This window comes from Diospyros lotus, chromosome 13 (genome assembly GCF_014633365.1).
Source record: "Diospyros lotus cultivar Yz01 chromosome 13, ASM1463336v1, whole genome shotgun sequence".
NCBI classification, from domain to species: domain Eukaryota; kingdom Viridiplantae; phylum Streptophyta; class Magnoliopsida; order Ericales; family Ebenaceae; genus Diospyros; species Diospyros lotus.
Window position 1 is genome coordinate 17,290,164 of NC_068350.1, and position 144,179 is coordinate 17,434,342.

At 37.1% G+C, this 144,179-nt stretch overlaps 2 protein-coding genes and 2 pseudogenes across 2 annotated transcripts; 3 read left to right on the top strand and 1 right to left on the bottom strand.

The window, feature by feature from the left end:
• Positions 1–8,110: 8,110 nt before the first annotated feature.
• LOC127788083 (uncharacterized) lies at positions 8,111–9,977 on the bottom strand. Its single transcript, XM_052316199.1, has 5 exons — positions 9,831–9,977; positions 9,496–9,742; positions 9,191–9,330; positions 8,926–9,070; positions 8,111–8,838 (listed from the first exon to the last, which is right to left on the bottom strand). The coding sequence occupies exons 1-5, from the start codon at positions 9,975–9,977 to the stop codon at positions 8,111–8,113; spliced, it is 1,407 nt and encodes a 468-aa protein (XP_052172159.1).
• Positions 9,978–28,364: 18,387 nt separating this feature from the next.
• Positions 28,365–31,627, top strand: LOC127789312 (wall-associated receptor kinase 5-like). Its single transcript, XM_052318199.1, is given in 4 exon segments — positions 28,365–29,304; positions 29,828–29,926; positions 29,929–30,003; positions 30,244–31,627. Coding segments are annotated over 4 exon segments (2,283 nt in total). The 5' UTR covers positions 28,365–28,391; the 3' UTR covers positions 31,440–31,627.
• A 2,196-nt stretch (positions 31,628–33,823) lies between these two features.
• Positions 33,824–97,753, top strand: LOC127788084 (putative wall-associated receptor kinase-like 16; annotated as a pseudogene).
• Positions 97,754–138,579: 40,826 nt separating this feature from the next.
• The window catches only part of LOC127788756 (wall-associated receptor kinase 2-like), a 5,957-nt pseudogene continuing 357 nt past the window's right edge, over positions 138,580–144,179 (top strand).

The following is a 144,179-nucleotide window of genomic DNA, read 5'->3' on the forward strand; positions in this document are numbered from 1 at the left end:
CACTCATTTGATAAGTTCGAAACTATGTTCATTGAAGAACAATATAGAAAAGAGAAATCTCTCAAATTCAATTCATAATATTCTTTCCCCCTTTTTCACAATGGTAAAGCCTTTAAATAGGCCAAAATAATTAAATCCTAATTCTACTTGAAAACTAATAAAAATCCAAATTCTAGTCATAAACTAAATCCTAAATCTAATGGGTTTTAGTTAGCCTACTCCAAATAGAAGTAGGAATAACAATAGTAACCCAATCCAACTACAAGTTGGATTAACAAAACTAAGCTAATCCAAATCCAACTATAAGTTCGAATAATAAAACTAACTCAATCCTAAACTATATAGTAAATAAGTAAATATCTTGTTAAATAAGAATCCTTGTCAAAAAAGAATTAGTATTCATCCAATTCCAACATGGTTGATTGGATTGACTGATCTGATTGCATCATTGTTAGTTAGCCCTCCATGATTCTCATCAGGATGTGGAAGCCCTAACTTTGTTGCATTGCATGCATTGGCATCATATTTTATATTCATGTTCATGCTTATAGTCATTGCACCCATATTGATCTTAATAGCTCATGAGGTTTTTATCCTCCCCTTGCAGGTTGTTCTTATGGAAAGAGGTTGGGAAAGTTGCAAGCTTGAGGTTGGAAGCTTTGTGATGTATATTTATTTTGTTGGTTCATGGCTTGCAGAAGCCTAAAGCATGTATTGTAATTTTTTTATGAATGTTGTAAATATATGGTGTTGTTGCCATGTGTATTGGGCTGGACCTTCATGATTCATAATGGGGCTCAAATGAAAGATTTGTGTAAAAATTGGTTTTCAAGGCTTGAAGGCCAAAGAGTCAAAGTGGAGTGAAAATGTAGATTTTTGATGCATTTTATTGGTGTGTAATTTCTTGAAAATTTTGGGTTAGAAGGCCCAAGAGAAAAAAAAAAAAGAAAAGAAAAGAGGTAAAATGGTGGAAGGCTAGTGGTAGCAGCCAGGGCCACAAGGTGGCCTGTAGGGGGCCTCAGCGGGTAGCAAGCGTGTGCGGAAAACAGGCAAGGTACGCGGGCGGGTGCGAGTTACAGGCTGGGCTCGTAAGCTGGCGCGTGAGCGTTGGCAAGCGGGGGTGCGCGGGCGCACGACCAACGCCCCGGGCACACCAGCAGGCCCTGTCGGCCAATTTTTTAAATTTTAATGGGGATTTTTGGGGCATTTCTTGATTGATTTTGGGTCCTAAAGGAATTTTCAAAATAAAAAGATTTTTCGAGCATTTTTGGAGATAAATGCCGAAATTTTTAAAAAATGAAAATTATGAATTTTTTCTCGAATTTTGGGAAAATCAATGGGTTGATTTGAATTTTGAATTATATGGAGCCCGGTGAAATTCTTAGAAAGAAGAAGAATTAAAAATGATAATTGGGCAAGTTTAATGGAAATTAATCAAACCAAGTGTGGCATGGTTAAAACCCAAGTCTGTTAGTCGATCCTGGGATTGAGGGAAGGGAAGGACGAAGCCTAGTTCCCACCTGGGGCGTTTCGTGTTGAAACATAGTCCGCCCTTCACAAATGATAGGGCATGTGAGCAGTTCAGATGATTGTTCACTAGTGGCACCCGTAAGTGGGAGCGGGGCATCACACAGGGCGGGCTGAACATGTCAGTTTGGGTCTCGAGCATGGTTTAAAAGAGGACCGAGTCTGGCTTGAGGTCCTATGAGCCTGTTTGGTACAAGGCGTGGCTCGATAGGGCCGAGGCGGGCTCTAGGGGCCTAAAGCAATGACGGGTCTGTGCCCGAGGTCCGCGCGAGGCGGACTGAACATGTCGGTCTGAGTCTCGAGCAAGGTTTAAAAGAGGATCGAGTCTAGCTCGATGTCCTGTGAGCCTGTCTGATACAAGGCGTGGCTTGATAGGGCTGAGACAGGCTCTAGGCGCCTAGAGGAATGATGAGGCTATGCTCGAGGTCCGCGCGAGGTGGACTGACCTTGTCGATCTTGGCCCCGATCATGATTTAAAGGAGGACTGAGTCTGGCTTGAGGTCCTGTGCGCTTATTTGATAGAAGGTGTGGCTCAATAGGACCGAGGCAGGCTCGTGGCGCCTAGAGCAATGACGGGTCTGTGCCCAAGGTTCGCGCGGGGTGGACTAACCATGTTAATCTTGGTCCTGAGCATGGTTTAAAGGAGGACCGAGCTTGGCTCGAGGTTCTATGCGCCTGTCTAATACAAGGGATGACTCGATAGGGCCAAGGCGGGCTCGAGGTGCCTAGAGCAATGATGGGGCTGTGTGAAAGGTCCGCGCGGGGTAGATTGACCATATCGGTCTGGATCCCAAGCACGGTTTAAAAGAGGACCAAGTCTGGCTTAAGGTCCTATGCGCTTGTCTGATACAAGGGGTGACTCAATAGGGTTAAGGTGGTCTCTAGGTGCCTAGAGCAATGACGAGGTTGTGTTCGAGGTCTGCGCGGGGCGGACTGACCTAGTCGACCTTGGTCTCGAGCATGGTTTAAAGGAGGACTGATTCTGGCTCGAGGTTTTGTGCGCCTATCTGATAGAAGGTGTGGCTCGATAGGACCAAGACAAGCTAGTGGCGCCTAGAATAATGATGGGTCTGTGCCCAAGGTTTGCGTGGGGCGGACTGATCATGTCGGTCTTGGTCCCAAGCATGGTTTAAAGGAGGACCGAGTTTGGCTTGAGATTCTGTATGCCTGTATGTTACAAGGTGTGGCTCGATAGGGCTGAGGCGGGCTCGAGGCGCTTAGAACAATGATGGGGCTGTGTGCGAGGTCCACGCGGGGCGAACTGACCATGTCGGTTTGGGTCCCAAGCAATGTTTAAAGAAGAACCGAGTCTGGCTCGAGGTCTTGTGTGCCTGTCTGATACAAGGCGTGGCTCGTCTGCGTTTGTACCTGTATTTGAATTTGCTGCGTAAAATGTGGAGTTTTTGGCATACCTTGTTACTTTGGCCCGCTTTGGTGATGGTTTGCCCGAACATTTGTCTCTATTTTGGCATGCGCACTATGGGGGTCGAGGTTGCAGACGACTTGCTCTCATATTTAATTGATCAGGTAGGGCTGGGGTTATCTGAGTTAAGGTGGTCTCGGGGTGATGGAGAAAGAATGGGATTATGTTGGGATTTATTGGGGAGTGTCGAAGGATGGTCCGTGTTTCCGCTTTTTGTGAAGCTACGATGAGTAATAAATGGAAGCAACCATCTTTATTTAGCAAGGAATATCATAACAGTGAGTCCTTAGAAGTATAGTTGCTTGCTTGGGGTACGCCTTTGCTTCCTCACACCTCGGATTCATCTAAGTGGCAGGCTATTTAGCTAATATTGATCCTAGTGCGACACTCGTGCCGCAGATAGCTTGTTCTGGGCAGGAGTCTGGTTCTTCGAGGTGGGGTTCTGTCTAGGGTCGACATTGGTCATGTGCTAGTTGGTTTTGTTTTTCTAATTCTGTCATGTGCACACTGTAGTGCGAGGCTTGGCCATTTGTCCTTGTCGCTTGACCATTGTTCCCGGGAGTGTCGCTTCCCTTACTATCCTTACCAGGTTCGGGGTTTTGAATCCTGAGATTGTCGTGTTAACATTGTCGAGCCTCTTGTTGGTCAGGGTGAACGATTTCAACCTTGGTGTCTGTTACTGGGAACATCATAGCTAGATGAGGAGTGGACACTATTGCGCCTAATTTGTTGAGCGAAGGGCGGTCGAGCAATGCATTGTACGGTGTTTGATAGTCAATGACTAGGTATCAGATGCAGATTGTCTTGTCAATGGGAGTTGTCCCGAATGAAGTTAATAAGTCAATGTAGCCCTTGACGCTTAACTACTCTCCTAAAAAACCAATCAGGTTTCCATCGAATGATCTTAGTTCTCCTTTGGGGATTCCCATCTTCTTTAAGGTTGACAAGTACATTAGGTCAGCCGAGCTTCCCTGATCTACGAGGACTTTCTTCACCAAGAAGTTGGCGGTGACAATCGAGATTACCATGGGATCGTTGAGGTTTTTGTTTATACCTTCGAAATCCTCCTCGGTAAAGGAGATCACGGGGTGGCGGGGAATTCTCCTTGATCTCTTTTCAGCGTTATCTATTGTCATTATCACCTAGAGATGTCATTTTCTTGTCGAGCTTTATTCTCCTCAGCTTGCAAAGTCTCAGAGATGGTGTCAATAACCCCGGTTATCGGGTTTCTTGGGGGTGGTCTGGCATTTTGCCTGTTGCCTGCTTGGGGCCGCCCCTAAGGGTTGCGTCTCCTTTACCTTCCCGGGTTACCCTGGGGGGATCGCCTCAGGTCTGGTTTGTAAACGTATTGATGGAGATAGCCCTCCCTGACCAGCCGCTATATTTGGTCTTTTAGGGCGGTGCATTCTTCGGTCGTGTGTCCGAACATGCGGTGGTAATCACACCGCTTGCCGGTGTCAGTGTTATCATGAGGGAGTCATTGTTCGCTGATATCCAAGAGAGGAATGACCCTGGCATTGTAAACTTCCTTGAAAATTTGGTCCTGCCTTATTGTGAGGGGGGTGTAAGCGTTGTAGCGTAACCGGGGTGGCTCGAGGACCCGGGGTGGTTCTCTCCACCCCTTGTTGTGATCCCGACCTTCTTGGTTTCCGTGGGGGTCCCTTCTGTGGCTGTGTTGATGCCGGGAGGAGGTCCCGATTGAGGGGTCGATTGTGGTTGTACTTGTAGCTCAATTTTTGTACGCTCGACGGCCGAGGCTTATTCCATGTTGATGTAGCTCGCCGAGCGTGTTCTAAGATCAGCCAAGGTAGGGGGGCTTTTGGGCCAGTGAATCGACGAAGGGTCCTACTCTTAATCCAGCCGTAATGGCTTGTAGGGATACAACAGGGTTGAGATCTTTGATCTGGACGGCTTCTTGAAAGAACCTATTCATGAATGCCCGCAGTAGCTTGTGTTCACCCTGTTTCGGGTTGATAAGGCTGGTAGAGGTCCTGCGATAGGCTCGACTGGTGGAGAAATGAGTGAGGAAGTGAGTGGCTAACTCAGAGAAGTCATGGATAAAATTCGGCTCCAAGGACGAGAACCACAACATGGCCGATTTTCTTAAGGTGTTAGGAAAGGACCGGCACATGATCGGGTCCAAGCTTCTGCTTATTAGCATGGCAGCGCTGAAGGTGGTGAGGTGATCCTAGGGGTCGGTGGTGCCGTCACAGGGTTCTAAGGCCTAGGGATGACAAAAGTTGTCGGGTAAGGGAACGGTTATGATGAACTAGGAGAAGGGATGGCTGTGGGAGTACAGAGACGCGGAAGGTGACAGAATTGGGATGTGGGTAGTTTGGTGGTGTTGGTGACGATTGTCTTCTGGATCATAGTCAGTTCACTCGTTAGGTTGGTCACACTACTGGTTTTGTGTTAATTTGGTAACTCAATTCTGGAGATGCTAGACTGTTTGGAGAAGGACCTATATGACAACTGGATTTTGTGGAGGGTGATCGGGGTTATTTGGCTCTTGGGCGAGGTGCTTCTGGTTGGTACCATGGTGTGGCAGCGGAAAGGTTGGTTTGAAAGGCTTTTTGTGAGCTTATGGGGTAAGTAATTTTTACTAAGCCCCATAGTGGGAGCGAGATGTTTCTTCCTAACCAAAAAAAGACTATAAGAAGCGGGGCAAGGGCTCCAGCGACGAGTTCGTCTGGGGGGCGGTTGGCACCTATAAGCACTCCGACAATCGAGTGAGTAAGAGAGTAAGGACAGGTAATGTATCAGTAGGTCAGAGATTAGAACATACCTTGGCTCTGAAGAGAGCTGGTTGATATAGAAGGAGGAGGTGTCCTCCTACATGCATGCGTCGTGCATTTGCAGGTGATGGGACTAGCTATCCGGCGCCAGTGGAGGTTCCCAGGTGGTAGCATGGTGGCGACGAGACCTTCATTACTGTGGATGAGATTCATCATTAATGAGGATAGGATCCGAGGCTGTTGCGCGGATATCCAGTGGGATTGCAATGATGCCGTGGCTGGCTGGCACTGGGCCAAGAGTGGGCCTAAGGAGAGGGCCGAGATTGGGCTCGGACGATCCAAGTATATAATTTATATGCGTGAATATTTAATAAAGAGGCTTCACAAATCAGATGGTTTCACGCGCACACGCGCGTACGGGAGGTTGCGGGTTCAAATCCAGGAAAGGGAGAGGCTAGAAAATTAAATTTCCAGCATGGCCACGTGGTGTGCAAGGTTAGGTGCAGGCATATGGGCCTGCGCCCACGAGTGGCTAGGTGCTCAACCTTGCCGCTTACTTGTGCATTGGTACGGTAAATAGTAGCGATTTTAAAATTGCCGCTAAAATTCAAAATTTTTTAATTTTTTGCGACGATTTTAAAACTACCACTAAAATTCAAAAATTTTGCAAAATATTTTACAAACTGCCCCCAAAATCACTTAGTTTGCGGCAGTTTACAAACCGTTGCAAAAAATAGTATTTAGCAGCGGTTACTCCAACGGTTGCTGAAAATCGTCGCTAAATGCTTTGCAACGCTTGATATAGAGGCGATTTTCAAAACTGCCGTTAAATTACTTTAACTGCCAGAAAATGCAAAAAAAAAAAAATCGTCGTTAAATGCTAATTTTTTTGTAGTGGCGGTCTGACGGTTCATGACGTGATAGCTGCTCGAGGTGGTAGCACAACGAGTATTATGGAGACAGATTCCATTGGGCTTTATGGCTGTCGGATTTCAAATGTGTTGGGGATTGTTTTGTAATTGTTACACTCGAAAATTTTGTAAATAAATGTTGTGATGGAAATATGAAAATTCGTGAAAAATAGGATATCACAATACCATAAAATAGGTGACCGACTAATAGAGCATTCAGAAACAGGTTAAGACCTATGAAACTAATAGAGCATTTAAAAACAACTTGGGTTAATTAGGCATGAAGGACCCAACACCTCAACCAATTATCAAACACTCTTTGTTTCTTCCTTCCTTATTCATTTCTTTTAAAAAATCATATATTATGTCCTTGCACCTTTTTTTTTTCTTTCTTTCTTTCCTTTTTTTTCTCTAAGCATTACTTGGCTTTTGACACGAATGTCGACATTTGTGATGAAAACACCCAATTACTCCCCTAAATAATTGCTTAAGGTGCATATGCATACTTATATTTTGAACCACCGTTCGACATAAAGGATGATGCAGGAGCATACTGTCAACCCCCAATTACTATTAAGTAGCTCAAAACATAGGAGTAGATAAATATCAATAACTTTTTTTTTCTACAAGGACATAATATCATAAGCATTCCCCAAATACATCCCACTTCATCAATAATACAACCATAACAAATCAACAATAGTATCTCCACACTCATTCAATTCATCATCCTTTTCAAAACCCATCAAATAATTTCAAATGCTCTACTAGTCCAAAGATGGGTAAACAAAATAAGGATAACAAATGAAAATGGTTTACGGCTTATTAACAAGGGTTGTTGAACAAAGAAAAGGACAATAAGCTCAAAATATGTATACTAAAATCAATTATGTACGGTTGGCTTTTTAAGTCAAGTGGTTATAAATCCTATATGCCATTTTCATCTTTATGCATGCACATGAATTTGCAACTTTGACTAGTATTAGAAGCAAGTTTTATAGTAATCTTACATGAATGAACATCACTCCAAAAGAAAACACAAGATTGCCATGTATGTTTCAATCTCAAAGGCTCACCCAATAATGGTTTTTTGGTCTACCAACACAAGTTAATACTCTTCAAAATCAAACTTGAGTCAATTCTAGCCTAAGTATGCAAGTATTTTGTTCAATCATGTTATAACATTCTCACCTCAAGTTAATCTAAGTTTATAACATGTGAATCCTTGAATATCATTGGGAAAACATCATAGACATCCTAAAAATAATAATAATAATAATAATAATAATAAAATTAACATGTTCAAAATGCACTCTCTAAATGCAATCACTCCCCCACAGTTAAAACTTACATTATCCCCAATGTAAGGCTAAATGCAAGAAAATGGCACAGAAAAAAAAAATAATGCATATGAAAAGAAAAAGAAAAAGGATAGAGAAAGCAAATATGATCTTCTTGGGTTGCCTCCCAAGCAGCGCCTTTGTATAACGTCTTTAGCCCGACATTGCCACTTCTCAATCAGTGTAAGTTGGATCTCTCAATTGCACTTCATCTGCAGTTTGCTCTTGAAAACCTTCATGAAATCGCTTAAACCTATACCCATTGACCTTGAACACCTTATTAGTTCCTAGGCTTCGTACCTCAACTACACCATAAGAAAATACATTAGTAACTTCAAAAGGGCCAATCCAATGAGAACGCAACTTACTTGGCATTAATTTAAGTCTCGAATTGTAAAGTAAAACTTTTTGTCCTAACACAAATTGCTTTCTATCAATCATTCTGTCTTGAAATGCCTTTGTCTTTACCTTTATCTTTCCCTCATGTCTAAACTCAAAAGTCTCATGTGCAAAAACATTAACCATATTAATAGAAAATGCAGATTGAATATCATTAGGGTACCTCGTGTCATCAAATATATTAAATTTTACAATCTCCCCATCAAACTCCATGGTAAGGGTACTATCATGAACATCAATATTTGTCCTTGCTGTTTTTAGAAAGGGTCTTCCTAGCAAAATTGGAGTTGGATTTGGAGAAGCATCATCCTCCATGTTTAGAATATAAAAATCAACAGGAAAAACCAGCTCATTAACTTGCCCCAAAACATCCTCAACTACCCCTTCATGGTATGCATTAGAACGACCAGCCAATTGAATTATTACACCCGTTTGTTTTAAAGGATCCAATTTCAAAGATTCATAAATTGAATATGGCATGACATTTATGGATGCTCCTAAATCTAACATGGCATGTTCAATCTTAGAATTACCAATCACACATGGAATAGTAAATGTACCTAGATCCTTACATTTTGGGGGTAACTTACGTTGAATTACTGCTGACACATTCTCTCCCACACTTATCTTTTCATCACCTCTCAACCTTCTCTTCGTAGTACACAGTTCCTTAAGAAATTTTGCGTACCTTGGGACTTGCTTAATGGCATCTAATAAAGGAATGTTCACTTCTACCTTTCGAAAAATCTCTAAGATGTCATTTTCTTGATCTTCCTTTTTAGATTTAGATAACTTGCTAGGAAAAGGAAGAGGATTAGGTTTATCAGAATTATGCATAATTGTTTGAGAGATTACCTTAGAAGAGATTGTCACCTCATTTTCTGCTTTCTCTTTTTGACTTTTCTTGGCCAAATTTGTAGGATTTTGAACAGAGATGTCAAATTCTTTTCCACTTTGCAGCGTAATGGCACTTACATTTTCTCGAGGATTTACAACTGTTTAGGAAGGCAATTTCCCAGAACCTTGAACTTTAAGCCTGCTCACTGATGTTGCTATTTGACTAATTTGATTCTCCAATTGCTTGATGCTTGTTCTTATCTCCTGTTGAAATTGTTGTGTGTTAGTTGCAAGTGATTTAACAATTTCTTCTAAAGACATACCTGAACTTGAAGAAGGTTGTTGTGGTGGAATATGTGGTGTAGGCTGGTAATGTTGGAATTGTGGTCTTGCTCCATAACTAAAGTTGGGATGATCCCTCCACCTTGGATTGTAGGTATTTGAATATGGATCGTACTTCTTTTTTAGTGGGCTTAGGAATCCTCCAACTACATTGGCATGCTCTAAGCAATCTTCTTGAAGTGTAGGACACGTCCATTGGATGACCAGTAGCAGCACAAATACCACAAGCTTTCACATGTTGCAAATTTCCTACAGCCAATTGTTGAACAAGAGAAGTTAGATTGGATATTTGATTTTCAAGGGAAGATTTACTTACCTCATTCACTATTCTCAAAGGGGTGTCTTGTCTGAATCCAAACTGTTGTGAGCTAACAACCATGATGGAAATCAAATCTCTAGCTGCACTAGGGGTTCTATTCACTATAGCACCTCCACTAGCCGCATCCATCATTTTCCTCTCCATAGGTAGTAGCCCTTCATAGAAATATTGAATGAGAAGTTGTTCAGAAATTCCATGTTGAGGACAGCTGGCACACAATTGTTTAAATTTTTCCCAATACTCATGAAGGGTTTCTGTATCTTTCTACTTTATTCCACATATCTCTCTTCTTATGCTAGCAGCTCGTGAAGTAGTGAAAAACTTATCAAGAAACAGTTTGACCATCCATATCCATGTTGTTACAGAATTTGAAGGTAAGTAAAACAACCAATCCTTTGCTGTATCAGCTAGCGAGAATGGAAAAGCATGTAATTTGATCTATTCTTCAGTCACTCCTTGTGGTTTCAGGCTTGAACACACCACGTGGAATTCTTTCAAATGCTTATGCGCATCCTCACTTGCAAGACCATGAAAAGTAGGCAACAAATGTATGAGTCCTGATTTTAACTCAAAAGCAGCATCTAAATTAGGATACTCAATACATAAAGATTGTTGGTTCAAATCAGGAGCAGCCAACTCATTTAATGTCTTGTTTTTAATGGCCATGACTTCATCTTCTTCTAAATCACTAGATGGACTGGAAAAAGTGTTCGAAGCTATATTGATGCCTGATGCTATTCCTGAAGCCTGTTCTGTTGAAACTTGCTTAGCTTCTCTTCTCAACCTATGGATAGTTCTATCAATTTCCAAGTCAAATTTCAATTCACCTTGATGAGAAGATCTGGTCATAAACCTAAAAACACATAAGACTCACAATAAAACAAACAAACAAAAAAGAAAAAAAAATTCACTAAAAAAAATAAAATAAAAATAAAAAGAATAAATCTACTTGACACCAATCCCTAGCAATGGTGCAAAAAATTTGATGGGTGTCAAATCCAACAAATAATAAATTCTTGCTCTTAAAAATGTAAATTGTGATAGTGATGAGTAAGGTCGTATCCACAAGGATTGGTTAGATCTATTCCTTTTAAAAATTAAAATAAATAGAAGAAACAATTGGGGGGTTTTGAATTTTAAAATTCAAATAATTAAAAACAGAATATTATTCTAAATTAATAAGGCAAATCGGAATGTAAAAAGATTAAAGTAATTAATAGAAACATTTCCAGTAGAAGGGATTTATCCACCAATGGTTATAATACTGATCATTGATGCCAAAGTCACTCATTTTCTTTGAATACTTGGCCTTAGAAAGAACAACAAGCTCTGTTCATTCAATGTTTTCCTTACTTCTTAGTTAATTAAAACAAGCTCTTCAATTATCCCTTACCTTCAAACAACCCTAGAACAAGCTCTCTAGAATTTAATTCAATGGCAGCATTAAACTTTGTGGAAACAAGACCAAATCTGAACAATAAACACACAAGCTCGGTTTATTTAATTCAACATATGTACTCCCTAGGAATTGAATGAAAACTTATCCATAATCATCAACCCTAGTTGCTACTTATGTAAGAAAGACCAAACAATTATGGATTTGGTATTTAAGCTAGCAATAGATCATGCGTCAAGAATTGAATAACAGCCGTCTATGCAATCAAAACACACAATCATAAACATTAAATCAGAAGATACATGAATATTCAAGAGAAAATCAAATTGAAAATAAACTCAAAAAATCTCATAGTGTTCTTCACCATGGCTTCAAAATATCCTTCTATCGAAAAATCAAAGTTTAGCCACACATAATGAGAGAAAGAACACAAAAAGAAGAGAAAATATGAAAATGATGCTTCTTCCTCCTCTTAGATGTGCTTCTCTGGCTCTTTTTCTTCCTAGGTGTCCCCCTTCTCGAGCTTGGATCAAGACTTTAAATATCCCCTAACAAAGAATCCAAATTAGCAAAAGAATTAGGGCTCCTAGACTCCCGTAACTTATGAGCCTATTTTGGGTGGGAGAACGAGCGTTTTGGGCTTCGACCCCTCTTAATAATTGTATTTAAGAATGTCTAGATGAATTTTGGCTTTTCAATCACTCGATTTGGACATCAAAAGCTCAAGTTATGGCATTTTAAAGATTCAGTGTTCGTGTAGAATTCTAATCCGATTAGGATTTGGCCCAGCTTTTCAACCCTAATGTTGAAACAATGTTTGGAGGCCCAAACGAACTCAGATTTGGACAAATCATACCATTATGGAAAGCCCAAGAAGTCCTCTATAAAATCTCTGAAGACCTCATTCATGTTCTTGAACTCTAACATGTTCAAAAATCTCAAAATATTAAAAAGATGAAATTTTTTAAGTAAAAGCCCAATTTATTCTAACCTATCCAAAATTGCCTTAACCATAAAAATAAGTATAAATCAACACAATAAGGCATAAAGCTCACCCAAGAGACCATATGTAAGGGAAATAAATATATGGGAATATGTACTCATCAATCTTTACACTGTACAAATGAGCACTGGTGAATTAGTCTCTACACGGTACAATTTGGATGGTCAAATGGTATTTCCAATCAATAGCCCTCGCTGATTAAATCCATCAAATTTGTACTATTAATACTTGTAATAAGATTTGCATGATACTGTGAATTCATTATGCATTCTTCTTGTTTACTTTTGTGATTTTGTTTGATAACAATTTATGTATGTATGATTTTGTTTATGTTTGATGAGCCAAAGATCTTTAGGTTTCTTTTACTTTTATGTAGAAAATAACCAAGTGAACAACCAACATGACACGAAGGTCAGACCCTTCAAGGGAAATGCACTTGGACTAACTTAGGCCCAAAACTTTGGAAGTACAAACACAGAAAACTGAACAATTACTACAAACTGAAATGAGAATTAAAATAACTAGGAGACAGCCCAAACTTGCACAAGATAAAAGGAAAATAAGAAGCTCAAGCCCCCTAAAAAAACATAGAATATGAGAGAAACAATAAAACCCCAAATCCAAAAGCCAATGCACAACCAAAATCAAACTAGCAAGGATCAACAAATAGCTTTATCAAATTGTTTCCAAGCCTAAAAAACATCATGCGCAAACACCACCTCATGAAAGATGTTTGCGCACCAACAAACCATGTCTTTTATCTCTTTTCTTCCTAGATCTTATGAACGAAAAGTTGGAGGGACACCTATATCGATCTCAACAAGAAGAGTAGGGAGAAGATTGACTACAAGAAATCAACAATCTAGACATAAAATGACCTTTGCAATGAATTGAAATAAGGGAGGGTGCATAGATGAAACAATAAAAAAATAAAAAAGAATAAGAAGATTAAGGGTGTGTGAGAGAGAATCGAAGTTAGGGGTTGAGAGAAAGAGAGGAATTTAGGTATAGAATGGCTCAGAGATGGGGAAAGATGGAGGATATGAGCCAAACAAAGGCGAGGATTGAGAAGAACCCTATGTTTACAAGGGAGAGATAGGCGGTGCATGCTTCATCAATAGGAAAGGACAAACCACAAATTAACAAAAAGATAAATAAATAAATAAAAGAGTACAAGAAAGGATAGCATGAGAGATGATAGGAGTGGGGTGCCAACTAAAGAAATTTTAGTGCTATAAAAATTCCTAGAGAAAATTAGCTTTTAAACATAAGGGATTTACTTGAAAATTTTATGCATGAAGTACTATGTGTGTCTATTGTTGTCTTTATATTACTCTAAAACCAACAAAAAGAAAAACCAAAATAATGGATTAAAAGTGAAAAAAAAATCATTTTCTCAATCTTTTCATGCAAATATTATCTTTTTTTCCAATAAAAAAAAGGGTGAGATACTAGAATTTAATGCTTTGTAATTATCAAGTCTTAAATAGTTAAATTACACACATTTAGGGTGTGTTTGATTGCATTACTTAGAATTTAATTCTAGATAATTATTGCCAAGAAAACAAAAACCACCCTACTCTGTTAGAAATTGAATTTCATGGAAAGAAATTTTAAATGTTTATACCATACACATATTTTTCATAGAAAAATTAAGGGTGTTTGATTGTTTTCATAAAATATGTGTAATAATTACACATGATTAGACATTTTCTATGGTAAATATGTGCTATATATCAAACACACCATTAATGTTTTATAATGGCTAATTTTTCAAATTTCAACCTATATTAGTCTAGTGAAATTATGCATTACTCCAATAAGATTTACAGTTACTCAAGTAGACTTAAATGTTAGTCAATTAAGCTCAGACATTACTCGACTATATCTTTTCCCTAGTCGATTATCAATTTCAAATATAGACTCTCTCTCTATCTGTAGTGGTCAGGAAAAAAACCACGACAATAGAATTTATAGAGAGGGAAAGCTGGAGCCAAGGCAGAGCGAGGTTGACAGCTTGCAGAAGTCTACTGGGGAGACAGGCGTTGGGTAGCTTTGGTCCTCGGTGTACTGACCAGAGTCGTAGTCCGACCTCTGAGGGCGCCTTCGGTATCACTCGGGACTAGTCTCCTGAGTACTCAAGGTAATATCTGCACTCACAAGAACAAGTTAAAAGGCGCGTGGGGATTTCTCACCCACGTATGCCCTCCGATGCTTAAGTCAGTACCGATAGGAGAATAGTTCAATGGATAAGTAAGGCATGCAATTAAAGAACAATGATACATTTCCAACGAGAGGGGGTCGATCTCAGTATTACTACAGGGAGCCGGGGATGAACTTGCACATTTGAAACATTCAAAAGGGCTTAAGAAGAATCCCACCTGGAAGGTCAGATTGCCTAGGGGGCCCTCCAGGAGAAGGTGAGCCCCACAGCTAGCTGCCTAAGTAGGGTTTTAGACCTTAAGGGACTTGCCTGGGCACAACTCCAGGCTTGGTGAGAGATATCTCAAGGTGGCACTTACTTGACCACTGTTCCCTCAAGGGATATATCACATTACACGGATGCCACCACATTGCATTGCCTAATATAAACATATCACACGTGGCATAACATAAACACTATGTTATATATATTATATTATGCTACATATTGGGATGTGGGACGTGAGGGTGCCCCATGATAGTATTCAAATACATTATGTCTTATCACAGTCCATGGATCAACTACTTGGTTGAAAGCTATATCCATACATAAGCCTTTGTATTATACATATAGACGGATACATACATACATATGAACGTGCCTTGCACAGCCACCACGCTCACACATGCCACCTATATACATACATATATATACTTTCACAGAGAGAGAGAGAGAGGTCTCTCCAGAAGGATTCTTCCCGAGGCTTCAGTTGGAGGCCTTCCCTAGAGAAAGGTCTCTCGTGAAATTACTCCTTCGAGAGCCGCTAGGCGAAGACTTCTCTGGGAGAGAGACACGGAGAGAAGATGAGGCCGAGAGATTGTTGCGGAGGGACTAGTTGCAACCATGGCCAAGAGGCTCAAACACTACCAAAAGGGTTATTATCCTCTCTGAGAGGGTTACTGTTGCTACCGCGAGCATTTCTAAGGGAGATCATCGAGAGGGTAGGACGAGTAGATGTGACATTTGCCAAGAGAGAGGGAGTTGGTTGCCGAGAGGAGTTACGGAGAGGGAAGCCATTGTAGGTGCTTGCTGCGAGGCTGGGGCTGCGGATAGAGAGAAATCCGCCGTGGCCGCTTTCGGGAGCTCGTTGCTCATTCTCTAAGAGAAAACACCCATACGCGGGGTCTTTCCGAGAGACATAGGTCCTCTCCGAAAGGACCGCGTTGCTGTCGAGAGAGACGGAAGAGCTCCTGGAGAGACTCTAAGTCTCTCCGAGAGAGATTTGTTGAGATGGATCCTCTCTAAGATAGGAAAATCTCTCTCGGAGAGAGATCGACATAGAGAAAATGCGGGAGAGAGAAAGAGGATGAACAGTGGTCCCCTTCTTCTTTGTCTTCTTCTCCCTTATATAGTCTTGAACTTATCTCTTATTACATTTTCACCCTTCCCCTAAGCTTGGCTTATTTACACTTTGGCCCTTTAAATTCTATATTGCTCATTTGAACTCTGATTTAGATAATTTCTTCGCCGTTCGACTATGATTTTTCTAGAGATTGACAACCCGAGCTTGGGACCACTTTTGGGATTCACTCACCTAGGCCAAAATAACCGAAATACCCTTAAGTGGACGCTCAAGAATTCTATGGCATAACACTATCCAATAATCATTAGTTAACTAAGACACTTTAGTTAGTCAACTAAGATCTAATATTACTTGAGTGAAAAATTACTTAGTTGATTAATAATTTGAATTATAGAGACTCACAATTTGTCCAGAAAATATTATTCGACTAAGACACTTAGTTACTCAATTAAAATATGGTATTACTTGAATACACAAATTACTTAGTTAATTAATAATTGAATAGTAGAGATTGACTCTCTGTTCAACAATATTTTACTTGAACAATCCAATGATTTACTCAAGTAAAATAAAAGTTGAACAATTAAGCATAATCTCCTAGTTGATTAATAGTTCAAGTATAAAATCTTAACATTTTTTTTCAAATTATTAATTAAGATTTTTTAATTATTCAACTAAAAAATGATTTACTAATTTGAAATGAGTTGGCGTATCAAATTGACTATTAGGGAGTGCAATCCTTATTAATTATTTAATTCATCTCCATGGGGTGCATGGCAAGAGGGCAAGAGCAACTTCTCTACCTGTATATATAATTCAGCTTCGAATTTTTCCTTGGTTGACGAAGATTAATGTACCAATTTAGTACTTCCAAATCAAGCGATGATATTTCCTCAATAATTAGCTAATTATTTATATTACAATTCAATTAAAATGTCAATTCTAGACCCAAACGGTGACTCAAGTCAGTGACAGCCTGTGTTTCTCGCTTGACTTTGACCCATATTCTCTTGACGCGGCAAGTCATGCATGCTAGAAAATTGGAAACAATAGCAAAAAAAACTTCCATTAAAATAATGTGAACTCCATAAATTTAGAAATCATAAAATAAGTATTGAAAACTATTTTGAGAATTTGTTTTTCGAATAAATGTATGAACATTTACAGTTAACTATAATATAATATGGGATGCAAGTTTCCCATTACTAATTTCCCTCTCCATCTCCACATTACTAATTTCTCTTTTTATTTATTTTTAATATAATATGAGATGCAAGTTTTCCAATTTTATTTCTTTTTACTCATAAATATAATTAATTTAATACCCTTAATTATATTCCTTAAACCACGAATCCTCGATAAATCATTTCCAATACTCAAAATTATCCACTATTATGTTATCAAAATACTGAGATGTTACAAAAATAGTCCTAAATTAGGGCCAGCTCAAGGAGTAGGCTACGGAGGCATGTGCCTAGGCCCCAACCCCTTCAGCCTAATAAATATTATTTTAATTTTATTATTAAAATAAAATTAATAAATTTTTATTTTTTAATTTTTTATTAAGGGGTTAGGGGGCTCTAAATTAATAATGACCTAGGGCCCCCAACCCCGTTTTTTCCTTGATGAGTTGGTTGCATCATTGACCCATGAAATTGTATATTTATTTGAAATGAGTTGACATAACAAATTGAGTATTAATGATTGCAATCCTTACTAATTAATTAATTCATGTCCATTGGGTACATGGCAAGAGGCGAAGGAAGCATTATATAGGTACATGTCCATTGACAAAAGTATTATGCATTATATAGTCGAGCACAAAGACTTATTTAGTTAAATATATTTCATCTTTACTCAACTAAAACTACATATGTAATCTATTATTTTTAGAGATAACAGAATATTCACTCAATTATACAATCCTCTTTCTTGATTAACAAGAGCTTAAAAGAAAAGTTTGATAATGAAGAAAGAAATAGTCCTAGATCAGGGTCGTCTCAAGGGGTAGGCTAGTGAGACATGTGCCTAGGGCCCCCAACCCATTCAGCCTAATAAACAATTATCTTAATTTTATTATTCAAATAAAATTAATAAATTTTTAATTTTTTATTAAGGGGTTGGGGGCCCCTAAATTAATAATGACCTAGGGCCCCAACCCACCCCCTTTTTTTCCTTGATGAGTTGGTTGCATCCTTGACCCATGAAATTGTATATTTATTTGAAATGAGTTGACATAACAAATTGAGTATTAGTGATTGCAATCCTTACGAATTAATTAATTCATGTCCATTGGGTACATGGCAAGAGGCCAAGGATGCGTTATATAGGTACATGTCCATTGACAAAAATATTATGCATTATATAGTCGAGTACAAAGACTTATTTAGTTAAATATATTTCATCTTTACTCAACTAAAACTACATATGTAATCGATTATTTTTAAAGATAACAAAACATTCACTCAATTATACAATTCTCTTTCCTGATTAACAAGAGCTTAAAAGAAAAGTTTGATAATGAAGAAAGAAATAGTCCTAGATCAGGGCCGACTCAAGGGGTAGGCTGGTGAGGCATGTGCCTAGGGCCCCCAACCCATTCAGCCAAATAAACAATTATCTTAATTTTATTATTCAAATAAAATTAATAAATTTTTAATTTTTTATTAAGGGGTTGGGGGCCCCTAAATTAATAATGACCTAGGGCCCCAACCTCATTTTTTCCTTGATGAGTTGGTTGCATCCTTACCCATGAAATTGTATATTAATTTGAATGACTTGACATATCAAATTGAGTATTAGTGATTGCAATCATTACTAATTAATTAATTCATGTCCATCGAGTACATGGCAAGAGGCCAAAGATGCATTATATAGGTACATGTCCATCAACAGAAAGATGCATTATATAATCGAGTACAAAGACTTATTTAGTTAAATATACTTCATCTTTACTCAACTAAAACTAGATATTTAATCGATTATTTTTAGAAATAACATAACATTCACTCAATTATACAATCATCTTCCTTGATCAACAAGAGTTTAAAAAAATAATTTGATAATGAAGAAAGAAATAGTCTTAGATCAGGGTCGGCTTAAAGGGTAGGCTAGTGAGGCATGTGCTTAAGGCCCCCAACCCATTCATCCTAATAAACAATTATCTTAATTTTATTATTCAAATAAAATTAATAAATTTTTTATTTTTTATTAAGGGGTTGGGGGCCCCTAAATTAATAATGGCCTAGGGCCCCCTAACCCCTTAAGCCGGTTCTGTCCTATATGAGTTGGTTGCATCCTTGACTCATGAAATTGTATATTAATTTGAAATGACTTGACATATCAAATTTATGTCCATCGAGTACATGGTAAGAGGCCAAAGATGCATTATATAGATACATGTCCATTGACAGAAAGATGCATTATATAGTCGAGTACAAAGATTTATTTAGTTAAATATACTTCATCTTTACTCAACTAAAACTAGATATGTAATCGATTATTTTTTGAGATAATAGAACATTCACCCAATTATACAATCCTCTTACTCAATTAACAAGAGCTTAAAAAAGAGTTTGATAATGAAGAAAGAAATGGTCCTAGATCAGGGCTTGCTTAAGGGGTAGGCTGTTGAGGCATGTGCCTAGGGCCCTCAACCCCTTGAACCTAATAAATAATTATTTTAATTTTATTATTAAAATAAAATTAATAAATTTTTAATTTTTTATTAAGGGATTGGGGGCCCCTAAATTAATAATGGTCTAGGCCCCCAATCACTTAAGCTAGTTCTATCCTAGATGAGTTTGTTGTATCCTTCACCCATAAAATTGTATATTAATTTGAAATGATTTGACATATCAAATTAAATAGTAGTGATTGCAATGCTTACTAATTAATTAATTCATGTCCATTAGGTACACGGCAAGAGGCCAATGATGTATTATATAAGTACATGTCCATCGACAGAAAGATACATAATGTGGCATTACCTAAAATTACAAGAATACCCCTACATGCTAGTGGCCTCGCTCGCCACGTGGATTGCCCGAAAGGTTGACACGTGGCAAGTCAATAATCTGGTGTGGAGTCCGAAAGTTCCGGGCCAGATCGCAAGACCTGTTCCATCTTGACCGGGGTACTCAGGAGTCGTGCCCACCCATCTTGTGTACCTCAAAGCGAGCCCGCCTATAAAAAACAGAGAGGTCCTCATCAAGTATAAAAAGCTCTCCAGCTCTTACATTTGTTACTACCTGCAATTACTCTACTAATTTGAGCGTCGGAGTTCACCTCGGGGGACCCTAGCCCTTTCACTCCATTGTCTTGCAGATTCTATCACTGAGGTCCAACATCACCAAGTCTGAGGTTCTATTCCCGAGGTCCATTCGCAGAGGTGGCATGGGGTGGTCAGTCCCAAAAACCATCATCATTTGGTGCCCACCGTGGGGCCGACGCCCAGACTTCCCACCTCCAGCTAAGTTCCAATAGTTTTTACTCCCTCCCATAACTCCTTGTATGGCTACCCGAAAAGACGTGACCCACAGCCAGGCTGGGTTAATCTAGAGGCCCAAGAAAAGGATCCGTCGCCTCCGGTCCATCCAATGCTAGAAGACCGACTCGCCAGGCAAGAAAATCAAGTCCAGCAACTAACTGAGTTGCTGACCAGTTACCTACACCAGAATGAACATTGCCGCCTGCAGGTGCCCTCCCGTCGGGAAAAGCACCAGTCACCTCCTACTCAGGAGCTTTGTCCATCCCACCAGTTAGGCCAGGAAATCCATCCCTTTGAGATGGCAGGATCCACTTCTTCCCCCTCGCGGGAATGAGGGACCTCGCAAGAAAAATGATTCATTTTCTGGAGCGACAGGTCCAAGAACTCAAGAAAAGAAATGAGGAGCTGCCTCACTTTGGTTCTAACCAACCCCTGAGTAAGAACATCATGGCAGAGGTTCCTCCAGAGAGATTTCGTATCTCGTCCATCAAGCTTTATGATGGGAATACAGACCCCTACGATCACGTAGAGCTTTTCTCCTCTCATATGCTGGTGCAATCAGGGTCAGATGCGATGTGGTGGCGGGCCTTTTCAGCTACTCAAGGAGGTCATGCCTGGACATGGTACTCTTACCTTCCCCATCGTTCCATCAACGATTGGGAAGAGTTAAAGACATGTTTCCTAGCTCATTATGCTCCCCTAAAGCGGCACCAAAAGTCTTCTTTGGTTTTGGTTAACATCAAGCAAAACCAAGATGAGTCTCTAAAGGATTTTGTGGCTAGGTTTAATAAGGAAGCTTTGAGCATCGACAAGTTCGATCAGCAAATTGCAACGGTGGCCCTCCATAATGGTTTGAGGGTTGGGCTACTCGCTTAGTCCTTGGCCAAGACCCCACCTCGTACCTTCATAGAAATCCTTGCCCGGGCTAACAAGGATAACACTTCGCCATAGAAAAATCCAAGGGTCACGAGCCCTAGGCCGTCCCTAAAAGTGGACTAATGGCCACGAAAAAACTCATCCAAGGGTCATGAGCCCTAGGCCATCCTCAAAGGTGGACTAATGGCCACGAAAAAACTCATCCAAGGGTCACGAGCCCTAGCCCATCCCCAAAGGTGGACTAATGGCCATGGAAGAAATCATCCAAGGGTCATGAGCCCTAGGCCATCCCCAAAGGTGGACTAATGGCCAAGGAAAAACTCTAGCCCAACACCCTCTTTCGTGTGGGAGTGACTAAAATCCAAGGGTCAAGTGCCCTAGGCAGTCTACAAGCCGAAAATAGACTTATGGCCAGAAGAAACTCAATACCCTCATTCATGTGGGAGTAGCAACAATCCAAGAGTCAAGTTCCCTAGGCTATCCCCAAAGGTGGACTAATGGCCAGGGAAAAACTCAAGCCCAACACTCTCCTCCGCGAGGGAGTCGCTAAAATCCAAGGGTCATTAGCCCTAGGTCGTCCACAAGCCGAAGGTAGATTAATAGCCAGAAAAAATTCAAAGCCCAACACCCTCCTTCACGTGGGAGTGGCGACAATCCAAGGGTCAAGTGCCCTAGGCCATCCACAAGCCAAAGATAGACTAATGACCGGAAGAAACTCAACACCCCCATTCGCCTAGGAATGATAACAATCCAAGGGTTACGAGCCCTAGGCCATCCATAAGCCGAAGATGAACTAATGGGCAGAAGAAACTCAACACCCTCTTTCGCGTGGGAATGGCAACAATTCAAGGGTCAAGTGCCCTAGGCCATCCCCAAATGTGGACTAATGGCCAAGATAAAACTGAATTCCAACACCCTTCTTCACGAGGGAGTAGCTAAAATCCAAGAGTTACGAGCTCTAGGTTATCCACAAGCCGTAGGTGGACTAATGGCCAAAAAAAATTCAAAGCCCAACACCCTCTTTCGCGTGGGAGTGACGACAATGCAAGGGTCAAGGGCCCTAGGCTGTCCACAAGTCAAAGATGGACTAATAGTCGGAAGAAACTCAACACCCTCCTCCGCGTGGGAATGACAACAATCCAAGGGTCAAGTGCCCTAGGCCATCTCCAAAGGTGGACTAATGGCCAAGGAAAAACTCTAGCCCAACACTTTCTTCCACGAGGGAGTGACTAAAATCCAAGGGTCAAGTGCGCTAGGCCGTCCACAAGCCGAAGGTGGACTAATGGCTAGAAAAAATTCAAAGCTAAACACCCTCCTTCGCGTGGAAGTGGCAACAATCCAATGGTCAGGTACCCTAGGCCATCCATAAGCCGAAGATAAACTAATGGCCAGAAGAATCTCAACACCCTCATTCGCGTGAGAGTGATAACAATCAAATGGTCACAAGCCCTAGGCTGTCCACAAGCTGAAGATAGACTAATGGCCGGAAGAAACTTAACACCCTCTTTCGCATGGGAATGGCAACAATCCAAGGGTCAAGTGCCCTAGGTCATCCCCAAAAGTGGACTAATGGCCAAGGTAAAACTAATCCCAACACCCTCCCCCGCAAGGGAGTGGCTAAAATCCAAGGGTCACGAGCCCTAAGTCGTCCCCAAGCCGAAGGTGGACTAATGGCCAGAAAAAATTCAAAGCCCAACACCCTCTTTCGCGTGGGAGTGGCAACAATCCAAGGGTTAAGTGCCCTAGGTCGTCCACAAGCCGAAGGTGGACTAATGGCCAAAAAAAATTCAAAGCCAAACACTCTTCTTCGCGTGGGAGTAGAAAAAATCCAAGGGTCAAATGCCCTAGGCTGTCCACAAGCCTGACAAGGGGAAATCTCAGCCTAACCAGCCAAACCAAGGGATCCCAGCTTGACTAGAGGATATTCCAACCTGATTAGCCAGACCAAGGGATCCCAACCTAACTAGGGGAAATCCCAACATAACTAGGGCAAATCCCAACCTAACTAGAGGATATCCCAGCCTGATCAGCCAAACCAGGGAATCCTAGTTTGCCCAGCCAGATTAGGGAATCCCAACCTGACTAGGGAATCCCAACCTAACCAGCCCTGTTGCTTCATTGTCTTACAAGCTACATCCCCACAAATAGCACCAGGCATAACTAAGTCCGAAGTGTAGGCTACAGATCCGAGGCCAGGAATACCCAAGTCCAAAGCTTCCACTCTCGAGGTCCATTCGTTGAGAAGGCACATGGTGGCTGGTCTCACAGATCATCATCATTATTTGTCGAGCTAAAAATACTCTTATACACATTGGGAAAAATCTACAGTCAAATAACCTCAGAAATTAAGCTACTCCTCGACTCAGCGTGATTCTCAGCTCAGCTCAAGGAATGGGGGGCAAGTGATGTGGCACTACCTAAAATTACAAGAATACCCCTACTCGCTAGTGGCCTCACTCGCCACATGGATTGTTTGAAAGGCAGACACATGGCAAGTCAACAATCTAGTGTGGAGTCCGAAAGATCTAGGCCGGACCGTGAAACCCGTTCCATCTTGACCGGGGTCCTCGAGATTCATGCCCACCCATCTCAGGTACCTCAAAGCGGGTCCGCTTATAAAAAACAGAGGTCCTCATCAGGTATAAAAAGCTCTTCAGCTCTTACATTTGTTACTACTGGCATTTACTCTACTAATTTGAGCATCGGAATCCACCCCGGGGGACCCTAGCCCTGTCACTCCATTGTCTTGTAGGTTCTATCACCGAGGTCCAACATCGCCAAATCTGAGGTTCTATTCCCGAAGTCCATTCGCAGAGGTGGCACGTGGTGGTCGGTCCCAAAAACCATCATCAATGCATTATATAGTCGATGACAAAGACTTATTTAGTTAAATATAATTCATTTTTATTCGACTAAAACTACATATGTAATCGATTATTTTTAGAGATAACAAAACATTCACTCAATAATACAATCATCTTCCTCGATTAATAAGAGCTTAAAAAAGAGTTTGATAATGAAGAATGAAATGGTCCCAGATCAGGGCCCGGCTCAAGGGGTAGGTTGGTAAGGCATGTGCCAAAGGCCCCCAACCCCTTGAGCCTAATAAACAATTATTTTAATTTTATTAATAAAATAAAATTAATAAATTTTTATTTTTTTTATTAAGGGGTTGGTGCCCCTAAATTAATAATGGTCTAGGCCCCCCCAACCCCTTAAGCTGGTTCTATCCTAGATGAGTTTGTTGCATCCTTCACCCATAAAATTGTATATTAATTTGAAATGACTTGACATATCAAATTAAGTATTAGTGATTGCAATCCTTACTAATTAATTAATTCATGTCCACCAGGTACATGGAAAGAAGCCAAGGATGCATTATATAGGTACATGTCCATCGACAGAAATATGCATTGTATAGTCAAGTACAAAGACTTATTTAGTTAAATATAATTCATCTTCACTCAACTAAAACTACATATGTTATCGATTATTTTTAGAGATAACAAAACATTCACTCAATTATACAATCATCTTCCTTGATTAACAAGAGCTTAAAAAAGAGTTTGCTAATGAAGAAAGAAATGGTCTTAGATCAGGGCTCGACTCAAGGGGTAGGTTGGTGAGGCATGTGTCAACGACTTCCAACCCTTTTAGCCTAAAATAATTATTTTAATTTTATTATTCAAATAAAATTAATAAATTTTTACTTTTTAATTTTTTATTAAGGGGTTGGGGCCCTGAATTAATAATGGCCTAGGCCCTCCAACCCCTTAAGATGGTTCTGTCCTTGATGAGTTGGTTGCATTCTTGACCCATGAAATTATATATTTATTTGAAATGACTTGACATATCAAATTGCGTATTAATGATTACAATCCTTATGAATTAATTCATGTCCATCAGGTACATGGCAAGAGGCCAAGGATGCCTTATATAGGTACATGTCCATCAAATGCAGGGGCGGATTTAGAAATCTATGTAGGAGGAGACTAAATTTTTTTTTTTTTTGAGATATAAAATTACACATCACAAATTTTGAGGTAGGCTATAATTTTTTTTATTGAATTATTAGTAAAATTTATTATTTTTTACATTGAAAAATTAATTTTTTATATAATTTTTTTAATATTAAAAAAGAATTTTAAATATTAAAAAATTATTTTTAATTATGAGTTCTCTGGACTTCAACCCAAGGTAGTCAATGTATGGATCCACCCCTGATCGACAGAAATGTGCATTATATAGTCAAGTACAAGGACTTATTTAATTAAATATACTTTATCTTTACTCAACTAAAACTACATATGTAATCGATTATTTTTAGAGATAAGAGAACATTCACTCAATTATATAATTCTCTTCCTCGATTAACAAGAGCTTAAAAGAGAGTTTGATAATGAATTAAGAAATGGTCCTGGATAGGGTAGGTCAAAGGGTAGGCTAGCAAGGCATGTGCTAGGGCCCTCAACCCTTTCAGTTTAATAAATAATTATTTTAATTTTATTACAAATATTTTAGAATGTGGAATTGGAATCTTTCTTTGTATATTACAATTTTCAATTAAAATGTCAATTCTAGACCCAAACAGTGACTCAAGTCAATGACAGCCTGTGTTTCTCGCTTGACTTTGACCCATTCTCTTGACGCGGCCAGTCACGCGTGCTAGAAAATTTGAAACGATAGCCAAAAAATAGTATTGAAAATCTGGAAAAAAATGTCAAATATCACTTGACTCAAGTCAAGTGATATATGACAGCTTGTTTAATTTCACCCGTGACTTTGACCCATTCTCATGCAGCGGCAATTCATATGCATGCTACAAAATACTTTGGCTGTTACATTCATATGTACATACATATATGTCTATGTCTAAGTCAACTATTAGTAAGTCAAGCAATCTTCCAGCTCATTGGCGGTCTGTTTGGGAGTCAATAAATTGGGGTTGGTGAGCGAACATGATCTACAGTCAATAGAGATTATCTCAAATGAAGAAGCATAAGGTATTCTTACAAAATTTTCAGACAAAAAATCATACTTGTCAATACTGTACTTTCATTATGGCCTAAACGTCTCAATTTCTTATCAAAATCGGAACAGGCATGCCTTTGTTTCGAACCAGTCAAAATCTCAACCCATTTCGGCCTGTGTAATGCCCATTTTGACCAAAGTCGAAATTTTAGCCGAAATTAATACCTATTTCTGCTTCCATTATTCTTTTTTTTTTAATCTTTATTCAGTTCTCTTTCCTTTCTTAAATATACATGTATATATATATATATAAATAATTTCGAAATGAAATGTCAAAATGATCCAGTACCAAAATATCTCATTTCATTGAGAAATTCGAAACAATAGCCAAAATTAATAGTATTGAAAACCTTGAAAAAAAGAGGCCAATATATAGCAGCTTCTCTACCTAATTCAGCTTTTAAATTTTCCTTCGTTGACGAAGACTACTGTACCAATTTACTATTTCCAAATGATCAAACGATGACATTTTCACAATAATTAGCAAATTGTAATTACATAAAATAATTTATCGTCAATAACTTTAATTGCTTCCTCATTTAATTATAATTGACTCTTCACTGATGATGAAGAAGACCCAATATTGCTACTAGTCAATGATTTATACAAGTCAAAACTAACATTCTTCTCTTCATTCATTTATCACTTGCTTCCCGGCCATCCTTGCACTTAACCCCATTCTATGAAAGAATTGGATTGCATTATAACGATATAAACATCGATAAGTTGGTATAATTCACTAATCATTGGAAAGTAAGAATCCTATAGCCCAACAAAAAGGAATTTTATTGGGACCATATCATTGGAAAATAAACAAGTGTTGTTAATTTATTGAAAAAGTACTTAAAAATTCTATGAATGGAAAAAAATTAGTGTATAAATAACATTACTGATACATAAAACAAAATAGGAGAGGAGTGGAGAAGAAGGCCAGCGAGGTAGAAAATTCACCTTTTTTATGTTTCTTTTTTTAAGAATTGAGGTATGTCAATTATCACGTGATCATAATATTAAATTATGAATTTTTTTAATTTTATATTTATATTTAGTAATAATTAACTGCTCAAGAAACAAGTACACCATGAGAAGTTAATTATACCATTTGTAATTTGATTTTTATTGAGGTAGTATTGTTAAATGTCTATTACTAATTAATTAGATTATTATTTAAGGATGGGTAATGTTACCTATTATCTTAAGGCATTGAGATAATTATTTTATTTTATTTTTAACATTGAAATAATGCATATTTAGCATATGTAGTTCAAAAAAATCAAATAGTTAATCATGTTAATAATGAAATAACTACATGATAAGAAAACAGAAAAAAGTTCTTTCATAACAGTGATCCCTACAGTGGAGATGAACTGTCAAACCCATTCCCATTCCCATTCCACAGATATTTAGATTTGACTGGTCGGTGATTGATGAATCAGAATGACCCCCACCCAACTGTGTTTCCCCTTGTCCGGCGGGGAACAGTCTCCAAATATTGCTATTGAGTATTGAGTCTTGATGATGCCGCTCTCCTCCCTCCTCTCTACTCTCAATACATGATCATTTTCCTTTTCCTTTTTCTTTTGCTTTATTTCATCTTCTTCTTTGCGAGGAGGCTCTGTCAGGAATCGGGATTCTGTTCTATGGCTCCTATGACTATCTTAACCATAATTTCATTGCAATGTTAATTAGGGAAGAACCTAGGATAAATAAATTAATTTTATATTTTAATCTTGAACCTCAAAAACATTAATTTTTGATTTTTTTTTTGAATTTTAATAATAAAAATCGACCAAAATTTATTTATATAAATTCTAAAATTTATGTTAATTTTAGAATTAATTTAACACATCCCACGTTAGTTTTTGTTAATATAATTTAAGCCTCACGAGCCTAATTGATCATCTTTTAGGTTTAATTTTATATGATCCCTTATCATGATAATCAGAGTGAAGAATTAATTAATCATGTTATCAGATAAACGTAATAAAATATTTTTAGAGCCATATAATCAATGATAGATAAGTGTGCTACTACTATATATTAATCTTAAACAGAATTACTAATCAGATGGTGACTAACCTTAAGAGTGAAAACAATTAAGTAAAATTAGTTACCACACTATATGTCCCTTCTACACCAAGGTAAAAACAAATGTATGAATTCTGAGCTCAGCTGAATATATTGTTCCATGTGTATATATATATAGTTCCCATGTAGTGCCCTTCAAGACTACATCCACCATATCTCAACTTGAATCATGTCCCCTCTTGTTTTATTGGGCCTATCATGGCTCCTCCTGGCACAACCCACGCTAGTACCCATAGCCGCTACCAACACAACAGCCGGCGGCGGCGGCGGCTTCATGAAGAGCAAGCCGGACTGCCCACTGACATGCGGGGATCTAACAGTTCCCTACCCATTTGGAATCGGCGTCGGATCCGGCTGCTCCATCGGCCCCTGGTTCGACGTCAACTGCAGCGCCGCCTTCAACCCTCCCAAGCCCTTCATCAGCACCGGTAACCTCGAAATCCTAAACATCTCCGACACCCAATTACGCATCAAGAACATCGTCGCTTCCACCTGCTACAACCGGTCCGAAGGCCTTACCCAATCCTACGAGGCGTGGACCAAACTGGGCAATTCCACCTTCACCTTCTCCGACACCGCCAACAAGTTCACCCTCATCGGCTGCGATGACGTCGCCCTGATCAAGCCGTTGGGCCGGAACTTCTCCAGCGGCTGCGTCTCTTTCTGCGCCAAGAAAGAGGACGTGCTCGACGGGTCCTGCACGGGGATTGGCTGCTGCCAAACTAAGATTCCCAAAGGGCTCAAAGGCTACGTGACTAGGTTTATTTCCTTCGCAAATCGCACCAATGTCTGGACGTTTGATCCTTGCAGCTACGCCTTTCTAGGCGAGGAAGAAAGCTTCAAGTTTCGCGGGACTACCGACTTTTTGGATCCGGATTTCAAAAACAGGACCAGAGAGACTGTGCCTTTGGTGCTAGACTGGGTGATTGGAAATCAGACCTGCACTCAAGCAGAAAAATCCAACACTTTGGCTTGCCAGAAGAACGCTCATTGCATTGACTCAGAGATCGGCCATGGAGGGTACCTTTGCAGCTGCAACGAGGGTTTTCAGGGCAATCCTTACCTCACTCCGGGATGCCAAGGTTTTGTGTCTTATGATTCTTCTTCTTCTTTTTCATTCTTCTAACCCATAATTACTTGATTACAAGATTGACAAATTTTGCAAAATTCATATGCAGAACATGCAGTGCTATCAAAGTATGAAATAACTAACCATTGAGTTTTTTTTCTCAAGTAAATGGATAAATAGTCATCTTATCATTTTGCTTACACATTTTACATAAAGTTTCTGTTCGTCTACGGGCCACATATATATACTTAATTACAGTGAAAGGGGTATCTAGAAGGACAATAATAGTGAAAAAATAAATGAAAAATATGTCCGTATAATTTTTAAAACAATGAATACATAAGTCACCAACATTGTTCTCTATAAAAAAAGATTGTTCATACGGTACTGTTACCCAGCTGAAATCTTTGATCTCATCCAGAAGAGCCATAATCTCACTTTGAAAAGCCAAGAACGACTGAAAATTATAAGACCAATAAACACATCTATTTAGAAGAGATTGAGCTGCGTGCATTAATATTTGTTTCCTTGTGCAGATATCGACGAGTGCATTGATTCGAACTTGAACAACTGTTCTGTGAATGCAATTTGCAAAAACAGCCCTGGAAGCTACAACTGTTCCTGTGCTGAGGGTTACTTGGCGATGGCAGAAAACATCAGCGCGGCTGCATTGCAGAAGCCTCACAGTTTCCAGTCATCAAGTTCTTTCTAGGTATTATCTTTTACTTGGCAAAATAATAAGAACAACTTATACTTAATTACATGTATACAAAAGCGTTTTCGTATGTGCACGGAACATTTGCCTTGAAACACTTGCCTTACATCTTAACAGGTACAGGTTACTTGTGTTAAAGGAATAAAGCACAACTATACATAGTCCCACAAAAAATGTTCTCTTTTCCGTGTACCTATGGAAGTATTTGGTTTGAGTTGTAGTTCAAATTTGATGCAGGATTGAGCTTTGGCTTCTTGGGACTACTCATTTGTGCAACTTGGCTTCACTTTGGCTTCAAGAGAAGGAAGCTCATCAAGCTTAGAGAAAAGTTCTTCCAGCAAAATGGAGGCCATCTCTTAAGTGTGGCAAATGTAGAGCCCTCCAAGATCTTCACAGCAGAAGAGCTTGAGAAAGCCACCAGCAACTTCTCTGAGGATCGCATACTTGGCCGAGGTGGATATGGAGTAGTGTACAGAGGAATTCTTCCTGGAAATCATCTGGTTGCCATAAAAAAGTCTCGGATAATGGATGAAGGACAAATAGAGCAATTCATCAATGAGGTGGTAATTCTCACACAAATAAATCATAGAAATGTGGTTAAGCTCTTAGGTTGCTGCTTGGAAACCGAAGTTCCTTTGCTCGTTTATGAATACGTGTCTAATGGAACGTTACTTCACCATATCCATAAAAGTGGAATCTCTTGGTTATCATGGGAGAATCGTCTTAGGATAGCCTCTGAAGTTGCAGGTGCACTTGCTTATCTTCACTCTGCAGCTTCCATGCCAATAATTCACAGAGATATCAAGTCAGCCAACATACTTCTAGACGATAATTACATCGCAAAGGTATCGGATTTTGGAGCTTCAAGATTGGTGTCATTAGATCAAACTCAAGTGAGTACGCTTGTTCAAGGGACATTAGGGTATTTAGATCCCGAGTATTTTCGCACTAGCCATTTAACCGAGAAGAGTGATGTTTACAGTTTTGGCATTGTTTTAATCGAGCTCTTGACTGGGAAAAGGCCCATTTGCTTCGAGAGGCCTCAAGAAGAAAGGAATTTAGCCACCTACTTCATTATGTCGATGAAGGAGAATCGTTTGTTTCAAATTCTAGAGCCTCGTGTGGTTCGAGAAGGCAGCTTGGAGCAACTCCAAACATTTGCAGAGCTTGTGAGGAGATGCTTAAGAATGAAAGGTGAAGAACGGCCCACAATGAAGGAGGTGGCAATGGAGCTAGAAGGTTTAAGGAAGTTTACTAAGCATCCTTGGGCAAATCATCATCAACAATATCATCAAGAGACTATGAGTTTGATGAGTGAATCCTCAGATCTTTATGCTGTGCCATTGAGTCCTCACAATGCTAACACTGCTGAAATTTCTTGTCAATATAGTTTGGGTAGCAACACAATAATCCCAACTAATGGTCCTCGCTAAGGGAGATAAGAAGTATCTTATGTGACGAAAGCATATCTTTACTGTATTTGAGAGAGAGAGAGAGAGAGAGAGAGTATATCTCACTATATGTATATTTTTCATTCCTTTAGGAAATATTGCTCCTTTAATGTAAGAAAATAATTTTTTTTTTTAAATGTGGAGTTGGATACCATCTGCCTATTGTGTGTCTTGCATTATTCTATTTAGAGGTGTGTAAATTTCAATCCAAATTGGAGAAACAGACCAAACAGACGAACCATCTTGGCTTGGAAGATGGGCAATTCTAGTTTTGAATTTGGTCTTGGACCAAAAATTAAAATTTTAATATAATAAAATTACCCGCTGCCCCAGCTACCTATGCACACAACCAACAAGCCCTAAAATTAATAACCCCTTTTTTGGTTCTTCAATCTCTTTCTCTTTTTCTATCTCCTCCTCAAATTACTATATGTCAAAAATGATAGATGTCTAAGGGGGAAGTGAATTGGATTTTCAAAAAAATTTCTTAATTTTAAAGAGACTTTAAATGAAACAATTTGGTCTTTTTCAATCTATGAATACTAATGATTTAAATAGATCAATGTCAGAAAATAATATGAAATAAATGTAAGATATAAAGTCAATATAAGAAAACTTATCCTTTTTAATTTTTAAAAAACCTTTGTTGAAGTATGAAAACTAATCTCAAATTTTGCTAAAAGAATATTGGCAATGCTAAGATAAAAGAAAGTAAAAAATGCAACACAGGAAATTTTATAGTGGTTCGGCCAACAAGCCTAATCCACTTATTTGACTCATCATTAAGGACTTTAGCAATTTACTATAACTTTTGTAGATTCAACTATAACTTCAATTTTTCACAGATGTAGTTGTAATCTCTGTTTTTCACAGGCTCAACAATAACCAATATAATCGATTTTTCAAGATTCAACCGAAACTACTACATTTTAAATGATGAGGTGTAACCATTGCATTTTCAAAGGGTCAAGTATAACCTTTTGCCTTTTAAGGCTTAGGTGTAACTACAACAAGATAAGAAAATATTACAGTTTGAAACACATTGAAAAGCTTTTACAAGATTTAGAACAAACAATAAAAATAGATTGAGATTGAAAGATTTAGAAGATGAACACTCTTTCTCTTTTTCTCTAATTGGAGATGAAAACTTGAAATATTAATTAGGCTTGAGGAAGAAGTAGGAAGAATTGAAGAATAATAGCATTTATCTTCATCTTCTTTTATAGTTGCTATCAAATAAAATAAAATCTGGAAGGATAACTTTCTTTTTCCATATAAAAATTATTAGAATATTCAAATATCATGTTAACTGATTTATGAAAAATTTAGAGCCTTTTTGAAGTACTAACAGTCCAATCTGTACATTAGAAGCACTTGCAACGGCTAGTCTAACGACTCTATTTTTAAACTTTAGCACAAAATTAATTGAGTGAATTTGGTCTTTACTTGAGTAAAAAATGACTTACTCGAGTAAGCTTTTTCTTCACTCGAGTAAGCTTTGACAACACTTGAGTAGACCCATCAGCTACTTGATTGAACTTAGCACTTACTCAATTGAACACATCAACTACTCGATTATATATGCACTGCTTGTTGCCAACCGAGAGATCCATAAAATACTTAACTATTATACAATAATTGTCGATTGACCATCAACCTCTACTCGTTTGCTCACCAAAAATACTCAACTAAAACCTAATAACCACTGATTAAGCAATCATACTCGATTATGCTTATATCATAGTCTATTAACAAGATATAACACTCGGCCATCACTTTGATTACTCGATTACTTTTGATATAGTTGAAACCTTGCAATACATACTCAATTAATGAGAGCATTTACTCGAGTAGTATTCAAACATACTTGACTATATACTCAATGCCTTAATCAACTATCAACTTATATTGTTATGAATATCATTAAAACAACATCTAAGATATCATAAATATTGAGTTTAAAAATAAAACTCAATTTTCTCATGAACCTTGAGCTCAAACAAGCACAAGTGCTATTGGTGAAGGTTGGTTAAAACTAACTTTTTAAATACATTCACTTGATTATATAGAAAGCTTTGAAGAGCCAAGATAATAAGATATTCTCATCTCATCAAATTTCACTATATTCATAAAAGATAATAAGTTGAGAACACTGAATGTTACTCAACTAAGAAATATTCCTTTTAATAAAAGATAATTCTACTTAGGATAACATGACATATTCTATAGAAACATAATTACCCATCCATTCACATACATGAAACACACATAAATCAAGTAACTCACTTTTACCTGACTGAAATAGAACGTATAAAACATTGCAAATATGTTGTAACGATTGGGTAATTTGGAAAAGAAAGGAGTAAATGGGAAGGAATAGGCTAATTAATCTTATGTCGGTTTATTTGCAGTTGGCTAGCAATATGTGGGCTAGTTGGAAGGCCCAAAGAGATGCGGTGAGTGTTGGTTTGGAAGGATCATCAAAGGTATGACCATGGGTGGAAGAGTGTGTAAGTGTTGATGTTCTACTATTGTGTTTAGTTTTGATGATGAAAAACAATACCTTGTTTTATCCCCTAAGTCATGAGTCAAATCTATGGTTTTCAACAAAAATCAATTTCAAGTGCTTTGTTAAAAAGAAAACCAAAAAGATTTATGATTTTCTATATTAGTTGGAGATTTGCAAAGTCAAGTATTTAGTCTTAAAAGAATCTCCTAAAATGATTTTCAAGTTAGCTTTGAAGTCATTGGTCAACATAGAGCTAAAATTGTTCTAAGGCAAAAGACCAACTTGAACATAAATGTGTTTGATGAAAATCAAATCTTAAGTATGAAAAATCATTTATGTTAATCTCATTCTTTAGAATAAGCTTTCATATTTTTAAGCATGCATGAAAGGTTTTGGTTTGAAACTTAATCGTATGAAAAATCCTTTAGTTCATGCATCATGTCTTGAAACTCGTTTTGATAACGCTTCAATATTTTTCTAAGTCTGGAAGCCTAGCATCTTATAAGGAGACATATATGAAAATGTTTTCTTTTTAGAAAATTAACTCCCGGTAATTCAATAACTAACATTCATTAGTGATAAAATGATTTTTAACAAATTTTTCAAGAAATGAAAAGTGTATATCTTGGAGGTGATAAATCGCAAAATCCTAAGTTCCTACTAAAATCCAAATTCTACTTTTTTATTCTTATGGATTTTGATTTTTTTAGATATTTTTATTGAATCCAAATGGGGGGTACTTTCTTATTTACATTTATGTATTAAAGTAAATGGAAGGTAAAATATAAATTAAACAAAATGAGGACATTTACTTAAACTAAAGAAATGTAAATATGTGGTGATGTTTTGTATTAATCAAGTGTGCTTCTACATGTTATCTCTTACGTTTCCAGATTTTCCAAGAAGATAGTCGACTATGCTATTTAGTGCTGTCGACTATGCATAAGGATAGTCGACTATGCTTGTTCAGTCTGTCAACTATATCTTGCATCTGTTGACTATTTTTGCATCTGTCGACTATGCTATTTCATCTGTCGACTATGTTTGTTCATGAGTTTCAAAATTTTCTTTGTAAATTTTGATCTGTCGACTATGTTTGTTCATGAGTTTCAAAATTTTCTTTGTAAATTTTGATCTGTTGACTATGTAAAAGGATCTGTCGACTATGAGATTTTTTGTGTTATAAGATAGTCGACTATGATTTTCTGTCTGTCGACTATGGTTAGTTTTATTTGATAAAATAGTCGACTAACCTATTTTCTCTGTCGACTATGTGTTTCGCAGAAAGCTTCCAACGGCTATTTTTTCAAATCCCAACGGCTCCAAACGGCTATATTTCTCTTCAACTTTGTGGGACACTTATATATACATGTCATGGATGATCAAGAGGAGGCTAATGGATGGGAATGAATTGATTTGAGCTTACGATTTATATTCGTTTGTATTTACAGTGTTCTGTGCTTTCATTGTTATATTTTTCTCTCCAAGGCTTTATTCTGTTATTGTTAATACATTCATTTAAGCCTTGTTTAATCTTGAGAGACATTGTAACTAAGAGATTCATCTCTTAGATCATCTCATATTTTATATTTCTTATTCTTCCTAGCTTGTATAGCTAGAGGGCCCAATTTAGTTGGAGGTTTTGTAATTCCTAGTCTTGGACTAGAGGACCTACTTGGTTTAAGTAGGGGGTTTTAGTGGATGGTTTGAAAAATCCTTAGTGAGGAGCTAAGGTAGTGGATTAGGCTTGGGTTAAGCCGAACCACTATAAATCTTTGTGTTCTCTCTTGCTTATGTTTCTTTTTATTTATTTATCACTGCTAACATTTCATTATTCTTACGTGCATTGAGTTTTTTATTTTCAATCAAAAGGATTTCAAAGTTTTATCAATTAAGTTTTTTTTTAAATAACCAATTCACCCCCCCTCTTGGTGTGTGCCATAGAACCTACTGTCCTAACAAGTGTGTTTAATATGCTCCTAACATGTGCCCGCACCATCTTATAGAAAGGAAAAAAGTTTTGCAATTATAAAGGTGCACTTGTGCAATCACTCTATGAAGGGGAGCGATGGGGGCTATGGTTGTATGGAAGTATGGAAGACAGTAATGCTTACATAAAATACTTCCTAAGGAGACGATGGGAATGGGTTCATAAGCCCGCATAGTGATTCTTGTTGTGTATGGATGGGTGTATGTGCGCACCCATTGGCTCATAAGGCGGTGTGTCTACGTATCTTACATGGTGGTGGGTCCACGCACCTTATACGAGGACGTTGATCCTCGCATTGATCGTTATGTTGATAAGGATTTTATTATGTTGGCTTTCATGACAATGTAGTAGAATTGTTAGCCTGTGATTTGGCAATATATTATGGGTTCTCATAATAGTATGTTAGTGAAGCTGACTCGTGATGTGGCGGGGCACGATAAGGGGTTTTGCAATGTCGGGAAAGGTTCTGGCTTGATATACACTACAAAAAAACTGGCATTTAGCGACGGTTTTCAAAACTAAATCAACCGTCGCGCAGTATTTAGCGACAGTTTTGACCAACCGTTGGAATAACCGTCGCAAATCATATTTTTTGCGACGATTTTAAAATCACTGTAAAATTAGTGATTTAGCAATGGTTTTTAAAATATATAGCGGCGGTTGAAAAATCGCCGCAAAAATTAAAAAAAATTAAAATTTTTAATTTTAGTGGCATATTTAGAAACCGCCGCTAAAATAAAACAAAATTAAAATTTTTAATTTCTCCCGCCTGCCCGCACCTGCCCAACCACGTGTTCTAGCCTCCCCTTCCCCAGTTTTGAACCCGCGACGTCCCCTATACACGTGCATGCGCATAACTGTCTGATCTGCAAAGCTCCCTTGTTATATAACCGTATATATAAATTATATACCAAAACAACCACTACTTTTCAGAATTATATTTATATTTTTTAATATAGAAAGAAAAACATTAATTAATTTATTATTTTTTAAAAGAATAAAGGAATAAATAAAAAATAAATTAATTGAATTAAATTAACTAAATTAATTGATTAAAAATAAAAATATATATATTTTTTAAAATTATTAAAATTTTGTTAAATTTATTTTTATTTTTATTTTTATTTTTTAAATTAAATTTTTAATTAACTAGTGGTGAACCCGTGTGATATATGGGAAAGTTTAATTTAAAAATAAAAAAATAAATTTATTATTTTAAATAATTTTAACAAAATTGATAATTATAATTTTTTTAATCTTTAATCATGTTGAAAAGATTTAAATTTACTTAATTATTCACTATTCAACATGCTAATGAAGAACACTTTTAATTCAATATACCTATAAATTTTTTTTATTATATTATATTTATTTATAAATAAATATTATAAAATCTATAATATTTCCACTTAAAGATGTTCGTTATTTTCTATTTATTATATTATAAATATAAATATAAATTAAAACTCTTAAATATGAGTAAGAATAAGTTTTTTCAATAATAACAAAATTTTAAAAAAATGAATTTTGATTTCTTCCATAGTCTTAAAAATATGATACCTTAAATATTAATTAGTATTGAAAAACCATAGCATTTGACAACCTTAAATAATTTTTTATGAATTTGTTAAGACATCACATTTTCAAGACTATAATATAATTATTAAAGTAATTAATAATTAATTAATCACTACCTTTGATTTAATGCAAATTTTTGAAGGAAAAAATTAACCATTGATTGACACTTAGCAAAATACTTTATTTGACTATCATATTTTAATATTATATAAATATACATAGAATAAAGATATAAAAATAATATTTTAAATAAATAGATAATTTTCTATGACTTAATTGATAGTTTAAGTTGTCTATTAATATTTCTCATAAAACTCATGCAAATTTAATACAAAACAATTAGCATTGAAAAACTTGTATATTTAAAATTTATTATTAATTTTACAATAACTAGTACATATTATTTTAAAATAATTGAAAGATTTAAATTGTTAATGCAAATTACAAATCATTAATGCATGTTTTAGGGGAAAATTTTATTACTACTTATTATTTCAAAGCAATTGAAAGATTTAAATTATTAATGCAAATTACAAAATACAAATTATTAATGCAAGTTTTGGGGGAAAATTTTATTACTACTTATTATTTCAAAGCAATTGAAAATTTTAAATTATTAATGCAAATTATAAAATTTAAATTATTAATACAATAAGTATTAATTACAAATCATTAATGCAAGTTTTGGGGGAAAATTTCTTTTTTAAGATTATCATACTTTTATATATATAAAGATGCAAATTACAAAATGTAAATTATTAATGCAATAAATATTAAATGGAAATCATTAATGCAAGTTTTGGGGAAAAATTTTATTACTACTTATTATTCCAAAGCAATTGAAAATTTTAAATTATTAATGTAAATTATAAAATATAAATTATTAATACAATAAGTATTAATTGCAAATCATTAATGCAAGTTTTGGGGGAAAATTTCTTTTTTCAAAATTATCCTACTTTTATATATATAAAGATTTTGTAATTAATTTAAATTAAATTTTAAATTTTTTTTTAAGATTTTATATTTCTTTTTATTAATTTAATTCAATTTAATTTTAATTTTGAATTATTTAATTTTAATTATAAATTATTTAATTATTTTTGAATTTAACGAAGATTTTTCAAAAACCGCCGCTAAATTAAATTTTTTAATGAATTTTACGACAGATTTTAAAAACCGCCGCATATATTAATTTAATTTTAATTATAAATTATTTAATTATTTTTGAATTTAGCGGCGATTTTTAAAAACCGCCGCTTAATTAAATTTTTAAATGAATTTTGCGGCGATTTTTAAAAACCATCGCAAATATTAATTTAATTTAATTATAAATTATTTAATTATTTTTTTAATTTAGCGGTTGTTTTGAAAAACCGCCGCTAAATTAAATTTTTTGATGAATTTTGAGGCGATTTTCAAAACTGCCGCAAATGTTAATTTAATTTTAATTTTAAATTATTTAATTATTTTTTAATTTAACGACGGTTTCTCAAAAATCGCTGCTAAATTCAATTTTATTTTTTAAATATTTAATTATTTTTTAAATTTAGCGACGGTTTTTTGAAAATCGCCTCAAAATGTTAAAAAAATCGCCGCTAAAATAGTATTTTGTGGCAGTTTTAGAAATCATCGCAAAAAAACTGTCGCTAAAAATCAATTTTTTTGTAGTGATACTTTCGTTACTTTATTCATGTTGTAATTCATATTGTTTTTGGTATGCTTTGATTATACTTGCTGAATTTTTTGATTCACTCATTTATTTTCCATCGTTCCAGGTGAGGAAGACGATGAAGAGAAAGAGACTAAGTGCAGTAGAGCTTGAGTCTTGGGATAGTATGTGAACAATGAGATCCCAACCAAAAAATTCATGGGTGTGTTGAGGGTGTGAGGCTAGACTCTACATGTACTTTTATTTATTATGCCCTTTATGTTGTGAGTTGTGCGAGGAACTAGGCCAAGGAGGCCAGTATTGTAAGTTAAAATGTTGTAGCAAAACTTGTGGCCTTGCCTTTGGGCAATGATAATAAAGGTTGTATCAATTTAGTTGTATTTGTTCCACCTTATTTAAGGTCTCACCTCCTTGATTTTCTCTGGTATTGATTTTTTTATTTATATTTAGTAATAATTATTTGCTTAAGAAACAAGTTTTTTATTTATATTTAGTAATAATTATTTGCTTAAGAAACAAGTAGAGACCATGAGACGTTAATTATACCTTTTGTAATTTGATTTTTATTGAGGTAGTATTGTTAAATGTCTATTACTAATTAATTAGATTATTTAAGTATGGGTAATGTTAGCTATTATCTTAAAGCATCGAGATAATTATTTGTTTTTTATTTTTAACATTGAAATAATTTTATTAATTGGTGACAAATAATTGCATTTTAAAACATTTAATTCATTGATTAACAGAATTGTTTTGAAATTAAAAAAATATAATGGATATATTTTGTCAGAATATAATAATGTATATTTAGCATTACCCTTTAAGCATATAGTTAATAGATTGATCAAAAAAAATCAAATAGTTAATAATGAAATAACTACATCTGATAGTTATTTTTTATGAACCCCATTTATCAAAATTCCTAGATCACGGCGTCGCAGGGCCTGAACTTCTCCAGCGGCTGCGTCTCTATCTCTGCGCCAAGAAAGAGGACGTGCCCGACGGGTTCTGCACGGGGATTGGCTGCTGCCAAACTTCGATTCCAAACGGGCTCAATGCCTACGAGACTACGTTGTATTCCTGGACGAATCACACCAATGTCGTGACGTTTAATCCTTGCGTCTACAGCTTTCTGGGCGAGGAAGAAAGCTTCAAGTTTCGCGGGTCTACCGACTTTTTGGATCCGAATTTCATGAAGAGGACCGAAGAGAGTGTGCCTTTGGTGCTTGACTGGGTGATTGCAAATCAGAGCTGCATTCAAGAAGAAAAATCCAACACTTTGGCTTGCCAGAAGAACGCTCATTGCAATGACTCAGAGATCGGCTATGGAGGGTATTGCAGGTGCAACGAGGGTTTTCAGGGCAATCCTTAACTCACTCCGGGATGCCAAGGTTTTGTGTCTTATGATTCTTCTTCTTCTTTTTCATTCTTCTAATCCATAATTACTTGATTACAAGATTGACAAATTTTGCAAAATTCATATGCAGAACATGCAGTGCTATTAAAGTATGAAATTACTAACCATTGAGTTTTTTTTCTCAAGTAAATGGATAAATAGTCATCTTATCATTTTGCTTACACATTTTACCTAAAGTTTCTGTTCGACTACGGGCCACATATATATACTTAATTACAGTGAAAGGGGTATATAGAAGGACGATAATAGTGAAAAAATAAATGAAAAATATGTCCGTATAATTTTTAAATCAATGAATACATAAGTCACCAATATTGTTCTCTATAAAAAAAGATTGTTCATACGGTACTGTTACCCAGCTGAAATCTTTGATCTCATCCAGAAGAGCCATAATCTCGCTTTGAAAAGCCAAGAACGACTGAAAATTATAAGACCAATAAACACATCTATTTAGAAGAGATTGAGCTGCGTGCATTAATATTTGTTTCCTTGTGCAGATATCGACGAGTGCATTGATTCGAACTTGACAACTGTTCTGTGAATGCAATTTGCAAAAACAGCCCTGGAAGCTCCAACTGTTCCTGTGCTGAGGGTTACTATGGCGATGGCAGAAAACATCAGCGCGGCTGCATTGCAGAAGCCTCACAGTTTCCAGTCATCAAGTTCTTTCTAGGTATTATCTTTTACTTAGAAAAATATAGGCTCCACCACTGGCTGCCACTACCTAGAAGGATGGAAAGTAAGGTGAGTCGAGAGACTTAGCAAGCATAAGAAAAGAAAGGTTGAAGGTTGTATAAATCCAATAAACTCTTTCCAAAATAAACCCCCAGATACACACAAGTCATGAGATGTTACAACACAATAGCATAGCATAATAAAAGCATATACCGGTTATTGGGGCCCACACAAGACACACGGCACCCAAGTCCCATACCAACCTGCCGCTGCCCTGAGAGGTAACATGTATCTCCAACAAACCTGCGCGCGCAGTCCCGGGTCGGTACTCTCGTCACCAGTCCATGTCGGTACTCCCGACACCTGAGCCATAGGCTCTCTCGGAACGGTACTCCCGTCCGATAACTAATAACTATCAGAAGCCATGCAATGCACATAGAAATGCAATGGCGTAGTGAGCATCAACGTGATACACTGGCACCCATACATCCAGGCATCAGGCCATGCTCCGCCTAGATAGTAAACCACATGCGATGTATATGCCCGTGCTGGATGCAACCTAACCAAACTAGAATGTCCGTGTCCAAGCATACTCAATAAATGAATATCCCAACATGCAACCCGTACCCATGTGCATATCAACTCATGAACAGTAATATAATGAATCTAATCATGCAGTAAATCACATACTGGCAGAGCTAGTCAGCAATGCCCTGCACCGTCAACGGCTAGTGACTAGAAGTGTCCACCCGACGGTCCACATCAGGGCCATACAATAGTCTACCCCAACGTCACCAACAACCAACCCCTACCCCACTGCTCGATAGCTTTAACCGAACTATAAATAAATCCGAGAAAAATCGTAAATAAACCCACACGTTTAGGAACCTAGTCCCCAAGTTGGGTTTGGCATCATTCCGAAAGGAATGAGGGCGGTACAAACCCCCGTAGACACTTAACAAATAAAACTCTAGAAGTCTCGGATTTAATTTAAATTAAAACAAATAAACAATAATTCAACAAATAAGGTTAGACACCGAATTAGAGTAAGGGATGTGATAAAATATGAGAAATCACAGGGTCTTTCATGGGAATTAAAGATAATGAGGAGAGAGTTAAGAGCTTGCCTTTACACAGCCGTTTCTTGCATTTCTTGTACTCCCGCTGCGAAGTAAAACGTTTAATAATGATTAATAAAACCGTGGCTCACATTAATTAAATCTAACCGTGTAATATAAATAATTTAACCGTCTAAAATCCCACGTAGGCGTACCATGAATAAAACTCCAATGAGTCTCATATTTAATTTAAATTAAATCACGCTGATAACATCCTCAATTTATATAATTAATACGCGACACCGAAACGAATTAAGGAAAGGCGTAAAATTCACAAAATAGAAAGAGATTGCAAGGGTAGAGGAGAGCTTGCTTGAATTTAGCTATTTACAGTGTTTCTACGCTTGTACGACACCAAATTAATACACGCTGTCAAATAGAATACCTCCCAAAATTAACAAAATTAGGCCCAAAATGAAATTCTAACCGAAGAGAATGTTTAATATATAATTCTCTACTTACTTAGATAATTATACAACGATTAAAACTCCTTTAATCTTGAAATTTTTCCCAAAAATTAGCTCTGCGCACTGCTCATCTTCTTCCATTTTTTCCTCTGTTCGCTGGTTCAAAATTAGCCAAAATTGGCCTTTAAATTGAAGCAAAATGAAGGCTTCAACTGGGCGGCCCATAGCACGCCACGTGGCGCGCCCAGCAGCCTCGAATGGCTGCCACCACACAACCATGGGGGCTCGAACTCGCGACCTCGCCCAGCACATGCACACTCGCGACCGCCAGCGCTAGCCAACTCCTTTAACCATATAGTGCCTTCAATTAAATTTAAAGTGACTTTCAGTCACTTTCCAACTTTTGCACCAACACTCTTAAACTTTCGAAAATTATCACATGCACCCGTACTTCCATTTCTTTCTTATTTCACTTATACCCTGACATTTCCAAAAATCCACCAATTGAATTTATTTTTCCTATATCATAAATACCCCCAATTAAATTAATTAAACCTAAATTTCCTATTTCCTCAAAATTACATAAATAAACATTTTTTCCTTAACTCTCCAAATAATTTAATATTTCCTTTAAATTCCAAAACAAATAATTATTTCCTTGAAATAATAAATACTCAATAATCACCGAATAAAAAATTAAATCAATATTTCATTTAAACCCACAAATATTTGTTAATCTCCACAAACACAATAATTAATAATTATTAAACATTTCCAAATAATTTAATTAATTATCTTTAATTCCTTATTTTCCTCAAAACCACATAAATAAATACTTCCTCTTAAATTCCCAAATATTCAATAATGTCCTCAAACACAGGTTTGAATAATTATTATTTATTTTCAAATTTTGGGATATTACAATTCTCCCCTCCTTAATAGAATTTCCTCCTCGAAATTCGCGTTCAATCTATCTCCTCAAGATACACTTACCTCTCGTGATATTATTCAACATCTCCTCCAGGACATTCCATATCATCATTTTCCAATATTCCCACAAGTCAAAGTCTACGACATATCCTACTTGACTTAACACACTAGCACTTCTCCCCAATCCATCACCTCAATTGGACTACGTTATGGCCACTGATACCTTAACCAGTTCAAGGAACATCATCAATCATATATTACCTACAACCACAATGTTCTCCTATTACAATATCATAACCTCATCGTGTACCCAAGTTATCCCACGTTCTCTTCGTACTTTCATTTGGTACTATCTCAACCACATATCAACCTAAAGGCAAACTCAAAATTCACAGGTATTCAACCTTAATGGTAATCTGATCCATAACACAAAACTCAACGCAAAGGCAGCTGATTTCAACTACAACCGATAACGATAGGAATAGGGCCATCCTCTTGCATGACGAGGAATTAATACTCGGTAACGTGATCGGGAAACGATATTACATACTCAATCAAGAATTTAACAGCAATATCCTTTAGTCTGACTTTTTCCAACTGATTCTTAACCAGATACACGGCATTTTCTCGGCAGTACTTTCTCCCACATTTTGCCGCGTATGCTCAAGGTCCCGTCAATAAATAAGGGTAATCATTTAATCAGGACTATCTAGGAATAAACGTTATCCACTCAATATATCTTGAGATCTAAATGCCACCAGATCTCCCATCCTTAAAGGAATCAATATACCCAATTGTTGCTTCCCGCTATGACTTATTCGATGACCACCAATCCTTAGCCTGGTCCTGCTGTTGATTTAACTCCAAATAGCTAATGGACCATACCTCCTCTTAACTACTAAACATTAACCCTTACCTCCTCAAAGACTCTATAAGTTAGTTGGAACACGATCTTTAGAACCGATGTTATCTGCTCTGAAGCCTGCTCGACTGAAAGCACCTCACCGTATCAGTAACTGTTCTAATCCCCAAGGCATCTCATAGGTCTCCCCAACAACAAAAAGTAACTGAAGTGGGTTAAGCATTCTTCTGATTGGTATAACAAGCCATCTCATGTTTTTGTCGATGTACCACTTGACCAGCACCCAGAGAAGTCTCATCTCCTCACTCGATCAATAATCGACCCTAGGGCGAATGGTCCGCATTTAGCATCGAACGTACTCATAGCAACCATTATCCTTACAGCAAAACCCAACAGTGATTTAGACATGCAATTAACCTCGGTCCTAGCCATACACCCGAGTATCTCCCACAACCTTAGAAGACTTTTCTTATTTATAATTCACTTTATTATGGATATTCCACGACAGCCCAAAACATCTGCCACCACCTTTGCCTTACCCTATTTATTACAGAATCTCACAACCTTAGTCCTTTGTCACGCCAACCGTGGCGTCGCCTGTACTCTACTCCACCTATGAGAACTAAACACCTATACCCTATCTAGGTGGCGATGCCAAATCTCTAAGCAACATAACTGCTGTAGACTCCAAGACCACAATTTCGTAATAGTCCTTCAATCAATTCCCATCACAGGTCTCTTTTGGAATAAGCTTGACCCCATCCAGATTCAATTAAACTTAGGATTGTTGTCCTAAACCTCCATGGAAATGCAAACCCCTCAGAACCTCAATTTTCTTTCACACCTCATCACATAACGCATCTCCCGTCTGAATACATGCAGACAGTTTAACTGTCAACTACATACAGGTTACCACATCACCCAGCCTTCAAGTTTCATCTCAGTACGCCATGTACACCTCTCGATACCTACTTATCTATCATTTACCATCGGACTCCTATAGCACATTCCCACATGGTGGGACCTTTCCGTACCACTCCTGGCAAAATCTAATCATGGACTTCCAGCTCACATTATACCACAACTCATCTCTTATGAATTGACACATGCCTTTTGTAGGGCGTCAGCAACGTCTGGTAAGATCAAAGAAACTCCAAACCTCTATCTCTGTTGCCGGTCCCGAGCAATCCATAAATACTGCGAAGGAGTCGGTCAGCCCAAATGGCATAGCCACAAACTCAAAGCGGTCGTACGAATATGACAAGCAATCATTAGAAAATACCCCAGAGTTAATCCGACAAATCATCTGCTCGGGAGAAAAGACATTTATGCCTCAAGGCTACCCAGCTTAATTGCAGGGTCAATCCCTTACTAAGGCAACCTCCTCGGTAAATCTTCAAGAAGGTCAAGAGTATCCCTCGCTCACTCACAACCGGGGAAGGAATCCAGCCATACACACCCTTATCATGAGCAACGTGCGCCCGAAATGCAGCTTTAAAAGTTCCCTTAATCACTTTCCTTAGATGAGGTACGTATTATCTCTAATCCGCATCACTATTAGACAATGGTTAGGGACCCAACAAATCCACCACAAATCAGATATCCGGTCCACCCGGTCTTAGCGAAAATGATCCGCAACCAAATGTCTATCGCAGGTTAAACCTGTAACTTTCTAGGTCATACTATTCATCACATTAGGGCACTAGGATACTCTTCGCTAATAGCAACGACCACTTGATTCCTAAGGATCCCAAGGCTCACAAGTTACTAAATACATCTCATTACATAATACCTTCAAACATTGTACCTGATTTCTCACACTATTCCTACCCTTACAAAACTCGTAATTTAAAACCACACATTTGCATTACAGCCCCCTAATAAACATCACCCCTAGCAACCGAGGTAGCTTCATTTGCCAGGTAAGCTAAGTCCTCATTGCTAGCTACGCTGGAACTGGGTCCAACAGGTCTCTCTGCCAGTTCTGACAGTACTCTCAAGGTGGCTCGGACTGACTGGGTGTCCGGTTGTGCTCCAATCTTGGGCACGTCCTATACCGACTCCTGGTAAGGCTCCCAAATGACAGCTTATTACCTCACAGCCCTGGCAAAAACATCATAATAGGAATGAAGACTCACATCATTCATCATTACTTCAGTCGGTCGCCTCCACATGTCATTCATGTGCTCACGAGCGAACAAAACTCATTTTTTTGACAATCCCCAAAAGATCTCGTGGATCATCTCTTGAAACAACTCATCAAGAAAATACACATAACTTACTAGGTACTCCTTTTCGTCTTGTCCGCCTCCCCATCCAGAGGCAAACTCTTGTTCCCACTGACACCATAAACAATGCAATGCTGGGAGGTCATTTGGATTAGGTAGGGGTACACCGGGATCTAGGCCTCCGGGTTCCATCGGGAATACTTAAAATCAGCATACAACACCAAATATCAGGTAAATTTATTAAAGCTAAGCCAACCTCTTACCCAACATTTAGGGGCAGGCACAAGCCCTAAATAAATCCTATTTATACCACCTCACGGTCCCATCCTAATGTGCCTTATCACCCCTGCACGAACATAAATTGGGACATAGTCTCTCACACGAATCGGAAAAACTCAACTTAATGCAGTCTGACTCTACTCGATTCACTTAGACCTTCCTAACTCTACCCGATAACCTTAGTGTACAGGAACTTGTCCCCTGAAACTGACTCAAACTACGCTCTGATACCAACAATGTAAGCACCCCTGCCCGGATATCCCCAACCACTCGGACTACCCGAACGAGAGCGCCTACGGCAGAAGAAAGAATGAAACACGAGACAAAGCCACCCTGGCATGCATACATAAAAATAAGAACAGCGGAAACGAAGCTAAACACATGCATGCACTACGGGTACCCCGTTATCACAGCGATCACATGATAAATAAATAAACACAAACTCCTGTGCCGACATACACGAGACTCGAGGAAAGACCTGGTATAGTACAAAATAATAGAGTAAATCATACTCAGACATCAGAGTTAACAGGGATTGACGGGACTGCCTGTACACCATACCGACTCTGCCGCTAAAAGATGACTTATTTGCCATGGTCCACGCTGTCACTACCTGGAATGATGGAAAGCAAGGTGAGTAGAGAGACTCAGCAAGCATAAGAAAAGAAAGGCTGAAGGCTGTATAAATCCAATAAACTCTTCCCAAAATAAACCCCCAGGTACACACAAGTCATGAGATGCTACAACACAATAGCATAGCATAATAAAAGCATATACTGGTCATTGGGGCCCACACAAGACACACGGCACCCAAGTCCCATACCAACCTGCCGCTGCCCTGAGAGGCAACATGTATCTCCAACAAATCTGCGCGCGTTGTCCCGGGTCGGTACTCCCGTCACCCATCCATGTAGGTACTCCCGACACCCGAGCCATAGGCTCCCTCGGAACGGTACTCCCGTCCGAGAACTAATAACTACCAGAAGCCATGTAATGCACATAGAAATGCAATGACGTAGTGAGCATCAACGTGATACACTGGCGCCCATACATCCAGGCATCAGGCCATGCTCCGCCCAGATAGTAAACCACATGCGATGCATATACCCGTGCTGGATACAACCTAACCAAACTAGAATGTCCGTGTCTAAGCATACTCAATAAATGAATATCCCAACATGCAACCCGTACCCATGTGCATATCAACTCATGAACAGTAATATAATGAATCTAATCATGTAGTAAATCACATACTGGCAGAGCTAGTCAGCAATGCCCGGCACCGGTCAACGGCTAGTGACTAGGAGTGTCCACTCGACGGTCCACATTAGGGCCATACAATAGTCTACCCCAACGTCACCAACAACCGACCCCTACCCCACTACTCGATAGTTCTAACCGAACCATAAATAAATTCGAGAAAAATCGTAAATAAACCCGCACGTCTAGGAACCTAGTCCCCAAGTTGGGTTTGGCATCATTTCGAAAGGAATGGAGGCGGTACAAACCCCCCTAAGCACTCAACAAATAAAACTCTAGAAGTCTCGGATTTAATTTAAATTAAAACAAATAAACAATAATTCAACAAATAAGGTTAAGCGCCGAATTAGAGTAAGGGAGGTGATAAAATACGAGAAATCACAGGGTCTTTCACGGGAATTAAATATCATGAGGAGAGGGTTAAGAGCTTGCCTTTACACGGCCGTTTCTTGCCTTTCTTGTACTCTTGCTAAGAAGTAAAACGTTTAATAACGATTAATAAAATCATGGTTCACATTAATTAAATCTAACCGTGTAATATAAATAATTTAACCGTCTAAAATCCCATATAGGCACACCACGAATAAAACTCTAATGAGTCTCATATTTAATTTAAATTAAATCACGTTGATAACATCCTCAATTTATATAATTAATACGCGACACCGAAACGAATTAAGGGAAGACGTAAAATTCACAAAATAGAAAGAGATTGCAAGGATAGAGGAGAGCTTGCCTGAATTTAGCTATTTACAGCGTTTCTATGCTTGTACGACACCAAATTAATACATGTTGTCAAATAGAATACCTCCCAAAATTAACAAAATTAGGCCCAAAATGAAATTCTAACCGTACAGAATGTTTAATATCTAATTATCTACTTACCTAGACAATTAAACAGCGATTAAAACTCCTTTAATCTTGAATTTTTTTCCCAAAAATTAGCTCTGCGCACTGCTCATCTTCTTCCACTTTTTCCTCTATTCGCAAGTTCAAAATTGGCCGAAATTGGCCTTTAAATTGAAGCAAAACGAAGGCTTCAACTGGGCGGCCCACAGCGCACCACGTGGCATACCTAGGAGCCGCGCATGATTGCCATCGCTTTGCCCAAAACGACGCCGTTTTGGGCAAGGGTTTTGGCTGAAAAATCAGCCAAAATCCTCCAACACGCGCGCACACCCGCAGGGGCTCAAACCCACGACCTCACCTAGCACACGCGCACTCACGACTACCCGCGCTAGCCAACTCCTTTAACCATATAGTGCCTTCAATTAAATTTAAAGTGACTTTCAGTCACTTTCCAACTTTTGCACCAGCACCCTTAAACTTCCAAAAATTATCACATGCACCCGAACTTCCATTTCTTTCTTATTTCACTTATACCCTGACATTTCCAAAAATCCACCAATTGAATTTATTTTTCCTATATCATAAATACCCCCAATTAAATTAATTAAACCTAAATTTCCTATTTCCTCAAAATTACATAAATAAACATTTTTTTCCTTAACTCTCCAAATAATTTAATATTTCCTTTAAATTCCAAAACAAATAATTATTTCCTTGAAATAATAAATACTCAATAATCACCAAATAAAAAATTAAATCAATATTTCATTTAAACCCACAAATATTTGTTAATCTCCACAAACACAATAATTAATAATTATTAAACATTTCCAAATAATTTAATTAATTATCTTTAATTCCTTATTTTCCTCAAAACCACGTAAATAAATACTTCCTCTTAAATTCCCAAATATTCAATAATATCCTCAAACACAGGTTTGAATAATTATTATTTATTTTCAAATTTTGGGATATTACAGGGAGGCTGGAAATTTAATTTTCAACCTCGCCACGTGGCGGGCGGACATGCGACCACGTGGCTGGGCAGGCATAGGCGGATGGGCGGGTCCAAGTGAGTGGGCGCGGGCGAGTGGGAGAAATTAAAAATTTTAATTTTATTTTAATTTTAGCGGCGGTTTTAGAAGCTGCCTCTAAAATTAAAAATTTTAAATTTGTTTTATTTTAGCGGCGGTTTCTAAAACCACCGCTAAAATTAAAAATTTTAATTTTTTTTTAATTTTTTAATTTTTGCAGTGGTTGAAAAATCGCCACTATATTTTTTAAAAACTGCCGCTAAATCACTAATTTTGCGGCAGTTTTAAAACCGCTGCAAAAAATATGATTTGCAGCGGTTATTCCAACGGTTGGTCAAAATCGCCGCTAAATGCTCCACGACGGCTGATTTAGCGGCAGTTTTGAAAACCGCCGCTAAATGCCAGTTTTTTTGTGGTGACTAAGGACTTTAACAATCCACTATAACTTTTGCAGACTCCCGATCTCACATCAAGCTAACCAAGTGTAATACTTGGGAATGATTTGAGGTTATAAAATAATATTTGATGAAGTGTACAAGTGGGATTTTTAGAAAAATGAGATTATAAGGTTCACTGACGTAGCTTTAGGCGACCGAATCAACCGAAGGGAGTACCCCGGACCCAAGATGATTAAGGAAAATGGTATAGTAAGGACGAGTAATACAAGTTATGATTTTTGGTGATGAAAGAAGTGGGATCAGGAATAGTTTTCAGTATAACTGTAGATCAGGCTGAAAAATTAAATCATCGTAAGGGACTTTCGAAAAGTCAACGGAACCTTGAGGGGGTTTTGGTTTTGAGTAAAAATCAACCCTGAAGTGATTTCAGGATAAAACAAGGGTCCCATGAGGGTCCGGGGGCAAAATCGTCCTTATCGAGTAATCTTGAAATTATTAATTGTGGATTTCTGGTATTTGAATTTGAATGAAATTTGCGTCTAAGAGTGTAATTATAATTGTGAAATGCTCGTAGTGGGATTTAGAATTAATTGAGAGATTTATATATAAATGATTTTAATATATAATATAATAAATTATATACATGTGTGTGTGGGGGGGGGGGGGGGGGGGGGGGAGCATTGAAGCAATCCGTGGGGTGCACATTGGAAGCTTCCAAGGAAGCAAAGTTTAAATTGAATTTAATGAAGCTGTGTGGTGCCCAATTGAAGTGGAAGGCAAGCATACAAAAAAATGTAATATATAATATAGACAAGAATGGTGGCTAAGTTACAGAGATTTCTTTAATATATTAAGAGATAAACTTTATAATATATATATATATATATATATTATGTTCAGGTGCGTGATGGCCAGTCTTCGGCCAAGTATGATTAAATAATATATACGTGGAGCCCAAGTATTATGTGTATATATAAGGAGGGTAATTGGAAGAAGAGGGAAAGGCAGAGGCAGAGACAGCTTGGCCGAGTGAGCAAAATCAAGAGAGAGCAGAGGGAAGAAAATGAGAGAAAAGAAAAGGAAAAGGAAGGAAATAAGAAAAGGAAAAGGAAGGAAATAAAAGGGGAAAAAATAGTAGAAAGTTTTTAAAAAATTCTAGAAATTTATTTGAAGTTCGAGGAACGTGTTGGGGCTCGGAATTTAGTTTTTAAAAGCTTCGCACCAGAGTTGAGGTTCGGCAAATTTTGAGGCATTCTGAATTATATTCAAGGTAAGTGTGCTACCTGGAAATTTGATTTTAAGTTGTGAGTAGTTTACCCCAAAATTTGGTATTTGTGTTACCTAAATGTGTTGTGGTTTTATGCAAATGGTTTTGTTGCATGCAAATGGTAACCGGTGACGGTTGGTTTTACGAGGGAGGTTCGTCCTTAAACATTTTGAACTTGTACATTGTATTTTATAAACTGTTGTTTATATGATGCATTGAATTGTGAAATGTGGCATTGTCTTGAGTTTTGTGTGTACGTATGGAATGTCAGCCTCAGATGTTGTCTGGATAGTGTAGCCATAATTCTCTAAGGGCGTGATGGAATAATAGGGGTATCTGATGCTGGTGTGCATGTCAGGATAACCGCCTTGGTTTTCGTGCCAGACCGTTTCGTTAGGAAAGTTGCACTAGGATGACTAGGTGGTCCATACTGTGTTGTTCATGTGGGATGTCAGCCTAGAATGTTGTCTGAATAGTGTAGTCGTAATTCTCCAATAGTGTGATGGAATAATAGGGGTATCTGATATTGGTGTGCATGTCAGGATAGTCGCCTTGGTTTTCGTGTCAGGCCGTTTGGCCAAAAAAGTTGCACTAGGATGACTAGGTGGCCCATGTGAAATTTTGGAGTTGGGATTGTATGGTGGTTCCCGGATGCTTAGAGTGGAAGTGCGATCTGGAGAGATGCGTTGGCTTGCCCCTCTTAAGCTAGATCGCATCGTGACGTCGAGTCGGTATGGTGGCATAGCTTTTAGAGAGATTGCTCTTTTCTCGTGGTAGGGTTAAGCGCGTAGGACTCTCTTGGGCTAGGGCTTACCGGGTGTATTGGTTTATTTCATGTCTTGCATTCATTCATGAAAAACGTGATTTTGAACTCTCATTTAGATGATTCAGCATTTAATTTGGACTATGTCCCTAGAATATTCAAACGTTCCAAGTGAAGACAGCGGTGCGAAAGGAAAGGGAATTGCCGAGGAGTGACGGTGATTAGTTGATAGCTTGTAACATGTCACTTTCAATAATGTTGTTTATTTTGAGTACATCTTGTAAGTGTTGGTTTGACTTTATATTACAAATAAAGTGGTTTCGGTTATGACCTATTAAGGTTTTGATCTAGCTTCCGCATTTGTGTTGGTGAACCTGTCTTAGTTTATTGATGGCTCATAATTGATATACTGAGAAGGTGTAACGGGATCTTCGGGGAACGATTTTTGTGATGGATTTTTATTTGGAAAAAAATTTTATATCTCCAGAATCTTACATTACGTAACGCCCTTGGGAGAGCGGGGTGTTACACCAAGCATCCAAAGGCTCTCAAGCTGCATTGCTCACTCACTCAAGAGCCACAAGGTAAAGAAAAGAGAATCACTTCAAATTTTATCCGAATTTCTCTATCTTGAGGTTATTGTATCATTTCATTTATTACCTTATATAAGTGTATTTATTGCTTAAATCATTTGAGTCCAAGTGTGGACAATGTATTGTACTTGTCAGGGCCCGCTCCCGGATTATCCGCTAGCATAGGAAATCCGTGAGAGGGTCCATACAAGATGGATACAAATACAAACATCTCTTAACATTTTGGCAAAATTCTTTTCATTTCCATATTTGCTCGCTATTAATAGGAGCCAAAATAAACATTATACATCATTCTTTACATCATAAACTCGGGTTTACAACCCATACATTTTAAAAATTATAGGGCATCAAGGCTTTAAATACAAAATGAAACCCTCTAATCATGCCCTCAAACTACACCCATGGATCTTCAAGGTTGGGACATCTCTGTATACATCTAACCAAAAACTCGCCCACTTACTTATCTTCCATTTACCTGGAATGACAAAAAAGAACAAGGGTGAGCCACAAGGCTCAGCAAGCATATAATAAAAGAGAGACATCAATAGGATAATATATGAAGGCATGGGCAATTCAAAGCCAAGGAAAAATCACAAATCCAACAAGTAAACCTCACTTGAACCCATGACTTCAACAATCGACAACATCATCTCTCAAGAATTTATAATTCATTACACTTCATCAAAACCCATTTCTCAAAGTGAGCCCTAAGGCTCGCCAAGTGTATAATCCAACAAAAACTGGATATGACCAGACTTCCCTGAACATCATTCATATCATACCACACATGGACACACACCAGTCCCCAAAGCATAGGTGACACACAATCAATGCCATGTAGTTATATCACATGTTATCCAATCATAACATCAATGCATGGATGCACACATAATACACACATATGGTTATTGGGCCAACATAAGAAAATGCACATAATGGCACCCAAGACCCTGTATACAAACTTGTTGTAGCCAATGATAGGCTACCAAAATAGAACGTGAGCCCAAGGCTTTCATCTCACATCTATCACCATCATCTTCATGTACCACATCACTCAAAATCTCATCAAGGTCACAAGCTGTTGTGGGCCTCCACCCACAATCTTACACATCACAAGATCTAGCTGCTATGGGCCTTCACCCACAGTCTTACGTATCACAGGATCCAGCTGCTGTGGGCCTCCACCCACAGTTTTACGCATCACAGGATCTAGTTGTTGTGGGCCTCCACCCACAGTCTTACGCACCACCAACACAAACCAATTTCCACCACCAACACACCCGCGCACAAAGGAACCATGCAAAGCAACATATAAGGAATGCAATAGCTCTTATGCATATGCTCACCTAACATACACAAGTCAGCACTCATAGGCGAATCATGTCATGCTAATGCTCATGCTCCCATCACATACAAAGCATGACCCCCCAATGATTGTAACCCATGATCCAACATCACAAGGCGAGGCAATATAGAAACACAATACCATGCAACACAACTACTAACAATGCTATGATTAATGGCATTCATACATCCTCATTTGATTTCCCATTAGAGCTCTTGGCTCTTCCACACATTTCATATTGATTAAGGGTAATTATTCATATAATGATAGTCATGCATCAAGCATGAGTTATCATGGACATACCAATTAATATCACTTCTTATTAACTTCCCAAATGATTATTATCATGCTTCCTCATGCAACTTAATTACATTATTATCTCATGAACCCCCATGTATATACATATAGGTGTCTTCAACCAAATTTTATCATTATAGGGGATTGAGGGATGCCAAAGGAAACATTTTAAAACGCTTTACATTAGCCATCTTACTTACTTTGGATTAAGAAGAGCCTTAACCCATTCAAATAATAACCAAAATATATGATATTGCATATCAAATCGAATCCCTTGAAGTCTAGTTTATGACGCTTCAAACGGATCGCAAATCTGAGTTCTACATCATAAATTATGGCCAAAAAAGCAAAGCATGCGCAAAGTAGTCAAAACCGCAGCTGAGTTGACTCGGGGCAAAATTGAGTCGACTTGCCCAAAACCGAGTCGACTTGGCCAAGAACGATGGAAAAAGGCCAAAAAAAACCCCAAAAAACCCTCAAAATGGACACCAAACATTCCAATACTTCCATTCTAGCTTCCTAACCCTTCAAAGTCATTCCTTGAAGGAAGAATGGGGTGATCGAACCCCATCGAAACCATCAACAAGACTCAACGAAGGCTTGACACAACTTGAGATTTGAATGAAAATGAAGATAATATCTTCCCTCAATATGAAAAATTATTTTAACATTAAAGGATGCAATACCAAAATATTTCTTTGACAATACAACCAAAAGCGATAAAGAACTTGCACAACATGGGAAAAAATAGTGCAAGAGGAACTTGCCTTGTTGAAGAAAACCGAAGAGAAGAAGATCCTTTCGATGAAGCTAACCTCCCCACTTCTTGAAGCTCCAAACACGGAGATAAATGGAAGAAGAAAAATGAGAATAGAAGAAGAAGGAGGAAAAAGATGAAAAAAGAAGAAAGATTCGCCGGGAGAAGGAGAAAATGAAGAAGGAGCATGAAGCCAACCATTCTCCCCACGAAAATGACCAAAACGCCCTCATATACACATACAAATCATAAAATATCTCATGCCCCTTTTAGACTTTTGCCATATTCTATTTTTCTTTCCCATTTTCTTTATTCAACCCCCATTATGAAATTCCCTAATTACCCTCACCTTTTTCAATAAAGCAAGGACCATTTGGTCACTTTGCATTTTAGATTTTCTTTCTTCTTTTCTTTTAATCCACGTATTACACAAATATATATATAATTCCATTTATTTAAAAACAACCATTATGCACATGGGCCTAAGCCCAAATCCATAGCCCAACACATTCTTAGGCCCAATGGGCATTCTTTCAACTTGGGACACAACCCATTCCATTTCAATTCAATTAAACATATCACAATACACATGGGCTTAGGCTCAATTAAATAAAATTACCCACTTCCATTTTAGGCCCATGAGTTTTCTCTAACCCACCACTTTCATTGGTCTTAAACACATAGCCTAAGTTCACTTTCATTTACTTTAAACACATCATGAAACATGTGGCTTAGGCCCAATCAAATCCTTTCCATTTAATTAAAACACAACCCAATCCATTAATTTAAATACATACATTCATTTACATACATTCGCCACAAACAATACTTCTCACATTTAATTTAATAGGGATAAAATTCCCAATGCTCATAAATAAAATATCAATAATTCCTAGACCCACTAACGGATCGTTACAGTACTTATTTCAACATGGTTGTGGATTGCTTAGATTACCTAGAACTATTTGTAATCAAGGGTTGTATTAGTTTCCAAGGTGATCTAAGGAAAAACCTTAGTATTGGTTTTAGTGGAACCCTAAGGGTGGTTAGACCTTGGGAGAGTAGACTAGGTGTGTGGAGTAAACTGAACCACTAATTAAAAATTGTCTTGTGCCATATATTATGTTTCATTGATATATTTTGTGGCATGAAATTCATCTCTTCAAACGTTCATATATATTTACATAAATCTAGTTTGGATAAAATTGTAATATTAAGATTTTTATTTTAAAAATTAGTAAAAGTTTTAATCACTCAATTCACCCCCCTCTTGAGTGGCCATACCCTAAGAGATCAACAATTGGTATCAGAGCCGACCTTTAAAATAGTTATATCTTTAATCCATAATTTCAACCTAGAAAAGATCCATAATAGCATCATTCTCTAATCAAGCCATAGCTGAAGGACCATTGCTCTCTAGGCCACCATTCTTTAATGGCACAAACTTTAACTATTGGAAAATGAGGATGGAATCTTTTTTGTTTTCTATAGATTATCAATTATGAAAGATAGTTAGGGATGGTTTTACCACAACTTCAACCAAAGAAGAAGAATGGACTGAAAATGATATAAAACAACATCAAATGGATCATAACAAAATACATAATCTTTTGTTCAATCCTACCTAGTGAATATGAAAAATTATATTCTTGTTCTACATCACATGAAATTTGGAAAAAATTAGAAATAGTACACGAAGGTACCACTACAAAAAAAAAGAGTTATTAAAGACCAAAAGTTAATGACGGGATTAATTTTGGTGGTTAATATAGTATTATTAACGACTAAATATAAGTCATCGTTAATATAAATTTCGTTAATATAAGTCATTGACTAAATATAAATTTCGTCGTTATAAAATAAATTTTAACAACAGGCTAAATAAGTCATCGTTAATAAACCATTTTCCCATCATTATTGACTACAATTTTTAATTCTAATCATGAAATAATAAAAAAAATTATTAAGATTTAAGTACTACTTTATATAATTAAGTAATTCCAATATAATTATATTTTTCTATAAATGCACAAATATAATTATTAAACTATTATAACTGGGCATTACTTATTTATTGATAATACAATTTATTGAAAAATTATGAACATATTAAAAATAATATAATATATCAAACTAATTAAATTTTTTTCATAATTTCTTTTATTTTTATTAATTAAATAATTAATAATATTATTTACATAAATTATTTTATTTTCATTTAACAAATAAATATTTAAAAAAAAACTGAAAACTAGGCGAGAACTACTCACACCGTCTCTCTCTTTCTCTCCCCCCTCATTTTTCCCCAAATCAGCAAATTGATCCCCAAATCTAACCCTAACTCACCCCCTCTCTCTCTTTCTCTCTTCCTCTCTTTCCCTCTTTGTGTGTAAACTACTCCCGAGCGTCGACCATCCACCGTTGTCTCCGCCTTGATCACCTCCATCTCCTATCGTCGCTACTGCCTCCGTCTCTAGCTCGGTCGGGCTTCGCCTCCGCGTTTGTCGCTGCTAGATCCGTCTCCACCTCTGCCGCCTCAAAGGTATATGTATATATATATATATTCTGTGTGTATATATATATATTATGTGTGTGTATATGTGTTATAGAGTTACATGAGAGAAGCTCTGTAACTCTTGAAACACCGTTTAGTTAACTTGAATGGATGCTTACTGAGTCAATACTAATTTTATCTCAAGATAATTAATCTTATGCGATTCATCTGTACTGGAAACATCGTAGTTAATTTTCAGTCTTGTTTCTTAAATAGTACATGTATATGTTAGACTTGCAAACATTTTAATAAATCAAGAGGCTTGCTTTATGCAGCACAATAAAAGTTAACTTGAAGCTCTGTAAGTCTTTAATCAATTAGGCATTTGTCTTCAAGAGTGGATCGTGTGGATAGTAGTTTAGATGAATGTGCGGAGCTTACTACTGCTACAAGAGATGAGCTGGGATTAAATTGAGGAAAAAAACTCGGCTGCTTATTTGGTTTTTCTTATTGCAGCAAATTTATTTTAACGTATTCACTGAATAATACAGGTTTCTGAACTAAAAGGAGAAATGAAATTAACTGGTGTGGATGTACAATCTGTTCACCATGCAGTCCGAACCCTGGTACTAATCTTGCTCTATTTTTAAGATAGTTATTCGATGTGCATTGGAACACTGATCAGACATGTTTCCATGCCCAGGAGACCAAAATTCATAGAATAGAAGGGAAACAGGTACAATAACATTGATGAACAACTTGAATATGAGGTTAGAAAAATAGTTATGCGGTCTAATTATTATGGTTTTTAGAACTTATCTATTTGGTCACTCATGTAGGATCTCAAATGATAGAGTCAAGCGGTTGGTTGATTATGCTTGGAACTTAGAGAATAGCAGAGGCACAGATCGTATTCAGGCACAAGCCTAACTTGATCTCATTGCTTCCTATTTTGAGATTTAGTTCCAACTGAACCTTCAATTAGTTTCTGTCATTTTGCTCACGTAATTATTTTTATATTTGCAGGTTGCTTCATCAAGTTCATCTAGGCCAGCTCTTGAATTGCCACAAGTGACACCATCATCAAGGGTAAAGATTTATTGCTTTGTTATGGTCAAAATTTTTCAATCAACCTATTGACCATTTTTGAGCTTGTCATGGAAATAGCATTTTTTACTTGTTTGTTTAAATTTATGTTCAATGACTGGAGGAAATATTGGATTAATGTTGTGGATGACGTTTCTATTTACACATTGGACTAGAAAATATTTTCAATTGTGTTGAATGGAGCAAGCATAAGGAATGTGGGCATGCTTGTGCGTGTTTAGGTTCAATAGCTGGTTATCCTAGTGGAGGTCACATGTGGGCAAGTTTGTAAGTACGTAAATCTGTACCCACAAACCATGAACAACAGACTCGGGAAAAGCTTCTTGAATAAAATTAGAGGAATTTTATCATGTCTGCTTTTATTTTTGGGGGGGGGGGGGGGAAGAAAATTGTATCATAGTTTCTTGTGGACCCAATAAGTACACATGTTAATTAGGATAGTTTATTTTTTGTTAATTATGCAATGGTATTTATTGTGGACCAATTCTTGGAAAATTTATAATGTGATACAATTTTGGTACATTGGATTGTGTGTGTATATGTATTCTGTGTGTAAATATATTCTGTGTGTACATGTGTGTGTATATTGTGTCTGTATATGTATATGTATATATATATTATGTGTGTATATGTATTACAGAGTTACACGAGAGAAGCTCTTTCTCTCGTGTAACTCTTGAAACACCCTGTTAATCTAGTCATTACCTACATACATTGCAACATGTACGATAGGACAATAGATTTACAATTATGGATATGGAAAAACCTGAAGAAAGGAAAAACTACGGCATTGGGTTCCTTAAAACCATCAGAAAAAATTACATCAATTTTTCACACTTCTGCTTTAGAAATTGATTTAAGATGTTATGTGCACTTTGGTAATACATGTCCAAATCCACTCAAGAAAGTGAGTATCTTAAGGCAGAAGTAATTTGTTCCTTCCTCTCTTCTCATCCAAGTGTGCACACAACCATGATGATGTGCTTTGAAAAATTTAAACTTATGTTGTTTCCAACCTATGTGGAGGGTATGACCTGCCATGTCTTTAGGCGAATAAAATTTGCAACGCTATGTTAGCATTCAATAAACACAAGAAGCAGAACCTCTCTGTACTCGCAATATAAAATAATAAGGATACTAGGTACTCTATGATATTGGATGAGAACAATTTAAAGCATGAGAATTCATGACATCTTATTCTAAGTTCTTAAGATATTTGAATATGACTTGATGCATCTATTTTTTTTTCTTCCTCCTTTACTTATCATCTCACCCAATCGATCCCATAACCTTGTTCATATGCATTTTACTTGCATTCTATTTAGTTACCTCTTTCTCTATCTCTGCTTATTGAATATGACATCCTAGCAGAAAATAGAGGAAGTTTCAATTGCTCCAGTTCCTTCTAAAGACCAGTTTATCAAGAATATATGGCACCATGTGGTAGTACTTACAAGCAGTGTTGACTACTCCTTGTTGCAACATATAAAAACCCACACTTATCAAATTATTGATTGATCAAATATATTATTTTTCCCATTGCTTGATCTTATCCAACACATGATTTGATGCTATTCTAAACACGTAAATCCATCTTGTTTAACAGGTCAACTAGAAAGGTGGACTTATTTTTTTTACCCTCCTAGATGGTTCACTCATGTTCTTATCTTTTTTTTGAAGCTGAGGTGTTTTTTTCATTATGATTATTTTAAAATCCCTTGGATGACCTTTATTTTCTGTCTATTTTTCCCTGAATCTAGGCTATATTTTAGATAAAAAAAAACTATTGTCTTAGGAGAAAATTAAGGGTGTAGAATGATAAGTCGATATTCACCCTGTTTGGATTTTAGCATTATTATTGGCTGGCTTAGTTTTAACCAAGAGGTTAGGCTCCCTCCATTATTTTCTTATGCATGCATCCATATGGAGCAGAGACACCTTTACTATGAGATAATTAGAAATCCATATTAGACACTAGTCAAAATGTTACCTTTTACTTTAATCTTTTAAGGAAGGGATGACTATATGGGTACATGATCGACACTTGTGCATGCTAAAGATCTTGTATGCGTCCATGAGTTAAGCAAACATTTTATAAAGAAAACATGAACACTTCTTTGACTTTAATTTCATTTTTTTTTTTTTTAGGTCAATAAGACAACAAGACTCTAAAGGAAACAACTGTTGTCTTGGAGTACATGAACAGTTTTATGACTATATATAGTGTTTTGTTGTACATTTTTGAATAGTATATATGATTATTAAAGTGTTACTTTAAGTCGAATATCTTTTTTGGTGTACATTTTTTAATAATATATACAATTGTCAAAGTGTTATTTTTAGTTGAACATATTTTTTGGTGTAATTTGTTGGCAATTAATACTTATATATATATACTACTTTTGGTGTGTAAATGCTAATGGATAATGATTACTTTGGTGTTATTTGAATGACATGTGTAATTTTGAGTTTTATTTTAATTTGATATGGATAATGATATATAGGTTTGGTGGTTTATATCAAAACAGGATGTTTATGTTATTGATGACTAGCAATTGTTTTCATACTATTAAAAAAAATAAAAATCATACCGTCGCTAATTGTTCACATTATTAACGCGAGGAAATATTGTCATTATTGATTTGTGTTTTGATAATTAAAAAGTTATTTTTAACGATATGAATTATACGGTCGCTAATTGTTTAGACTATTAATGACGGGAAATATTGTCGTTATTGGGTTATAATTTGGTAGTTAATTATTTTTAACGACGGGAATCATACGGTCGCTAATACAATTAACGAAGGGTTTATCATTTCCGTCGTTAAAGACTTTTATCCTCAAAGGTAATAACGACGACCGACGACAGGAAAATTCCCGTTGTTATAACTTTTTAACGACCGGAAATCAACTTTCAACGACTAATTTTTCAGTCATTAAAAGCCGTTTTTCTTGTAGTGTACCGATCGAGTAAATGATACTAAGATTAATCTCTTAATGTCCCAATATAAACAATTTAAACTTCTTCAAAATGAAAATAATAGTAATATGAATGGTAGATTCCAAAAGATTATAAACAGTCTCAAAATGTTAGGTAAATAAATTTTTGAGGTAGATCAAGTTAAAAAAATACTTAGGTCATTGTCTCTAGATTGGCTACCTTTAGTGACTGTCATGTCTCAAGCCAAGAACTTGAAGGAATTAAAATTGGAAGAACTAATAGTGTTGTAGCTCGAAAACTATGACAATAGAATTTGTAGTAAGGGAAATTGGAGCTGAGGCAGAGTGAAGTTGACAGCTAGCAGGAGCCTGTAGGTGAAGATAGGCGTTGGGTAGTTTCGGTCCTCGATGTACTGATCGGGGTCATAGGTGGATCTCTAAAGGCATCCTTGGGTGGGGCTGGAAGTGGCCTCCTGTGTGCTTGAGACATATCTGCACTCACATGAACAAGTTAGAAGGCACGTGAGGATTCCTCACCCGCGTATCCCCTCCAATGCTTAAGTCAGTACGTGTATGAAAGTGCAATAGACAAGTAAAGCATGTTATCATTTAACTTAAAATAGTTGTACCTTCACGATGTTCCAAGCTTTTGCTCTCGCCTCGCCATGTAGCGTCTGTAGTATGCACCTGTTTGGGCCCAACATCTTCTGAATTTTGTAGGGTCCTTTGCAACTTGGGCTAGGTTTCTCTTCCTCTTCTATTCCCTTCCCCTGCATCCAAAATTTCCATTTGGAAAATAAACTGTTTTACTCGGTCGAATAATTCAGTCATAGAATTTGGCTTAGAGAAGGTTAGATGTAACGCCCCTACTCTTTAAATATACAATGAAGCTAAATACAAACGAATATCCCACAAGGGTGTTATAGAAATCCTTACCAACGGAAGTGAAGGATCAAACCTGATAGCTAGCAAAGCTAGATAAAAAGGATTCCCAATAGTAAATCCTCTTATGTGACTTCCAAAATTCAATAAATATATCTTACCGCGATTACAATACATAGTAATCACGACTTATAACTTTAGCAGCATAATAAATTCAAGTCTTACATAACCTATGTTTATACAACTACGATACACAACTCTCAAAACAAACCTAAAAAATTACATAAGATCCATAGAATATGAGTAATAGGAAGTTAAACTAAACTTCGGCCTCCTCGTAGCTCTTTTCTCTTGCTTATCTCCGAGTACCTGGCACGACTAATATACCTGGGATGTTGAATATCCCAGGGGTATGAAACACCCGAGTTAGATTGTTACATCTAAATCAGTGGTATAAGAAAGGAAACGATGCATGCAAGAGTAATATGTAATTATGCCAAGTAATATGCCAAAATAAGAATGAAATCTCCTAAGATCATAGCTCACTGCAAGAGCATGAGGTCTAGGCTCACCGTAAGAGCACGAGATCCCCGGTGATGTCTCAACAACTAGCCATAGATACAAATACCGAGATGCATACAAAAATAGACAAGATATACTTAAAGCAATAAAACATGAGATCTAACCTCTCGACCCCCTTACACAGGCACGAGATATCATTCTCACTTGCCAGGCATGAACCCTTCGGCGCCCTTTACACAAGCTCGAGGTAGCCCCTTTACACAGGCCCACGTGGTCAGCCCTCTTACACAGGCTCTCATGGTAGTTCACACACGATAAACCACCAACTCGCCACAGTCACCCAAATGACACAATGTATGACAAAGCAGAAGGAATATGATATGCAAGCCATGAGCCACACACGAAAGCCATCATGTTCTGTAATGCCTCGTGAATCGTAATTTAATTTAATTATTCGTTATTGGGGTAATTTAATTTAAAAGGAATATTAATATAACTTGTTGTTATAAATAATAATGAATTATGTGATTTTAAGGAAATAATAAATTAGGGTAATTAATTATTTTTATTCTAGTATATTTATGGGAATAGGAAAAAAATTGAAATAAATTAAATTGTGAGATTTTTAGAAATTTCGGGTGTTAATGTAAATATTAAAGGGGGCGTAGGTGTGAATTTCAAAAGATAAGAGGGTGCTGGTGCGATTTCTGTAAAAGGGACCAGGGGTCCCTTTAAATTAAATGGGGCGTGGTATATGTTGAAGCCAGCGGCTGGCGCAGGTGGCTAGCGAGCGTGCGGGATTGGCCAAGGTCGCGGGATCGATTCCGCGTAAATATGGGGTTGCGTGCGCGCGAGGCTGATTTTATTCAGCCTCTGGGAGTCTGAAACGACGCCATTTCGGTTGAGGCGGTGGCCTCCTAGTGGCTAGCCCACGGCTGTCACGTGGCTCCTCCTCGTCCGCTCGTTTTTGATTCAAATTAAGCCTAAATCGAGCGCTTTTAATTTCAATAGAAATAGCCAGCAATTGGGAAAAAGAGCAGTGTGTGCGCGGAAGAAAAATTGGAAGATTTTGGTGGAGAAATCAAGATTAAATCAGGTTTAATCAAAGTTTTGATTAGCCAGGTAAATAGAGAAGCTAGTAATAAATATTGTACTATCAAAATTTCGTTTAGAGTCCAATTTTATTAATTTTGGCAAATTATTGGGGTGTTGCAGTTTGTATAATTTTTACCAATTTGGGACAAAACAAGCCTAAGGATATCTTCGTAGAGGCAAGTTCTTTATACCCTCTACAACGTTCCTTTCGTTGTCAATTTATTTGACCTCCCTTCGTTTGTTTCGGCCGTTAATCGATTATGAAATTTTGAAAGGTTTATTTTAAATTTAATTTATTAAATTGGCCTCTTGGATTTTATTTGTTAGTTGCCTATGGGGCTTTGTGCCACCCCCTTGCATGTGGGAATGATGTCGTACTCACTCAGGGATAGGTTCGTAGTTGTTCGAGTATTATTATGGATTTTTGGTTGTTCATAGGCTAGAGCGATTGGGCAGTGGGGGCAAGGGTCGGCTGTTCGGTGACGTTGGAGTGACTATTGTATGGTCTTTCTTAGGCCGTCGGCTGGACACTCCTAGTCACTGACCGTTGACCGGTGCCAGACACTGCTGACTAGCTCTGCCGTTACATGGTTATAGCATGACTGGTTACATTTTATTCTTGTTGCATGGTTTGGTGTGCACATGGATACAGGCTGCATGTTTGGGTTTTCATGATCTGGTTATGCTTGGCCACGGACATCCTAGTGTTGTTAGTTGCATCTAGCACGGGCATATGCATCGCATGTGATTTACTATGTGGGCGAAGCATCTGCCTGATGCCTGGATATATGAGCGCCAGTGTATCTAGTCGATGCTTACTACGCCTTGCATTTTATGTGCGCATCACATGGTTACGATATGTACAGTGGTTTCAGACGAGAGTACCGTTCCGATGGAGCCTATGGTTGGGAGTACCGACACGGATACATGGGTGATGGGAGCACCGACCAAGGACAGCGCGTGCAGGTTTGTTGAAGACATTTGTTGCCTTTCAGGGCAATGATAGGTTGGTATGGGACTTGGGTGCCAAGTGTCTTGTGTGGGCCCCAAGGACCGGTATGTGTTTTCTTTATGCTATGATGTTGTGTTGTAGTGTCTCATGGCTTGTGTGTATGTGTGGAACTATGTTTGGGGTGATCTCCTTTTCTATTCACGTTACAGCTTTCCTTTTCTTATAACTTGCTGAGTCTTGCGACTCACCTTGCTTTTCATCATTCCAGGTAAGGGTAAAGCGAAAGTTGAGGGCGAGGATCGCGCCACCTAGCAGCTAGTAGTGTGGTAGGGTGTATAGTTTGCTTGCCCCCGTTGTCTCTGATATTTTGTTAGGATTTCTGTCTTTCATTTTTTACTGTGCCGAGTTGTTCCTTGTATCTTTTATTTGTTGACATAGGTGTCTGTATATATTTTTATATACTCCGTGACTGCTGTTCTAGTAGGGTACCTATGTGCGTGCATGTATATCATTTTGCTTTCGCTATTGTATTTCTTATGTATGCATGCTAGGATATTTTTATCTTATGTTTCATTCCTTTTTTGCTTCCGCAAGCGCTCCCGTTCGGGTAGTCCGGGTGGTTGGGATATCCGGGCGGGGGTTCTTACAATGTTGGTATCAGAGTGTCGTTGAGTCAGTTTGGGGGATAAGTAACTGTACACCAAGGCTGTTATGTAGTGTTAGGTCGCGTCTTTAATTTCGAAATGCGTTTTAATTAATCTTGGTTATGTAGGACTCATGGACGCACGCCGTGGACGAAGTCGTTGTCGACCACCGGTGCGAGGTCGAGGACATCTTGTTCCTACTCCTGAGGTACTGGCGACAGGTGCAGGAGGTGAGAGACAGCCAGGGCCTCCGGATAAGTACCAGAGTTTAGTGGAGGTGCAGACGCTGCAGAGGCCGAGGACTGGCTGTTGGCAGTGGAGAAGCACCTATGATCGATAGGCTATGCAGAGGCCCAGAGGGTTCAACTGGGGACTTTCCTTTTGCGACGAGACGCCGAGCGCTAGTGGGAGACTACCAGATAGCGATTTGGTGATGAGGGCCCAACATGGGCACAGTTTGTCGCAGCGTTTAATGAGACTTATGTACCTCATTGGGTCAGAGAGCAAAAGGTGTTTGAGTTTATTGAGTTACAGCAAGGGAGTAAGACGATCACACAGTACGAGACCGAGTTTGTGGTGTTATCACGTTATGCTCCGGAGTTGGTGACCCCTGAGTCTCATAGAGTCAGTAAGTTCCAGAGGGGGTTACGAGTAGAGATTCACCACGCTATGGCTAGTATTGAGGCACCCGACTTTCCTACAGCTATCCAGCGGGCCCATGCAATTAAGCAGGACCGATTGGAAGCTCGATCGGACCAGTTAGTCATGAAGAGCGCAGGGGGCAACAGTAAGAAAAGGAAGTGGGATGCGGGCAGTAAGAGTTTAGGGTTTCCACCATGTTGGAAGTGCGGGCAGAGACATCAGGGACAGTGCCAGGATGTGCGTCGGGGACGTGTGTTATTACTGTGGTTAGCTAGGACATTTGAGGAGGGATTGTCTGCAGTGGCCTAGACTAGTTACACCAGCCACACCAGCTACAGGGCAGGATATCATTTGCTTTCGCTGTGGACAGAGAGGCCATCGGGCCAACGTGTGCGCACAGCTAGCGCAGATAGGAGGGCTGCGGACTAGAGGAGTAGGACCTAGGCCAACTCAGAGGCAGACTACACTGAGGGCGCAGGGTCTAGTAACACCATTAACCTTACCAGTGGCACAGCGCCTAGGGCCTACAGAGAGACCACAGATGCAGGGGAAGGCATTTGCGGTGACAACAGTTGAGGGCAGCGACACAGTACAAGGTATCATTTCTCTCCATGGTCACGACGTGCGTGCCTTATTTGATATAGGTTCTATCCACTCTTTCATAGCACCCCATTTATTGCATAAGATCCCGATCCCGTGTAACCCTTTGCCATATGATTTGTCTATTTCGACACCTAGAAGGACAATATTGTTAGGGAGTGAGATGGCCAGGGATTGCGAGATTGGGATTCATGACCAGGTATTTTTAGGGGATCTTATTGTTTTGGCTATTCAGGATTTTGATTTATTATTAGGTATGGATTGGCTGTCACGGCATTATACTCAAGTTGATTGTCGGTGGAAGGTGATTTCGTTTGAGTACCCGGGGAGATCAGTTGTTACATATTGGGGTGTGAAGCTAGTGGTGACTACGCTGATGATATCAGTTATGCACGCCGAGAGGCTTATACGACGTGGGTGTAAAGCTTATTTTGCATTTGTGACCATGATAGTTGGGGAGAAGGAGTTGGTTGCCTACCCTGTGGTGCGAAACTTTCCAGACGTATTTCCAGATAAGTTACCGGGACTACCATCGCATCGGGAGATTGATTTTGCAGTCGATCTGATACCAGGTATGCAACCCATTTCCAAGACTCCTTACCGTATGGCTACTGATGAGCTGAAAGAACTCAAGGTGCAGTTGCAAGATCTTTTGGATAGAGGTTTTATTCGACCGAGCATATCACCATGGGGGGCCCTAGTATTATTTGTGCGTAAGAAGGACGGATCCATGCGATTATGTATCGATTACCGACAGCTTAATCAGGTAACAGTTAAGAATAAGTACCCCTTACCCCGTGTGGATGATTTACTGGATCAGTTGCGTGGTGCATCGATGTTCTCCAAGATAGACTTGCGGTCAAGTTATCATCAGGTGTGGGTCAGAGATGAGGATATTGCGAAGACCGCATTTCGTACACGTTATGGGCATTATGAGTTTGTGGTCATGCCATTTGAGTTGACCAATGCCCCTACAATGTTTATGGATCTGATGAACAGGGTGTTTAAGGAATATCTGGATTCCTTTGTCATAGTTTTCATTGACGACATCCTAGTCTACTCATCGAGTCCTGAGATACATGAGGTGCATCTGAGTATGGTTTTATAGAAGCTCAGGGAAGAGCAGTTGTATGCGAAATTTTCTAAATGTGAGTTTTAGCAGACCCGAGTTGTATTCTTGGGACACGTGGTCTCAGGTGAGGGTATCTCAGTAGATCTAGAGAAGACCAGAGCCGTGATGGATTGGCCGAAACCGATGACAGTGACCGAGATTCGGAGTTTTCTTGGCCTTGCCGGGTATTACCGACCGTTCATACAAGGCTTTGCACGGCTTGCGTCACCTTTGACGAAGTTGACAAGGAAAGGCATCAGATTTATTTGGGACGAGTCTTGCGAGAGATCATTCTAGGAGTTGAAGAGGCGTTTGACTTCGGCTCCAGTATTGACGATACCTAGGAGTGGTGAGTTATTTACTATATATAGTGATACCTCTCATGCAGGGTTAGGATGCGTTTTGATGCAGGACGGCCGAGTGAATGCTTATACATTTAGACAGTTGAAGAGGCACGAAGAGAATTACCCTACCCATGATCTGGAGTTGGCGGCTGTAGTGTTTGCTTTGAAGATTTGGAGGCATCATCTTTATGGTGAGAGAGTCTAGATATACACTGATTATAAGAGCCTTAAGTATCTCTTTTCACATAAGGAACTCAATATGAGGCAACGCCATTGGTTAGAGTTGCTCAAAGATTATGATTGTGAGATTCTCTATCACCCAGGTAAAGCTAATGTGGTAGCGGATGCATTAAGTCACCGTGGAGCATCAATTGTAGCTCTGATGGTGTAAGAGTGGTTCTTACTGGAGCAGATGAGTGATCTTACCATCTCAGTGGCATCAGACAATCCTACCCTCTATTGTGCTGCCATGAGTATCCATTCAGATCTAGAGGATCAGATTCGGGATCGACAACGACAGGATGTGGAGCTGGGCGAGATCATGGTTGATATGGAGAGATTTGGGCCATTGGGGTACAGCCAGAGGGATGACGGTTTGCTATTGTTTCGTGGACGGATTTGTATGCCGAATGACAGTGATATCAGGCAGAGGATCCTAGAGGAAGCTCATCGTTCTCCCTATACTATCCATCTTGGAGCGACGAAGATGTATCATGGCTTATGGCGTTAGTATTTGTGGAGCGGCATGAAGAGGAGCATAGAGACTTTGTATCACGATGTTTGGTGTGCCAGCAAGTCAAAGCTAAGCATCAGAGACCAGGGAACGCATAGCTATGGATTTTATCTCGGGATTGCTGCGATCCAACCGGGGATTTGATTTGATATGGGTGATTATCGATCGGTTGACTAAATTAGCGCATTTCTTACCCGTCAAGAAGACCTATCCTATTCATCTACTGGCCAAGTTATACATTGACGAGGTGGTGAGACTGCACGGAGTACCAACTAGCATTGTATCAGACAGGGATCCTCGGTTTACCTCACGATTTTGGGAGGCGTTGCAGAGTGCTATGGGGACCCAGTTGACTTTTAGTACAGCATTCCACCCTCAGACCGACGGGCAGTCGGAGCGGACCATACAGACTTTGGAGGACATGCTTCGCGCCTGTGTATTGGACTTCCATGGGAGCTGGGATGACCATCTATCGTTAGTAGAGTTTGCCTATAATAATAGCTTCCAGGCCAGTATCGAGATGGCACCTTTTGAGGTGTTGTACGGGTGACCATGTAAATCACTGCTTTGCTGGACTGAGATTGGGGAGCGAGCATTTCTTGGACCGGAGTTGGTAGAGCAGACGACAGAGAAGATCTAGTTGATTCGAGCAAGAATAAAGGCAGTTCAAGACCGTTAAAAGAGTTACGCGGATAAACGACGCCGAGATTTGGAGTTTGATGTGGGTGACTATGTTTTCTTTCGAGTCATGCCGATGAGGGATGTTCGAAGCTTTGGAGTATCTGGCAAGTTAAATCCTCGTTATGTGGGACCGTTCGAGATACTGGAGCGAGTCGAACCGTTGGCTTATTGGTTAGCTTTACCCCCTCAGCTAGCTTACGTACATGATGTCTTTCATGTCTTTATGCTTCGCAAGTACGTGGCAGATCTCGAGCATGTTATTATTATCACCTGCTCGTGGTGCAAGAGGACGCGTCATACACCGAGTTGCCTGCTAGTATTGTGGATCGAAAACAGAAAGTGCTTCGCAACCGTATGATTCCTTATGTAAAGGTCCAGTGGCAGCGACAAACCCCTAAGGAGGCTACTTGGGAGATAGAGGAGGACATGAGGTGACTTCACCCTCAGTTATTTGCCTAGCCAGGTATGAATTTTGGAGACCAAATTCTTTTAAGGGGGGGAGGATTTGTAACGCCCCGTGAATCGTAATTTAATTTAATTATTTGTTATTGGGGTAATTTAATTTAAAAGGAATATTAATATAACTTGTTGTTATAAATAATAATGAATTATGTGATTTTAAGGAAATAAGAAATTAGGGTAATTAATTATTTTTATTCTAGAATATTTATGGGAATAGGAAAAAAATTGAAATAAATTAAATTGTGAGATTTTTAGAAATTTCGGGTGTTAATGTAAATATTAAAGGGGGCACAGGTGTGAATTTCAAAAGATAAGGGGGTGCTGGTGTGATTTCCGTAAAAGGGACCAGGGGTCCCTTTAAATTAAATGGGGCACAGTATATGTTGAAGGCAGCGGCTGGCGCAGGTGGCTCGCGAGCATGCGGGCATAGGCAAGGTCGCGGGATCTATTCCGCGCGAGGGGGGGCTGCGTGCACGCCAGGCTGATTTTATTCAGCCTCTGGGCGTCCAAAACGACGCCGTTTTGGTTGAGGCAGTGGCCTCCCAACAGTTGGCCCGCGGCTGCCACATGGCTCCTCCTCGTTCACTCATTTTTGCTTCAAATTAAGCCCAAATCGGGCGCTTTTAATTTCAATAGAAACAACTAGCAATTGGGAAAAAGAGCAGTGTGCGCACGGAAGAAAAATTGGAAGATTTTAGTGGAGAAATCAAGATTAAATCAGGTTTAATCGAAATTTTGATTAGCCAGGTAAGTAGAGAAGCTAGTAATAAATATTCTGTACGGTCAAAATTTCGTTTAGAGTCCAATTTTGTTAATTTTGGCAAATTATTCGGGTGTTGCAGTTTGTATAATTTTCACCAATTTAGGATAAAACAAAGCCTAAGGATATCTTCATAAAGGCAAGTTCTTTATACCCTCTACAACGTTCCTTTCGTTGTCAATTTATTTGACCTTCCTTTGTTTGTTTCGGCCGTTAATTGATTATGGAATTTTGAATGGTTTATTTTAAATTTAATTTATTAAACCGGCCTCGTGGATTTTATTTGTTGGTTGCCTACGGGGGTTTGTGCCACCCCCTGCCTATGGGAATGACGTCATACTCACTCGAGGATAGGTTCGTAGTTGTTCGGGTATTATTATGGATTTTTGATTGTTCATAGGCTAGAGCGGTTGGGTAGTGGGGGCAAGGGTTGGCTATTCGGTGACGTTGGAGTGACTATTGTACGGTCTTTCTTAGATCGTTGATTAGACACTCCTAGTCATTGACCATTGATCAGTGCTAGGCACTGCTGACTAGCTCTGCCGTTGCGTGGTTATAGCATGACTGGTTACATTTTATTCTTGTTGCATGGTTTGGTGTGCACATGGGTAGGGGCTGCATGTTGGGGTTTTCATGATCTGGTTATGCTTGGCCACGGACATCCCAGTGTTGTTAGTTGCATCTGGCATGGGCATATGTATCGCGTGTGATTTACTATGTGGGCGAAGCATCTGCCTGATGCCTGGATGTATGGGCGCCAGTGTATCTAATCGATGCTTACTAGGCCTTGCATTTTATGTGCGCATCGCATGGTTACGATATGTACAGTGGTCTCGGACGGAAGTACCATTCTGAGGGAGCCTATGGCTTGGGTGTCGGGAGTATCGACAAGGACACACGGGTGACGGGAGTACCGACCCAGGACAGCGCGCGCAGGTTTGTTAAAGACATTGTTGCCTTTTAGGGCAGCGGTAGGTTGGTATGGGATTTGGGTGCCAGGAGTCTTGTGTGGGCTCCAAGGATCGGTATGTGTTTTCTTTATGCTATACTGTTGTGTTGTAGTGTTTCATGGCTTGTGTGAATGTGTGGGACTATGTTTGGGGTGATCTCCTCTTTTATTCACGTTACAACCTTCCTTTTCTTATAACTTGCTGAGTCTTGCGACTCACCTTGCTTTCCATCATTTTAGGTAAGGGTAAAGCAAAAGTTGAGGGCAAGGATCGCGCTACCTAGGAGCCAGTCGTGTGGTAGGGTGTATAGTTTGCTTCCCCCCGTTGTCTCTGATGTTTTGTTAGGATTGTTAGAACAGGAGGTGCTATGGCACACACCAAGAGGGGGGGTGAATTGGTTATTTTAAAAATTTAATTGAACTTGAAAATTTTTTTAACACAAATTAAAGTTTTAGGATTTAAAACGTGAAGTATATAAAAATGACAAATGTAAGTTTACAAAGATAAATATGTGAACCAACTGAGGAATAATAAAATGCTTGGAAAGATAAATAAATCAAAGAGCACAAGCACAAGAAACACAATGATTTATAGTGGTTCGGCTTAACCCAAGCCTAATCTACTACCTTAACTCCTCACAAAGGTTTTTGCAAACAATCCACTCAAATCCCCTACTTAAACCAAGTAGATCCTCTAGTTCAAGACTAGGAATTACAATTTCTTGCTTATACAAGCAAGCCCTCTAGCACCTAGCTAGGAATTACAACCCTTTGCTTCAACGAGCAAGTCCTCTAGCACAAAGGTAGGAAAATAATTGTAATACAAATGTAAACGAGATGCTAAGAGTTGACACTCTTAGTTACAAGTTCTCTCACAATGAAAACAAGGCTTGAATGAATTAATACAACTTAAAATCAAAGCCTTAAAGAGAGAAAAAAATGAAGCACAACCACTATAAATACAAACGAGAGTAACAGTAAGCTCAAATTATTTCATTCCCGTCCATTAGCCTTTTCTTGATCATCCATGAGTTGTATATATAGGCATCCCAAAAGATTGAAGAGAAATGTAGCCGTTTGTGACCGGTGGGATTTGAAAAACTAGCCGTTGTAAGTTTCTATGAAACACATAGTCGACAGATCAAATAGGTTAGTCGATTATTTCTTCAAATAAAACTAGGGCATAGTCGATAGACAAGAAAGTATAGTCGACTATTTTATAACAAAAACTACCCATAGTCGACAAACCATTCTCATAGTCGACAGATGAAAAATTATGAAGAGAATTTCAAATATCATGCACAAACATAGTCGACAGAATAAATAGCATAGTCGATTATCGTTACACAATAGTCGACATAATGAAATATAGTTGATAGAGGCCATATATAGTCGACAGATTAAAAAAGTATAGTCGACTATCCTTATGCATAGTCGACTATTCTTATAACATAGTCGACTATTATGCAGCATTGTCGACAGCACTAAACAACATAGTCGACTATCTACTTGAAAAATCTGGAAAGTTAACAGATAACATGTAGAAGCACACTTGATTGATAGTGGTCATTTTGTTTAATTTATATTTTACCTTCTATTTACTTTAATACATAAATGTAAATAAGAAAGTACCCCTCATTTGGATTTAATAAAAATATCTAAAAAATCAAAATCTATAAGAATAAGAAAGTAGAATTTGGATTTTAGTAGAAACTTAGGATTTTGCGATTTTACCACCTCCAAGATATACACTTTCTATTTCTTGAAAAAATCGTTAAAAATCATTTTATCACTAATAAATGTTAGCTATTGAATTACCGGGAGTTAGTTTTCTAAAAAGAAAACATTTTCATATACATATCCTTATAAGGTGCTAACCTTCCAGACTTAAAAAAATATGACTTTGAAATCTCGATACTTGAAATTCATTTGGTTTTCATTCTCACAAAGTAATACTTGATATTGAAATTGATTTAAATTGAAAACCACCACCTTGATTCATGACTTAGGGATTTAATAAAATATGTTTTTCATCATCAAAACTAAGTATACAAAAGTATAACAACAAGGATTTATGTCTCTCATTTTTTACTGTGCTGGGTTGTTCCTTGTATCTTTTATTTGTTGGCATAGGTGTCTGTATATATTTTTATATACTCCGTGACCACTATTCTAGCAGGGTACCTATGTGCGTGCATGTATATCATTTTGCTTCCGCTATTGTATTTCTTATGTATGCATGCCAGGGTATTTTTGTCTTGTGTTTCATTCATTTTTCCCTTCCGTAAGAGCTCTTGTTCGGGTAGTCCGGGTGGTTGGGATATCCAGGTAGGGGTGCTTACATGTTCAAACCGAATGCAATAAAATAGAAAGGATATGCTCGAACACATGGAACATAAGACGTGAGCAATAACCCATCCACAGATGAAATCAAGAGTGACCAAGAGAAAGTAAAAGGCATGCATAAACCACTCACCTTTAAGGTTTACCTTGTTGGGACACTATTCACCGTCTTACGTGAATGGGTTTTCTTACTGTTTTTCGGTAGTTTTGGTATAAACTCTGAACCTTCCAGCGAGGTTGTTTCTACTTTGATTCCGGTATAACCTTTCCCTATTTTCTTTAGACAATTCCTCTAAAATCCTTACTCTATCTCAATCCCACCAATATTTCCCCAAAGTTTCCCTCTTGTTGAATGTCTCCAAGAATACCCCCAAAGGCCTTATACTTATAGACTTCCTGGGCCAATCACACGTCGCCACCTTGCAAGGTCATTATGAGACTTCAAATCCTATCTCCAAGTGACCAATGAATCCTTGCCACATGTCCTTAGGGATAAGGTTTGGAGACTTTGGAGGCTAAGTAATCTTAGAGACTAAGCAAAAGACTTAGCAAAGACTTGGAAAAGACTTTAACAAAGACTTAAAGAAGACTTGGAGAAGACTTACTTTAACAAAGACTTGGACTTGGACTTCAAAACGATCCAAAGCTACATTTGATTTGAGTTTGAAATCCAATATATTTAGAAGCGATATTTTAAGGTTTCAACAAACGACGCTTCGGCCCGAACTTTTCACGTAACTTCACTTAGACCCTTTGCAACTTGGTCCCCGGGCCATTTTTAATTGCACTTTTTGGTCCCTGAAAAATTAATAAATTACGCTAATACCCCAAGATTTTATATAAATTACACTTTTACCCAACTTCAATATTTATGATTTTGCCACTGGTTCATATAAATTGAACCTTTATCTCAAGACTTCTATAATCCTTTAAAATGACCTATTTTCTCAAGTATTAGAACCTAATAACCTTAGGTATCACCTCATATTTGAGTTCGAAAATCTGGGGTATTACATTAGGGATCTTCTAAGCGGGGCATATGCAGTTCTGTTGAACAGGGCTAATGTCGCCAATTCGACTGGGAAATCCTTTACTTCCTGCATCGCAACTCTGAATCGCTCAACATATTGCTTTAGGGATTCATTCGTCTTTTGCTGCAAGCTCATTAGATATATAATACTCTTCTTTTTCAGGAGATAGATGGAGAATACATTTAGGAATTCTTTCTTCAACTATTTGAATGATCGTATATGTCCTGCTGGTAATTCAGTGAACCACTATTGAGCCTATCCTGCCAGGGAGAGCAGGAAAGCCATGCACCTAGTGACCTCATTCCATCCATGTAACACGGCCACTACGACAAAGCGTTATAGGTGCTTCTCTGGGTCCTCCCTTCCCGAGTATACCGAAAGTTGCGACAGTTCAAACCCTGGTTGCACTGGTTGCCTTTGGAGTTCTTCAGATAGAGGAAACCCCTTTGGGGGAGTTTCCTTTAGCACCATCACTACCCGCTTCTACTCTAGCACCTTTTCTATGAGGCGTTTGATGTTAGATGCCCTAAGTATTTCCTGTTCTACTCTATTTTTGCAAAGAGATGGGGCATAAAGAGCTCTTGAGTAGGTGTTTTCTGCTATTTTTTTATACATGGGAGCTTTCCTTACCCTCATGTCATGTTTCCTTCTCGAGTCTATCATTTCTAAGACTTGGTTATTCAGCCCTGGAGTTCCGATTCTTATCCCATGCTGTGTGGTCCTTGGGGGCTTGTCTTGGGATCTCTGGTGTTCTCCCCCTGCATCGGTTTGTCCCATGTGAGGAATGTAAATGTCCGGCATTAGTTCGTGTAGCAAAGCGGTAATTCCCTGTAGTCTTCTCATTTTTTCCTCATTGTTCATCCTAAGTCCATCATTCTGTTATTTCAACTCCTTAAAATTCTTCTGTAATTGTTCATAATCTGAGAGTAAAACTATGGGTGGAGCTATCGTCGTGGGTCCTATAGGTATTAAGGTCACCATTTGGGGTTGAAGACTACCCAAATGAGTGTTGTTCCCGACTAGTGGACATTGCATGTAGGACCTGTTTCCCTCGCCCTGTCGCATGTCTCCTCAATCCAACTACATGTACTTATCCTTGTTCTGAACGCTCCATGCCCCCAGTCCGACGGTCTGGTCACCTTCAAGCATAGGAAAGTTCTTTGGACGCACTTCGTTTCCAGGGTAATCTTTTGAAAATTCTGGTACCGTAGGGTGTACTTGACTGGGGCTGCTTGTGGCTCTCGTCCTGGTATGAGCACTCCTTCGGGTGGGGTTAGGCGGGTTCCCCAAACTGGTTGATCTTGTCCCTCATGACATTTTGTGTTAAGATTGGCTTTTTGTTGCGTTTCCCATAGACAACGCCAAATTGTTGTTGCCAAAATATAACAATTAAAATTTATGATATGGGGTCCACTCGAGTTTGGTGTCGGGTGAAGTTAGGTTGTCATGAAAGAAGTTGCCTCAAGGGAGTTCACCGAAAGGATGCCCGCCACAAGGATTTCTCCACAAGCTCTTGCACCATAAGGTCTTCGCCACAAGCTTTCTTGCCACAAGGCCTTTGTCGCAAGCCTTCTTGCCACAAGGTCTTCGCCACAAGCTTTCTTGCGACAAGGTCTTAGCCACAAGCTCTTTCGCCACAAGGTTTTCATCGCAAGTCTTTAACTCTGCCACAAGATCTTGCCGCAAGGTTTTTCCTTCGCCACTAGGTCTCACCGCAAGATTGTACCTTTGCTACTAGGTCTCGCCTTAAGGTTTTTCCTTTGCCACTAGGTCTCGCGCGCAAGATTGTGCCTTTGCCGCCAGGTCTCGTTGCAAGGATTTTCCTTCGTCACAAGGTCTCGCCGCAAGGATATTGTCTTGCTGACACTCAAAAATGGGTTAGAAGGCTCATGGAAATCCTCTCCCACAACAACCCTCAGATACCTAAGTCAATACCAAATCCCAATGACTATTCACGAAAATAGTAAAGATACAATCAAAGTCTTTAAATTTTATCGAAATTGGAAGTCTTGTTCATTGTCCTGTAGCTGGGTATTTATAGGGCACGACTCTCAAAGATGGATGGTGTTGACATGTGTCGATTACTAAATGGGTCAAAGAAGGGGAGGGTTGTCACGAAACTGCTTCAAGGCAGCTCGCGATTAGCCCTACCATGGGGCAGGCACCCGAGCCAGCCTTGCCTAGCTGCGAGCTGCAGCGAGACTGGCCACGGCTAGCCCTGCCTCACGGTCAACTTGGCCACAATGCTGGCCCTCGCGACTAGCATTGCCTTGCGACAGACTGCCGGGAGCTGGCTCTTGCGGCCAGCCTAGCCACGAGGTTGGCCCTTACGGCTAGCTTGGCCACGAGGCTAGCCTTCGCGGCCATCATTGTCTCGCAGTAGGCTGCCACGAGGCTAGCCTTCGTGACTAAACTTTTTATTTATTTTCTTTTGGGAAAAAATTTCTCATTTTTTCTCCTACCAATTTTTCTTGGCCCAACAACACATATTAATATAACTTTTATATAAAAAATTCAAATTGAGAAAAAATTATGGGTAGAAAGAATAAAATATCACTACCTAAATATTGCCACACAAATTACATGGCATTGAACACCTATTTATAAACCTAAATCATTTATGAATGTACATAGAAAATCATATTCTGATCAGAAGATGATTCATGAAGATATTGCTCCATATGAGATAAATTCTACTTAAAATTGAATTTGACAACATCCTATTTATAGTCAAATTCAAAATCCTAATTACAGTTAAATTAGAAAACCCAATCACAAAAGAATTAAGATTTTGAGTCACAATTATCATAAATCTCCACCTTGACTCAAATTATATTTTATTTGACAACATATTTAATTAGTTGATTAAAGTTTTCAATATGATACTCAAGGAAAACATGCATCCACTCGATTAATCCTTTGAGCATTAGATGTTACTTGATTATAAGAATTCAAATACTCGAGTAATATGTGAAAGTTAGTTATAATTGACTTTCCTAACATATTTGCCCGATTAATATTTGATTTTATTCGAGTAAGAGATATGTTACTCGAGTGATAAATTAACTTGATTAATTCTTTTAGAGTTTTGCTTTACTTGATTAAAATATTTTCATTAAAATTTTATATTTAATCTTCGTCATCAAAATATTTACATTTAATTTTATATAATAAATTTACTTAATGTCACCCAAAACTTCTTAAATATATATAGATTTCCATTATTATTACCCTAGAAAGGAAAATAAAAAAAAAAGTTCGATAATGAAGAAATAAATGGTCCTAGATAATGAAGAAACAAAAAATGTCAATTCTAGATCTAAATAGTGAATGACGGCCTATTTAATTTCTCCCATGACTTTGACCCATTCTCATGCAGCGGTGGTCTGTTTGGCAATCGATAAATTGGGGTTGGTGAGTGAACGTGATCAATAGTCAATAAAGATTATCTTAAATGAAGAAGTACAACGGTTTCTTAGAAAATTTCCAAACAAAAAATCATACTTGTCAATACTGTTCCATTATGGCCTAAATGTGTCAATTTTTTTGATCAAAAATCAGAACGAGCATGCCTTTGTTTCGTACCAGTCAAAATCTCACCCATTTCAACTGGTGTAATGCCCATTTTGAACAAAATGGGAATTCTGGACGAAATGCCCTTTTCTTGTTCTTCTTTTTTTTTATTTATCCAATTCTCTTTCGTTTCTTATATACATATATTATAGAATATTATATATATATATAATTTTGAAACAAAATGTCGAAATGTTCCATACCAAAATATATTATTTAAGAGAGAAATTCGAAATGATAGTCAAAATAATATTAAAAATGTTGTGTAGACTGTAGAATATGCTAACTTAAAAGGGGGTGAATTAATTTTTTTTTACCCTTTTAAGAAAAATTTAAATCAAAAGAAAATTAAAAAATGTAGCGCACACAATATAAAGTGGTTCAGCTTAAATGTCTAGTTCACTATCTTGACTCCTCACTAAAGATTTTGACAAACTAATTTTATCTTAGTAGATTTTAAGCAAGTTCAACTACTAATCTTTACACAATGACTTTTTAACCTTGGTTTAGCCACAATCAATGTTTGTTACAGGATAAGACTTAATTTTTACAAATTTCACAATGAAATGTGATCAAAAAAATTTCTCAAGAGAAAAGAAAGATAATACAAGTAATCATGATCTTCTCTTGAAAATACAAAGCATTACAAAAAAATAATAAATTTTAGTACACTTTCCTTTTGAATAACTCAAGTAAAACGCACGACGCACGTGAAAGATTGAGAGATTGTGAAAGTAGGAAGAGTTCAACTCAATTGATTATGTATTGTCTATCTATAACATTTTTTGGCAGACTTCAACTCCTACTTATAGTCTTCTAGCATTGAATGTAGACTTAAATAATTAGAATGTTAGTTTTGTGTCACAACTATCACTTTTTGCCTTTATAATCCTCAAACAATCAGTTAGAAATTCATAAAATATGCATATGTTGTTTGAAGATTATTTAATACACTGAAAAGTAAAGACAGATTGCATTTAATAAGTTGTAATGGCTATATTTTTCAAAATCATTACTCGAGTACAAATTAGGCATTACTCAACTAAGTTTGATTTTTACTTGACTATGTATATTTTGTAATCAATTACTTTTGTTACTTATTCAAGTATAAAGATACCTTTACTCAATTAATTTTGAATTATAAAAAAGTTCTTTATATACTCGATTACAAAAAACTATTTACTCGATTATAAAAAGATCCTTACTCGAATACAAAAACTCTTATTTGATTAAACTTAAGATCCAGAGTCCTAACTTATTTTCAACCTATGTTAACTCGATTACAAAAATGATTTACTCGAATATAGAGACATTAATCAATTACAAATTTTATATTACTCGATTATTTTAACTCGATAGAAGGATACATTATATACTCGAGTATAAAGACTTATTTAATCAAGCATACTGTTGGAAATGAGGCACCCAACGACACCGTTTCTCACTTAAAGACCCGGGCAGGAGGGTCAGCTATAACAGTGCCACGTGGCACTGGAGGGCTGCTCGGCAACCGCCTGAGCGTCCTTCATCTCGATTGTTCCCCTTGTCTCGTCCTTTTGCAATCTAGACCGTCGATGCTGCCTTTAATCTGGTACAATCCGAGCCTTTCAAATGCATTGTGCGACCCCTATTTATTTACCGTGCATTGGGATATGTATTGTGACAGACGAGACAGAGAGAGTGTTGTTGTTAGGGCTTGAAGGGGTCTTTCTCATTCCATGAATCAAACTCTCTTCGGCTCCTTCTGGTTTTCTCTCTGGTTGAATAGGGTAAGCCTCTGATCTATTTCTTGTTATGATTTTGAGGCATTTTTGATAGAGAAATTGTCTCTATAAATACGAGTGATTGTGAGGCTTGTATACAGTGTGTTTGTAAACCCTATTTTTAACTCCGATAGTGCAGTGAGCTCTTCGTTACCGGAGCTCAACGTGGACGTAGCCCTTTCGGGTGAGCCACAGTAAATCTCTCGTGTTCATTCTGCTTTCCATTTTTTATTCATACTTGTTTATGGTGTATGTTGATTTCCGATTTCAACTCTGTTGTATGTTAGAAAGGGTTTTACATCAGAGATTCAGATTGTGTGTATGTTTGGGTTGCCTTCTGTTTGCGCAACAAGTGGTATCAGAGCCTTTTTTCTTTTGATACGCACTGTGTGAGTCCTTGATTATTTTCTAATCTATTCAGAGTCGAGTTAGGGTTGTTAGTCGCCTGGTTAATCTTATTTTTTAGCCTCTAGGGTTTTCTGAAAAGTCTAGGGTTTCATTAGGATACCTTCGTGCAAGGTGAAGATGACAACAACCCGATTTGAAATCGGAACATTTGATAGAAATGGGGATTTCAGGAGTTGAAAAAAGAAGATGAGAGTATTACTCTCTCATCACAAAGTGCTAATTGCACTTGAATCGGATGACAGAAAATGGTCCACTGAGCAATCAGCCAAGACCGATGAGATAAGGGAGGAGGCTTTCAACCTAATATTTCTCCATTTGGGGGATGCTGTTATCAGAAAGGTAGACGGTATGACTAACCCCCTTAACTTATGGAATATACTTGAATCTTTGTATGCTGTTGTCTCTGCTCCTAACTTAGTTTATTTGAAAGGTATGTTATTCAATTTTAAAATGAATGCATTGAAATCTATAGATGATAATATAGATGAATTTACTAAACTTACAGTAATGTTAAGAGGGACTGACCAAGCCTTAGGTGATACTAGTGAGGCAATGATATTATTAAATTCATTACCTGAGATGATTACAATGTGATTAAACATGCTTTACAGTACACTGGTATTGTGCCTACATTAGAACTTGTAATTTCTGGTATAAAGGTTAGGGAATTAGAACTTCACACCTCTAAAAAATTCGGTAACAACTTATTTATAAAGGGAAAGTTTGAAAAGGGTCAGGGTAGCTTTAACCAAAATCAGAATGGGGGTACGGGGCATAAGGGAAAACAAAATGGGAAGAAGGGAAAACAAAAACAATCTAAATGGAAATGCTACCACTATGGAAAAGAGGTTCATATTAAAAAATACTGTTATGATTTCATTAAGAAACAGAAACAGGATGGGAATGTGACAATAGCTACCAGTAACCCAAATGCCTTGGCTGAAGTTTTAAATATCTCTTGTACATCTACTGTAAATGAATGGATTATGGATTCTGGATGCTTCTTTCACATGTGTCCAAATATAGATTGGTTTCAAAACTTTAGCCCTAAAGAAACTGGCACTGTCATTATGAGAAATAATCATTCATGCAAAATTAAAGGTATAGGTGACATTTCTCTGAAACTACATGATAACAAAATTAGAATGTTAACTGATGTGAGATATGTACTTGGACTAAAACAAAACTTGATTTCTCTTGGCACCTTAGATGAATTAGGGTTTTCATATAAAGCTGAAAATGGTTTTCTGCATGTACTTAAGAATGATGATCTTATTCTCTCTGGTACAAAGAAACATGGTTTATATGTGTTGAATGGTTACTGCCATATTCCATCTGCATGCATGGTTAAATTTGATAGAATAGATTTGTGGCACTTGAAACTTGGGCCATATGAGCCAGAAATGACTATAGGCACTGTCCAGCTAAGGGTACCTTAGTCCAGTGTCTGCAGATGCCTTAGACTTTTGTGAGCCATGTACCCTAGGCAAGCAACACAGGCTGACCTTCCCAACGGGAACTCACCTGGAGAAGGTATGTCTAGAGTATTTGCAAGCAGACCTTTGAGGCCCTTCCCAAGTTCCTTCACATGGTGGTAATAGGTACTTCTTATCCATAATTGATGATTTTTCTAGGAAGGTATGGATATTTTTAATGAAATCTAAGGATCAAACTCTAGAAAAATTTTGATCATGGAAAATTTTGATTGAAAATCAAACTGATAGAAAGATCAAAACTCTAAGAACTGATAATGGATTGGAATTTTGTAATAGAGACTTTGATGAATTGTGTAAAGCTCATGGTATCCTTAGGCACAGAACAATAAGAAACACCCCTCAACAAAATGGGGTTGCTGAGAGGATGAATAGAACCCTCTTAGAAAAGGTTAGATGCCTTTTGTTTACTGCTGGTATGTCTAAAACCTTTTGGGGACAAGCCCTGTCTATAGTTGCCCACCTAGTGAATAGGAGCCCCTCTACAGTTATAAATTTTAAGTGTCCCGAAGAGTAATGGACTGGGAGAAAATTGAACTTAAACTATCTAAGAGTGTTTGGTTGCGAGGCTTATGCCCATCAATCAGTTGGAAAGTTAGACCCCAAGACTATTAAATGTGTCTTTGTGGGATACCAAGAAGGAACCAAGGGTTATAGATTATGGGACAGAACTTCAGGTGGAGTTAAAATCATTATTAGCCGAGATGTAAAATTTAATGAATCAAATTTTTCATGCAAATCAGATTATAATGAAGATAACTCAACACCTAGCGAGCCTAGCGAGATTGCTTTAGGCGGTAGCACCCAAATTGAGGTGGAGCAACAGGACTCTCCTACTACTCCAAACCCAAATGACCCACACACTTTTAGTGAGCCCTTAGACCAAGAAGAAACCTCTGATCAAGAAAGTGATCATGAGGCCCAACCTAATGATCTGGAAGTTGAGGAGTATGACTCTCCTCAACAAGACCTAAGTAATTATCAACTCACCAGAGACCGAGTAAGGAGGTCAATCAGGCCTCCTGTTAGATATGCATATTTAGACCTGATATTCTGTGCTTTAGTAGCCAGAATGGATATGAGGAGCAGTGAGCCTACCTGCTATGAGGAGGCTGTCAGTTCCCATAACAGCATTAAGTGGAAACAGGCTATGGATGATGAAATGACCTCTTTAAAGGTTAATGAGACTTGGAAACTAGTTCCAAGACCTGATAAGCAGAAGTTAATTAAATGTAAATGGTTGTTTAAGCTTAAAGAAGGGATGTCTCCATTTGATCCTCCAAGATTTAAAGCAAGACTTGTAGCTAAAGGTTTTTCACAAAGAGAAGGAATAGACTACACTGAAATCTTTTCACCAGTAGTTAAATTCAAAATCATACGTATGATGCTTGCTGTTGTAGTTCAATTTGACTTAGAACTTGAACAAATGGATGTCAAAACTGCTTTTTTACATGGAGACATAGATGAGATAATTTACATGGAACAACCTGCTGGGTACATTGATAAAAATCATCCTGATCATGTTTGTTTACTTAAAAATCATTGTATGGATTAAAACAATCTCCTAGGCAATGGTATAAAAAGTTTAATAATTTTGCTGTTGAGATTGGTTTTAATCGAAGTAAATATGACAGTTGCTTTTACTATATACTATTAGATGTCCCTGTTTATCTCTTACTCTATGTTGATGATATCTTAATTATTAGCAAATCCAAGTCAAAGATCTGTGAGTTAAAGTCACTGTTAAACACTAACTTTGACATGAAAGACTTAGGACCAGCTAAAAAAATCTTAGGAATGATAGTAGAAAGAGATAGAAGCAAAAGAAAATTGAAAATACACCAGCATGATTACCTTCTTAAAACGGTTAAAAAATTTGGTATCGCTGAATGTAAAACTGTCAGTGTTCCCTTAGCTAGGCATTTTATATTGTCTAAAATTTAGTGTCCATCATCTGAATCAGAATCTCTAAAGATGGAAAATATACCATATGCAAATGTAATAGGGACCATAATGTATTCCATCATAAGCATTAGGCCAGACCTAGCATATTCGATATCCCTATTAAGTAGGTTTATGTCCAATCCAGGAAAAACTCATTGGGAAGCTAATGGTTCTCTACATGTTGGCTTAAACTTTGAGAAAATAAATGACACTCTTGACGTAGTAGGATATGGAGACTCAGATTTTGCAGGAGATAGGGACTCCCGTAAGTCCACCACAACATATTTCTTCACATTGGATGGCAATTGCTTTAGCTAGAAGTCCCAGTTACAGCCTTTAGTTGCTCTGTCTTCCACTGAAGCTGAGTATGTGGCGGTCACTGATGCTTTCAAGAAGCTATCTGGCTTCAAGGTCTCTTGAGGGAAAATAAGTCTTCTACAAGGTAAGGTCAAGGTATTTTCTGATAGCCAGAGTGCAATTCATTTATGTAAGAATCCTGTTTATCATGAAAGAACTAAACATGTTGATGTGAAATTTCATTTTGTGAGAAATCTGGTAAGTAATGGAACTATTGAAATCCTCAAAGTGCCTACAGAGGATAATCCAGCTGATGTTGGGACAAAGGTAGTAACTACAGCTAAGTTCAAGCACTGCTTGGGCTTACTGCATGTTGAAGTTGGTTAATCCAAACCAACCAGAGCAATGAAGGTAAGGGAAAGAGTTTGCTGCACTTATTGGTTTTCTGTCCCTTGTATCGTTGATGCTTCAAGATGGAGATTGTTGGCAATGAAGCACCGACACTGTTTCTCACTTAAAGACCCGGGTAGGAGGGTCAGCTACAACAGTGCCACGTGGCACTGGAAGGCAGCTTGGCAACTGCCCGGGCGTCCTTCATCTCGATCGTGCCCCTTGTCTCGTCCTTTTGCAATCTAGACCGTTGATGCTGCCTTTAATCTAGTGCAATCCGAGCCTTTCAAATGCATTATGTGACCCCTATTTATTTACTGTGCATCAGGATATGTATTGTGACAGATGAGAGAGAGATAGTGTTGTTGTTAAGGCTTGAAGGGGTCTTTCTCATTCCATGAATCAGACTCTCTTTGGCTCCTTCTGGTTTTTTCTCTAGTTGAATAGGGTAAGCCTCTGATCTATTTCTTGTTATAATTTTGAGGCGTTTTTGATAGAGAAATTGTCTCTGTAAATACGAGTGATTGTGAGGCTTGTATACAGTGTGTTTGTAAACCCTATTTTTAACTCCAATAGTGCAGTGAGCTCTCCGTTATCGGAGCTCAACATGGACGTAACCCTTTCGGGTGAACCACGGTAAATCTATCGTGTTCATTCTGCTTTCCATTTTTTATTCATACTTGTTTGTGGTGTATGTTGATTTTCGATTTCGACTCTGTTGTATGTTAGAAAGGGTTTTATATCAGAGATTCAGATTGTGTGTATGTTTGGATTACTTTCTGTTTGCGCAACACATACTTCATTTTACTCAATTAAAACTACATATGTATTGGATTATTTTTAAAGATAACAGGGCATTCACTCGATTATACAATCTTTTTATTTAATTAACAAGAGCATAAAAAAGAGTGTGATAATGAAGAAAGAAATAGTCGTAGATGAGATGGTTGTATCCTTGACCCATCAAATTGTATAATAATTTGAAATGAGTTGGCATATCAAGTTGAGTATTAGGGACTGCAATCCTTATTATTTCGTCTCCATGGGGTGCATGGCAAGAGGCCAAGAGCAACTTCTCTACCTATATAATTTAGCTTCGAATTTTTCCTTTGGTTGACGAAGACTAATGTACCAATTTACTCTTTCCAAATCAAACGACGAGATTTCCTCAATAATTATTATACAATGTGGAATTGGAATCTTTCTTTGTATATTACAATTCAATTAAAATGTCAATTCTAGACCCAAACATTGACACTCAACTCAAGTGATATATGACAGCTTGTTTTCTCCCATCACTTTGACCCGTTCTCATGCAGCGACAAGTCATATGCATGCTACAAAATAAGGGTGTGTGAGAGAGAATCCAACCAACTTAGGGGTTGAGAGAGAGAGAGAGGAATTTAGGCTCAAAGATGGGGAAAGATGGAGGATATGAGCCAATCAAAGACGAGGATTGAGAAGAACCCTATGTTTACAAGAGAGAGATAGGCGGTGCATGCTTCGTCAATAGGAAAGGACAAACCACAAATTAACAAATAAATAAATAAGAGAGTACAAGAAATGATATATAGCACGATAGATGATTGGAGAGGGGCATTAGGAAGTACAATAATGTTATCTTTGGTGAAAAGGAGAGGGAAGGTTAGGGGTGCCAACTAGAGAAATTTTAGTGCTAGAAAAATTCCTAAAGAAAAGCTTTTAATTAAATATAAAGGATTTACTTAAAAATTTTATGCATGAAATACTCTCTCTGTGTATATTGTTGTCTTTACATTACTCTAAAACCAACCAAAAGAAAAACCAAAATAATGAATTAAAAGTGAAAAAAAAATCATTTTCTTAATCTTTTCATGCAAATATTACCCATTTTTTTCCAAAAAAAGAAAAAAGTGAGATACTAGAATTTAATGCTTTGTAATTATCAGGTCTTAAATAGTTAAAACTAATAATGGTTAATTTTTCAAATTTCAACCTATATTATTCTAGTGAAATTTTGTATTACTGAGTAAGATCTAGAGTTATTTGAGTAGGCTTAATGGTTAGTCAACTAAGTTCAGATATTACTCAACCACATCTTTTCCTTAGTCAATTATTAATTTCAAATATAGAGTTAACTAAGACACTTTAGTTACTCGACTAAGATTTAATATTACTTGAGTGAAAAAATTACTTAATTGATTAATAATTTGAATTATAGAAACTCACAATCTGTCCAAAAAATATTATTCGATTAAGATACTTAGTTACTCAATTAAGATATGGTATTACTCAGTACACAAATTACTTTGTCGATTAATAATTGAATGATAGAGATTGACTCTCTATCCAACAATATTTTACTTCACTAATCTAATGATTTTCTCAAATAAAATAAAAGTTAAACGATTATTAAACATAAATCCTTCGTAGTCGATTAATAGTTCTAGTATAAAAAGTTGACATTCTCTCTCAAATTATTAATTGAATAAGATTTTTTAATTACTTGACTAAATAATTATTTACTAATTTGAAGTGAGTTGGCATATCAGATTGAGTATTAGGGACTGCAATCCTTATTTATGACTTAATTCATCATCTCCACGTGTGCATGGAAAGAGGGCAAGAGCAACTTCTCTACCTACCTGTATTTTCTTGGTTGACGAAGACTAATGTACCAAACAGTGACTCAAGTGAATGACAGCCTGTTTTCTCGCTTGACTTTGACCCGTTCTCTTGACCCCGGCAAGTCATGCACGCTAGAAAATTCGAAACAATAGCAAATAAATAGCATTGAAAAAAATTCCATTAAAATAATGTGAACTCCATAAATTTAGAAATCATAAAATTAGTTTGGTTAATATTAACAAACTATTTTGAGATTTATTTTTTGGAATAAATGTATGAACATTTGCAGTAATAGATAGTAGCACAGGAATTAAAATTTGAGTAGTGATGTGTGTTTAAAAGTTAAAATTAAGGGCATTATAGTTTAATCTCACAAAAATTCATAAAAAAATTATTGATGTTATACTCATTATAAAATTATAGAAATTAATTAAGAATTTTTTTTTTATAAAAAATACCGTACTTTCTCATTGGTACAAAAATATAGTACTTAAATTTTTTATGCAAAAATATAACTTAATGTATAAAATATTACTTAAAAAATTTGATGCAAGAATATAACTTAATATAAAAAAATATTATAAATTATCAATTATTTTTAAAAAAATTATAAACACTTTAAAAATTAAAAGTGTTTATAATTGTTGTTAGGTATCTTAAAATTTTTCTAAGTCTTGAAAAGTCTCCCAATGATTCCTTTCCTGAAGAGCCTCTAAGACGATAGCCTAATCAGGTGATCAGAAGCAGGAAGCCACTTGGGTGATCAGGAGAATTAATCCGAGATAGTTCCATCATATAGGAAATGATGAGTTGAATGGCCTGAGATGGGATTGAAACGGGCCAACACCAAGCATCATCTACAATAATATTAGCCACCCTAATGATAGAGGGGATGCAAAGCTGACGGGGGAGATGGCGTGAAAAGTAAACACCAGAACCCTTGCGGGATGCCAATGATCATACCATAGAAAAATCCTACTACCATCACCCACGATTCATCCAAAAAACTAACAGACTTCACCTTAATTTGGAGAAGTTTGTGCCAGTGCCAAGGGCAAGAATAAGGGGTTGGGAAGAACAAAAAACAAGAATCTCTAATACAATACGAATGATTCTATTTAATCCACAGGGATTTAGAGGAGCTATATATGCATGAACAAATTAACTTCAAATTTGAAATATCTCAAATGCTAAGAACTCAAACTTTAGGGAGATAATTAATGAAGTACTAAAAAGAAAAGTTGAACTTTCAATAAACTCAATTATCAACTCTTAGATTTTTGCATTCAAAAAGGAGATGTTTAAGACATTCAAACATTCATTCATTTGAGTTATATTAATTTAGGGTTGGAGCCCCTAAATTAATAATGATCTAGGGGCCCCAACGCCTTAAGTCGGTTCTATCATTGCTGACTTGGTTGCATCCTTGACCCATGAAATTGTATATTAATTTGAAATAAATTTTGAAATTGAATATTAATTTGAACTGACTTAACATATCAAATTGAGTATTAGTGATTTTATTCCTTACTAATTAATTAATTCATATCTATCAGGTACATAACAAGAGGCCAATGATGCATTATATAGGTACATGTCCATCGACAGAAATATGCATTATATAGTTGAGTACAAAGACTTATTTAGTTAAATATATTTCATCTTTACTCAACTAAAACTACATTTGCAATCAATTATTTTTAGATATAATAGAACATTCACTCAATTATTTAATTCTCTTTCTCGATTAACAAGAGTTTAAAAAAGAGTTTGATAATAAAAAAATAAATGGTACTAGATCAGGGCCGGCTCAAGAGATAGGCTAGTGAGGCATGTACCTAGGGTCCCCATTATCTTCGGCCTAATAAATAATTATTTAAAAAAGAGGCCAAGAGCAACTTCTCCACCTGTATATATAATTCAGCTTCGAATTTTTCCTTTGGTTGACGAAGACTAATGTACCAATTTAGTATTTTCCAAATTAAACGAAGAGATTTCCTCAATAATTAGCTAATTATTATTACATAATTAATAATTTATCGTAAGTGGAATTGGAATCTTTCTTTGTATATTACAATTTTCAATTAAAATGTCAATTCTAGACCCAAACAGTGACTCAAGTCAATGACAGCCTGTGTTTCTCGATTGAGTTTGACCCATTCTCTTGACGCGGCCAGTCACGCGTGCTAGAAAATTTGAAACGATAGCCAAAAAATAGTATTGAAAATCTGGAAAAAAATTCCATTAAAATAATGTGAACTCTTGTCAATTTAGAAATCATAAAATTAGTTTGGTTAGTATTAACAAACTATTTTGAGAATTTTTTTTTTGAAGTAAATGTATAAACATTTACAGTTAACTTGGTAGCCTAGTAATAGATAGTAGCACTGGAAAATTTGAGTAGTACTGATGTGTGTTTAAAAGTTAAAATTAAGGGCATTATAGTTAAATCTCACAAAAATTCATAAAAAAATTATTGATGTTACTCATTATAAAATTATAGAAATTAATTAAGATTTTTTTTTAAAAATAAAAAAATATAGTACTTCAAAATTTTATGCAAAAATATAACTTAATGTACAAAATATTACTTAAACATTTGATGCAAGAATATAACTTAATATAAAAAATATTATAAATGATCAATTATTTTTAAAAAAATTATAAACACTTTAAAAATTAAAAGTGTTTCTAATTATTGTTGGTAGTCTTAAAATTTTGCTATGTCTTGAGAAGTCTCCTGATAATTCCTTTCCTGAAGAGTCTCTAGAACGATAGCCTAATCGAGTGATCAAAAGCAGGGAGCCACATCGGATGATCAGGAGAATTAATCCGAGGAGCCCCATCATAGACGAAAGGATGAGTTGAATGGCCTGAGATGGGACTACTGTAGTCCAACACCAAGCACTATCCACAATAATATCAACCACACTAACGGTAGAGGGGATGCAAAGCTGACGGGGGAGATGGCGTGAAAAGTAATCACTAGAATCCCTACGGGATGCCAATGATCATACCATAGAAAAATCCTATTACCATCACCCATAATTTATCCAAAAAACTAACACACTTTACCCTAATTTGGAGAAACTTGCGCCAGTACCAAGGGCAAGAATAAAGGGTTGGGAAGAACAAAAAATTAACAAGAATCTCTGATACAGTACGAATGAATCCATTGAATCCACAGATATTTAGAGGAAGTATATATGCATGAACAAATTAACTTCAAATTTGAAATATCTCAAATGCTAAGGGCTCAAACTTTAGGGAGATATTTAATGAAGTATTAAAAAGAGAAGTTGAAGTTTCAATAAACTCAATTATCAACTCTTAGATTTTTGCATTCAAAGAAGAGGTGTTTAAGACATTCAAACATTCATTCATTTGAGTTATACCTTAATTTGTTGCTCCAACCTTCATTCTTTTTAAAGAGTTGTAAATAATTTATTATTGTTGTATTTAACTCACATTATTTGTGTGTAAAGAGATCTCACATTGTTATTGGGCATTCACCATGTTTGTTGTATTTTACTTGAAGAAAGAGGACGTCAGCTCTTAAAACAAAATTTCCATAAAACATTTGTGTTTTATAATTGTGTTTTATTTGTTCTCTACTTGCTTAATTACTTCATTAACAAATACACTCAAAATCAAACTCATTAATTAAAACTAAAAGTTTTTTGAAAAATCTATAAACTTTTATAAAATCTAATTCACCCCTTCTCTTGGATTATTTTTCTAAGCAATAATTTATAATTTTTGAAAAATAGTTGATAATTTATAAAGTGATTTAAATTTATCGAAAAATACTTAAAATTCTATGAGTTTTAAAAATCAGTGTATAAATAACATTACTGATACATAAAACAAAATAGGGAGAGGAGTGGAGGTAGAAAATTCACCTTTTTTATGTTTTTTTTTTTTTTTTTAAGAATTGAGGTATGGCAATTATCATGTGATCCTAATATTACATTATGAATTTTTTATTTTTATATTTATATTTAGTAATAATTATTTTCTTAAGAAACAAGTAGAGACCATGAGAGGTTAATTATACCATTTGTAATTTGATTTTTATTGAGGTAGTATTGTTAAATGTCTATTACTAATTAATTAGATTATTTAAGTATGGGTAATGTTAGCTATTATCTTAAAGCATCGAGATAATTATTTGTTTTTTATTTTTAACATTGAAATAATTTTATTAATTGGTGACAAATAATTGCATTTTAAAACATTTAATTCATTGATTAACAGAATTGTTTTGAAATTAAAAAAAATATAATGGATATATTTTGTCAGAATATAATAATGTATATTTAGCATTACCCTTTAAGCATATAGTTAATAGATTGATCAAAAAATCAAATACTTAATCATGTTAATAATGAAATAACTATATCTGATAGTTATTTTTGATGAACCCCATCTGTCAAAATTCCTAGATCTACCACACTAAGTTAGGAACTCAACTTCTATAAGCCTCACAAACCTAATTGATCTTCTTTTAGGTTTAATTTGATATGATCGATCCCTTATCATGATAATCAGAGTGAAGAGTTAATTATCATATAAACGTAATAAAATATTTTTAGACTCATATAATCAACTATAGATAAGTGTGTTATTACTATATGTCCCTTCTACACGTAATAAAGTAAAATTAGTTACAACACTATAAGTCCCTTCTACACAAAGGTAAAAACAGATGTATGAATTCTGTTGAAATATAAAAAATAGAAGAAGATATTGCAAGCAATGGTAAAATCTCAATGTTATGTTAGACAAAGAGATAGAAAAAAGAAAAATGTGAGAAGAAGAAAATTAGAATTTGGAGAAAAAATAACTTCTTCTTAATAAAATGAAAGCTTACATTAAAACTCACACTCCTACAAAGGATAGAAATGAAGTGCTATTTATATAGGACTTGAATACATAGCATTAATCAAAATAAAACTGAAAAGCTATAAATAAAACTTTAAATGCAGGATATTTTGCATTCCAAAAATGAATGCCAAACTTCAGTTTGCATTCCAAAAATAAATGTCAAATTTCAGTTACAAATGGAAAATATAATAATGGAGACATAAATGAAAAAACAGAAAATTAAACCAACTTTAATTAAAAAAAATATCACAAATCTCAACACTCCTCCTTGAGATTTTTCTTTGTCAAACCCAACTTGTTGCGTAAAAATTCAAATTGACCACACGGTAAAGCTTTTGTGAGGATGTCAGCAAGCTGAAACTCTGAATTGCAATGAGTGAGCTTGATCTCGCCTTCTCTCTCTGCTTCCCTCAACAAATGAAACTTGACTTTAATGTGTTTTGTTTTACCATGTTGTACCGGATTGGAGGCTATAGCAATAGCAGATTTGTTATCAGAAAATAATTTTGTAGGCTCATTTTGTTCATATCCTAAATCACCAAGCAATTTGCGAAGCCATATTGCTTAATTTGCAGCACCTAAATATATTCAACTTCAGCGGTGGATTGAGCCACAACTTCCATCTTCTTTGAGTTCCAAGAGAAAACTCCAGTGCCAAGAGAAAAAATATAACTAGAAGTGCTTTTAGAATCATCAACACAACCAGGCCAATCACTATCAACATATCCAATCAATTTCAAGTCACCAATGGACTCAAACCAAATTCCAAAATCAAGAGTACCCTTTAAGTATCTAAGCACCCTTTTAGCAATACCAAAATGAACTTCACTAGGAGAATTCATATATCTTGAGAGCATACTTGCAGCAAACATTAAATCCGGCCTAGATGCCGTCAAATATTGCAAACTTCCTACCAAACTTCTAAAACTTGTAGGATTGGAGAGTTTCTCACCATTCAAAAAGAATGCATTGTCAACCATATTGACCCTTGCTATCTCCACTCCTTGTGGGTCATAAATTGTACAAATACCATCTTTGAAAACCACAGAAAATTTGCTATGCATCAACTGAGCAATACTAAGCAAGTTTTGAGATAATCTCGGAACAAATAAAATATTAGAGATTTTCTTTTCACCTTGCTTAGTATGCATGATGACATTACCTTTACCTTCAGCTAGTACCGTCTCTCCATGTCCAAGGACCACCTTTGTCCTCATAGAATTGTCAATTTGGCTAAAAAGATTGATATTTTTAGCCATGTGGGTTGTGCAGTCGCTATCAATAAGCCATGAGTTTATATCTATTTCAACAACATGAGAAGCCATAAACAAGAAAGTTGTTTCTTGCTTTTGATCATTTGCATGATTAGCTTGCTGTGGGGGCTGTTGGGATGATTGGTTTTGCTTGGCACGACAAAACTTTTCAATATGACCATTCTTATCACAATAATCACAATGGTAGACTTGCTTATTTTTGTACCAGCAATTGTCCTCAGCATGATTGGTCTTTTTGCATAAACGGCAAGGAGGAAATTTTCCCCTCCTTGATACTCCTTCTTTTCCCTTGCTCCCCTGATCTTCGGTTGCCTTACTATCATCTCTTGTAGCAGGTTTCTTGCCTTTGAATTTGGCATTAAAGGCATCTTCAACAGGCTCCTCATTACGGATTGCATCCCTTTGCTCTTGGGCTTGTAATTTGCTGATTAACTCAGCTATAGAGAGAGTAGTCAAGTCACAAGACTCCTCTGTGGCTGAGATTTTCGACTCAAATCTGTCAGGGACACTTACCATTATTTTTTCCACAACCCTTTGATCTGGAAAATATTCACCAGCTAATCTGATTTGGTTCACAATAGTCATCACTTTGGTAGTGTACTCCTTCACAGTGTCTGAATCCTTCATCTTCAACATCTCAAACTCTCTTTTGAGAGTTATTAATTTAACAGCCTTCACCCTTGTGCTTCCTTCAAACTCCTCTTTCAACTTATCCCAAGCTTTCTTGGCTGTGTCACAATCAATAATCCTCTGATAAAGCAGCATGTATACAAGATAAAGCCTTAGGCTTCTTTGACTTCTCCTCCTCATGTTGTCGTATTTGATTCAAGGTTGGATTTACTCCCAATGGTGGAGGATCAGCATCATTCAAAACAGATTCCCAAAGACCAAGTGCTTTGAGATAGGATTGCATTTTAACAACCCAAAATTGGTAGTTGTCACCATTAAATTGTGGAGGGGTGGAAACACCAAAAATAGAAGACATGCTATAAAATATAAAACTGGAATTCTCTTCTCTCAAACAAAATCACAACTCTTTAGGCTTTGATACCACTGTTGAAATATAAAAAATAGAAGAAGGTATTGCGGAAGCAATGGTAAAATCTCAATGTTATGTTAGACAAAGAGATAGAAAAAAGAAAAATGTGAGAAGAAGAAAACCAGAATTTGGAGAAAAAATAACTTCTTCTTAATGAAATGAAAGCTTACATTAAAACTCACACCCCTACAAAGGATAGAAATGAAGTCCTATTTATATAGGACTTGAATACATAGCATTAACCAAAATAAAACTGAAAAGCTATAAATAAAACTTTAAATGCAGGATATTTTGCATTCCAAAAATGAATGCCAAACTTCAGTTTGCATTCCAAAAATAAATGTCAAACTTCAGTTACAAATGGAAAATATAATAATGGAGACATAAATGAAAAAATAGAAAATTAAACCAACTTTAATTAAAGAAAAATATCACAAATCTCAACAAATTCAAACTTGACAACTGTTCTGTGAATGCAATTTGCAAAAACAGCCCTGGAAGCTACAACTGTTCCTGTGCTGAGGGTTACTATGGCGATGGCAGAAAACATCAGCGCGGCTGCATAGCAGAAGCCTCACAGTTTCCAGTCATCAAGTTCTTTCTAGGCATTATCTTTTACTTAGCAAAATATATAATAAGAACAACTTATACTTAATTACATGTATACAAAAGCATTTTCGTATGTGCACGGAACATTTGCCTTGAAACACTTGCCTTACATCTTAACAGGTACAGGTTACTTGTGTTAAAGGAATAAAGCACAACTGTACATAGTCCCACAAAAAATGTTCTCTTTTCCGTGTACCTATGGAAGTATTTGGTTTGAGTTGTAGTTCAAATTTGATGCAGGATTGAGCTTTGGCTTCCTGGGACTACTCATTTGTGCAACTTGGTTTCACTTTGGCTTCAAGAGAAGGAAGCTCATCAAGCTTAGAGAAAAGTTCTTCCAGCAAAATGGAGGCCATCTCATAAGTGTGGCAAATGTAGATCCTTCCAAGATCTTCACAGCAGAAGAGCTTGAGAAAGCCACCAGCAACTTCTCTGAGGATCGCATACTTGGCCGAGGTGGATATGGAGTAGTGTACAGAGGAATTCTTCCTGGAAATCATCTGGTTGCCATAAAAAAGTCTCGGATAATGGATGAAGGACAAATAGAGCAATTCATCAATGAGGTGGTAATTCGCACACAAATAAATCATAGAAATGTGGTTAAGCTCTTAGGTTGTTGCTTGGAAACCGAAGTTCCTTTGCTCGTTTATGAATACGTGTCTAATGGAACGTTACTTCACCATATCCATAAAAGTGGAATCTCTTGGTTATCATGGGAGAATCGTCTTAGGATAGCCTCTGAAGTTGCAGGTGCACTTGCTTATCTTCACTCTACAGCTTCCATGCCAATAATTCACAGAGATATCAAGTCTGCCAACATACTTCTAGACGATACTTACATCACAAAGGTATCGGATTTTGGAGCTTCAAGATTGGTGTCATTAGATCAACCTCAAGTGAGTACGCTTGTTCAAGGGTCGACATTAGGGTGTTTAGATCCCGAGTATTTTCGCACTAGCCATTTAACCGAGAAGAGTGATGTTTACAGTTTTGGCATTGTTTTAATCGAGCTCTTGACTGGGAAAAGGCCCATTTGCTCTGAGAGGCCTCAAGAAGAAAGGAATTTAGCCACATACTTCATTATGTCGATGAAGGAGAATCGTTTGTTTCAAATTCTAGAGCCTCGTGTGGTTCGAGAAGGCAGTTTGGAGCAACTCCAAACATTTGCAGAGCTTGTGAGGAGATGCTTAAGAATGAAAGGTGAAGAACGGCCCACAATGAAGGAGGTGGCAATGGAGCTAGAAGGTTTAAGGAAGTTTACTAAGCATCCTTGGGCAAATCATCATCAACAATATCATCAAGAGACTATGAGTTTGATGAGTGAATCCTCAGATCTTTATGCTGTGCCATTGAGTCCTTACAATGCTAGCACTGCTGAAATTTCTGGTCCATATAGTTTGGGTAGCAACACAATATTCCCAACTAATGGTCCTCGCTAAGGGAGATAAGAAGTATCTTACGTGACCAAAGCATATCTTTACTGTATTTTTGAGAGAGAGAGAGAGAGAGTATATCTCACTATATGTATATTTTTCATTCCTTTAGGAAATATTGCTCCTTTAATGTAAGAAAATAATTTTTTTTTTAAATGTGGAGTTGGATACCATCTGCCTATTGTGTGTCTTGCATTATTCTATTTAGAGGTGTGTAAATTTCAATCCGAATTGGAGAAACAGACCAAACAGACGAACCATCTTGGCTTGGAAGATGGGCAATTCTAGTTTTGAATTTGGTCTTGGACCAAAAATTAAAATTTTAATATAATAGAATTACCCGCCACCCCAGCTACCTATGCACACAACCAACAAGCCCTAAAATTAATAATCCCTTTCTTGGTTCTTCAATCTTCTTCTCTTTTTCTATCTCCTCCTCAAATTACTATATGTAAAAAATGATAGACGTCCAAGAGGGGAAGAGAAGAGTGAATTGGATTTTCAAAAACTTTTCTTAATTTTAATGAGACTTTAAATGAAACAATTTAGTCTTTTTCCAAACTATGAATACTAATTATTTAAATAGATCCTTGTCAAAAAAAATGTGAAATAAATGTAAGATAAAGTCAATATAAGAAAACTTACCCTTTTTAATTTTTAAAAAAACATTTGTTAAAGTATGAAAACTGATCTCAAATTTTGTTGAAAAAATATTAGCAGTGCTAAAATAAAAGAAAGTAAAAAATGTAGCACATATGAAATTTTATAGTGGTTCAGCTAATAAGCCTAATCCACTCATTTAGTTCTTCACTAAGGGTTTTAACAATCCACTATAACTTTTGCAGACTCCCAATCTCACATCAAGCTAACCAAGCATCCAAAGGCTCTCAAGCTTCATTGCTCACTCACTCAAGAGCCACAAGGCAAAGAGAAGAGAATCACTTCAAGTTTTATCCGAATTTCTCCATCTTGAGGTTATTGTATCATTTCATTTATTGCCTTGTATAAGTGTATTTATTGCTTAAATCATTTGAGTCCAAGTGTGGACAAAGTATTGTACTTATTTCAACATTGTTGTGGATTGCTTAGATTACCTAGAACTATTTGTAATCAAGGGTTGTATTAGTTTCCAAGGTGATCTAAGGAAAAACCTTGGTGTTGATTTTAGTGGAATCCTAAGGGTGGTTAGACCTTAGGAGAGTGGACTAGGTGTGTGGAATAAACCGAATCACTAATTAAAAATTATCTTGTGCCATATATTATGTTTCATTGATATATCTTGTGGCATGAAATTCATCTCTTCAAACGTTCATATATATTTACATACATCTAGTTTGGATAAATTTGTAATATCAAGATTTTTATTTAAAAAATTAGTAAAAGTTCACTTAATTCACCCCACTCTTGAGTGGCCATACCCCAAAAGACCAACAATTGGTATCAGAGCCGGCTTCTAAAATAGTTGAATCTTTAATCCATAATTTCAACCTAGAAGAGATCCATAATAACCCTTATTCTCTAATCAGGCCATAGCTGAATGACCATCACTCTTTAGGCCACCATTTTTTAATGGCACAAACTTTAACTATTGGAAAAAGAGGATGAAATCTTTTTTGTTTTCTATAGATTATCAATTATGGAAGATAGTTAGGGATGGTTTTACCACAACTTCAACCAAAGAAGAAGAATGGACTCAAGATGATATAAAACAACATCAAATGGATCATAACAAAATACATAATCTTTTGTTCAATCCTACCTAGTGAATATGAAAAATTATCTTCTTGTTCTACATCACATGAAATTTGGAGAAAATTAGAAATAGTATACAAAGGTACCACTAAAAAAAAAAAGGTTATTAACGACCAAAAATTAGTGACGGGATTAATTTTGGTGGTTAATATAGTATTATTGACGACTAAATATAAATCCCGCCATTATAAGATAAATTTTAACAACGGACTAAATAAGTCGTCGTTAATAAACCATTTTTCCATCATTATTGACTTCAATTTTTAATTCTAACCATGAAATAATAAAAAATATTATTAAAATTTAAGTACTACTTTATATAATTAAGTAATTCCAATATAATTATATTTTTCTGTAAATGTACAAATATAATTATTAAACTATTATAATTGGGCATTACTTATTTATTGATAATAAATTTTATTTAAAAATTATGAACATATTAAAAATAATGCAATATATCAAACTAATTAATTTTTTTCATAAATTATTTTTTTATAAATAGTATTTTTTTATAAATTATTTTATTTATTGATAATACAATATATTGAAAAATTATGAACATATTAAAAATAATATAATATATCAAACTAATTAATTTTTTTCATAATTTATTTTATTTTTATTAATTAAATAATTAATAATATTATTTACATAAATTATTTTATTTTTATTTAACAAATAAATATTTAAAAAAACTGAAAACTGGGCGGGAACTACTCACACCGTCTCTCTCTCTCTCCCCCCTCCTTTTTCCCCAAATCAGCAAATCGATACCCAAATCTAACCCTAACTCACTTTCCCTCTCTCTCTCCCTCTCTTTTCTTTCTGTGTGTAAACTACTCTCGAGCGTTGACCATCTGCCGTTGTCTCCGCCTCCTGTCATCGCTGTTGCCTCCGTCTCCGCGTCTATTACTGCTAGATCCGTCTCCGCCTCTGCCGCCTCAAAGGTATATGTATATATATATATATATTCTGTATGTATATATGTATGTTGTGTGTATATATGTAACCTATGTATATATGTATTCTGTGTGTGTATATATATATATATTGTGTGTGTATATGTATTGTAGAGTTACATGAGAGAAGCTCTGTAACTCTTGAAACATCGTTTAGTTAACTTGAATGGATGTTTATTGAGTCAATACTAATTTTATCTCAAGATAATTAATCTTATGTGATTCATCTGTATTGGAAACATCGTAGTTAATTTTCAGTCTTGTTTCTTAAATAGTACATGTGTATGTTATAGACTTGCAAACATTTTAATAAATCAAGAGGCATGCACAATAAAAGTTAACTTGAAGCTCTGTAACTCTTTAATCAATTAGGCGTTTGTTTTCAAGAATGGACCATGTGGATAGTAGTTTAGATGAATGTACGGAGCTTACTGCTGCTACAAGAGATGAGGTGGGACTAAATTGAGGAAAAAAACTCGGCTGCTTATTTGGTTTTTCTTATTGCAACAAATTTATTTTAACGTATTCACTGAATGATACAGGTTTCTGAACTAAAAGGAGAGATGAAATTGACTGGTGTGGATGTACAATCTGTTTACCATGAAATTGACTGGTACTAATCTTGCTCTATTTTTAAGATAGTTATTCGATGTGAATTGGAACACTGATCAGACATGTTTCCATGCCCAGGAGACCAAAATTCATAGAATAGAAGGGAAACAGGTACAGTAACATTGATGAACAACTTGAATGTGAGGTTAGAAAAATAGGTATGCTGTCTAATTATTATGGTTTTTAGAACTTATCTGTAGGGGTCATGTAAGCACTCCCGCTCGGATATCCCAACCACCCGGACTATCCGAACAGGAGCACTTACGGAAAGGGAAAAATAATGAAACACGAGACCAAACCACCCTGATATGCATACTCAAAAATGAGAGCAACGGAAACAAAGCTAAACACATGCATGTACTACGGAAACACCGCTACCACAACGGTCACAAGAAAAATAAAAGAACACAGGCTCCTGTGCCGACACACACAAGATATGAGGTATGACATGGCACAGTCAGAAATAAAAGAACAGACCCTACACAACCATCAGAGTTGATAGAGATTGACGGGACTGCCTGTACACCATACCGACTTGGCCGCTAGACGCTGATTCCCTTGCTCGGACCCACGCTGGCGCTACCTGGAATGATGGAAAGCAAAGTGAGTCGAGAGACTCAGCAAGCATAAAGAAAAGAAAGGCTGTAGGCTGAGCATAACCAGAAAACTCTTCCCAAAATAAACTCTCAGGTTCACACAAACCATGAGACGCTACAACACAATAGTGGAGCATAATAAAAGCACATACCGGTTCTTGGGGCCCACACAAGACACACGGCACCCAAGTCCCATACCAACCTACCGCTGCCCTGAAAGGCAACAAATATCTCCACAAACCTACGCGCGCAATCCCGGGTCGATACTCCCGTCACCTGTATCCGTCGGTACTCCCCACAACCGAGCCATAGGCTTCCTCGGAACGGTACTCCCGTCCGAGAACTAAATACTACCAATATCCATGCAATGCACATAGAAATGCAATGGCGTAGTGAGTATCAACATGATACAAGGCGCCCATACATCCAGGCATCAGGCCATGCTCCGCCCATATAGTAAACTACAATCGATGCATATGCCCGTGCTGGATGCAACCTAACCAAACTAGCATGTCCGTGTCCAAGCATACTCAATAAATGAATATCCCAATATGCAACCCGTACCCATGTGCATATCAAATCATGGACAGTAATATAATAAATCTAAACGTGCAGAAAATCACATACTAACAGAGATAGTCAGTAGTGCCCGGCACCGGTCAACGGCCAGTGACAAGGAGTGTCCACCCGACGGTCTACTTCAAAGTCGTACAATAGTCTACCCCAATGTCACCAACAACCGACCCCTGCCCTACTGCTTGATAGCTCTAACCGAACCATAAATAAACCCGAGAAAAACTGTAAATAAACCCGATAAAATCGTAAATAAACCTGCACATCTAGGAACCTAGTTCCCAAACTGGTTCAGCATCATTCCCAAAGGAATGGGGGCGATACAAACCCCCGTAGACTCATAATAAATAAACTCTAAAAGTCCTGAATTTAATTTAAATTAAACCCAATAAATAATAATTCAACAAATAAGGCCAGGTGCCGAATTAAAGTAAGGGAGATGATAAAATATGAGAAACTACGAAATCTCTCACGGGAATTAAAGAACACGAGGAGAGGGTTAGAAGCTTGCCTTTATACAGCCGTTTCTTGCATTTCTTGCACTCCCGCTGCGAAGTAAAACGTTTGTTAGCAATAAATAAAATCGCGACTTAAATTAAATAAATCTACCGTGTAATATAATTAATTTAGCCGTTTAAAATCCCACATAAGCACACCACAATTAAAATCTCAACAAGTCTCATATTTATTTTAAATTAAATCACTCTAATAAAATCCTCGAAGCCAGCTTAATAAATTAAATTTAAATCAAACGACTCAAATTTTCATAATTAATAAACGAATCGAAACAGACGAAGGGAGGGTATAAAATACGAGAAATCACAGGGTTTCTCACGTGAATTAAAGATCAGGAGACGAGGATTGAGAACTTGCCTGAAACTAGCTGATTCTGACCTCTCTCAAGCTCCCAAGGTAAATTAAATCATTTCTTAGCAAATAATACAACCGAGACTCAAATTAATTAATTTTAATCGCGTAAAATTTATAATTTAAATATGATATGCTTCGACTAATTTTTACCCACGTACCTGATTAGTTCCTTTGCCAAAAAATCCCAAAATCCCTTTATTTTTTACTTATTTTTCTTTTCTTCCATTTCTTCTTTTTTTCTTCTCCTTTTCTTCTTCTTCTTCTCCTCCTCCTCGCGCCCCTGCTTCCTGCGCCTTACTTCTTCCTCTTCCTTCTTTCCTTCTTCTTCTTCTTCCTTTCTTCTTCCTTTCTTCCCCGCAGTTGCTGCCGCGTCGCTGCCATGGCCGAGCAAAGCTCGGCCAGCCTCCCATGGCCGCCACCTCCTTCTCTCCCTCATTCCATCTCTCTTTCTCACTCTCTCAATCTCGATTTCTCTCCCTCTCACAATCCCTCGCGATCTCTCTCTCTCTCTGCTCGCTCCCTCTATCTCTCACTCTCTGTTTCTTCTTCACTCAGCCAAGTCTCTCTATCTGAGAGAAAAAAAAATATCTTCTTCTTTTTATGCTTGATCTCCACACACATGCACCACCTCACAAATTAATTAAATTAAATTAATTTATTCTTTTATTATAATTTCCAAAAATTTGAGGATATTACAGGTCACTCATGTAGGATCTCACAAATGATGGAGTCAAGCGGTTGGTTGATTACGCCTGGAACTTAGAGAATAGCAGAGGCATAGATCGTATTCAGGCACAAGCCTAACTTGATCTCATTGCTTCCTATTTTGAGATTTAGTTCCAACTGAACCTTCAATTAGTTTCTGTCATTTTGCTCACGTAATTATTTTTATATTTGCAGGTTGCTTCATCAAGTTCATCTAGGCCAGCTCTTGAATTGCCACAAGTGACACCATCATCAAGGGTAAAGATTTATTGCTTTGTTATGGTCAAAATTTTTCAATCGACCTGTTGCCCATTTTTTAGCTTGTCATGGAAATAGCATTTTTTACTTGTTTGTTTAAATTTATGTTCAATGACTGGAGGAAATATTGGATTAATGTTGTGGATGACGTTTCTATTTACACATTGGACTAGAAAATATTTTCAATTGTGTTGGATGGAGCAAGCATAAGGAACGCGGGCATGCTTGTGCGTGTTTAGGTCCAACAGCTGGTTATCCTAGTGGAGGTCACATGTGGGCAAGTTTGAAAGTACGTAAATCTGTACCCACAGACCCGGGAAAAGCTTCTTGAATAAAATTAGAGGAATTTTATCATGTCTGCTTTTTTTTTTTGGGGGGGGGGGAAGAAAATTGTATCATAGTTTCTTGTGGACCCAATAAGTACACATGTTAATTAGGATAGTTTATTTTACGTTAATTATGCAATGGTATTTATTGTGGACCAATTCTTGGAAAATTTATAATGTGATACAATTTTGGTACACATTGGATTGTGTGTGTATATGTATTCTGTGTGTACATGTATGTGTGTATATTCTGTGTGTATATATATTATGTCTATATATGTATATATATATATATTGTGTGTGTGTATGTGTATTACAGAGTTACACGAGAGAAGCTCTGTAACTCTTGAAACACTTGTTAATTTAGTCATTACCTACATACATTGCCTTCACCCTATTAGAAGGTGGAAATATTTTGTTTTTATAGCAGTTTGGATGCCAATTGCCAAATGCATTATCAATTTTTCTATTTACTTTTTGTAGATCCACTTTCCATTGCTATATTTGTTCAGTTGTTACAGCAGAGCATGCTAGAATTTGAAATATAGACTTGTTTAAAAGAAAGATTCAGACAATAAAACTTATAATCTTTTTAAAAGTATAGCAACATGTACGATAGGACAATAGATTTACAATTATGGATATGGAAAAACCTAAACATAGGAAAAACCACTGCATTGGGTTCCTTAAAACCATTAGAAAAAATTACATCAATTTTTCACACTTCTGCTTTAGAAAATTATTTAAGATGTTATGTGCACTTTGGTAATTTGTTGTTAAGAAAGTATCTTAAGACACAAGTAATTTGTTCCTTCCTCTGTTCTCATCCAAGTGTGCACACAACCATGATGATGTGCTTTGAAAAATTTAAACTTATGTTGTTTCCAACCTATGTGGAGGGTATGATGTGCTTTGAACACTATGTTAGCATTCAATAAACACAACAAGCAGAACCTCTTTGTACTCGCAATATAAAATAATAAGGGTACTAGGTACTCTATGATATTGGATGAGAACAATTTAAAGCATGAGAATCCATGACATCTAGTTCTAAGTTCTTAAGATATTTGAATATGACTTGATGCATCTATTTTTTTTTCTTCCTCCTTTACTTAATTAAGTTCTTTGACTCTAATTTTAGATTATTTTTTTTTTTTTATAGGTCAATGAGACAACAAGACTCTAAAGGAAGCAACTGCTGTCTTGGAGTACATGAACAGTTTTATGACTATATATAGTGTTTTGTTGTACATTTTTGAATAATATATACGATTGTTAAAGTGTTACTTTTAGTTGAATATCTTTTTTGATGTACATTTTTTAATAGTATATATAATTGTCAAAGTGTTATTTTTAGTTGAACATATTTTTTGGTGTAATTTGTTGGCAATTAACACTTATATATATACTACTTTTAGTGTGTAAATGCTAATGAATAATGATAACTTTGGTGTTATTTGAATAACATGTGTAATTTTATGAGTTTTATTTCAATTTGATATGGATAATGATATATAGGTTTGGTGGTTTATATCAAAACAGGATGTTTATGTTATTGATGACTAGTAATTGTTTTTATACTATTAAAAAAAATAAAAATCATACCATCGCTAATTGTTCACATTATTAACGAGAGGAAATATTGTCGTTATTGATTTGTGTTTTGATAATTAAAAAGTTATTTTTAACGACATGAATCATACGGTTGCTAATTGTTTAGATTATTAATGACGGAAAATATTGTTGTTATAATTTGGTAGTTAATTATTTTTAATGATGAGAATCATATTTTTTTTTCTTCCTCCTTTACTTAATTATCATCTCACCCAATCGATCCCATAACCTTGTTCATATGCATTTTACTTGCATTCTATTTAGTTACCTCTTTCTCTATCTCATGCTTATTGAATATGACATCCTAGCAGAAAATAGAGGAAGTTTCAATTGCTCCAGTTCCTTCTAAAGACCAGTTTATCAAGAATATATGGCACCATGTGGTAGTACTTACAAGCAGTGTTGACTACTCCTTGTTGCAACATATAAAAACCCACACTTATCAAATTATTGATTGATCAAATATATTATTTTTCCCATTGCTTGATCTTATCCAACACATGATTTGATGCTATTCTAAACACGTAAATCCATCTTGTTTAACAGGTCAACTAGAAAGGTGGACTTATTTTTTTTACCCTCCTAGATGGTTCACTCATGTTCTTATCTTTTTTTTGAAGCTGAGGTGTTTTTTTCATTATGATTATTTTAAAATCCCTTGGATGACCTTTATTTTCTGTCTATTTTTCCCTGAATCTAGGCTATATTTTAGATAAAAAAAAAAAAAAACTATTGTCTTAGGAGAAAATTAAGGGTGTAGAATGATAAGTCGATATTCACCCTGTTTGGATTTTAACATTATTATTGGCTGGCTTAGTTTTAACCAAGAGGTTAGGCTTCCTCCATCATTTTCTTGCGCATGCATCCATATGGAGCAGAGACACCTTTACTATGAGTATCATATCAGACACCCATGTTGTATGGCAACACATGGGATAATTAGAAATCCATATTAGACACTAGTTAAAATGTTACCTTTTACTTTAATCTTTTAACGAAGGCATGACTATATGGGCACATGATCGACACTTGTGCATGCTAAAGATCTTGTATGCGTCCATGAGTTAAGCAAACATTTTATAAAGAAAACATGAACATTTCTTTGACTCTAATTTCATTTTTTTTTTTTTTTAGGTCAATGAGACAACAAGACTCTAAAGGAAGCAACTGTTGTCTTGGAGTACATGAACAGTTTTATGACTGTATATAGTGTTTTGTTGTACATTTTTGAATAGTATATATGATTATTAAAGTGTTACTTTAAGTCGAATATCTTTTTTGGTGTATATTTTTTAATAATATATACAATTGTCAAAGTGTTATTTTTAGTTGAACATATTTTTTGGTGTAATTTGTTGGCAATTAATACTTATATATATATATACTACTTTTGGTGTGTAAATGCTAATGGATAATGATTACTTTGGTGTTATTTGAATGACATGTGTAATTTTGAGTTTTATTTTAATTTGATATGGATAATGATATATAGGTTTGGTGGTTTATATCAAAACAGGATGTTTATGATATTGATGACTAGCAATTGTTTTCATACTACTAAAAAAAATAAAAATCATACCATCGCTAATTGTTCACATTATTAACGCGAGGAAATATGGTCGTAATTGATTTGTGTTTTGATAATTAAAAAGTTATTTTTAACGATATGAATCATACGGTCGCTAATTGTTTAGACTATTAATGACGGGAAATATTGTCGTTATTGGGTTATAATTTGGTAGTTAATTATTTTTAACGACGGGAATCATATGGTCGCTAATACAATTAACGAAGGGTTTATCATTCCCGTCGTTAAAGACTTTTATCCTCGGAGGTAATAACAATGACCGACGATAGGAAAATTCCCGTTGTTATAACTTTTTAACGACCGGAAATCAACTTTCAACGACTAATTTTCTAGTCATTAAAAGTCGTTTTTCTTGTAGTGTACCGATCGAGTAAATGATACTAAGATTAATCTCTTAATGTCCCAATATAAACAATTTAAACTTCTTCAAAATGAAAATAATAGTAATATGAATGGTAGATTCCAAAAGATTATAAACAGTCTCAAAATGTTAGGTAAATAAATTTTTGAGGTAGATCAAGTTAAAAAAATACTTAGGTCATTATCTCTAGATTGGCTACCTTTAGTGACTGTCGTGTCTCAAGCCAAGAACTTGAAGGAATTAAAATTGGAAGAACTAATAGTGTTGTAGCTCGAAAACTATGACAATAGAATTTGTAGTAAGGGAAGTTGGAGCTGAGGCAGAGTGAGGTTGACAGCTAGCAGGAGCCTACAGGTGAAGATAGGCGTTGGGTAGTTTCGATCCTCGATGTACTGATCGGGGTCATAGGTGGATCTCTAAGGGCATCCTTGGGTGCGGCTGGAAGTGGCCTCCTGTGTGCTTGGGACATATCTGCACCCACACGAACAAGTTAGAAGGCACGTGAGGATTCCTCACCCGCGTATCCCCTCCGATGCTTAAGTTAGTACGTGTATGAAAGTGCAATAGACAAGTAAAGCATGCTATCATTTAACTTAAAATAGTCGTACCTTCACGATGTTCCAAGCTTTTGCTCTCGCCTCGCCATGTAGCGTCTGTAGTATGCACCTGTTTGGGCCCAACATCTTCTGAATTTTGTAGGGTCCTTTGCAACTTGGGCTAGGTTTCTCTTCCTCTTATATTCCCTTCCCCTGCATCCAAAATTTTCATTTGGAAAATAAACTGTTTTACTCAGTCGAATAATTCAGTCATAGAATTTGGCTTAGAGAAGGTTAGATGTAACGCCTCCACTCTTCAAATATACAATGAAGCTAAATACAAACGAATATCCCACAAGGGCGTTATAGAAATCCTTACCAACGGAAGTGAAGGATCAAACCTGATAGCTAGCAAAGCTAGATAAAAAGGATTCCCAATAGTAAATCCTCTTATGTGACTTCCAAAATTCAATAAATATATCTTACCACGATTACAATACATAGTAATCACGACTTATAACTTTAGCAGCATAATAAATTCAAGCCTTACATAACCTCTGTTTATACAACTGCGATACACAACTCTCAAAACAAACCTAAAAAATTACATAAGATCCATAGAATATGAGTAATAGGAAGTTAAACTAAACTTCGGCCTCCTCGTAGCTCTTTTCTCTTGCTTATCTCTGAGTACCTGGCACGACTAATATACCTGGGATGTTGAATATCCCAGGGGTATGAAACACCCGAGTTAGACTGTTACATCTAAGTCAGTGGTACAAGAAAGGAAACGATGCATGCAAGAGCAATATGCAATTATGCCAAGTAATATGCTGAAATAAGAATGAAATCTCCTAAGATCATAGTTCACTACAAGAGCATGAGGTCTAGGCTCACCGTAAGAGCACGAGATCCCCGGTGATGTCTCAACAACTAGCCATAGATACAAATACCGAGATGCATACAAAAATAGACAAGATATACTTAAAGCAATAAAACATGAGATCTAACCTCTCGACCCCCTTACATAGGCACGAGATATCCTCCTCACTTGCCAGGCATGAACCCTTCGGCCCCCTTTACACAAGCTCGAGGTAGCCCCTTTACACAGGCCCACGTGGTCAGCCCTCTTACACAGGCCCCCATGGTAGTTCACACACGACAAGCCACCAACTTGCCACAGTCACCCAAATGACACGATGTATGACAAAGTAGAAGGAATATGATATGTAAGCCATGAGCCACACACGAAAGCCATCATGTTCTGTAACGCCCCATGAATCGTAATTTAATTTAATTATTCGTTATTGGGGTAATTTAATTTAAAAGGAATATTAATATAACTTGTTGTTATAAATAATAATGAATTATGTGATTTTAAGGAAATAAAAAATTAGGGTAATTAATTATTTTTATTCTAGAATATTTATGGGAATAGGAAAAAAAATTGAAATAAATTAAATTGTGAGATTTTTATAAATTTCGGGTGTTAATGTAAATATTAAAGGGGGCGTAGGTGTGAATTTCAAAAGATAAGAGGGTGTTGGTGCGATTTCTGTAAAAGGGACCAGGGGTCCCTTTAAATTAAATGGGGCGTGGTATATGTTGAAGCCAACGGCTGGCGCAGGTGGCTCGCGAACGTGCGGGATTGGCCAAGGTTGCGGGATCGATTCTGCGTAAATATGGGGTTGCGTGCGTGCGAGGCTGATTTTATTCAGCCTCTGGGAGTCTGAAACGACGCCGTTTTGGTTGAGGCGGTGGCCTCCCAGCGGCTAGCCCGCGGCTGTCACGTGGCTCCTCCTCGTCCGCTCGTTTTTTATTCAAATTAAGCCTAAATCGAGCGCTTTTAATTTCAATAGAAACAGCCAGCAATTGGGAAAAAGAGCAGTGTGTGCGCGGAAGAAAAATTGGAAGATTTTGGTGGAGAAATCAAGATTAAATCAGGTTTAATCAAAGTTTTGATTAGCCAGGTAAGTAGAGAAGCTAGTAATAAATATTCTGTACTGTCAAAATTTCGTTTAGAGTCCAATTTTATTAATTTTGGCAAATTATTGGAGTGTTGCAGTTTGTATAATTTTTACCAATTTGGGACAAAACAAGCCTAAGGATATCTTCGTAAAGGTAAGTTCTTTATACCCTCTACAACGTTCCTTTCATTGTCAATTTATTTGACCTCCCTTCGCTTGTTTCGGCCGTTAATCGATTATGGAATTTTGAATGGTTTATTTTAAATTTAATTTATTAAATCGGCCTCTTGGATTTTATTTGTTGGTTGCCTACGGGGCTTTGTGCCACACCCTTGCATGTGGGAATGATGTTGTACTCACTCGGGGATAGGTTCGTAGTTGTTCGAGTATTATTATGGATTTTTGGTTGTTCATAGGCTAGAGCGATTGGGCAGTGAGGGCAAGGGTCGGCTGTTCGGTGACGTTGAAGTGACTATTGTATGGTCTTTCTTAGGCCGTCGGCTGGACACTCCTAGTCACTGACCGTTGACCGGTGCCAGACACTGCTGACTAGCTCTACCGTTACATGGTTATAGCATGACTGGTTACATTTTATTCTTGTTGCATGGTTTGGTGTGCACATGGGTACGAGCTGCATGTTGGGGTTTTCATGATCTGGTTATGCTTGGCCACGGACATCCTAGTGTTGTTAGTTGCATCTGGCACGGGCATATGCATCGCATGTGATTTACTATGTGGGCGAAGCATCTGCCTGATGCCTGGATATATGGGCGCCAGTGTATCTAGTCGATGCTTACTACGCCTTGCATTTTATGTGCGCATCACATGGTTACGATATGTACAGTGGTCTCAGACGAGAATACTGTTCCGAGGGAGCCTATGGCTCGGGTGTTGGGAGTACTGACACGGACACATGGGTGATGGGAGCACCGACCAGGGACAGCGCGTGCAGGTTTATTGAAGACATTTGTTGCCTTTCAGGGCAACGACAGGTTGGTATGGGACTTGGGTGCCAGGTGTCTTTGTGGGCCCCAAGGACCGGTATGTGTTTTCTTTATGCTATGATGTTGTGTTGTAGTGTCTCATGGCTTGTGTGTATGTGTGGAACTATGTTTGGGGTGATCTCCTTTTCTATTCACATTACAGCCTTCCTTTTCTTATAACTTGCTGAGTCTTGCGACTCACCTTGCTTTCCATCATTCCAGGTAAGGGTAAAGCGAAAGTTGAGGGCGAGGATCGCGCCACCTAGCAGCTAGCAGTGTGGTAGGGTGTATAGTTTGCTTGCCCCTGTTGTCTCTGATATTTTGTTAGGATTTCTGTCTTTCATTTTTTACTGTGCCGAGTTGTTCCTTGTATCTTTTATTTGTTGACATAGGTGTCTGTATATATTTTTATATACTCCGTGACCGCTGTTCTAGCAGGGTACCTATGTGCGTGCATGTATATCATTTTGCTTTCGCTGTTGTATTTCTTATGTATGCATGCCAGGATATTTTTATCTTATGTTTCATTCCTTTTTTGCTTCCGCAAGCGCTCCCGTTCGGGTAGTCCGGGTGGTTGGGATATTCGGGCGGGGGTTCTTACAATGTTGGTATCAGAGTGTCGTTGGGTTAGTTTGGGGGATAAGTAACTGTACACCAAGGCTGTTATGTAGTGTTAGGTCGCGTCTTTAATTTCGAAATGCGTTTTAATTAATCTTGGTTATGTAGGACTCATGGACGCACGCCATGGACGAGGTCGTTGTCGACCGCCAGTGCGAGGTCGAGGACATCTTGTTCCTACTCCTGAGGTACCGGCGACAGGTGCAGGAGGTGAGAGACAGCCAGGGCCTCCGGATAAGCACCAGAGTTTAGTGGAGGTGCAGACGCTGCAGAGGCCGAGGACTGGCTGTTGGCAGTAGAGAAGCACCTATGATCGATAGGCTATGCAGAGGCCCAGAGGGTTCAACTGGGGACTTTCCTTTTGCGACGAGACGCCGAACGCTGGTGGGAGACTACCAGATAGCGATTTGGTGATAAGGGCCCAACATGGGCACAGTTTATCGCAGCGTTTAATGAGACTTATGTACCTCATTGGGTCAGAGAGCAAAAGGTGTTTGAGTTTATTGAGTTGCAGCAGGGGAGTAAGACGATCACACAATATGAGACCGAGTTTGTGGTGTTATCACGTTATGCTCCGGAGTTGGTGACCCCTGAGTCTCATAGAGTCAGTAAGTTCTAGAGGGGGTTACGAGTAGAGATTCACCACGCTATGGCTAGTATTGAGGCACCCAACTTTCCTACAGCTATCCAACGGGCCCATACAATTAAGCGGGACCGATTGGAGGCTCGATCGGATCAGTTAGTCATGAAGAGTGCAGGGGGCAACAGTAAGAAAAGGAAGTGGGATGCGAGCAGTAAGAGTTTAGGGTTTCCACCATGTCGAAAGTGCGGGCAGAGACATCAGGGACAGTGCCGGGATGTGCGTCGGGATGTGTGTTATTGCTGTGGTCAGCCAGGACATTTGAGGAGGGATTGTTTGCAGTGGCCTAGACCAGTTACACCAGCCACACCAGCTACAGGGCAGGATATCATTTGCTTTCGCTGTGGACAGAGAGGCCATCGAGCGAACGTGTGCGCACAGCTAGCGCAGATAGGAGGGCTGCGGACTAGAGGAGTAGGACCTAGGCCAGCTCAGAGGCAGACTACACTGAGGGCACAGGGTCCAGTAACACCATTAACCTTACCAGTGGCACAGCGCCTAGGGCCTACAGAGAGACCACAGATGCAGGGGAAGGCATTTGCGGTGACAACAGTTGAGGGCAGCGACACAGTACAAGGTATCATTTCTCTCCATGGTTACGACGTGCGTGCCTTATTTGATACAGGTTCTACCCACTCTTTCATAGCACCCCATTTATTGCATAAGATCCCGATCCCGTGTAACCCTTTGCCATATGATTTGTCTGTTTTGACACCTGGAGGGACAATATTGTTAGGGAGTGAGATGGCCAGGGATTGCGAGATTGGGATTCATGACCAGGTATTTTTAGGGGATCTTATTGTTTTGGCTGTCATGGCATTATACTCAAGTTGACTGTCGGTGGAAGGTGATTTCGTTTGAGTACCCGGGGAGATCAGTTGTTACATACCGGGGTGTGAAGCTAGTGGTGACTACGCTGATGATATCAGTTATGCACGCCGAGAGGCTTATACGACGTGGGTGTGAAGCTTATTTTGTATTTGTGACCGCGATAGTTGGGGAGAAGAAGGAATTGGTTGCCTACCCTGTGGTGCGAAACTTTCTAGACGTATTTCCAGATAAGTTGCCGGGACTACCATCGCACCGAGAGATTGATTTTGCAGTCGATCTGATACCAGGTACGCAGCCCATTTCCAAGACTCCTTACCGTATGGCTGCTGATAAGCTAAAAGAACTCAAGGTGTAGTTGCAAGATCTTTTGGATAGAGGTTTTATTTGACCGAGCACATCACCATGGGGGGCCCTAGTATTATTTGTGCGTAAGAAGGACGGATTTATGCGATTATGTATCGATTACCGACAGCTTAATCAGGTAACTGTTAAGAATAAGTACCCCTACCCCGTGTGGATGATTTACTGGATCAGTTGCGTGGTGCATCGATGTTCTCCAAGATAGACTTGCGGTCAAGTTATCATCAGGTGTGGGTCAGAGATGAGGATATTGCGAAGACCGCATTTCGTACACGTTATGGGCATTATGAGTTTGTGGTCATGCCATTTGGGCTGACCAATGCCCCTACAGTGTTTATGGATCTGATGAACAGGGTGTTTAAGGAATATTTGGATTCCTTTGTCATAGTTTTCATTGACGACATCCTAGTCTACTCACCGAGTCCTGAGATACATGAGGTGCATCTGAGTATGGTTCTGCAGAAGCTCAGGGAAGAGCAGTTGTATGCGAAATTTTCTAAATGTGAGTTTTAGTAGACCCGAGTTGTATTCTTGGGACACGTGGTCTCAGGTGAGGGTATCTCAGTAGATCTAGAGAAGACCAAAGCCGTGATGGATTGGCAGAGACCGATGACAGTGACCGAGATTCAGAGTTTTCTTGGCCTTGCCGGGTATTACCGACCGTTCATAGAAGGCTTTGCACGGCTTGCGTCACCTTTGACGAAGTTGACAAGGAAAGGCATCAGATTTATTTGGGATGAGTCTTGCGAGAGATCCTTCCAGGAGTTGAAGAGGCATTTGACTTCGGCTCCAGTACTGACGATACCTAGGAGTGGTGAGTTATTTACTATATATAGTGATACCTCTCATGCAGGGTTAGGATGCGTTTTGATGCAGGACGGCCGAGTGAATGCTTATACATCTAGACAGTTGAAGAGGCACGAAGAGAATTACCCTACCCATGATTTGGAGTTGGCGGCTATAGTGTTTGCTTTGAAGATTTGGAGGTATTATCTTTATGGTGAGAGAGTCTAGATATACACTGATTATAAGAGCCTTAAGTGCCTCTTTTCACATAAGGAACTCAATATGAGGCAACGCCATTGGTTAGAGTTGCTCAAAGATTATGATTGTGAGATTCTCTGTCACCCAAGTAAAGCTAATGTGGTAGCAGATGCATTAAGTCACCGTGGAGCATCAATTGCAGCTCTAATGGTGCAAGAGTGGTTCTTACTGGAGCAGATGAGTGATCTTACCATCTCAGTGGCATCAGACAATCCTACCCTCTATTGTGCTGCCATGAGTATCCATTCAGATCTAGAGGATCAGATTCGGGATTGACAACGATAGGATGTGGAGCTTGGCGAGATCATGGTTGATATGGAGAGATTTGGGCCATTGGGGTACAGCCAGAGGGATGACGGTTTGCTATTGTTTCGTGGACGGATTTGTATGCCGAATGACAGTGATATCAGGCAGAGGATCCTAGAGGAAGCTCATCGTTCTCCCTATACTATCCATCTTGGAGCGATGAAGATGTATCATGGCTTGTGGCGTTAGTATTTGTGGAGCGGCATGAAGAGGAGCGTAGAGACTTTGTATCACGATGTTTGGTGTGCCAGCAAGTCAAAGCTGAGCATCAGAGACCAGGGAACGCATAGCTATGGATTTTATCTCGGGATTGTCGCGATCCAACCGGGGATTCGATTTGATATGGGTGATTATCGATCGGTTGACTAAATTAGCGCATTTCTTACCCGTCAAGAAGACCTATCCTATTCATCTACTGGCCAAGTTATACATTGACGAGGTGGTGAGACTGCACGGAGTGCCAACTAGCATTGTATCAGACAGGGATCCTTAGTTTACCTCACGATTTTGGGAGGCGTTGCAGAGTGCTATGGGGACCCAGTTGACTTTAGTACAGCATTCCACCCTCAGACCGACGGGCAGTCGGAGCGGACCATACAGACTTTGGAGGACATGCTCCGCACCTGTGTATTGGACTTCCATGGGAGCTAGGATGACCATCTATCGTTAGTAGAGTTTGCCTATAATAATAGCTTCCAGGCCAGTATCGGGATGGCACCTTTTGAGGTGTTGTACGGGCGACCATGTAAATCACCGCTTTGCTGGACTGAGATTGGGGAGAGAGCATTTCTTGGACCAGAGTTGGTAGAGCAGACGACAGAGAAGATCTAGTTGATTCGAGCAAGAATGAAGGCAGTTCAAGACCGTAAAAAGAGTTATGCGGATAAATGACGTCGGGATTTGGAGTTTGATGTGGGTGATCATGTTTTCTTTCGAGTCATGCTGATGAGGGATGTTCGAAGCTTTGGAGTATCTGGCAAGTTAAATCCTCGTTATGTGGGACCGTTCGAGATACTGGAGCGAGTCGAACCGTTGGCTTACTGGTTAGCTTTACCCCCTCAGCTAGCTTACGTACATGATGTCTTTCATGTCTCTATGCTTCGCAAGTACGTGGCAGATCTCGAGCATGTTATTATTATCACCTGCTCGTGGTGCAAGAGGACGCGTCATACACCGAGCTGCCTGCTAGTATTGTGGATCAAAAAAAGAAAGTGTTCCGCAACCGTATGATTCCCTATGTAAAGGTCCAGTGGCAGCGACAAACCCCTGAGGAGGCTACTTGGAAGATAGAGGAGGACATGAGGTGACTTCACCCTCAGTTATTTGCCTAGCCAGGTATGAATTTTGGGGACCAAATTCTTTTAAGGGGGGAGGATTTGTAACGCCCCGTGAATCGTAATTTAATTTAATTATTTGTTATTGGGGTAATTTAATTTAAAAGGAATATTAATATAACTTGTTGTTATAAATAATAATGAATTATGTGATTTTAAGGAAATAAGAAATTAGGGTAATTAATTATTTTTATTCTAGAATATTTATGGGAATAGGAAAAAAATTGAAATAAATTAAATTGTGAGATTTTTAGAAATTTCGGGTGTTAATGTAAATATTAAAGGGGGCGCAGGTGTGAATTTCAAAAGATAAGGGGGTGCTGGTGTGATTTCTGTAAAAGGGACCAGGGGTCCCTTTAAATTAAATGGGGCACAGTATATGTTGAAGGTAGCGGCTGGCGCAGGTGGCTCGCGAGCATGCGGGCATAGGCAAGGTCGCGGGATCTATTCCGCGCGAGGGGGGGCTGCGTGCACGCTAGGCTGATTTTATTCAGCCTCTCGGCTTCCAAAACGACGCCGTTTTGGTTGAGGCGGTGGCCTCCCAGCGGTTAGCCCGCGGCTACCACATGGCTCCTCCTCGTTCACTCATTTTTGCTTCAAATTAAGCCCAAATCGGGTGTTTTTAATTTCAATAGAAACAACTAGCAAATGGGAAAAAGAGCAATGTGCGCACGGAAGAAAAATTGGAAGATTTTGGTGGAGAAATCAAGATTAAATCAGGTTTAATCGAAGTTTTGATTAGCCAGGAAAGTAGAGAAGCTAGTAATAAATATTCTATACGGTCAAAATTTCGTTTAGAGTCCAATTTTGTTAATTTTGGCAAATTATTCGGGTGTTGCAGTTTGTATAATTTTTACCAATTTAGGACAAAACAAAGCCTAAGGATATCTTCATAAAGGTAAGTTCCTTATACCCTCTACAACGTTCCTTTCGTTGTCAATTTATTTGACCTCCCTTCGTTTGTTTCGGCCGTTAATCGATTATGGAATTTTGAATGGTTTATTTTAAATTTAATTTATTAAACCGGCCTCGTAGATTTTATTTGTTGGTTGCCTATGGGGGTTTGTGCCACCCCCTGCCTGTGGGAATAACGTCGTACTCACTCGAGGATAGGTTCGTAGTTGTTCGGGTATTATTATGGATTTTTGATTGTTCATAGGCTAGAGCGGTTGGGTAGTGGGGGCAAGGGTTGGCTATTCGGTGACGTTGGAGTGACTATTGTACGGTCTTTCTTATACCGTCGGCTAGACACTCCTAGTCACTGACCGTTAATCAGTGCTAGGCACTGCTGACTAGCTCTGCCGTTGCGTGGTTATAGCATGACTGGTTACATTTTATTCTTGTTGCATGGTTTGGTGTGCACATAGGTACGGGCTGCATGTTGGGGTTTTCATGATCTAGTTATGCTTGGCCACGGACATCCTAGTGTTGTTAGTTGCATCTGGCATGGGCATATGTATTGCGAAGCATCTGCCTGATGCCTGGATGTATGGGCGCCAGTGTATCTAGTCGATGCTTACTAGGCCTTGCATTTTATGTGCGCATCGCATGGTTACGATATGTACAGTGGTCTCGGACGGAAGTACCATTCTGATGGAGCCTATGGCTCGGGTGTCGGGAGTATCGACACGGACACACGGGTGACGGGAGTACCGACCCGGGACAGCGCGCGCAGGTTTGTTAAAGACATTGTTGCCTTTCAGGGCAGCGGTAGGTTGGTATGGGACTTGGGTGCCAGGAGTCTTGTGTGGGCTCCAAGGACCGGTATGTGTTTTCTTTATGCTATGTTGTTGTGTTGTAGTGTCTCATGGCTTGTGTGTATGTGTGGGACTATGTTTGGGGTGATCTCCTCTTTTATTCACGTTACAACCTTCCTTTTCTTATAACTTGCTGAGTCTTGCGACTCACCTTGCTTTCCATCATTTTAGGTAAGGGTAAAGCAAAAGTTGAGGGCAAGGATCGCGCCCCCTAGGAGCCAGTCGTGTGGTAGGGTGTATAGTTTGCTTCCCCCCGTTGTCTCTGATGTTTTGTTAGGATTGTTAGAATAGGAGGTGCTATGGCACACACCAAGAGGAGGGGTGAATTGGTTATTTTAAAAACTTAATTGAACTTGAAAAACTTTTTAACACAAATTAAAGTTTTAGGATTTAAAACGTGAAGTATATAAAAATGACAAATGTAAGTTTACAAAGATAAATATGTGAACCAACTGAGGAATAATAAAATGCTTGGAAAGATAAATATATCAAAGAGCACAAGCATAAGAAACACAAGGATTTATAGTGGTTCGGCTTAACCCAAGCCTAATCCACTACCTTAACTCCTCACAAAGGTTTTTGCAAACAATCCACTAAAATCCCCTATTTAAACCAAGTAGATCCTCTAGTTCAAGACTAGGAATTACAATCTCTTGCTTATATAAGCAAGCCCTCTAGCACCTAGCTAGGAATTACAACCCCTTGCTTTAACGAGCAAGTCCTCTAGCACAAAGGTAGGAAAATAAGAGTAATACAAATGTAAACGAGATGCTAAGAGTTGACACTCTTAGTTACAAGTTCTCTCACAATGAAAACAAGGCTTGAATGAATTAATACAACTTAAAATCAAAGCCTTAAAGAGAGAAAAAAATGAAGCACAACCACTATAAATACAAACGAGAGTAACAGTAAGCTCAAATTATTTCATTCCCGTCCATTAGCCTTTTCTTGATCATCCATGAGTTGTATATATAGGCATCCCAAAAGATTGAAGAGAAATGTAGTCGTTTGTGACCGTTGGGATTTGAAAAACTAGCCATTGTAAGTTTCTATGAAACACATAGTCGACAGATCAAATAGGTTAGTTGACTATTTCTTCAAATAAAACTAAGGTATAGTCGATAGACAAGAAAATATAGTCGACTATTTTATAACAAAAACTACCCATAGTCGACAAACCATTCTCATAGTCGACAGATGAAAAATTATGAAGAGAATTTAAAATATCATGCATAAACATAGTCGACAGAATAAATAGCATAGTCGATTATCGTTACACAATAGTCGACATAATGAAATATAGTCGACAGAGGCCATATATAGTCGACAGATTAAAAAAGCATAGTCGACTATCCTTATGCATAGTCGACTATTCTTATAACATAGTCGACTATTATGCAACATTGTCGACAACACTAAACAACATAGTCGTCTATCTACTTGGAAAATTTGGAAAGTTAACAGATAACATGTAGAAGCACACTTGATTGATAGTGGTCATTTTGTTTAATTTATATTTTACCTTCCATTTACTTTAATACATAAATGTAAATAAGAAAGTACCCCTAATTTGGATTCAATAAAAATATCTAAAAAATCAAAATCCATAAGAATAAGAAAGTAGAATTTGGGTTTTAGTAGAAACTTAGGATTTTGTGATTTTACCACCTCCAAGATATACACTTTCTATTTCTTGAAAAAATCGTTAAAAATCATTTTATCACCAATAAATGTTAGCTATTGAATTACCGGGAGTTAGTTTTCTAAAAAGAAAACATTTTCATATACATATCCTTATAAGGTGCTAACCTTCCAGACTTAGAAAAATATGACTTTGAAATCTTGATATTTGAAATTCATTTGGTTTTCATTCTCACAAAGTAATACTTCATATTGAAATTGATTTAAGTTGAAAACCACCACCTTGATTCATGACTTAGGGATTTAATAAAATATGTTTTTCATCATCAAAACTAAGTATACAAAAGTATAACAACAAGGATTTATGTCTCTCATTTTTTACTGTGCTGGGTTGTTCCTTGTATCTTTTATTTGTTGGCATAGGTGTCTGTATATATTTTTATATACTCCGTGACCGCTATTCTAGCAGGGTACCTATGTGCGTGCATGTATATCATTTTGCTTCCGCTGTTGTATTTCTTATGTATGCATGCCAGGGTATTTTTGTCTTGTGTTTCATTCATTTTTCCCTTCCATAAGAGCTCCCGTTCGGGTAGTCCGGGTGGTTGGGATATCCAGGTAAGGGTGCTTACATGTTTAAATCGAATGCAATAAAATAGAAAGGATATGCTCGAACACATGGAACATAAGACGTGAGCAACAACCCATCCACAGATGAAACCAAGAGTGACCAAGAGAAAGTAAAAGGCATGCATAAACCACTCACCTTTAAGGTTTACCTTGTTGGGACACTATTCACCATCTTACGGGAATGGGTTTTCTTACTGTTTTTCAGTAGTTTTGGTATAAACTCTGAACCTTCCAGCGAGGTTGTTTTTACTTTGATTCCGGTATAACCTTTCCCTCTTTTCTTTAGACAATTCCTCTAAAATCCTTACTCTCTCTCAATCCCACCAATATTTCCCCAAAGTTTCCCTCTTGTTGAATGTCTCTAAGAATACCCCCAAAGGCCTTATATTTATAGACTTCCTGGGCCAATCACACATCGCCACCTTGCAAGGTCATTATGAGACTTCAAATCCTATCTCTAAGTGACCAATGAATGCTTGCCACATGTCCTTAGGGATAAGGTTTGGAGACTTTGGAGGCTAAGTAATCTTAGAGACTAAGCAAAAGACTTAGCAAAGACTTGGAAAAGACTTTAATAAAGACTTGGAGAAGACTTACTTTAACAAAGACTTGGACTTGGACTTCAAAACGATCCAAAGCTACATTTGATTTGAGTTTGAAATCCAATATATTTAGAAGCAATATTTTAAGGTTTCAACAAACGACGCTTCGGCCCGAACTTTTCACGTAACTTCACTTAGACCCTTTGCAACTTGGTCCCCAGGCCATTTTTAATTGCACTTTTTGGTCCCTGAAAAATTAATAAATTACGCTAATACCCTAAGATTTTATATAAATTACACTTTTACCCAACTTCAATATTTATGATTTTGCCACTGGTTCATATAAATTGAACCTTTATCTCAAGACTTCTATAATCCTTTAAAATGACATATTTTCTTAAGTATTAGAACCTAATAACCTTAGGTATCACCTCATATTTGAGTTCGAAAATCTGGGGTATTACATTAGGGATCTTCTAAGCGGGGCGTATGCAGTTCTGTTGAGCAGGGCTAATGTCGCCAATCCGACTGGGAGATCCTTTACTTCCTGCATCGCAATTCTGAATCGCTCAACATATTGCTTTAGGGATTCATTCGTCTTTTGCTGCAAGCTCATTAGATATATAATACTCTTCTTTTTCAGGAGATAGATGGAGAATACATTTAGGAATTCTTTCTTCAACTATTTGAATGATCGTATATGTCCTGCTGGTAATTCAGTGAACCACTATTGAGCCTATCCTGCTAGGGAGAGCAGGAAAGCCATGCACCTAGTGACCTCATTCCATCCATGTAACACGGCCACTACGACAAAGCGTTATAGGTGCTTCTCTGGGTCCTCCCTTCCCGAGTATATCGAAAGTTGCGACAGTTCAAACCCTGGTTGCACTGGTTGCCTTTGGAGTTCTTCAGATAGAGGAAACCCCTTTGGGGGAGTTTCCTTTAGCACCATCACTACCCGCTTCTACTCTAGCACCTCTTCTATGAGGCATTTGATGTTAGATGCCCTGAGTATTTCCTGTTCTACTCCATTTTTGCAAAGAGATGGGGCATAAAGAGCTCTTGAGTAGGTGTTTTATGCTATTTCTTTATACATGGGAGCTTTCCTTACCCTCATGTCATGTTTCCTTCTCGAGTCTATCATTTCTAAGACTTGGTTATTCAGCCCTGGAGTTCCGATTCGTATCCCATGCTGTGTGGTCCTTGGGGGCTTGTCTTGGGATCTCTGGTGTTCTCCCCCTGCATCGGTTTGTCCTATGTGAGGAATGTGAATGTCCGGCATTAGTTCGTGTAGCAAAGTGGTAATTCCCTGTAGTCTTCTCATTTTTTCCTCATTGTTCATCCTAAGTCCATCATTCTGTTATTTCAGCTCCTTAAAATTCTTCTGTAATTGTTCATAATCTGAGAGTAAGACTATGGGTGGAGCTATCGTCGTGGGTCCTGTAGGTATTAAGGTCACCATTTGGGGTTGAAGACTACCCAAATAAGTGTTGTTCCCGACTAGCGGACATTGCATGTAGGACCTGTTTCTCTTGCCCTGTCGCATGTCTCCTCAATCCAACTACATGTACTTATCCTTATTCTGAACGCTCCATGCCCCCAGTCCGACGGTCTGGTCACCTTCAAGCATAGGAAAGTTCTTTGGACGCACTTCGTTTCCAGGGTGATCTTTTGAAAATTCTGGTACCGTAGGGTGTACTTGACTAGGGCTGCTTATGGCTCTCGTCCTGGTATAAGCACTCCTTCGGGAGGGGTTAGGCGGGTTCTCCAAACTGGTTGATCTTGTCCCTCACGACATTTTGTGTTGAGATTGGCTTTTTATTGCGTTTCCCATAGACAACGCCAAATTGTTGTTGCCAAAATATAACAATTAAAATTTATGATATGGGGTCCACTCGAGTTTGGTGTCGGGTGAAGTTAGGTTGTCATGAGAGAAGTTGCCTCAAGGGAGTTCACCGAAAGGATGCCCGCCACAAGGATTTCTCCACAAGCTCTTGCACCATAAGGTCTTCGCCACAAGCTTTTTTGCCACAAGGCCTTTGCCGCAAGCCTTCTTGCCACAAGGTCTTCGCCACAAGCTTTCTTGCGACAAGGTCTTAGCCACAAGCTCTTTCGCCAGAAGGTTTTCATCGCAAGTCTTTAACTCCGCCACAAGGTCTTACCGCAAGGTTTTTCCTTCGCCGCTAGGTCTCACCGCAAGATTGTACCTTTGCTACTAGGTCTCGCCTTAAGGTTTTTCCTTTGCCACTAGGTCTCGCGCGCAAGATTGTGCCTTTGCCGCCAGGTCTCATTGCAAGGATTTTCCTTCGCCACAAGGTCTCGCCGCAAGGATATTGTCCTGCTGACCCTCAAAAATGGGTTAGAAGGCTCATGGAAATCCTCTCCCACAACAACCCTCAGATACCTAAGTCAATACCAAATCCCAATGACTATTCACGAAAATAGTAAAGATGCAATCAAAGTCTCTAAATTTTATCGAAATTGGAAGTCTTGTTCATTGTCTTGTAGCTGGGTATTTATAGGGCACGACTCTCAAAGATAGCTGGTGTTGACATGTGTCGATTACTAAATGGGTTAAAGAAGGGGAAGGTTGTCACGAAACTGCTGCAAGGCAGCTCGCGATTAGCCCTACCACGGGGCTGGCACCCGAGCCAGCCTTGCCTAGTTGTGAGCTGCAGCGAGACTGGCCACGGCTAGCCCTGCCTCGTGGTCAACTCGACCATAATGCTGGCCCTCGCGAGTAGCACTGCCTTGCGACAGACTGCCGCGAGCTGGCTCTTGCGGCCAGCCTGGCCGCAAGGTTGGCCCTTACGGCTAGCTTAGCCACGAGGCTGGCCTTCGCGGCCATCATTGTCTCGCTGTAGGCTGGCACGAGGCTAGCCTTCGCGACTAAACTTTTTATTTATTTTCTTTTGGGAAAAAATTTCTCAATTTTTCTCCTACCAATTTTTCTTGGCCCAACAACACATATTAATATAACTTTTATATAAAAAATTCAAATTGAGAAAAAATTATGGGTAGAAAGAATAAAATATCACTACCTAAATATTGCCACACAAATTACATGGCATTGGACACCTATTTATAAACCTAAATCATTTATGAATGTACATAGAAAATCATATTCTGATCAGAAGATGATTCATGAAGATAATGCTCCATATGAGATAAATTCTACTTAAAATTGAATTTGACAACATCCTATTTATAGTCAAATTCAAAATCCTAATTACAGTTAAATTAGAAAACCCAATCACAAAAGAATTAAGATTTTGAGTCACAATTATCATAAATCTCCACCTTGACTCAAATTATATTTTATTTGACAACATATTTAATTAGTTGATTAAAGTTTTCAATATGATACTCAAGGAAAACATGCATCCACTCGATTAATCCTTTGAGCATTAGATGTTACTTGATTATAAGAATTCAAATACTCGAGTAATATGTGAAAGTTAGTTATAACTGACTTTCCTAACATATATGCCCGATTAATATTTGATTTTATTCGAGTAAGAGATATGTTACTCGAGTGATAAATTAACTTGATTAATTCTTTTAGAGTTTTGCTTTACTTGATTAAAATATTTTCATTAAAATTTTATATTTAATCTTCGTCATCAAAATATTTACATTTAATTTTATATAATAAATTTACTTAATGTCACCCAAAACTTCTTAAATATATATAGATTTCCATTATTATTACCCTAGAAAGGAAAATAAAAAAAAAAGTTCGATAATGAAGAAAGAAATGGTCCTAGATAATGAAGAAACAAAAAATGTCAATTCTAGATCTAAATAGTGAATGACAGCCTATTTAATTTCTCCCATGACTTTGACCCATTCTCATGCAACGGCGGTCTGTTTGGCAATCGATAAATTGGGGTTGGTGAGTGAACGTGATCAGTAGTCAATAAAGATTATCTCAAATGAAGAAGTACAACGGTTTCTTAGAAAATTTCCAGACAAAAAATCATACTTGTCAATACTGTTCCATTATGGCCTAAACGTGTCAATTTTTTTGATCAAAAATCAGAACGAGCATGCCTTTGTTTCGTACCAGTCAAAATCTCACCCATTTCAACTGGTGTAATGCCCATTTTGAACAAAATGGGAATTCTGGACGAAATGCCCTTTTCTTGTTCTTCTTTTTTTTTTTATTTATCCAATTCTCTTTCGTTTCTTATATACATATATTATAGAATATTATATATATATATATATAATTTTGAAACAAAATGTCGAAATGTTCCATACCAAAATATATTATTTCAGAGAGAAATTCGAAATGATAGTCAAAATAATATTAAAAATTGTTGTGTAGACTGTAGAATATGCTAACTTAAAAGGGGGTGAATTAATTTTTTTTTACCCTTTAAGAAAAATTTAAATCAAAAGAAAATTAAAAAATGTAGCGCACACAATATAAAGTGGTTCAGCTTAAATGTCTAGTTCACTATCTTGACTCCTCACCAAAGATTTTGACAAACTAATTTTATCTTAGTAGATTTTAAGCAAGTTCAGCTACTAATCTTTACACAATGACTTTTTAACCTTGGTTTAGCCACAATCAATGTTTGTTACAGGATAAGACTTAATTTTTACAAATTTCACAATGAAATGTGATCAAAAAAATTTCTCAAGAGAAAAGAAAGATAATACAAGTAATCATGATCTTCTCTTGAAAATACAAAGCATTACAGAAAAATAATAAATTTTAGTACACTTTCCTTTTGAATAACTCAAGTAAAATGCACGACGCACGTGAAAGATTGAGAGATTGTGAAAGTAGGAAGAGTTCAACTCAATTGATTATGTATTGTCTATCTATAACATTTTTTGGCAGACTTCAACTCCGACTTATAGTCTTCTAGCATTGAATGTAGACTTAAACAATTAGAATGTTAGTTTTGTGTCACAACTATCACTTTTTGCCTTTATAATCCTCAAACAATCAGTTAGAAATTCATAAAATATGCATATGTTGTTTGAAGATTATTTAATACACTGAAAAGTACAGACAGATTACATTTAATGAGTTGTAATGGCTATATTTTTCAAAATCTATCAAGTATTACTCGAGTACAAATTAGGCATTACTCAACTAAGTTTGATTTTTACTTGACTATGCATATTTTGTAATCGATTACTTTTGTTACTTATTCAAGTATAAAGATACCTTTACTCAATTAATTTTGAATTATAAAAAAGTTCTTTATATACTCGATTACAAAAAACTATTTACTCGATTATAAAAAGATCCTTACTCGAATACAAAACTCTTATTTGATTAAACTTAAGATCCAGAGTCCTAACTTATTTTCAACCTATGTTAACTCGATTACAAAAATGATTTACTCGAATATAGAGACATTAATCAATTACAAATTTTATATTACTCGATTATTTTAACTCGATAGAAGGATACATTATATATTCGAGTATAAAGACTTATTTAATCAAGCATACTGTTGGAAATGAAGCACCCAACGACACCGTTTCTCACTTAAAGACCCGGGCATGAGGGTCAGCTATAACAATGCCACGTGGCACTGGAGGGCAGCTCGGCAACTGCCCGAGCGTCCTTCATCTCGATGGTTCCCCTTGTCTCGTCCTTTTGCAATCTAGACCGTCGATGCTGCCTTTAATCTGGTGCAATCCGAGCCTTTCAAATGCATTGTGCGACCCCTATTTATTTACTGTGCATTGGGATATGTATTGTGACAGACGAGAGAGAGAGAGTGTTGTCGTTAGGGCTTGAAGGGGTCTTTCTCATTCCATGAATCAAACTCTCTTCGGCTCCTTCTGGTTTTCTCTCTGGTTGAATTGGGTAAGCCTCTGATCTATTTCTTGTTATGATTTTGAGGTATTTTTGATAGAGAAATTGTCTCTATAAATACGAGTGATTGTGAGGCTTGTATACAGTGTGTTTGTAAACCCTATTTTTAACTCCGATAGTGCAGTGAGCTCTTCGTTACCGGAGCTCAACGTGGACGTAGCCCTTTCGGGTGAGCCACGGTAAATCTCTCGTGTTCATTCTGCTTTCCATTTTTTATTCATACTTGTTTATGGTGTATGTTGATTTCTGATTTCGACTCTGTTGTATGTTAGAAAGGGTTTTACATCAGAGATTCAGATTGTGTGTATGTTTGGGTTGCCTTCTGTTTGCGCAACAAGTGGTATCAGAGCCTTTTTTCTTTTGATATGCACTGTGTGAGTCCTTGATTATTTTCTAATCTATTCAGAGTCGAGTTAGGGTTGTTAGTCGCCTGGTTAATCTTATTTTTTAGCCTTTAGGGTTTTCTGAAAAGTCACGGTCAGTAGGTGTTTATTGTGTGTCTTTGTCAATGTCTAGGGTTTCATTAGACACTACAAAAAAATTGATTTTTAGCGGCGGTTTCTAAAACCGCCGCAAAAAATGAAATTTTGCGGCGGTTTGCAAACCGCCGCAAAATACTATTTTAGCGGCGGTTTTTTTTTACATTTTGCGGCGGTTTTCAAAAAATCGCCGCTAAATTTAGAAAATAATTAAATAATTAAAAAATAAAATTTAATTTAGCGGCGGTTTCTGAAAAACCGCCGCTAAATTCAAAAATTATTAAATAATTTAAAATTAAAATTAAAATAATATTTGCGGCGGTTTTCAAAACCGTCACAAAATTCATTCAAAAATGTAATTTAGCGGCGGTTTCTGAAAAACCGCCACTAAATTCAAAAATTATTAAATAATTTAAAATTAAAATTAAATTAATATTTACGGCGATTTTCAAAACCTCCGCAAAATTCATTAAAAAAATTAATTTAGTGGCGGTTTCTGAAAAACCGCCGCTAAATTCAAAAATTATTAAATAATTTAAAATTAAAATTAAATTAATATTTGCGGCGGTTTTCAAAACCGTCGCAAAATTCATTAAAAAAATTAATTTAGCGACGGTTTTTGAAAAACCGCCGCTAAATTCAAAAATTATTAAATAATTTAAAATTAAAATTCAATTAATATTTGCGACTGTTTTCAAAACCACCGCAAAATTCATTAAAAAAATTAATTTAGCGGCGGTTTCTGAAAAACCGCCGCTAAATTAAAAAATTATTAAATAATTTATAATTAAAATTAAATTAATATTTGCGGCGGTTTTCAAAACCGTCGCAAAATTCATTAAAAAATGTAATTTAGCGGCGGTTTCTGAAAAACCGCCGCTAAATTCAAAAATTATTAAATAATTTATAATTAAAATTAAATTAATATTTGCGGCGATTTTTCAAAATCGTCGCAAAATTCATTAAAATATTTAATTTAGTTTTCAAAAAAGAAATTTCCCCCGAAAACTTGCATTAATAATTTACAATTAATACTTATTGTATTAATAATTTATATTTTATAATTTGCATTAATAATTTAAAATTTTCAGTTGCTTTGAAATAATAAGTAGTAATAAAATTTTTCCCCAAAATTTGCATTAATGATTTACATTTAATACTTATTGCATTAATAATTTACATTTTGTAATTTGCATCTTTATATATATAAAAGAAGGATAGTTTTCAAAAAAGAAATTTTCCCCCCAAAACTTGCATTAATGATTTACAAATAATACTTTTTGCATTAATAATTTGTATTTTGTAATTTGCATTAATAATTTAAAATTTTCAATTGTTTTGAAATAATAAATAGTAATAAAATTTTCTCCCAAATTAATGATTTGCATTTAGTACTTATTGCATTAATAATTTACATTTTGTAATTTGCTCTTTATATATATAAAAGTAGGATAGTCTTCAAAAAAGAAATTTCCCCCCAAAACTTGCATTAATGATTTACAAAACTTGCACTAATTATGTAAAATTAATAATAAATTTTAAATATACAAGTTTTTCAATGCTAATTGTTTTCTATTAAATTTGCATGAATTTTATGAGAAATATTAATAGACAACTTAAACTATTAATTAAGTCATAGAAAAGTATCTATTTATTTAATATATTATTTTTATATCTTTATTCTATGTATATTTATATAATAATAAAATATGATAGTCAAATAAAGTATTTTGCCAAATGTCAATTATTAGGGTTGTCAAGTATTAGAGTTTTTCAATGCTAATTAATATTTAAGTTATCACATTTTTAAGACTATGGAAGAAATCAAAATTCATTTTTTTTAAATTTTGTTATTATTGAAAAAATTTATTTTTACTCATATTTAAGAGTTTTAATTTATATTTATAATTATAATATAATAAATAGAAAATAATGAACGTCTTTAAGTGGAAATATTATAGATTTTATAATATTTATTTATAAATAAATATAATATAATAAAAAAATTTATAAGTATATTGAATTAAAAGTGTTCTTCATTAGCATATTGAATAGTGAATAATTAAGTAAACTTAAATTTTTTCAATATGATTAAAGATTAAAAAAATTATAATTATCAATTTAGTTAAAATTATTTAAAATAATAAATTTATTTTTTTATTTTTAAATTAAACTCTCCCATATATCATGCGGGTTCACCACTAGTTAACTAAAAATTTAATTTAAAAAAATAAAAATAAAAATAAATTTAACAAAATTTTAATAATTTTAAAATATATATAATTTTTTTATTTTTAATAAATTAATTTAGTTAATTTAATTCAATTAATTTATTTTTAATTTATTTCTTTATTTTTTTTAAAAATGATAAATTAATTAATGTTTTTCTTTCTATATTAAAAAATATAAAATATAATTCTAAAAAGTAGTGGTATATAATTTATATATGTAATTATATAACAAGGGAAGTTGGTAGATCAGGCGGTTTCAAGCATGCAATGGCATAGAGGAGGTTGTGGGTTCGAAACTGGGGAAGGGGGAGGCTGAAAATTTAATTTTCAGCCTCTCCACGTGGCGCGCGGATAAGCGGCCACGTGGCTGGGCGGGTGGGCAACCGTGTGGGAGCGGGCGGGTGTGAGAGTAAAATTTTTAATTTTATTTTAATTTTAGCGGCGGTTTTAAAAACCGCCGCTAAAATTTAAAATTTTAATTTTTTTAAATTTTTTATTTTTTTAAAATTTTAATTTTTTTAAATTTTTGCGGCGATTGAAAAACCGCCGCTAAAATAAAAACTTTTAATTTTTTTTTAATTTTAGAGGCGGTTTTTAAAACCGCCACTAAAATTAAAAAAACCGCCGCTAAATCATTGATTTTGCGGCGGTTTTAAAACCGCCGCAAAATTAGTGATTTAGCAGCGGTTATTCCAGCGGTTGGTCAAAACCGCCGCTAAATGCTCCACGACAGCTGGTTTAGCGGCGATTTTGAAAACCGCCGCTAAATGCCAATTTTTTTGTAGTGAGGATACCTTCGTGCAAGGTGAAGATGACAATAACCCGATTTGAAATCGGAACATTTGATAGAAATGGGGATTTCAGGAGTTGGAAAAAGAAGATGAGAGTATTACTCTCTCATCACAAAGTGTTAATTGCACTTGAATCGGATGACAGAAAATGGTCCACTGAGCAATCAGCCAAGACCGATGAGATAAGGGAGGAGGCTTTCAACCTAATATTTCTCCATTTGGGGGATGCTGTTATCAAAAAGGTAGACGGTATGACTAACCCCCTTAACTTATGGAATATACTTGAATCTTTGTATGCTGTTGTCTCTACTCTTAACTTAGTTTATTTGAAAGGTATGCTATTCAATTTTAAAATGAATGAATTGAAATCTATAGATGATAATATAGATGAATTTACTAAACTTACAGTAATGTTAAGAAGGACTGACCAAGCCTTAGGTGATACTAGTGAGGCAATGATATTATTAAATTCATTACCTGAGATGATTACAATGTGGTTAAACATGCTTTACAGTACACTGGTATTGTGCCTACATTAGAACTTGTAATTTCTGGTATAAAGGCTAGGGAATTAGAACTTCACACCTCTAAAAAATTCAGTAACAACTTATTTATAAAGGGAAAGTTTGAAAAGGGTCAGGGTAGCTTTAACCAAAATCAGAATGGGGGTACGGGGCATAAGGGAAAACAAAATGGGAAGAAGGGAAAACAAAAACAATCTAAATGGAAATGCTACCACTGTGGAAAAGAGGTTCATATTAAAAAATACTGTTATGATTTCATTAAGAAACAAAAACAGGGTGGGAATGTGACAATAGCTACCAGTAACTCAAATGCCTTGGCTGAAGTTTTAAATATCTCTTGTACATCTACTGTAAATGAATGGATTATGGATTCTGGATGTTTCTTTCACATGTGTCCAAATATAGATTGGTTTCAAAACTTTAGCCCTAAAGAAACTGGCACTGTCATTATGGGAAATAATCATTCATGCAAAATTAAAGGTATAGGTGACATTTCTCTGAAACTACATGATAACAAAATTAGAATGTTAACTGATGTGAGATATGTACTTGGACTAAAACGAAACTTGATTTCTCTTGGCACCTTAGATGAATTAGGGTTTTCATATAAAGCTGAAAATGGTTTTCTGCATGTACTTAAGAATGTTGATCTTATTCTCTCTGGTACAAAGAAACATGGTTTATATGTGTTGAATGGTTACTGCCATATTCCATCTGCATGCATGTTTAAATCTGATAGAACAGATTTGTGGCACTTGAAACTTGGGCCATATGAGCCAGAAAGGACTACAGGCACTGTCCAGCTAAGGGTACCTTAGTCCAATGTCTGCAGATGCCTTAGGCTTTTGTGAGCCATGTACCCTAGGCAAGCAACACAGGCTGACCTTCCCAACGGGAACTCACCTGGAGAAGGTATGTCTAGAGTATTTGCACGCAGACCTTTGGGGCCTTTCCCAAGTTCCTTCACATGGTGGTAACAGGTACTTCTTATCCATAATTGATGATTTTTCTAGGAAGGTATGGATATTTTTAATGAAATCTAAGGATCAAACTCTAGAAAAATTTTGATCATGGAAAATTTTGATTGAAAATCAAACTGATAGAAAGATCAAAACTCTAAGAACTGATAATGGATTGGAATTTTATAATAGAGACTTTGATGACTTGTGTAAAGCTCATGGTATCCTTAGGCACAGAACAGTAAGAAACACCCCTCAGCAAAATGGGGTTGCTGAGAGGATGAGTAGAACCCTCTTAGAAAAGGTTAGATGCCTTTTGTTTACTGCTGGTATGTCTAAAACCTTTTGGGGACAAGCCCTGTCTATAGTTGCCCACCTAGTGAATAGGAGCCCCTCTACAGTTATAAATTTTAAGTGTCCCGAAGAGCAATGGACTGGGAGAAAATTGAACTTAGACTATCTAAGAGTGTTTGGTTGCGAGGCTTATGCCCATCAATCAGTTGGAAAGTTAGACCCCAAGGCTATTAAATGTGTCTTTGTGGGATACCAAGAGGGAACCAAGGGTTATAGATTATGGGACAGAACTTCAGGTGGAGTTAAAATCATTATTAGCCGAGATGTAAAATTTAATGAATCAAATTTTCCATGCAAATCAGATTATAATGAAGATAACTCAACACCTAGCGAGCCTAGCGAGATTGCTTTAGGCGGTAGCACCCAAATTGAGATGGAGCAACAGGACTCTCCTGCTACTCCAAACCCAAATGACCCACACACTTTTAGTGAGCCCTTAGACCAAGAAGAAACATCTGATCAAGAAAGTGATCATGAGGCCCAACCTAATGATCTGGAAGTTGAGGAGTATGACTCTCCTCAACAAGACCTAAGTAATTATCAACTCACCAGAGACCGAGTGAGGAGGTTAATCAGGCCTCCTGTTAGATATGCATATTCAGACCTGATATTCTGTGCTTTAGTAGCCAGAATGGATATGAGGAGCAGTGAGCCTACCTGCTATGAGGAGACTGTTAGCTCCCATAACAGCATTAAGTGGAAACAGGCTATGGATGATGAAATGACCTCTTTAAAGGTTAATGAGACTTGGAAACTAGTTCCAAGACCTGATAAGCAGAAGTTAATTAAATGTAAATGGTTGTTTAAGCTTAAAGAAGGGATGTCTCCATTTGATCCTCCAAGATTTAAAGCAAGACTTGTAGCTAAAGGTTTTTCACAAAGAGAAGGAATAGACTACACTGAAATCTTTTCACCAGTAGTTAAATTCAAAATCATACGTATGATGCTTGCTGTTGTAGTTCAATTTGACTTAGAACTTGAACAAATGGATGTCAAAACTGCTTTTTTACATGGAGACATAGATGAGATAATTTACATGGAACAACCTGCTGGGTACATTGATAAAAATCATCCTGATCATGTCTGTTTACTTAAAAAATCATTGTATGGATTAAAACAATCTTCTAGGCAATGGTATAAAAAGTTTGATAATTTTGCTGTTGAGATTGGTTTTAATCGAAGTAAATATGACAGTTGCTTTTACTATATACTATCAGATGTCCCTGTTTATCTCTTACTGTATGTTGATGATATCTTAATTATTAGCAAATCCAAGTCAAAGATCTGTGAGTTAAAGTCACTATTAAACACTAACTTTGACATGAAAGACTTAGGACCAGCTAAAAAAATCTTAGGAATGATAGTAGAAAGAGATAGAAGCAAAAGAAAATTGAAAATACACCAGCATGATTACCTTCTTAAAACGGTTAAAAAATTTGGTATCGCTGAATGTAAAACTATCAGTGTTCCCTTAGTTGGGCATTTTATATTGTCTAAAATTTAGTGTCCATCATCTGAATCAGAATCTCTAAAGATGGAAAATATACCATATGCAAATGTAATAGGGACCATAATGTATTCCATCATAAGCACTAGGCCAGACCTAGCATATTCGATATCCCTATTAAGTAGGTTTATGTCCAATCCAGGAAAAACTCATTGGGAAGCCTTAAAATATGTATTAAAATACATTAATGGTTCTTTACATGTTGGCTTAAACTTTGAGAAAATAAATGACACTCTTGACCTAGTAGGATATGGAGACTCAGATTTTGCAGGAGATAGGGACTCCTGTAAGTCCACCACAGCATATTTCTTCACATTGGATGGCAACTACTTTAGCTAGAAGTCCCAATTACAGCCTTTAGTTGCTCTGTCTTCCACTGAAGCTGAGTATGTGGCGGTCACTGATGCTTTCAAGGAAGCTATCTGGCTTCAAGGTCTCTTGAGGGAAATAAGTCTTCTACAAGGTAAGGTCAAGGTATTTTCTGATAGCCAGAGTGCAATTCATTTATGTAAGAATCCTGTTTATCATGAAAGAACTAAACATGTTGATGTGAAATTTCATTTTGTTAGAAATCTGGTAAGTAATGGAACTATTGAAATCCTCAAAGTGCCTACAGAGGATAATCCAGCTGATGTTGGGACAAAGGTAGTAACTGCAGCTAAGTTCAAGCACTGCTTGGGCTTACTGCATGTTGAAGTTGGTTAATCCAAACCAACCAGAGCAATGAAGGTAAGGGAAAGAGTTTGCTGCACTTATTGGTTTTCTATCCCTTGTATCGTTGATGCTTCAAGATGGAGATTGTTGGCAATGAAGCACCAAACGACATTGTTTCTCACTTAAAGACCCGGGTAGGAGGGTCAGCTACAACAGTGCCACGTGGCACTGGAAGGCAGCTTGGCAACTGCCCGGGCGTCCTTCATCTCGATCGTGCCCCTTGTCTCGTCCTTTTGCAATCTAGACCGTCGATGCTGCCTTTAATCTGGTGCAATCCAAGCCTTTCAAATGCATTATGTGACCCCTATTTATTTACTGTGCATCGGGATATGTATTGTGACAAACAAGAGAGAGAGAGTGTTGTCATTAAGGCTTGAAGGGGTCTTTCTCATTCCATGAATCAGACTCTCTTTGACTCCTTCTGATTTTTTCTCTAGTTGAATAGGGTAAGCCTCTGATCTATTTCTTGTTATGATTTTGAGGCGTTTCTGATAGAGAAATTATCTCTATAAATACGAGTGATTGTGAGGCTTGTATACAGTGTGTTTGTAAACCCTATTTTTAACTCCAATAGTGCAGTGAGCTCTCCGTTATCAGAGCTCAACGTGGACGTAGCCCTTTCGGGTGAACCACGGTAAATCTATCGTGTTCATTATGCTTTTCATTTTTTATTCATACTTGTTTGTGGTGTATGTTGATTTCCGATTTCGACTCTGTTGTATGTTAGAAAGGTTTTATATCGGAGATTCAGATTGTGTGTATGTTTGGGTTACTTTCTGTTTGTGCAACACATACTTCATTTTACTCAACTAAAACTATATATGTATTGGATTATTTTTAGAGATAACAGGGCATTCACTCGATTATACAATCTTTTAATTTAATTAACAAGAGCATAAAAAAGAGTGTGATAATGAAGAAAGAAATAGTCGTAGATGAGATGGTGGTATCCTTGACCCATCAAATTGTATAATAATTTGAAATGAGTTGGCATATCAAGTTGAGTATTAGGGACTGCAATCCTTATTATTTCGTCTCCATGGGGTGCATGGCAAGAGGCCAAGAGCAACTTCTCTACCTATATAATTTAGCTTCGAATTTTTCCTTTGGTTGACGAAGACTAATGTACCAATTTACTCTTTCCAAATCAAACGACGAGATTTCCTCAATAATTATTATACAATGTGGAATTGGAATCTTTCTTTGTATATTACAATTCAATTAAAATGTCAATTCTAGACCCAAACAGTGCATGACACTCAACTCAAGTGATATATGACAGCTTGTGTTCTCCCGTCACTTTGACCCGTTCTCATGTAGCGGCAAGTCATATGCATGCTACAAAATAAGGGTGTGTGAGAGAGAATCCAACCAACTTAGGGGTTGAGAGAGAGAGAGAGAGGAATTTAGGCTCAAAGATGGGAAAGATGGAGGATATGAGCCAATCAAAGGCGAGGATTGAGAAGAACCCTATGTTTACAAGAGAGAGATAGGCGGTGCATGCTTCGTCAATAGGAAAAGACAAACCACAAATTAACAAATAAATAAATAAGAGAGTACAAGAAATTAAGGATAGCATGAGAGATGATAGGAGAGGGGCTTTAGCGAAGGACAATAATGTTATCTTTGGTGAAAAGGAGAGGGAAGGTTAGGGGTGCCAACTCAAGAAATTTTAGTGCTAGAAAATTTTATGCTAGAAAACTCCTAAAGAAAAGCTTTTAATTAAATATAAAGGATTTACTTAAAAATTTTATGCATGAAATACTCTCTCTCTCTCTGTATATTGTTGTCTTTACATTACTCTAAAACCAACCAAAAGAAAAACCAAAATAATGAATTAAAAGTGAAAAAAAAATCATTTTCTTAATCTTTTCATGCAAATATTACCCCTTTTTTTTCAAAAAAAAGAAAAAAGTGAGATACTAGAATTTAATGCTTTGTAATTATCAGGTCTTAAATAGTTAAAACAAATACTTTGTAATGGTTAATTTTTCAAATTTCAACCTATATTATTCTAGTGAAATTTTGCATTACTCGAGTAAGATCTAGAGTTATTTGAGTAGGCTTAATGGTTAGTCAACTAAGCTAAGATATTACTCAATCACATCTTTTCCTTGGTCAATTATTAATTTCAAATATAGAGACACTCTCTCTATCCAATAATCATTAGTTAACTAAGACACTTTAGTTACTCGACTAAGATTTAATATTACTTGAGTGAAAAAATTACTTAATTGATTAATAATTTGAATTATAGAAACTCACAATCTGTCCAAAAAATATTATTCGACTAAGATACTTAGTTACTCAATTAAGATATGGTATTACTCGAGTACACGAATTACTTTGTCGATTAATAATTGAATGATAGAGATTGACTCTCTATCCAACAATATTTTACTTCACTAATCTAATGATTTTCTCAAATAAAATAAAAGTTAAACGATTATTAAACATAAATCCCTCGTAGTCGATTAATAGTTCTGGTATAAAAAGTTGACATTCTCTCTCAAATTATTAATTGAATAAGATTTTTTAATTACTTGACTAAATAATTATTTACTAATTTGAAGTGAGTTGGCATATCAGATTGAGTATTAGGGACTGCAATCCTTATTTATGACTTAATTCATCATCTCCACGTGTGCATGGAAAGAGGGCAAGAGCAACTTCTCTACCTACCTGTATTTTCTTGGTTGACGAAGACTAATGTACCAAACAGTGACTCAAGTGAATGACAGCCTGTTTTCTCGCTTGACTTTGACCCGTTCTCTTGACCCGGCAAGTCATGCACGCTAGAAAATTCGAAACAATAGCAAATAAATAGTATTGAAAAAAATTCCATTAAAATAATGTGAACTCCATAAATTTAGAAATCATAAAATTAGTTTGGTTAATATTAACAAACTATTTTGAGAATTTTTTTTTCGAATAAATGTATGAACATTTACAGTTAACTTGGTAACCTAGTAATAGATAGTGGCACTGAAAAATTTGAGTAGTGATGTCTGGGTAAAAGTTAAAATTAAGGGCATTATTGTTTAATCTCACAAAAATGCATAAAAAAAAATTATTGATGTTACTCATTATAAAATTAAAGAAATTAATTAAGAAATGCATAAAAAAATTAAAAGTGTTTCTAATTGTCATGGGGTGCCTTAAAATTTTCCTAAGTCTTGAGAAGTCTCTCGATGATTCATTTCCTTGAGAGTCTCTAGGACGATAGTCTAATCCGGTGAGAGGTTAATTATATTTATATTTAGTAGTAATTATTTGCTTAAGAAACAAGTAGAGACCATGAGAGGTTAATTATACCATTTGTAATTTGATTTTTATTGAGGTAGTATTGTTAAATGTCTATCACTAATTAGATTATTTAAGGATGGGTAATGTTAGCTATTATCTTAAGGCATTGAGATAATTATTTTATTTTATTTTTAACATTGAAATAATTTTATTAATTGGTGACAAATAATTGCATTTTAAAACATTTAATTCATTGATTAATAGAATTGTTTTGAAATTAAAAAAATATAATGAATATGTTTTGTCAGAATATAATAATGTATATTTAGCATTACCCCTTTAAGCATATAGTTAATAGATTAATGATCAAAAAATCAAATACTTAATCATGTTAATAATGAAATAACTACACCTGATAGTTATTTTTAATGAACCCCATCTATCAAAATTCCTAGATCTACCACACTAAGTTAGGAACTCAACTTTTATAGCCTCACAAACCTAATTGATCTTCTTTTAGGTTAAATTTGATATGATCGATCCCTTATCATGATAATCAGAGTGAAGAGTTAATTATCATATAAACCTAATAAAATATTTTTAGACCCATATAATCAACTATAGATAAGTGTGCTACTACTATATTAATTAATCTTAAACAGAATTACTAATCAGATGGTGACTAACCATAAGAGTGAAAACAATTAAGTAAAATCAGTTACCACACTATATGTCCCTTCTACACCAAGGTAAAAACAAATGTATGAATTCTGAGCTCAGCTGAATATATTGTTCCATGTGTATATAAATATATAGTTCCCAATCCCATGTGCCCTTCAAGACTACATCCACCATATCTCAACTTGAATCATGTCCCCTCTTGTTTTCTTGGGCCTATCATGGCTCCTCCTGGCACAACCCACGCTAGTACCCGCCGCCGCTACCAACACAACAGCCAGCGGCTTCATGAAGAGCAAGCCGGGCTGCCCACTGAAATGCGGGGACCTGACAGTTCCCTACCCATTCGGAATCGGCGTCGGATTCAACTGCTCCTTCGGCCCCGACTTCGACGTCAACTGCAGCGACGCCTTCAACCCTCCCAAGCCCTTCATCAGCACCGGTAACCTCGAAATCCTTAACATCTCCGACTCCCAATTACGCATCAAGAACATCGTCGCTTCCACCTGCTACAACCAGTCCGGAGGCCTCACCCAATTCTACGTGGCGTGGGCCAAGCTGGGCGATTCCCCCTTCACCTTCTCCGACACCGCCAACAGGTTCACCGTCATCGGCTGCGACGACCTCGCCCCTGATCATAGCGACGCAGGGCCGGAACTTCTCCAGCGGCTGCCTCTCTTACTGCACCAAGAAAGAGGACTTGCTCGACGGGTCCTGCACGGGGATTGGCTGCTGCCAAACTAAGATTCCCAAAGGGCTCAAAGGATACGAGACTACGTTGGTTTCCTTTAATAATCACACCAATGTCTCGACGTTTGATCCTTGCAGCTACGCCTTTCTAGGCGAGGAAGAAAGCTTCAAGTTTCACTGGTCTACCGACTTTTTGGATCCAAATTTCATGAAGAGGACCGAAGAGAGTGTGCCTTTGGTGCTAGACTGGGTGATTGGAAATCAGAGCTGCACTCAGGCAGAAAAATCCAACACTTTGGCTTGCCAGAAGAACGCTCGTTGCATTGACTCAGAGATCGGCTATGGAGGGTACCTTTGCAGGTGCAACAAGGGTTTTCAGGGCAATCCTTACCTCACTCCGGGATGCCAAGGTTTTGTGTGTTATGATTCTCCTTCTTCTTTTTCATCCTTCTAACCCATAATTACTTGATTACAAGATTGACAAATTTTGCAAAATTCCTATGCAGAACATGCAGTGCTATTAAAGTATGAAATAACTAACCATTGAGTTTTTTTTTTTTCTCAAGTAAATGGATAAATAGTCATCTTATCATTTTGCTTACACATTTTACATAAAGTTTCTGTTCAACTGGGCCGGCCCATGGAGTTGGGGGCCCTAACCCTTTTAAAATTTGGAGACCCTTTAAAAAAAATAAAAAATATAAAAATTTTATTTTTTATTTTTAAGATATAAAATCACTAATTAAATTTTTATATTCTAACTTCAAAAGTAATTTTTTTTAATTGAAAATGTATTCAAATTACTTAATTTTTCTTGTGACATAATTGAATTTAAGTGTGATTTTATTAATTTTAATTTTGAAAACTTTTTTCTACCGAAACTACAGTAATATGGATAGTTAATAATATTTTATAAGTTATTCATGTATTTGAAAAAGAATTTACATTTTTTATAAAATTTAGTACCGCGAATAGTGTTTTTATTTAAAATATGATCTTGTAAAAGTTTTCATCTTTTTGTAAAAAAAAGAAAATAATGTGTATATGCATGGTGTGACTCCAAAAAATATTATAACATCAACACATGAATTTTTCATACCATAAAGAATTAAATTAAGATTGTAACAATCAATGGTGTATAAAATGCTCTTGAATTTATATCTACTAATTTTTTTTACACACTTTGTTATTTACCTTTCATCATATTAGATTCACTATCATATTCTTGCCCTCTTACATTATTTATATTAAATTCAATTTTTTTTAGATTACTTGTAAGTACATTAGAAATATCTTGACAAGAGATATTATTAACTTTTAAAAATTTTATAAAATGATTTTCTATTTTTATCGGATTTATTAAAATATCTACACATCTTTATATAAAAGATATTTATTCTTTATGAGTTATATCTATAATACAATCAACTATAATTAAAAATATTTGATTCTTTGATTTTTTTAATAATAATATTTTATATTTTTAATGTTAAAATATTTATCATTAGAAATTTATTGGACCCATTTTTGGATAAAAAATATTTTTAATGTTAAAATATTTAAATATTTTTACTGTTGAACTTGGTAAAAAAAAATTATTAAGGACCCTCTATAGACAGACAAAACAATAAGAAGACAACAAGAGGACCGGTGACGCGCACACTGAAGGCTAGAGCAAAAAGAAAGGGGCTTCTGCCAACTTTTTTTTATTATATATTATTATTGTTGTCAAATTACAACAATAATATTTATTTATCTAGGGATCAGGCTAAGCAAAAGTATCCATCAATGTTAAGGGTCCAAGGTGTCATTCGCGAGGCTTCAACGGATCCGGATTGGATCAGAATTGGAATTCAACAAGGCCTGGGCCTGGAATAGTCTTCAAAATCTTCTTAGCTACCCAAAAAGGTCTTCATGTGACAAGCGATGTAGGGCCCTGAGGTGGTCTTCAATAGATTGGTCTTCCAATGCTAAGGGCAAGCTGTCCAGGATTTAGCCTGCGAGCATAACAACAGTTAGAAAGCCATGTGAGGGAATTCCTCTCGCGGGCCCTCTGATGGCCAAGTTAGACAACATTTTGAAAAATACGTCCAATGCATGTTGCAGATAATATGCATGACATTATCGATATGTGCATAAATGCTCATATTTATGCTGATGAAATAACTATTGGTGAGTAGTTGCTCTTTCATGAATAGTACTGTTCAAATAATTGACTGGCCTAAGAATCGACTGGCTTTGAGTAAGAACCGACTGGCCAAATAACCGAATGTCCTAATAATCGAGTAGCCTTGAGAAAGAACCGACTGGCCTTCAGAAAGTAACGGTTGGCCTTGAGTAATGGCTGGGTCTTCATAAGAACCGACTGGGTCTTCCTTAGAACCGAGTGGCCTTGAGTAACGATTGGGTCTTCATAAGAACCGACTGGGTCTTCATTAGAACCGAGTGGTCTTAAGTAACGATTGGGTCTTTATAAGAACCAACTGGGTCTTCCTTAGAACCGAGTGGCCTTGAGTAACGATTGACTCTTCATAAGAACCAACTGAGTCTTCATTAGAACCGAGTGGCCTTGAGTAATGACTGGGTCTTCCTTAGAACTGACTGGCCTAAGAACCAAATGGCTTAAGAACCAACTGACCTAAGAAACGAGTAGCCTAAGAACCGACTGACCCTTTGAATGCTTGAGAGCAAAATAGAGTTATTCTTCCTCCAAGAATTCATCCCCTCCAAAATGAAGAGGCAAGCCTTCTATTTATAGACAAATGAAGTGAGGGACACGTGGCAATCATTCTGGGCTTTCAAGGGGACACGTGGCAACCATCGAGAGCTTCCCAGATGGCATATTCTCAACGTATTCGGCTCTGAAATTTTGAAGAAGCACGAGCTAAGAACTGAGTTGGACCCACTCGGTTCCAAAGAACCGAGTGAGTCTCGGTGATGGCCACTACTTAAATCGGGGGGCCCTTAATTATAACCTAGACCCAGTTCAAAGGAATCGATTGGGGGCACTCGCCCCCGTTAATAAAACGAGAGGGGAGCCGAGGCTCCCCTAATTACAACCGAGACCCACTCGGGTCCAAATTTCAACCGAGTGGGGGCTTGCTCCCAAATTGCTGCGCCCATGCCTGCTATTATATTTATATAATATTCAAGACTTGCTGGACTTCCAGTTATTTAATAATATTCTTGCTTCAATTGTATCTTCACGTCTTGGGCAGCTTGGGCTTCAACTTCAATCGCTAGGCTTCAAGACTCCACTAATTGATTAAATATTCCAATTGCCAAGCTTCAACTTCAACTTCCTCAGATAATTTAAATTGATTTAATCCTCAAGTGCAAGCTTTATATTTTAATGCTGTTGATGGGCTGCGACTTGGTTCCACTCGCCTTTTGTAGGACATATCAATTATATAATCTTATATATATATACACGTAAACAACGTAACACCCTTTCAATTTCAATTTGACAATTTATTTTTCAATTCAATTTATGTCTGTCTTTTCTTTTAATTATATATATGTAATTTATATAAATACATAAGGCCCGGGGCCGGCTTATAAGACCAATAAACACATCTATTTAGAAGAGATTGAGCTGTGTGCATTAATATTTGTTTCCTTGTGCAGATATCGACGAGTGCAGTGATTCGAACTTGAACGACTGTGCTGAGCATGCAATTTGCAACAACAGCCCTGGAAGCTACGACTGTTCCTGTGCTAAGGGTTACTATGGCGATGGCAGAAATCAGCGTGGCTGCATTGCAGAAGCCTCACAGTTTCCAGTCATCAAGTTCTTTCTAGGTATTATCTTTTACTTAGCAAAACAATAAGAACAACTTATACTTAATTACATGTATACAAAAGCGTTTTCGTATGTGCACGGAACATTTGCCTTGAAACACTTGCCTTACATCTTAACAGGTACAGGTTACTTGTGTTAAAGGAATAAAGCACAACTATACATAGTCCCACAAAAAATGTTCTCTTTTCCGTGTACCTGTGGAAGTATTTGGTTTGAGTTGTAGTTCAAATTTGATGCAGGATTGAGCTTTGGCTTCTTGGGACTACTCATTTGTGCAACTTGGCTTCACTTCGGCTTCAAGAGAAGGAAGCTCATCAAGCTTAGAGAAAAGTTCTTCAAGCAAAATGGAGGCCATCTCTTAAGTGTGGCAAATGTAGAGCCCTCCAAGATCTTCACAGCAGAAGAACTTGAGAAAGCCACCAGTAACTTCTCTGAGGATCGCGTACTTGGCCGAGGTGGATATGGAGTAGTGTACAGAGGAATTCTTCCTGGAAATCATCTGGTTGCCATAAAAAAGTCTCGGATAATGGATGAGGGACAAATAGAGCAATTCATCAATGAGGTGGTAATTCTCACACAAATAAATCATAGAAATGTGGTTAAGCTCTTAGGTTGCTGCTTGGAAACCGAAGTTCCTTTGCTCGTTTATGAATACGTGTCTAATGGAACGTTACTTTACCATATCCATAAAAGTGGAATCTCTTGGTTATCATGGGAGAGTCGTCTTAGGATAGCCTCTGAAGTTGCAGGTGCACTTGCTTATCTTCACTCTGCAGCTTCCATGCCAATAATTCACAGAGATATCAAGTCAGCCAACATACTTCTAGACGATACTTACATCGCAAAGGTATCGGATTTTGGAGCTTCAAGATTGGTGTCATTAGATCAAACTCAAGTGAGTACGCTTGTTCAAGGGACATTAGGGTATTTAGATCCCGAGTATTTGCGCACTAGCCATTTAACCGAGAAGAGTGATGTTTACAGTTTTGGCATTGTTTTAATCGAGCTCTTGACTGGGAAAAGGCCCATTTGCTCTGAGAGGCCTCAAGAAGAAATGAATTTAGCCACCTACTTCATTATGTCGATGAAGGAGAATCGTTTGTTTCAAATTCTAGAGCATCGTGTGGTTCGAGAAGGCAGCTTGGAGCAACTCCAAACATTTGCAGAGCTTGTGAGGAGATGCTTAAGAATGAAAGGTGAAGAACGGCGCACAATGAAGGAGGTGGCAATGGAGCTAGAAGGTTTAAGGAAGTTTACTA

Bases quoted from the DNA above. Each gene is read 5' to 3' on its own strand.
- LOC127788083 (XM_052316199.1), bottom strand. From the start codon at position 9,977: ATGGAGAGGAAAATGATGGATGCGGCTAGTGGAGGTGCTATAGTGAAT. The intron at 9,071-9,190 runs GTAATCTCTCAA...ATTTTTCGAAAG, and splicing joins AGGTGACAATCTCTTCTAAG to GTAGAAGTGAACATTCCTTT. The intron at 8,839-8,925 runs GTAAGTTACCCC...ATGCCATGTTAG, and splicing joins TGTGTCAGCAGTAATTCAAC to ATTTAGGAGCATCCATAAAT.